General features: G+C 42.4%; 1 protein-coding gene across 2 annotated transcripts; it reads left to right on the forward strand.

Annotated features, from left to right (window-relative positions):
- Positions 1 to 17,633: 17,633 nt before the first annotated feature.
- Positions 17,634 to 120,608, forward strand: LOC128941411 (transportin-1-like). Of its 2 annotated transcripts, XM_054283161.1 has the most exons (23): positions 17,634 to 17,738; positions 20,689 to 20,764; positions 28,372 to 28,521; positions 76,617 to 76,723; positions 77,300 to 77,433; positions 84,772 to 84,853; positions 85,570 to 85,692; positions 92,368 to 92,486; positions 97,523 to 97,583; positions 98,256 to 98,430; positions 101,818 to 101,970; positions 103,121 to 103,346; positions 104,285 to 104,456; positions 105,901 to 105,987; positions 106,743 to 106,850; positions 107,072 to 107,230; positions 107,326 to 107,413; positions 108,309 to 108,407; positions 108,617 to 108,712; positions 111,503 to 111,578; positions 112,365 to 112,464; positions 113,916 to 113,990; positions 120,501 to 120,608. In XM_054283161.1, exons 1-23 carry the CDS (start codon positions 17,634 to 17,636, stop codon positions 120,606 to 120,608), a joined length of 2,679 nt encoding a protein of 892 aa, XP_054139136.1. The 2 variants fall into 2 exon arrangements, with proteins under 2 accessions (XP_054139136.1, XP_054139137.1); XM_054283162.1 differs by lacking the exon at positions 108,617 to 108,712.
- Positions 120,609 to 144,179: the final 23,571 nt, after the last annotated feature.

Raw genomic sequence — 144,179 nt, forward strand, 5'->3', positions numbered from 1 at the left:
TGAGCCAATGAGTACTTGTAATATATTTTGCAATTTATAATATATCTTTCAGTTTAGCAAGGAAGCATATTTTAGGTTAGGCACTCTCCATTCTAATGATTCTCTTAATTTCTTGGTGATTGCACAGAATCAAAATATCAAACGAAAATTAAATAAAACACAATTGGCAGTATTTTCACAGCTTCCTTCATTTAGAGTGTATATTTCAAGACATGCTTGATTTGTTTGCTACTTACATTTGCAGTCCTTTAAAATGTGGATTGGAAAAGATGATACTGAGAAGGGAATTTTGAGACAGAGGAGAATCTTGCATGTAACCACTACTGAGTTCAATCTCTCATTAATAGTTGTAAAATGTGTTTCAAAAATAAGAAAGCTTTCTTTTAGATAAGAAAAAAATGAATATAATATATGAAGTTCCATGCTTTAATAGTTTTCCATTTAAAATTATGGACTTTTATCTCTGGACATGAGATTAAAAATTGGCAGGCATTGAGATTACTGCTGTTGCTTTGTTTCTTTTATGCTATGTAAGAGGGCAAATGGAGCATAGTGAGGCTTGGATAACCTTAGATCCACTGGGGTGGAATGCTCCCTGTTTTTAAAAAATAAGCAAATAAGATAGCCGAGGCTGTCTTTTTAGGGTCTTTTTGTAGGTCTTGCTTTGAATAAGCATATTTGTCCTGGCTTAAAGGACAGGTGTCTGCCAAGGAAGGTGGGAACCTCCCTTGGAATGGAAAATGTGACCCCCTTCCCTCTGAATTATTATAACTTTGAGATTACAGGGCTTTCAGGAAAAGATCTGGGAAAACAAATAACAGTTCTTTACTAGTGTATATATATATATATATATATATATTTATATATCAAGGCAAACAAATGGCAACAACAACATCAGCAACAACAAACAAAAAAACCAGACCCCTGACAACAGCCTTCTCTGGGCTGCCAAGTGCTTTTCCTTTTGGTGTAGTTACGGTCACGGCCAGCAGGGGCGATGTTGGCTCCCAACTTGGCAGGGCAAGTGTGATGATTTCCCCTTTAGCTGCAGGGGGAGCTGTGGCGTGAGCGCAGCCTCCTCTCCACATGGGTAATGGTGAATCAGTTGACGGGAGAGAGAGAAAAGGGGCTTCCTCTTCCTTTGCAAACTCGGGGGGTGGGGGGGGATGGGGGAGAGGGACCTGGTCTCAGTGCCCCTCCAAATAGTGAAGTGGACTGTCGCAGGAACTTCGGAGCAGCAGGCCAGAACAGCAAATGTGGGCACGCCTGGGGTGGCAAACAAAATGTAGCAGAAACTCCGCAGCTGCAGCAAAAGCCGTGGGGGTTAAGCGGACACGGGGTGTTGGGTAAAGTGTTGCAAGAAACCCAAAGCAGTAGCAGAAAATCAGCAGGGTTGGGCAGCAGCAGCTGGGATCCCGCAAACAGCCGTGAGGCATTGAGACAGCCCTGTGGAGGAGAGAGGGGTCCCAGGTTTTCCCCTGAGACATCCGAGTAGATGGCGAGGGTCCTGTCCAGTGAGATCGGGTGTTGATAAGATCCCAGTTCAACGGCCACTCTTATGAGCAAAGCCTCGCTCATGATAGAAGCAGTAAAAGACAGAGCTCTGCGGTGGCAGCGAATTCTTCCCACAGCAACTGTAGCCTGGCTGTCTCCTCTCCAATCTGAGAGCGAGAGAGTGAGGAGCCAAGCCCATCCCCTCACCCCCCCAGCCAAAATCTTGCAGCATCCCTGCCCCTCCCAAGAGAAAATTGTGCCCGCATCTGCTCTTCCAGCCTGCTGCTCCGAAGTTCCTGCTACAGTCCATTTCACAACCTGGAGGGAAACCAACCACACCCCTGCCCTGCTCCTTCCCCCAGCATATCTCCTGTTCCTCTTAAGCACCCATCGCCACCATCTCCTAGGCAACAAACGGGAGAAAAAAAAAAAAAAAGGGAAAAATTCTAACCCTTAACAATATTTCAGGATGTTTCCAAATTCAGCAGTAATGCAGATTTTATTGGACATAAGGGTTCTTTAAAACTTTCTTTGCCACACTTATTTCTTGAACTTTTGGAGAAAGAGAATACTCTTGAAAACAAATAACTATATCATAATTTTATCTGAGGTTATACAAGTTGAGTTTATACTATGATAGAAATTTTGAAAGTTGGCCTGTGAGTTATTCGTTATCGGAGTTTGATTTTTTTAAAAAAACAGATGATGCTTAGATTTTTACATATAGGGAAAACAATAATAGAAAATAAGATTTATCAATTTGGCAGCAGTGAGAATTAATTTATGTGGATGCCAGCCTGGTCAGGGAGAGAGAAATGGCAATCATTTCTCACAGTGGCTTGTGAGAATTTTAGGGAGTTGTAGGAATGTGATAGCTTGTTAGTATAAACAATCTGCAGGTGGTGTTTTTCCACTTTGTTTTTCTGTTCTTCTCAGGGACGGTGTGCGAGAAAGATGTTTTTATTTAACTAGCCAATCAAGCAGAATGTATCCTATCGGTCTATATAAGCCGGAGAGTCCTTTGTATTAAAGCTTCTTTTTTTCCTCTTGCAATTCAGTCTTTCGTCTGTTCTTGTATCATTCTTGGCTCAAGGGTGACAAATTTATATTTTTCATCCCGTTTTCTTGATGCTCTTGTTTTATCTAAGGTTTACAGCAGAAAGAATGAAGTGTTAGAATTGAGAGATTTGGTGACAAAGTGATAAATGAGGAAGTGAGATGCTCATTTCAGAAATTTCCCAGTATAGAAGAATTTGATATCTGTGATAAAACATGACATCTATTAGAAGAAATTATAGAAAATATGCTATAGTATGTGATTTTGGGCCCTGGAATATCCCTTGTAGCATCTTCGGTGCAGATTACAAGAGATACCTCAAGGTCAAAGGCAATTTAACAAAGTGGTCATATGCAGTGTAATGTTTTCATTGCAATTTAATCCTTGGGTCCTCCATAAGAGGATATTAATTTAAGGTAATAAAATTCCTAAAACTTTTCACAGTTTTGTATAGATGAAGTTACTGCAGCATTGCATCTGGGAAAACCTGAATGAAGGCAAGCAATTTTATTTGTATTTTTAACTTGAGTGAAGTCTAACTGTCCTGTTTATACTAGGTAAGTGTATATTAGGGAAAACTGGTTATTATACATGTGTTCTTTGATATTGTGCTAATTTAGTCATGAGTATGTGTGGGACTGAACTCTGCTTTCCTCAGTTACACTTTGAAGTTCAATTTCGAAATTCAGAAGAAATACTAAAACTCAGTGTTGGTCTTAACCACGCTGAACAACTTTCTTAGAATCATGGATTCATTTAAGTGGGAAAAGATCTTTTAAGGTCATCAAGTTCAACTGTAAACCTAACACTGCCAAGCCTACCACTAAACTGTGTCCCTAAGTGTCACATCTACACATCTTTGAATCCCTCCAGGGGTGGTGACTCCACCACTCTACTGGGCAGCTTGATAACCCTTTTTCCTAATATCCAATTGTAGTGGTTTTGGTTTGCCAATTGGAGATTTCGCCAATTTTGAGATTTCCTGGGCGGTACACCAATGAGTGTGGTGGGTTTCAGTGCTGGCCAATCACCAGTGCACTCATTTCCTGCTGTGAGGTAGGATTAGGAGAAAAGCAAAGCAGGCTCAAAACTTTAAAACAGTATAAAGAAAAATTTATTAACAGTAACTAAAAGAAAGAGTAATAAAAATCAGAAAACTTTCAGAACACTTCTCTCCCCACAACCTTTTCTTCCCACTGACAATGTAAAGAAACAAAACCTAAACTTTCAGTCAGTTTACCACCTCTAAAATAGTCTTTCTTCAGTTCACTTAGGGAGAGAAGTCCCTCTTGTTCATGTTATGGAGACTTCACAAGAAAAAACAGTTTTCTCATGGCTCTGTCACTAATAGTTGCCACCCGGGGAAATCTGCAATTGTGAAGTCCCTGCCATTTTCCACAAGCTTTTCCCACAGTTGTGTTTATGGGCTATGTCAACTTATGGGGTACAGCTTTGAATATGAGCTGTTCAAAGGCAAAAGTTCTCATTATCTATCTCTAAAATCATCTTCATCTCTGGGAACAGAGGTCTTGTCTCTCTGGGGGCACAGGGTCTTCACTCTTCTCGTAGATTACAGCTACTTTAGCACCTGTTTAGCACGGAGGCCATTGCTCGATATCTGCAATTTGAACACTTTCATCTCCCCATACCTTCATGCATTATAGGTGTTATAAATGATCAAATCGAAAGCCAAACTTATAAGAAAATTTAGAAATGATTTATTAAATTGTCAGCGAGACCGAATTTCGATCGTCAAAAACCACCACAGCCAAGGGCAGCGTCGAACCTGGGATCGGCGCTGGGTGAACACACGGATCTGACCTCTTGGTGTCAGTCTCCCCTGTTCACAAATGCTGCTTTGTGCAGCGAGTTCTTATACAGTTTATTCCACCTGAGGCAGAGATGACCGAATGTTCTTTGTGTCCCTTCACATGCAGAACCGGGGCTATACATGTGCAGAGTTAGACAAAGTCCAGTCCAGGTGTCTAGATGTTGTCAGAGAACTTCGGGGAAGTCAGTATTCACATGTAACAGGGTGGCACCGTTAATCATCCTGGTAGATACAATCTTCGAGGCGATAATCACTCTTGAGTGGTCCTGGCAACCCAGGGAAGCCGGTGATTATCACCCAGGAAGTTTCCATTCTTACGTTAAAGAACCCGATGTTATCTTAACGTGTCCGGGAACTAGATGAATATGAATAAGACACTGCTCCCGGCTAGGGTGGTCAAAAGACATAGTTTGGATCTTACAGTATTTTATACATTAATAGCATGAATTATCTCTATCATATACTACATAGGGAAAAAGAGTCTTTCTCCATAGATTTACAAGAGGATTTCATCCCCAAGATTAAAGCATCTCTTCATCTCTCCCATCTGGGACTTGACTTCTTCACTGACTTCAATGTCTTCATGTTGCTCCTTTACATGCTTGCATCTTGTTCCTTTCTCTCACTCGAGGGAGGATTGAAGGACTGAAAGGGTTAACATGTCGTCTGGAGCCTGCAGATGGTCACCTGACTCTGGCTGGCAGCTTGCAGTGAAACGGCTGTGGCTGGGAGGGGCGGCTAGGATCTAATCAGCCAGGCCAGAACTTAGCGGCAGCAGTCCGGGAAGTGTGTGTGTGTGGGGGGGGGGGGGGGCAGGGGGAGGAGAGGTGCGGGGGTGGCTTCTCCTTTCCCCTGCCCGGTGGTTGTGGGCGAATCAATCTCCATGGTGGTGGGATTCGGGAGCTGGCCCCGGCCCGGGGCTGCTCCTGGGGCCCAGCTGGCCCTGGGCTGGGAGGGGCAGGGCTGTAGCAAGCGGCCAGATGTTAGCAATTGCCGTCATGGCCTGGCCCGGCTCTGTGGCCTCCCCTCCCCTGCCTAGCCATCGATGGGGGAGGGGGGTCCGTAGGGTGCCCCGAGAAAGGGGGTCCCGGCCCCGCGGCAGGGGCCACTCAGCCGTGTTACCTCTGCCAGCCAGAAGAGGAAGAGGAACTTTTCGGGTTTCTTTTGTCTTTAACATGTGTTTTTCACAGAGGCATGTAGTTTTCTAGTGGGTAAAAGCTTTGCATCACTTCCATAAATGTCTCCCATGCAAAACCAGGACACCAGTGTAAACCTCCCCTGGCACAACTTGAGACTGTTTCCTCTCATCCTTTCACTTGCTTAAGAGAACAGATCAACCCCCTACCTGACTACAACCTCTTTTTCCAGCTCAATTTGGTATTGTCTGCCAACTTACTGAGGCTGTACTCAATCCCCTCATCAAGATCATTGATAAAGATATTAAACAGAACTGGCCCCAGTACTGAGCCCTGGGAGACCCCACTAGTGACTGGCTCCAGCTGGATGTAGCACTGTTCACCATTGCTCTCTGGGACTGGCCATCCAGCCAGTTCTTAACCCAGCAAACAGTATTCCCATCCAAACTATGTGCTGCAGCTTGTGCAAGAGGATGCTGTGGGAGACAGTGTCAAAGGCTTTACTGAAGCTGATAGACCACATCCCCAAAGTGGGTTACCTGGTCATAGAAGGAGATCAGGTTGGTCAAGCATGACCTGCCCCTCCTAAACCCATGCTGGCTGGAACTGATTGTCCTGTACGTGTTGAATGATGGTACTCAAGATGATCTGCTCCATGACCTTCCCTGGCACTGAGGTCAGGCTGACAGGCTTGTTGTTCCCCAGATCCTCCTTTTGGCTAACCTTGTAGATGGGCATCGTATTTGCTCACCTCTAGTCACCTGAAACCCCCCTGGTTAACCAGGACTGTTGGTAAATTATTGCAGGTGACTTGGTGAGCCCTTCTGCCAGCTCCCTCAATACTCTTGGGTGGATCCCATGTGGCCGCATAGACTTGTGAGTATAAGTGGCATAGCAGGTCAGTAACCATTTCCTGGACCCCTCTGCCCTTCAGGGCTTCCTCACAAGGGACTCTGTCAACCAGGCCCTTTAACAGGCCAAAGTCTGTCCTTTGGAAGTCCAAAGTGGCAGTTCCCTAGTTGGCTCTCATTGTGTCAAAAAGTTATGTTCTGCATACTCCAGGAACCTCCTGGACTGTTTTCTCTTTGATGTGTTGTATTTCCAGCAGATGTCTGGTAAGTTGGAATCTCCCAGCTGCTTATAGAATATTTCATCTGACTCCTCATGGTGGTTGAGTGGTCTGTAACAAACTCCCACCAGGATATCTGTCTTGTTGGCTTCACCCCTGATCCTTACCCATAAATATGTGACCCTTTCATCACCACTGGCAAGCTCTAGACAGTCAAAATGCTCCCTAACATACAGGGGCTACCCTGCTGCCTCTCTTGCCTTGCCCATCCCTTCTGAAGAGTTTATGGCCATCCATTGTAGCATTCCAGTTGTGTAAGTCATCCCACCATGTCTCCATGATGGCAGTTTGTCAGGATCCGTCCTAGTGAACAGATGACCTGATGGTTCGTAGGAATGATCTCAGAGTGCAAAAACCAACACGGTACAATGGGGTTTGCAGTGATAATCAAATCAAATGCAGTTTTATTGAAATAACCACAGCAAAAATGCGATAGAGGGATTAAGGGAGAGAAAAAGATGGAGAAAGAGAGAGAGAGAGAGAGAGAGAGAGAAAGGGGATATAGCTACCAATGCAGAGACGAAGTCCTTTGGTTCAGTCCAGTCGAGGGTCCGCCTGCTACGCTGGGGAGATCTCAAAGGCTCTAGCTAACTCAGAGGTTTTTATTATTGAAAATTGTGAGGGGGAGGAAAACAGATACAATAGGGAACAGATGTAACAGGTAGCCTATGTTCTCAGCAGTAAGCGAGAGCCATTGTTTTCTTGGTTCAGTGGTCACAATCTGCAGGCAAACATCTCGCTTTGGTCAGCTTGCCTCCCCCACACACCTCCCCGGGTTGGGGGTTTCAGTCCCAGTCCTTGGAAGGAGCAGAGGGGTCTTTTAGGAGTTTCATGTCTCAGTCCTTGATGGAGAGGCTTCTTACATCTCAGTCTGTCTGTCACGGTGGTTGTAAAACAGGTGAGGGTCTTTTGTGGGAGACCACCTGAAACTCAGGAGAAGTCCAGCCAGGCTGAGAGGTGGGACAGCTTCCAAAGCTGCTATTGTTGCAAACGGGGCACGGTGCCCCCTTCTTAGCACACAGCAAACACGCCTGTGAAAACAATAGCTTAACACTGAGCTTTCAGGTCTCAGGGCCCATGGCGTGTGACTTTTCTCCTTCAGAGCCAGATATTCTAGACAGGGGGGGTCTTCTCTTCAGTGGTCTCCCAAGGATGATCGTGAGGCAGATGAGGGAAAATTCAGACAGACTCTCACACAGCTATATCATAGTGTTTTCCAGCTGTGCAATGTTTGTTGCTCCTCCTGTTTGTTGTCCATGCCACATGCATTGGTGTAGATGCACTTCAGCTGGGCTATTGATCTGGCCATCTTTTTAGGGGGAGAAGCCCTCATTCCCATGTGATTCTTTTCAGGCACTTCCATAGTTTCTGATAAATCAATAACCCCTATGTCTGCTGCAACATAGATCTCCATTTCCTACCTCCACTGAGATGGCAGAGCAAAGGACCTTGCTAGCACACCCCTCAGTCACATGCCTCCCCCCCACTCCTTCCCCCAGCTTACCTGTAGCAAGCTTGGTTTTATCCCTTTCCTCCTTCAAAGATAGTGTAAAGCTCTTTCAATGAGCCCTGCTAACTCCTGTGCAAAGATCCTTTTCTCCCTTTGAGACAGGTGAACCCAGCAGGCCTGGTGTTGTATAGACTGACCCATGATTGAGGACCCCAAAGTTCTGCCAGTGACACCACACTCGGTGCCAGGTATTGAGTTGCTGCCTCTTCCTGATTCTTCCTTCATCATTCCTTGTGACTGGAAGGATAGAGGAGAACACTACTTGTGCCTTTGATCCCTTAACCAGTCGTCCCAATGCCCTGAAGTTTCTCTTGATTGCCCTCAGACTTCTTGTTGCAACCTCATTGCTGCCCACCTGAAAAATCAGTACTGGATAATAATCTGAGGGCTGTACTGGGTAGGAAGCTCTCTCTTCACATCTTTCATGCCCCAGGGAGGCAGCGGACATTGCAGCGGACATCCTTAAGGAGTGAGTCTGATCTGCATATGGTACCTTCTATTCCCTTCAGAAGGGAGTCTCCTAAAACTTTGATATTATTTGTACTGGTATGCAATGATGGTAAGACCAAGTTTTACAAAAGAGATTTTTAATTTAGGGGTGTAATTTTTAATCTAGTGCATTGTCAAATTCTGAAAATTATTATTGAAGATGATTTAAACGAATTAAAAAATAGAAAAATAAAGCCCCCAAGAACTAAAAAAGATTGGCTGCCATGTCATGCAGAAAATAGCCCAAACCTTTTTGCAATTGAGTATAATATTTTTTTTAGTTAATATTTAAATTGCAGTAGTACCCAGAAGCTCTACATCTGAATTAAAGTTCTAACACATTAGGCAAGTGTTAAAAAGCATCAGTCTTTTTTGCATATGACTTACAACTGAATTACAAAATAAAAGATAAATGGTCTACAAGAGGCAGATAGAAGGAGAATGCGAACTATGAGAGAGACTCAAGGCATCGGTGAACATTGCACCAAAGGAGAATTTCTACATAAAATCTGAGAAAGGGCAGAAAGTATGTTGTAATGCTGCTCGTCAGTAAATTTAGCCTTGAGGTGAAGACTGTAGAATCATTAGCAGAGAAAAGAAGCTCAGATTTTGAATCATGATAATATATAACAACTGTTATATAGGACTGAAAAATAATTTCTTCTCTTCTCTGTGGATGATTTAAGCTGTCAATGTGTGAAAACTCTTCATAGCTTTAAGTTTCATGTAGTGGTTTCATTATTATTTTAACACTAAGATGATGTGTGAAATGCCATCAAAGTTGTTTAGTAGAGATGGTAAAGGTATTTGCAACAGGTTTTTATTAAAATAGCCTTAAAGTTCTTTAATGACCTGTGCATTTAAAGTAAATTTAATTATTTAAAATAAGATTTTCCCCACTATTTATATTTCTTTTACCTTTGGGGAAGAAAAAAAACACAACCGTTTAAAAACTTTGAAACATTTGTTCTTTATTAGTTGCATTATTGGTCACATTTTAAGGAAATTATTTAACATCTCTAGCTATTTAGACTATAGTCACAGTTAGGGATCCTCTCTGATTCGAATACAATTCTGATATATTTCACAAACCTACATTAGAGTATTTAAATGCCTAGAATATTGAAAACTTACAACTCAAGTAAAAATTACATTGAAATTCCTCATAAAATTATATTTTTATGTGTTCAAATTCCTTAGGTTTATGTGGATTTTCAAAACTGAAGTAATAATTACTTTTAATTTAATTTTTGCTTTTTAACATTTCTTCTTTTGGTGTATGTTGCCTGGAAAGAACACAGAACTTTTCCAAACAGTGTTAAAATGATAATATAAAAGCAAGCCTTTACTTGAAAGCTTTCCAGTACACAATATGGAGAAAACTGCACCTGGAATTAGATTAGTACAATTTTATAAAATTAGGTAATTAGTATATCTAGCAAATATTATCCAATTAGAAGAGGAGTTGGTTAGGTAAATTCCCCCCAGGTTCTTCCCCATTGGAGTTATTCCAGGGGCTTTCTTGTTATGTCTTCTAAGTTCTAGTGGAAAACAGTGTCCTTGCTAGCCTAAAAAGCAAGACTAAACAGAATTCCAATAAGCTAGCATAATATGTGGGAAAGTGCAGCTACTATGCTAAAGTGCCAAAGAGTTAGAAATTATACAGCTATATATTAAAATATATAAAGCTGCAGATATGAAGGAAAAAATCTTTAGGCATCACATAAAATGCTGCATTTGACATAAAATGAGATAAAATAATTGCTATGGGGACTGGTAATGCTTGTAATGTCTATTTAAGGCTGCATTAGTCACCAAGAAATTTTACCTGATTGTTCATCTACACAACAGCAATCTCTCTGTGTAGAAAAAGTAACATAGCTTTACTCTGTGTGTTCCTTTACGCTCATTCAATGCTGCTTCAAAGCTGGTATTATAGATGTAGTTGTAAGACTGCTTTTTCAAAAAAAAATTGGTAGAAATGAGTGAAGAAAGTAAAAACTAAGAACACAGTAAGAATTATACTCTCATGTACTACTTTTTTTTTTTTTTTTAACCAGACACTGTAAATGTATAGAATCATAGAAAGGTTTGGGTTGGAAGGGACTATAAAGATCATCTAGCTCCAACTCCCCCACATTGGCAAGGACAACTTTCACTAAACCAGGTTGCTCAAAGCCCAATCCATCCTGGTGTTAAACACTTCCAGGGATGGGGCAGCCACAGCTTCTCTGGGCAACCTGTGGCAGGCCCTCACCACCCTCACAGTAAAGAATTTCTTATTAATCTCCAGTGTAAACCTACCCTCTTTCAGTTAGGAGCCATTCTTCCCTATCCTATCCTATCCTATCACTCCATACCCTTGTAAAAAGTCCTTTCTCGGTTTCTTGTAGCCCCTTTAGGTACTTGAAGACTGCAGTAAGGTCACTATGAAGCTTTTTCTTCCCAGGCTAAACGACACCAACTCCCTCAGCTTTTCCACATAGGAAAGGTGCTCTACCCCTCTAATCAACTTGGTGGGCTCATCCGGACTTGCTCCAACAGGTCCATGTCCTTCCTGTGTTGGGGGCCCCAGAGCTGGATGCAGTACTCCAGGAGGGGTCTCAAAATCAGAGGGGCAAAAATCCCCTCCCTCGACTGGCTGGCCACGCTGTTTTGAATGCAGCCCAGGATACGATTGCCTTTCTGGGCCGCCAGTGCATATTGCCAGCTCATGTCCAGCCTCTTATCCACCAGCACCTCCAAGTCATTTTCCTCAGTGCTGCTCTCAATCCGTTCATCACTCTGCCTGTACTGATACTGAGGGTTGCTCCAACCCAGGTGCAGTACCTTGCACTTGGCCTTGTTGAACCTGATGAGGTTCCCATGGGCCCACTTCTCAAGCTTGTCCAGGTCCCTCTGGATGGCATCCTGTCCTTCAGGTGTGTCAATTGCACCACTCAGCTTGGTGTCATCTGCAGACTTGCTGAGGATACACTCAATCCCACTGTCTGTCATTGATGAAGACATTGAATAGCACTGGTCCCAATATGGACCCCTGAGGGACACCACTTGTCAACAATGTCCATTGGGACTCTGAGCCACTGATCACTACCCTCTGGATGTGACTGTCTAACAAATTCCTCATCCACCAAACAGTCCATCCATCAAATCCATGTGTCTCTCCAATTTAGTGAGAAGGATGTTGTGGGGGACTGTGTCAAACGCTTTACAGAAGTCCAGATAAATGACATCCGTAGCCCTTTCCTTTTCCACTGATGTAGTCACTCTGTTGTAGAAGGCCACATGTTGGTGAGGGAGGTTTTGACCTTGGTGAAGCTGTGCTGGCTGTTCCGAATCACCCTGTCCTCCATATGCCTTAGCAGAGCTTCTAGGAGGATGTGTTCCATGATCTCAGGCACAGATGGGAAGCCATGACTTTTCATGGAGAGTGGCTTGGCAACTACATTAGCCAGTTCCCTCAGAACTCTGGGATGCATCTCATTGGATCCCATAGACATGTATGTAATGGTTCCTCAGGTGGACATGAACCTGATCTTCACTTACAGTTGGAGGGACTTTGCTTCCCCAGTTTCCATTTTTCTGTCCATGCACTTGAGAGGTGTGGGAAGAGAGGTTGCCATTGAAGACTGAGGCAAAAGTTGTTGAGTACGTCAGCCTTCTTGTCTGTAGTTACCAGTTTGCTGGCCTTGTCCCTTTCCAAGTTCAGCTCCAGGTTTGCCTTGGCCTTCCTCACTACATCCCTTAACAACTGGACTACATCCCTAGACACTTCTGATTGTACCTCTCTCTTCTTCCACTGCCTGTGCATTTACTTCTTGCTCTTTGACCAGCCATGCTGGCATCTTCTTTCCTTGCCTGATTTCTTGTCCCTGGGGTTCACTAGGTCTTCTACTCCATGGAAGATGTCCTTAAAAATCTGGTAGCCCTGTTCCACTCCCTTGTCTCTGAGGGCAGTCTCCCAGGGGATCCTACTGACTTTCTCCTTGAAGAGCTGTAAATTTGCTTTCCTAAAGTGCAGGGGCCTAACTTTCCTCCTTATGTGACCCTTGTCCCTCAGGACTACAAACTCCACCAGTGCATGATTACTGCAGCCCAGTGAGCCTCCAGTCATGACATCCCCAATTAGTTCGCTTACATTGGTGACCGTCAGATCCAGTATCGGATCCCCTCTGGGAGGGTTGTCTATTACCTGGCTCAAGAAGTTATCCTCCATGCATTCCAGGAGTCTCTTGGATTGCCTACAGCTCTCTGTGCTCATTTCCCAGCAGATGTCAGGGTGAAGTCTCTCAGTAGGACAAGAGCCTGCAAGTGCAATGCCTCCTGTAGCTGAAGCAAGAAGACTTCATCACTAGCCTCCCTTTGAAGACGTGGCCTTTAGTAGTTTAGTGGGTTGACCTTGGCTGGAAGCCAAGTGCCCACCAAGCTGCTCTATTACTCCCCAGTGGGACAGGGGAGAGAAAATAAGATAGAAAACAACTTGTAGGTTGAGATAAGGCAGTTTACTAAAGCAAAAGAAGTGAAAATTTGCGCACACATAAGCAAAGGGAAAAAAAAGTTTATTCTCTATTTCCCATTAGCGAGCAATATTCAGACACTTCCTAGGAAACAGGGCTTCAGCATGTGTAATGGTTGCTCTGGAATGTAAATGTTGTAGAATAACGAATAAACGAATACCCCCCAGTTCCTCCTCTCTCCCTTAGCTTTTATATCTGAGCTGACATCATATGGTACGGAATACCCTTTGGTCAGTTTGGGTCAGCTGGTCTAGTTGTGTCCCTACCCAGGATTTTGCCTACCCCCAGCCCCTTGATGGGGAGAGAATGCTGAGAGACAGTGCTGATGCTGTGCCAGTGCTGCTCAGCAGTAGCCAAAACCACTGGTGTATTATCAACACCTTTACAGCTCTTAATGCAAAGCACAGCTTGTGAGGGCTGCTAGGGGGAAGTGAGCTCCAGCTCAGCAGGACTCAATACAATCTCTACCCATTATTCCATAGCATTTGCATAATTCTTAGAACTCACATAATTTTATATATATACATTTATGGTCTAGCTGATCCTTTGTATTTATTTATCATTACTGGAATCCCTTCTTACCTACACATACAACTTAAACTACATCCTTAAACCATCTCTGTATCCAACACAGAGGTTTGTACATTTTCATTAACTACTATCCCCTGTCCTTTCACAGATAGATATTATTTTCCTTTTTCATGGGCTTCTTCCACCCCTCCAGATCCATGACTTGGGCTCCAGTCCATCAGGATGGGTGGTCAGGACAGGAGAAGCACCACAATTGATCATTGGGCACTGGCCCGGTTTGGGTTGTTATCACATTCTCCTTGCTCCTCACAAAATTAATTCTTCATCAGTTCATGTCATCCCTGCTACTTTACTTCCTGCAGCATAAAACTCACACAGATTATTTTCCCCCCAAGGTTAAATTGCTTTGAGGCACACCAGGTCTCCCCATCCTTCTGCATTACCCAGCAAATTACGCCTTGGTCCTTGGGCAAAGACAATCCCACAAATGGGTTTGCCATTTGTCATGGGAGTAGAAATCCACACCAACTTCCCCAGCCACTTCCATATGCATAGTATGGGGACCTTATCTTCTCCCAGTGTGTAGGGGTTTTGTTTGGGCAGGACCAGGGCAGTTAGCAGATCCCCTAGTGTTGACCAGCCAAGTGGCTTCTGCTAAATTTGTATCCCAGTGCTTCCACGCCCCATTACGTAATGCTCTTAACATAGTCTTCAACAATCCATTATACCTCTCAATCTTTCCAGAGGCTTGTGGGTGATAAGGGATGGGATATATCCACTCAATACCATGTTTCTTTGCCTAAGAGTTTATAAAGTTATTTTGAAAATGAGTCCCATTGTCTGATTCGATTCTCTCTAGGGTACCATGTCACCAAAAATTATGTTTCTCAAGGCCTAAGATAGTGTTTTGAGCAGTGGCATGGTTTACAGGGTGTTTCCAGCCAGGCAGTTGTTGCCTCTACCATGGTATGTAGCTCTTGCCTTGGAGTGTTCGTGGTAGTGGTCCAATGTAGTCAATTTGCCAGGCCTCACTATATCAGAAACCCAGCCATCACCCTCTATTCCAAGGATAATTTACAGAATCACAAATCAATAAGTTGGAAAAGACCTTTGAGATCATCGGGTCTAACGTATGACCTAACACCACCTTGTCAACTAGACCATGGGACTAAGTGCCGTATCCAGTCTTTTCTTAAACATCTCCAGGGATGGTGACTGCCACCTCCCTGGGCAGCCCATTACAATGCCCAATCTATCTCAACCCTTTGTGCTGCACATTGGGCACCAAATAAGGCTGTCATGGCTTAGGAATGGTATTCCCCAATTAAGTTCTCGCACTGAGACTTTCCAAACCACACTGCTGCTGGCTTCCTCTCCCCTCTTCCCCCCTTCCCCCTGCAGGTGGCCAGAGAGGAGAATTAGAGGCACAAAAGTCAAAGGTCACAGGTTGAGATATGAACAATTTACCAGAAAAAACAATGAGATAAAAAACTGAAAAGTAACAGCAACAATGTTAATAATTAAAGTATGCAAAAAGGGAATGATTCACATGCAAAAATGTTCACCATAGACCCTGAGACAATGAACAATGGCTGACTGGTTCCCCATCCCACCATGCTTTGTTCTATTTGAAAGGGATGCCCTTCTCAAAAGTTGAGAGTCCCTTTTGCCTACCTCTAGCAATGATGTAAGGTGGTAATGAATAACAGAATGTCTTGGCCACACCCCCCTCATGCTGATCTTGGCTGGAACCTGCTTTGATTTCTATATATGTTGAGTAGCTCCCAGTGGTAAAGGATCCTGTATGTAGCCTAAGGAGGAACCTACCCTGGAGGATGATTGTCTAAAGCTTTTTGATGTTCCCACTAATAGTAGAGGCTCACATTCCTACTCTGATTTGTAGGCTTTTTTCTCTTCCACTGCAAAAAGATCTTATTAAGATGCAAGTCTGGTCATGTTAATGGAAAGAAAACCTATGTCAGTTGTCAGTTTTTCTTAGGTATGGATCCATGGCCTGCATCTCTTCCTGCTTTTTCCTGTTCTGTCTCTCAACCTTCCTTTCTGGTTCTTGTTTTCCATATTTAACCTTCTTTTTCTCAAGTGCACTTGGTTTCCTGATAAAATTTGACAGATGTAATTATTGTGTCATAATTTCTGAATAGTAACTTTTGAAGCTCTAATCAATTTCAACCAAATTTGATAGGGGTCCAAAAGTCAAAGATCGTTGAATTTCTACAGCCTGCCTGGCAAGGCAGCAGTCAAGGTAATGAGACCCAAATTAGCACTTCCTTGTTTTGCTGGACCTCACCTTTCATCTGTTCCATCTGTGCAAGCATCACTACAGAGAACTCTCCTGCTCATATGGTTGTGAGACATAAGCATAATTTTTAATGGCCTGAGTCTGGCTAACCTAGATTCTTTGCTTGACACTTTTCTGTACTAGAGGGACTGCTCACAAAAATTTCATATAAACCTTTGTGCCCATCCTTTCTTACTAACTGGTAAGCCTTTACTCACCCAGGAGACTTCTTAGCACCTAGAGATACTTGTCTCCGGGACACTTCTTAGTGCATGAGACTGGACAGCTGACTGTAACTTAAATATGGATTTAATTGAAAGCATTGGTGAGGTGAGATTAGGAACCGCACAACATTACCAGGGCCACACTTAGGAACCACTAATGTTTCCTGTCCTCGGTGCCTCTGAACAATTGTTAAGGCTGTGATGTGCAGCATGTGTGTGACACTCATATTGAGTACTGTGCCACAGGAGAGCAAGCAGAAAGTTTTCACTGAAAGGGGAATGTTAGCAGGATGATTACAAACACAATGACTAAAAATAAGATTGTAAAAGAATAAGTAATTACTGGTTTTGATTTTCATATTTTAGACCAGTTTTAATCAGTGTATGTTCTTATTTTGCCCAGTAGCATATGTATGAGATATATATACATATATAATACGTACAGAACACAAATGTATTTTAAATGTATTTTAAATCCCTCCAGGGATGGTGATTCTACCACATCCCTGGGCAGCCTGTTCCAATACTTGTCAACACTTTCTGTGAAGTTTTTTTTCCTAAAACCATTGTAGGTCCCTTCCAACTGAACTATTCTATTCTATATACACAAAATTTGCTAATTTTGACCTGAAATTTCCTCTGATATATTTTGACGCTAAGGATAAGATACACTAGGTATTCAAAGTATTTTCTTTCCCCCCTTCTTGTGTAGTTGGTCTTATTCCCTCTTTACACGAGACATTGAGAATTTATGAAATCTTTCCATCATTAAACTAAATCATGTGGAAGTAACACAGACAGCAAAGCAGGTACCACGTTCTTAATTCTTCGGTCTGCATTCGCATTTCCACTTCGTCGTGGGCTGCAGCCTCCTAGGTCTCTGACAGGTATTGCGGGTGCGTGGCGGCAGCTGTCCCGAGGAGGCCGGGCGGAGGCTCTGCTTCACCCTTTGCTTGTTGGGGCTTCCGGAACGTTCTCTCTGGTTTTGGGTGGTGGTGGGGAAGGGCTGTGGATAAGATACCCCGTTTTCCCCCGCCCAGAATTGAGGGGCTCGCCTTTTGTCGCCCCCAGGCCCCTGACTGTGTGGAACGCACAGGGGAAAGGCTGACGGCGGCGCTGGCGGGCGGGGCGTGCGTGGCGCTAGGACCCAGGAGGACGCAAGGCAGCTCTTAGAGCGAGATTGCAAATTCGCCGTGACTCAGTCCGTGTACTGGAGCAGGTTAGTGCTGTCCTGTGGGGCCGGGCTCGGGCGAGAGCAGGCCGGGCATCATGCCGCCAGCCAGCCAGCTAGCTAGCGTGCTTGCTTGCTTCTCCCCTACCTTCTTTCCTTCCCCCCTTCCTTCCTTCCTTCCTTCCTGGGGCCTGCCGCTCCGCTAATCGCGCCCTCTTGTTTGATGTTTTTTTCAGCAAGCCAAGATGGAGTATGAGTGGAAGCCTGATGAACAGGGGCTTCTACAGATCCTGCAGCTGCTCAAGGAATCGCAGTCTCCGGACACCACCACGCAGAGAGCCGTTCAACAAGTATCCTTGGTCAAGGCCTACACCGCGGGCGGGCGAAGCAGGCAGAGCGGGGCTGCGGCCGTCCGGGCGACTGCTAGGGAGGCTGGGGACTCTGGGTAGGGGGCAGCGCGGCCACAGACCAGTGCTGTGGTAGGCAGGTGGCGGCCGGGCCTTTCCGGCGAGCCGCCACAGCGAACTCTGTGGGCTGAGCCTCCGCTTGAGCGGGTGGCCGTGGCGCGGCATTTGAACCGCTAAGGCGGCCTATGGGGCCGCAGGGCCGCCTTCCCTCGCCGAGAGCCCGGACACCTGTTGCGAACCCCGAGCCAAGGTTCGGGTTTTGTTTTTGTTTTTGTTGGGGTTTTTGTTTTGTTTGTTTGTTTTGTTGTTGTTGTTTTTTTTTTTTTTTTTTTAATTTTTGAAGCCCTGGCTCCTTTGTGGCTGCTTTGGTATCTGCTGCCTTTCCAGATTACTCCATGCTGGGCCGCTGCCAGCACCTAGCCCTTATTCTCAGCATATCCCACCGAGAAGGCCGGAGCGGGGGGTGGGGGGGGGTCCTCTGCTCGCCAGGCAGAGTTGATGATGGGACGTGGGGTAGCTGTCGCCCCTACAGCAAAGCAGGGGTGAGCAGGGGCTTCCTAAACTAGTCCAGGGTTAGGATTCACGGCAAAAGCCAGAGCTGGTGGGAGGAGCGTTCCTGGTGGAGCCGACTGCACGCTCTCCATGACCTGCTGGCTCTGACCGTGTTTTGCTGTGTTGTGAGGATGTTTCTGCCTAGAATCCTGAGCCTGAAATACTGTTCGTTACACTTTTTACATCTTACAGGAAGAGTGAAATCTACCCTATGTGGCTTGTGCAGCTTTGCAGTGCATTTTGCATTAGTGTTGTGGATTCTTGGTTTGTTGTTTGGGTGTGGAGTTGTTTGTTCCCCCCTCAGGTCTCTCTTGACTGTAGAAGTGATGAAATCGCAAGGTTTTAAGGACCAAAGACTGAAAAAGGAAAATTTCACATTAAGTCTAGTAGAAGCATAAGTCTTGAAAAATAAAGCTCTCATCTACTGTCTCCTGTTCCTTAAGCTAACTATAGAGGTGCTTTAAAATATCTAGAAGTCCTGGAAGGATATCCTCCTATGAAGAATATGAGTTTAGCATCTTGATCTCTTTTTATTTAAGGCATTTGCTTGAAGGTCTTCACAAAAGGCAACAAAACATTTATGTAGGTAAGAATACGTATGTATGTTGTGTTAGGACTTTAGCTTGAAGCCAAATTTGCTTGACTTCTTGGCTTTTTCCTAGTAGATGTGGTCAAACCTTGGAAGGCTTCTGTTCTTACCTGAAAGGTGAAGGTCGATTTCACCTTGTTTTTGCAGCCGTGTTTCAGATTCCTAAGATGGTATTGAGTCCTATGAAAAATACTATACAGAAGTTGCTAAGCGTTCTTGTGGTAATCACATATTCTCTGAACAGAGAGAGACACAGCTCTCCCAGGATTTTCCTGAGAAGCTGTGAGAAAGACCAGAGAAAGAAATTAAAATAATTACTATCTCAATCTCTGCACCTGGCAGGCAATCTCTGTTTGTCAAAGATGTTTACAAGGAGGAGTTGTCCCTTTTTGACCAATAGGTGAGAGAAGCTTCCTAAAGGCCAATCAGGTCTTAGGTCCACCATTGTTTCTATAAGAACTGTGAATTTCTAATAAAAAGTGCCTTTTCATGCCTTCTGACGATGGAGTTTCTGTGTCACCTTTGTCTGTCCCCTATACTCCTTCGGTGATATGTTCTGATAATGCCCCAGATTTAAACAGGTGCTCTTTAGTATTTCAAATACAAAAGTGATTATAGCAGCAGTGATTATAATTTAGCTTTCATGTAAAATTGCATTTTAAAGGTCTGCTTCAAATAATGGCATCTGGCTATTGATCAGTGCAAGGCCCATCAATGTCAACATCCTTATGTATGGTCAGGGTTTAGCAACTTTGAATATTTAGAGCTTTAGCTGTACAGCAAGTAAAATAAATGCTTATGAAGCAAATAATCCTACTAGTTCTAGAAATAATTTTTTTGCTAAATGTCTTCATTGTTTGCCATACTGATGATATCTAGTATATTTGGTAACTACATGCTTATGACATAAAATATTGTTGAGCATACTAGTAATTAATACCAGGGTGTGAGAACAAGATACAAGGAGAATGCCAGAATGCTGTTCTAGGCAAGCAGTGGCAGAATACTTAGAAATTTGAGGCAAAAGTAATAACAAATTTTAGAAAAACAGCTACGTACGTACCTTCTAATTGTTCAGAAACATAATAATTCTTTTTGCAGTTGCCCCAGAGAACATACTTAAGAGGTTGATATTGCTAGTAAGATGCTTTTTCAGAGAGGTGTCTCTAGAAAATTGTTTTGTGTACAGCATTTTTTTTCAAAGAGACCATGGATAAACTTGAACTTCTTTGTACAAATATCTGGGCATTTACAATGAAACAGCTTCTCGCAGCTGAAAGCTCAGACTGGCTAGTTAGCATCATAAAAGTGTATATGACTAATATTAAAGTGACTAGCTTATAAAAATCATCATAGTTGTATTTTAATGCTGAAATGCTTTTATTTATTGTGGAGTAAAAAAATGATGTCTTATGTGATTGTGCCTCAGTGGATTCCTTAGGTTTTGTTGACTTTTAAGTGCAAATTTTGAAATCTAAAACTGTGCAGAGGAATGTAGGGGATTTGGGGAGGGCAGGAATTTCTGTGTTCCTGGATTCTTTTCTCAGATTTCAGCATAACTAAAGAGCTACTGCTTCAGTGTGAAAATTACAGAAATTTTTTTTAAAGTGTTCGTAGCCTGTATGTTGTGAGTTTATAGTCATAGCATTTTTAAATGATGCAGTAGTACATAGCTCACTTAATCATAGTATTCAGAAAGCTATAAATGCTGTGTGTGAAGATTTTAATTTCCTTAACAGTTTTTCTCTTCAGAAACTAGAACAACTCAATCAGTATCCAGATTTCAACAACTACCTGATTTTTGTTCTTACAAAGCTGAAGTCTGAAGGTAAGTTCTTGGGATATTGACTGGTTTATTCTATTTTTTTTTATTTTAAAAAAATTATTTTATTTAGCTTGAAAGAAAAAGGAAACTGATTTTTATACTCAGTGTGCTGGTGGGTTGATCTCCATAGTCATGTAGAAGAATTTTTTATCCTCTTGGGAATCTTTGTGGAAAAAGAACTGATAACATGGTGCTTGTAGTTTCAGTCTTGAAAGAGATACCATTCTAAAATTCCAATGAAATCTTAAAAAAAATGTGGGAGCATCTTACTTCTATCAGACTACAGTGAAACTGTGGAATAACTTTGCATGTCATGGTGATGAATCATGACTATACACATTATAAAACATGCTGCTAAATCCAGTTGTGATTGTGATCTCCCTAGTAATCAATCTATTAAATATGTAGAAGATTACTGTTGCAGCTGCTTGCTCAATCCCCATCTCCCCCCCACACTCATGGGAGGAGAATCAAAAGTAAAACTTATATGTTGAGATAAGAACAGTTTAATAATTGAAAATAAAGTAAAATACAGTAATAATGGTAAATTATAATAATAATGATAACAAAAAGGGAGAAACAAGTGATGCACAATGCAATTGCTCACCATCTGCTGACTGATGCCAGACCCCCCTTCCCGAACCCAGATCCGCCACCCTTCTGGGTAACTCCCACCAATTTATATACTGGGCATGACATTCTGTGGTGTGGAATATCCCTTTGGTCAGTTTGGGTTACCTGTCCCAGCTGTGCTCCCTCCCAGTTTCTTTTGTGAACCTCCTCACTTGCAGAACACGAGACAAGAAAAAATTCCTTGACTTAGGATAAACATGAGTTAGCAAAAAATGAAAACATCAGCATGTTATCAACACCATTCTCATTCTAAATCCAAAACACAGCACTGTAACAGCTACTGAGAATAAATTAACTCTGCCCTATCTGAAACCACATAATCACATCCTAGAGTTGTCCAAATATAATGTCTGTAGAATCTTCATTCTGAAGCCTTAATTCTAAAAATAATGTAGTTTCTTACTGTTGGCTTATTTTTATGGACATTTGTACAAACTGTTTATGGCATAGTGTAGCCTCTCCCAGTTGGAAAATTCAGGCAATTCCTTGGTAATGATCAGTAATGACTATCTACACTCAGGGCAGATCTTTTAATAACCTCCCTAGAAACTTTTTTCTTAACTCTAAACATGGTGTGGACTGCACTGAGGAGACCTGGCAGATGTAGCAGCAAGAACATGCTTTACTTAACATCCAAAGGGAATTCAGAATTCCCCAAAATTGATGTAACAGGCCTGAAGGAGGAAAAGGGGGTAAAGTCTGGGGAAAATCATCCTCCCCTGTTCCCTCCCGAGGATGGGTACAATTATTAATGGACTCCCAAAGGTAGCACCCAAGGCCAGGGCAGGAGAGCAACACTGAATACACATCCCAATTGATCTTCATTGCACTTGATGTTATCACGTCATAAACTGATATCCTACGGTACAGCAACAAAGCAATCCTGATCCCTCTCCCTGCTCTGAAAAAGAGCACCACAAGGAGCATATATGAGAACAGACACAGGATTCGGCACCACACCCACATAAACAGACCAAGCAACATTGTGATCAATGGCTCCACACCTAATACATCAAATGGTTAGATCAAATTAGTTTTCAACCTTCTCTTGTCAGATCTGTTGTTATCTCAAGCCTTTGTGCTGCACATTGGGCACCAAATAAAGCTGTCATGCCTTAGGAATGGTACTCTCCAATTTAGTGCTCCCACTGTGTCATGAATTGAATGAGTGTTTTAATATTGCTTAAAGAATCACTGGCAAAGGTATCAGTAAAAACAGGTTTAAAATAAAAGCAAAAGCACAACAACCTTCATTGGCAAGGTTCATTCTACTAACTAGATGATTAGGGCACACAGAGGAAAAGCAAACAAAAAAAAATCCAGTCAATCAATCCGAACTGAAATAAATCCAAAATTATCAGGGTGGAGTGGGGGACAGATGAAAGGATAAAAAGGGTAAGGATAAAAACTAATATGGCCTAAAGGGCCAACAGCACTTAACCTTAACAGTTCTTAAACTTATCAGTACTTATCCTAACTTAAACTTGACAGCACCTTGACAGCATTTAACTTAATTTATAACTTAAACAATTTAACAAAGGATTCATATAGGATTTACTGTAGCACAACAGTAACTTTCTTACAGGCATAATTTACAAATCCAAAGTACTTGAGAATCTCAGAGAGCAGTGTTTCCTCCGCATTTGCTATAGCATATGGACACAGATATAGAGTCTTGTCCTAGGTTGATAAGGAAGTGAGTTTTTTGGGAGGTTGTGGTCAAACCAATTAGTGCTCAGATTTGAATATTGGTACCTGATGTGGCCACTGAAGACATGGATATGCCTCTGAGAACACAGGGGGTTAAAAAGCAGAGAACTCTCAGGGGAACTCTCTCTTGGTTCCGGGTTGGTGAAAGAGGTCAGGCCTCCACAGCCCTGACACGGGTTGGGTGGGGGAGGGGAAGCCATGCGGCCGGAGTGAGGTAGGCCAGAGCCTTGGACAGAGAAGGGGTGTGAAGGCCCCTGCAGGATGGAAGGGTGGAGGAGCACTGAGAGGCATCGGGCAGCTCTCCTTCCCCCCCCCCCCCCCCCCCCGGGATAGAGAGAGAGGGAGAGAGCCTGTGCCTGTGCTTGTGCCACCTTGAAATTTGATATCTTGTGCTGGCAGCACTGCTGAAGGAGAAAGGGGAGGGGGGAGGGGCATGCTGCGAGAAGGTGCCCGGCTGCCATGGGAGTTCTGGGCAGGCAGAGCCTGATATTTTAACCCTTTTCTTGGATAGTGAAAACTTTACGAAACGCTACTCCTCCTTGATTTGAACGAGAAGAGAGACAGACATGAAATAGAAGGAAATGGGCAAGTGTCGTGAAGGTCTGAGCAAGTGAAGGATGTCAGAAGAAGATGGGGAAGAATCCTAGGTGGGAGGAGATGATGGAGTGGCCTTTGGCTGGACTTTTCTTGCATAGCCATAGACCGAACCAATTTCTTGTAACACAGAGACTACATTTAGGGGGAGGCATTGGCTTGAGCCAAGAGAGTGACCTGCTGTAGTGATTGCCAGTGCAGGAGAGTGACCTGCTACAGTGATGCCAAGTGCAGGAGTGGAGAGAACAGAGAAAGATGAGGAGGGTGTGCTGGTGCCCTCTGTCTTCAGGGAAGATCTCTGTTCTCAAGACCCTCGGCCCCAGGGGGAGTGAAAATGGGAGGGACCTTTGTCCCAAAAGTGAGAAACTGTTGCTTTTTTGGTACTTGGCAAAGCAACCTTAAAGGGAACCCTATAAGCAGTTTTGGTCCATGAATGGTGGTGAGAGCACTGTACATGGAAGGAAGGAAGGAAGACGTCATGATGTCAGATGTTCTCTGGGTGGTGCCATGTGTGACATGGAAACACAAGAGGTTTCAACTGTGTTTCCTGGAGAAGCCTATAGTACAAGAGGGACTCCTCTCTCCTTGATGAACTGAGAGTTGATTATCTGAGGGATGGTAACTTGACTGAGAATCTAAGATTTTGTCTCACTGTGCTTGGGTGGAAACTGGGGGGGGGGAGGAGGAATGTTTCGGAAGTTTTTTCATTCTGAATTTTGTGTGTGTTCCTTTTATTATAGTTGTAGGTTAATAAAGTATTTTTTTCTTTATTTCTAAGTTTGAGCCTGCTCTGCTCTATTCCTGGTCACATCTCACAGCAGCTGTTAAGGAGAATATATTTTCATGGGGGTACTGGCATTGCACCAGCATCAAACCATGACAAGTCTGTACAAGGTGTCTGTGAAAAATTCCTCTCAAAGGTAGTGAAACATTCACTTCAGATGCCTTTGCATCTTCTCAATGGTAAAGGGTCAAGCCTTGAGGAGTGAGGGGTATCAGCCTGTCACTATCGAGTAAGAAAGAGGCACGGACTCCAAGCAGGCTGGTTTGCACAACAACAGCTTTAATGCGAAAAACTCTTCTCTTTTATAGACAGTTCAGATACATTCCACTTGATTGGCTAATTAGCAAAAGCATTTTTCTCCCAAACAATCCTTGATGAGAACAGAAAAACAGAGAATAGGAAAACACCTGCAGGTTGTTTATAACAAGTTATCATCCTTTCTCTACAACTCCCTAAAAGTCTCACAAGTCCGCTGTGAGAAAACTTATCTCGTTTTCTTGCTCTCTGACCAGGCTGTCACATCCACATCAGCCCAGGATTTAATGTTGTTTGGCAATCCTCCGAGAATAGCAAGCAAGAGTTCGCTGTGTCTCAGAGGACTCACTCAGGGAGGTTGCTGGTTGCAGCTGCTGTGGGCCAAGAGAGCTCAAAGGGTCTTATTTTGGACTGCTGTTTATAGGGTTGCAAGAGAGGGCTTTGGCCATAATTTTTCATCCTGGCCACACTTCAGGTCCTGCCATTGGGACACAACAACCCCCTGCAGCACTACAGGCTTGGGAAGAGTGGCTGGAAAGTGGCCTTGTGGAAAAGGACCTGGAGGTGCTGATTGACAGTGGCTGAACTTGAGCCAGCAGTGTGCCCAGGTGGCCAAGAAAGTAAATTGAATCCTTGCTTGTATCAGAAGTAGTGTGGCCAGCAGGACCGGGGCAGTGATTGTTCCCCTTTACTTGGCACTGGTGAGGCTGCACCTCGAGTACTGTGTTCAGTTTTGGGCCCCTCACAACAAGAAAGACATTGAGGTTCTGGAGCATGTCCAGAGAAGGGCAATGGAGCAGGGGAAGGGTCTGGAGCACAAGTCTGATGAGGAGCAGCTGAGGGAACTCAGGGGGCTCAGCCTGGGGAAAAGGATGCTCAGGAGAGACGTTATCACTCTCTACAGCTACCTGAAAGGAAGTTGAAGCCAGGTGGGGATTGGCCTCTTCTCCCAGTTAACATGTGACTGGAGAAGAAGAAATAGCCTCAAGTTGCACCAGGGGAGGTTTAGGTTGGGTATTAGGGAAAATTTCTGCTATGAAAGGGTTGTCAAGCCCTGACATAGGCTTCCCAAGACAGTGATGGAGTCACCATCCTTGGAGGGATTTGAAAGCTCTGTGGATGTGGCACTTGAAAACATGGTTTGGTGGTGGACTTGGCAGTACTGGGTTAATGGTTAGACTTGATGATTTTAAAGGTCCTTTCCATCCTAAATGATTCTGTGATTCTGTGTCTAACTGTGGCTGCTAAAAATAATGCTTTCATTGTGGCTTGCAAGGGCTGTAAATAGTGTGTAAATGAAAGGAAAATGCCTTTGGCTTACTTCCTGGCCAGACGCAACATTAATTCTGAATAACTGCTTATGGAGGACTGGATTACTTGGATATGAGCATACCTATCAGTGGATTATAAATATGCAAGGAAATAGTAATTTGACATATTAAATTAGTGTAATAATAATTGGAGAGATTTTACCTTGAATTCAGAGAGCATTTCAGGTGAACCTGAGACTGATCAAGAGTTCAAGTAAGAATGTCCTCCTTTAGGATATTCTCCACCTGACCTTTGTTATTGACGTCTTCAAAATTTTAAGCAAAATGATAAAATTACTTTATTTGACTTCCTAAGTAATAATAATAATGATAATAATACTTGTCACATCTCATAACCACATTCTGTAGTTGACAGAGGTATGTCTGCTCATCTAGTTTTTGCTTTTTTTATTTAAAATTGTAAATCTGTTCTCCTAGTAAAGTTTTTGGCCCTTGAAATGCAGTGCCCTGCAAGAACTTTTATTTTTACATTGTTTAGAAGTTGGTAGGTATTTAAAACCTGTAGTATAGGCAAAGTTATGGAAGTCTTAAATATATATGCATTGGGTGGATTCCTAGTTTATGAAGTTACTGAATTCTATGTAAGAGCGATGCTTGTAAATCAATATTTATAGTTACAGAGAATGAAAATTAGTGCTTCTTTAGGAAGTGTCTTGGTTTGAAAAGACAGGTGTCTGCTAAGGAAGGCAGGAGCCTTCCTTGAAATGGAAAATGTAAACCTCCTCCCTCGGAATTATTGTGATTTTGAAATTAAGGGGCTTTCAGGCAAAGATATGGGAATAGGAATAACAGTTCTTTACTAGGAAAATTAAAACCGCAAATGCAATAGTACAAACAAGAAAACAAACCACTGACAGAGTCAGAATACAACCTGACACCCTGTGGATCAGGGTGTTGGTAGCAGTCCAATTAAATGGTGGCTGTAGTCCTCCTGAAGTGACAAATGTGGTTCTGTTGAAGCAGTGATCCTGTAGGAGGGTGTAGTTTTTCTCTGAAGGTTCAGTGGTGCTGTAGATGGGCTTGGTCTTCCTCTGGAAATCCAGTAGAGAAGAAAGCTGCTTCTCTGGGGAATCCAGTGGGAAAAGGCTCCCTGTGGTGTTCCAAGTCTCTGATTACATCCAGATAGGAATGCTTGGCTCCTCCCTCTGGGCAGAGTTTCTTCCAATGGGATGATGTAATTTTATCAGTCATGCAGTGACACTCAGTGGCCCATTAACCGAAGATATCTCTCCAGAGGGAGGATTGGTTGTGGAAGAGATCAAGAAACTGCCCAATTAGGAGAAGATAACTGCCCCACCTCTAACAGATAGGAATAGAAGACACACCCCCATTTCCAACCTAAGACAGGAAGACTGAAATATATTTTTAAATCTTGTTCTAATACTCGTATACAGCATTCTGGTTTTAGAACTCATAATCAGTTGATTAAAATTAATTTTAACAATAACCCCTCTTTTTAAAAGTGCCATTTTTGTTCAACTAGCAACGGTTGCGCTCAAAAGTATTTTTAATGGCCCTCAGTCAGTCATCATGGGTATGATAAGAGTCCTTGTGTTATGATGCACTAACTTGATTTTAAAATATTTTATATTTGAAAGTTATATCTCTTATTTTTCTTATATTTCTTTGGAGATGTTAATAGTTTTGAAGGCCTATAATAGATCTGTGTGTAAATTGTAACTCGGTGCAAATGAACTTTAAACATCCTTACTTTTTGCCAAAATCAGGGCTTCTCTTCTGGTTTGGGCTGAGGTAGAGTTAATTTTTTTCACAGTGGCCGATATGGGACTGTGTTTTAGATTTGTACTGGAAACGATGATAACACAGGGATGTTTTAGTTACTGCTGAGCGGGGCTTACACAGAGCCAAGGCCTTTTCTGCTTCTCACGCCAACCCACCAGTGGGTAGGCTGGGGGTGCACAACTGACCAAAAGCTAAAATGCTGATTAAAATTATCTGTATAGGCTGATTTGGATTGTTGTAAACTTTAAATTTAAATTTTCTTTTATTCTAAACTAATCCTTTCTATGTAGAACATCCACATCTCACTTTCAGCATGCTTCAGAAATAATACCAAGTTACTTATGCCCTTGGTTGAAGAACTAAACATGAATCTGCTCACAAGTGAACTCTAAAACTAAAAAACTTTGCTATATAAATTGATGGTTGTATTTCGAAGGAGGGATAAGGAAATAAAGATTAATATTTATCACTGTAAGCTTTGATCTTGTTGCATTGTTCTGCAAATCTACTTTATCCTAAGAACTGATGGAAGTTAGAAACACAATTATTTTCTCTTGCAGATGAGCCAACACGTTCCTTGAGTGGTCTCATCTTGAAGAATAATGTAAAAGCACATTTTCACAACTTTCCAAATGGAGTAACTGACTTCATTAAAAGTGAATGTTTGAACAATATTGGTGATTCCTCCCCCTTAATTAGAGCTACTGTAGGTAAGTTTACTCTTATTACTGTATTCTGCACACTGAAAATGTTACTGATATAAGTGAGAGCTGTGCTAGTGAGAGTTATTAAACTCCTAAAACTATTTGCTTCTGATAATTGTCACAACTACATCATGATTTGATTTTGATATTAATCTTCAGTGTGGATATACAAATATATTTTTCTTTCCTATTTTCTTAAAACTGAATTAGCAATTCTGTTCATATCTCTTGAAATGTGACTGAACATAAGTTTACTTGAATCTGCTAAAATTCAGCTTGCTGCCAATTTTTATACCAAAATCAGGAGTAAGGTAAAGGTTCTGAGTTCAGAACTATTTCAGCACTCCACTTGCATTCGTAAAACACTTCTGTTTGTGCATTTCCTCTTTGCTTCCCCATATGCACACCTCTTCGGGGTATCATTACACCAGATGTTACATACATTAACATAATGAGTTTATGTTTTTTAGATAGCTTCTATCAGAAAACAGTAGATAATGTGTAGTGATCAGAACACCAGCTACAAGTGATTTTGTTGTATGGTTGTTTTTTTTTTATTTCCTAAATCCTTTGGTTTAGTACACCTCTTCCATAACATGAATATTTGGTATTTTTACTTATTTTTAGGTAATGTTGGTTTTCTGTCTGCTCTTTGAGAATATGATTTCCCCCAATTATTGCAATTGTAATTTTCCTTGTCCACTCCAAAAACTAGAAAAAAATCTGAAATTAATGTATATTTAAGTACAGTAGAGTAAAACAGGGATTGGATGCAAGTTCAGAAAGGCATTCAGCCTGTGTCAGCTGATTTCTGTTATAAAATAATGTCATAGTTTCACCCCTAAGTAACTAAGTACCACACAGATGCCTGCTCACTCCCCCATCTGTCCCCCTAGTGGGGAGGAGAATCAGGTTGAGATAAGAACAATTTTATAATTGAAACAAAATAATAATTTCAATAATAAAATTATACAAATAATATTACTAATAATTGTCACAAGAAGAACATAGAGTTACAGAAGCCAAGAGAAACAAGTGATGCACAATACAGTTGCTCACCACCCACTGATGCCCAGCACATCCCTGAGCAGCATTTGGCCCCTCATAGCCAACTCCCCCCAGTTTATATACTGGACATGATGTTCTATGGTGTGAAATATCCCCTTAGCCAGTTTGAAATAAACAGGGCCAGGAGACTTCTTCTCCTTTTAATGCCTTTATTAAAAGTGATCAGCTCAGGATTGGGCAGCTCGACGGGGCTGCAGTCTCCCGTCGTCTCTCCCAGGGCGACTCAGAGGAGGAGGATATGCGCAGCTCTGTCCACTAGGGGCAGAGTTGGGGATCATGTCCTCGTGGGAGCCTTTAGGGCGTGGTGATCCCATCCGATGTTACTTTTCCGGCGCCGTCTCCCTCAGTCTCGGCGCTGGGGACGACTCCCATTGTCAGGGCGAGAGGGACTCCAAAGGTGTTCCGCATCTCTGCAGGCTCAGCACTCGGCTCCTCATGTCCAGACATCACTCCAGTCTCTCAACTCTTATGTGACTCGTTGTTTTTGGGGTTTTCTCCGTGCATTTGGAGCCGTAGTCCCCCAGAGCCTGCTGGTCCTGGAGTCACTTTGCATAACCCCCCCCCCCCCCCCCCCCAGGTCTCTTACCCTCACTGTTCGGGAAGGTCTCCACCCGTTACTGTCTCGGAGAAGGGCCATTACCTTGCCCCAGCCAGGGCTTTTACTAATACAAAAACAACCATTAACAACAACGACCCGTAATTACCATAATACAGGCAGCAGCCCAGCAGTAGTGGTAACTTTTTTCTCACAGAAAAAAATCAACTGAATTTTTGTTCATAACAAGTTCAGATTGTTATAATCATCAACAAGAAAGCCAAATCAATAAATGCAAAAGATTTCATTTTTGCAACCAAAATATGGTCCTCAAAAACCACAGCCAAAGAGACAGCGTTGAGCCCGGGATCGGTGCTGGGTGAACCTATATCCAACCTCTATCGCATCGGATATCCCTCTCTTCATGAATGCCATTTCCAGCAGGGCTGCTTTATACAGCTTTTTATGCCTGAGGCAGAGGTGCCCCGAGTTCTTTTGTAACCCCACATATGTATGAAGGTTTCTTTCACTGTGCAGGGATGGACAATTGCTGTTTCCTGGGTAGTGGCAGGCGCTGATCATGTCAGGGCAAGTTGTGTATTCAGATGTATGTTCCTTGGTGACTTCGGTTATCTTGATTGATGATATCTACCAAGTGATGATCGTCCTAGGGTGTTCCCTGATGGCTCGGGAGGAAGCCCATCTCCATGCTGGCCACCTTCTTTTATTAGTTAACGAGGCATTGTTCTCCTGCTGCCACCAGGAGTTTTGTAATTCCAATGTGGTAATCTGTCTCCCGGTTGCTCGTGGTCAGAGGCTTGTTGGATGTTTGATTCCGATTACAATTTTTATTTCATACATTTTCCCCTTAAGCATGAATTACTTTATATTATATATTGTAAGATCCACTGTCCCAGCTATGCTTCCTCCTTGTTTCTTTTGTGCAGCTCCTCACTGGCAGAGCATGAGACACTGAAAAGCCCTTGTCTCAGGGTAAGCACTGCTCAGCAACAAACAAAATATCAGTGTGTTATCAGTATTATTCTCATACTGAATACAAAACAGAGGAATGTACCAGCTACTGAGAAGAAAATGAGCTCTCCCAGCAGAAACCAGAACATTTTCCTCCTCTAATTCCATACCATTGACATCATGCCAGGTCACAGTTCCCAGTTCCCCATCACCTGTCTTTTGATAGATATACACACACATATACTCCCTTAGTCTATGGACTATGGACCCTGTAAGGCTGTTGAGTTAATTCACTCCAAGTGCCAGGTCCTGCAACTCCATGCAGTGCTACAGGCTTGGAGCAGGGTGGCTGTTTTGTGGCAAAGTAGGACAGTTTCAGACAAAGTTTATTAGAGAAGTGTGGAGAGTTTAGTACAGGCATGGCTTAAAGGAAAAGGCCATGAAGACATACAATTGAGAGAAAAGTAAAAGGTAAAAGTAAAGCAGTTCCTAAAGCAGTTCCCAGGCTTAATTTTATAAATAATAAGGTTCTCAGACAGTCTTCCCATAACAAGCAAAGCACTCTGTCTGGGAAAAGCTGGCTCCTTGGGAACAGATATGGAAGTTTTGGGAAACTCTCATATCACAGTGAGAACGTTGGTTCTGTTTTTAATAAACAATTGTAGGTATTGTAAAACAAAAGGAGTGGTTAGAGTTTTCTCTGTTAACCTATCGTGAGCTCAGATTTTGCAATATGCATGAGGTTAATTAACACTGTTATATAAAGTGGCTGATTGATCAATAAATCGGAGTTCGATGCATCAATCGGATGGTCCTTCTCCCTTCACTTCAATAGAGAAGCCCTCTGGTTGAGTCACAAGATGCAGAAAAGACCGCCTTGCTTTCTAAAACTCCTCAGAGAGAGGAGCCTAGGTGCAGCTGAATCCAGTCTTAGCCCCAGACTTGGTTAACAGTTTACAATCTAAAGGATTATATAGGTGTAAATGAACCCTTATAGAACTTTATTCTGCAGGATTAAGGCTGACAAACCAGATGTATTTATATAAATATATATATGACTTATTATGATAATGATTAGACAAAAATATCTTAATCAGAATTATTTACTGCACAGTATAGGAGTTATAACGTCTAGTGTAGTATAGTGTACTATTTTGAAGCAATAGTAAAGCTAGTTAAAACAGTTAAGTAGAGATTGATGTTACTCACTCATACCAATGATCGTGAGCAAATCTCTTCTACTTGGCCTCGAGGAGTAACCTTGAGAGGTGTCCCCATTTAAGGGAGGAATCTCCACAGATACACGTCAAGGAGATGTATGTTAAAAGACCCTGACATTAAAATTTGGGACTGGACTTTTATAGTATACAGTGATTGACTGTCAGTCATATGTCTCCAGACCAGCTTTGTCAGCTCAGCAGCTTTAGATAAATTATCAGGAGTATAATTTGTTCCTTTATCCCGGTATTTTACCAGGTCTACCACATCTTCATCTCACTATCAGGGTGTTAAACTTTGGGATTGATGAGTCACACTGGTTTCAGCATTGTTCAACACCAAAAGCAGCAGGACTCCCCCTTCTTCATTTATCTCTGATAACTTTGCAAATAGGACATTGTTCAAGTTGTTTTCCCCATTCCAGGCAGAGCATCCTGCTACACTCTACCATGTGACTTCAGTCAATTGTTATCTCATTAAATAGTGATGCAGGTATCTCTTGCTTTCATGCTATAAAAGCATCCACTGCATATGTGTACATTATCCTTAAACATGTTGAGGTACATCAATCTCCTAAGGTTTGCTATTTTAACTCATGTGGTTTGATAGTATTAGCTATTTTATAATTATACATTACATGTTTACACACAAAGTTATTATCAAAATCAGTTAGAATTTTGCCTGAAATATTCAGAAATATTAAACAGAGCATAATACAGAGTTAGCTATCAATTTTGGCAAAAGAAACACTTATTATTTCAATTTATATACTTCTGGAAGGGTTAGTATCCTTATTTGTTGGATTAGGTACCACACCTATTGTAGTGGTTTCGGTTTGCCAACTTACGATTTCCCTAATTTTAAGATTTTCTGGTTAACGCATTAAAGAGTGTGGTAGGTTTTGGTGCTGGTCAATTACCAATGTACTTACTTCCTGTTGTGAGATAGGATTAGGAGAATACAAACTAGGTTCAAAATTTTAAGAGGGTATAATAAAAATTTTATTAATAGTAACTAAAAGAAAAAAAAGTAATAAGAATCAAAGCAAACCCTTCAGAACACTTTTCCCTACAACTTTTTCTTTTCCATTGTCAATGTAAAGAAACAAAACTTAAAATTTCTAGTCAGTTTACTACCTCTAAAATAATCTTTCTTCAGTTTACTTAGGGAGAGAAGTTCTTCTTGTTAATGTTATAGAGACTTCTCCACAAGAGGAAAAACAGTTCTCTCATGGTTCTTAATTTGGTCACGAATAGGAGCCTCCCGGGGGAAATCTGCTATTGTGAAGCCCCTCTCATTTTCCACAAGCCTTCCCACAGCTTGTTTATGGGCTATGTTGACTTATGGGGTATTGTTTTAAAGATGAGTGGATTAATGGCAAAAGTTCTCATTATCTATCTTTAAAATCATCTTCATCCCTGGGAACAGAAATCATCTTCTCCTGGGGACACAGGACTACTCTCTTTCTCTGTTCAAACTTTCTATGAGATCAGAGCTACTTTAATATCTGTTTACTTTAGCATGGAGATTTTTGCTTTATCAATTTGAACCCTTCATCTCCCCATAGTTTTATGTGTTATAGGGAAAAGAGTATTTTTCTCCATAGCTTACAAGAGGATTTCAGCCCCAAAATCAAGGCATCTCCTCATCCCTCCCATCTGGGACTTAATTTCATCCTCACTGACCATGATGTTTTCATGTTGTTCTTTTATATGCTTGTATTTTGTTCCTTTCTCTCACTTGAGGGAGGATTGAAGCACTTAAAGGGTTAACATGTTGCCTGGAGCCTGCAGATCATCAACCTGACTCTGGTTGGGCTGGCTGCTATAGACTGCAGGAGCTGTGGCTGGAGGGGCGGCTCAGATTTAATCAGCCAGGCTAGAACTCAGCAGCAGCAGTACTCTTGGAGGGGGGGAGCTAGTGGTTTCTCCTTCCCCCTGCCAGACTGTTGTGGCCAACTTCTACGGGGGTAAAATCCCAGCGCCAACCTGGGGCTGCTCCCGGGGCCCAGCGGGTTTGGCTGGGCCCCAGGCTGGGGGGGGGTGGGGGGGGGTGTAACAAGCAGATAGATGTTAGCAAGGCCAGCTCCATCCAGGGCCCAGGGGAAGGGAGTCCAGCCCCGGAGCAGGGCTTTCCGGCCTGGCCCCGTGGTAAGGGTCGCCCACTCGTGTTACTTCACTCCCAGCAGGAAGGGAAAGAGGAAGTTCCTGGGCTTCTTTAGTCTTTTAACATGTGTTTTTCACAGAGGCCTGTCTAGTTTACTAGTGGTTGGAAGCTTTGCATTACTTCCTTAAATGTCTCTCAGGCAAAAGATGACACATATATACACTGATTACTAATAAAAACCAGATTCCAATTAATAACAATATTGCAATAACAAGTTGTAACATTAAGTCCAGAATGCCCATTGTGGTTGGAGACCCTCTGTGTGAGTTGACGCAGGCAGGTGGCCAAAACAACCACAAAGCAATGGCTGAAATGCAAGAAATAAATATTTCATTACCTCACTAAATGGAGGATCCTGAAGCAACACCTGGGTGGAGACACACAAGCAGGAACACAGCACCATTAGACTCAGTCCTTCCTAGCGGATGGTAGGGCTGCTGTTTGCACCCATTTGTCAAGGACCTACACACACGTAGTTTGCCACTATGCTGTGATCTCCTCTGTACTTTTTATGACCTCTGAGATTTGATCCTCCATCTATTAAGACTGTGAGCTCAAGCATGTCTGTGAGAGGGTCTCCAAGTCTCTACAAACACCTATGTTATCTCTACACAGAGATTCTACTTCTCATAGCAGACAGAGGATAAACAGCAGTAGGCATAATACATGGAGTTTCCTGCACTGTTATTCTCCAGGCCTTGGTATTCCCAGCTGCAAGGTCCCTTGAGCAAATCTACCATCCTCCTCACCATTCTTCTGCTTTTACCTGTTTCCTCCCAACAGCATCCAAACAAGTTGTCCCACTTGTTATGTTCTCCATCCCTTTTTATTTGCTCTAGGACATTATGTATTTTTTTCCACATCATTTGGGACAGTGATTAGTGTTTTCCAACTTTCCCTTTTCAGTTGTTTTATTAGTTTGTGTAGATCAGGATGTTCCAACAGCTTTTTGACCAGGGTAATGTCCATTCCATTTAGGTGTTGGAGACAAAGTGTCATATAACACAAAGTTGCTGTATATGTTCTAGAACACAGTTTCTTGTAGGAAATAGTTGACATCACTTCCTTCTATGTTAATAAATTTACAAATTTATAGATTGGAGTGGTTAGAAAGCTGGATCTTTGTGTTATTTACTGTTAGCACAAGGGGTTCTTAAACATGCACATCCTTGTCCTATGTATACCTGGACAGATTCAGGATCGTTGTCGGAGTACATTTCAAAGTGACAAATGCTTTGTTCTGCTTCTAAACAGGTATCTTGGGCTTTTTAAATGTTACTTTAACATCTATGTCCCTGTCATACTCTCACCATACAAGCATCTACCTCAATTGTTTGCCGTGTGTGTGGGATTGTTTTTGAAAGCCTATGTTCAGTGTTGCAACAGATAGAGTATGGTTTTGTTGTGATTTAGTCCCAATGTAATGATTTGGTATATGGTATTGTAGTGGTTTAGGAATGTTATTTTCAAATGTAATACTCCTGTTAAAACCACACGATGCTTCCCTCCCTAACCAATTTGAGGCACAAAAGACAAAGATCACAGGCTGAGATAAGAACAATTTACTTGAAATAGCAATGAGATAAGAAAACCAACAGTAACAGCAACAATATTAATAATAAAAGGTATAAGAAAAAGAAACTATTTACATAGAAAGCCCCTGACAATAAACAATACTGGACTGCTCCACCCACTATGTTTTCTCAACCCCTCTGAAGCAAGTCTTTTTCTCCCCTCCCCTAGCAATGACCAGAGGTGGTATAGAATAACCTCTGAGCACTAACCATGCCCCCTCCTGCTACTGCAAAAAATTAACTCTGTCCTGCCCAGAAGTAGGCTAGGTATACACTGAAGCATTTCTTATTGTCCATAAAAAAGCTGTGGCCTTATTAGCGACTGGGTCATAGTAACATCTGATTGACGACCACTAGGTTTGAAATTCCCTCTGAAATTTAGTTTCATTGTCCCCAATTACCTTTCAAATTTCAATAAGTAAAAAATCCATTTCCTCATTCTCTAATTATTGCAGCACTGGTAGTTTGTAGCCATAAGTGAGCTTGGATGCAGCTTAGTGCTATACACATTACATTGAGTAATTCCTGAAGCATCAGCCAGTAATTCATTATCAGCATTTCGATATTTTTCTGTCTCAGAAAATAAAGTTGAAGTGAACCTCTTAGTGTTTCCTAAAGCAGATAAGGAGGGCTCTAAAGATTGCTCTATTGTACTCAAATCACTAATGGTTGTAACTGACTTTTTAGCCAGGGTTTCAAGATCAATGCTGTTTAATACCCCCATCCCAGTTCAGAATATACCAGTTACATCCTTCCTTAAAGAAGTTAATGTCCTCTTGTTTAGCCTGGCATACTATCGAAGAGAAGAGGCATGTATAAAAGGCAAACACTTTGGTCTGATAGCTGTAACATCAGTTTGCATGGACATTTCTACTTTTTTTAAAGACCTGTCTTGGTTTAAGACAATTTAAGGGGACAAACACTCCAAAATTAGTAACCTCCCATTTATTTTTAACTATTTCCTTTCCACCAAAAAGGAGAAATGAATACAAGTAGATATAAATGAAAAAATAACAGTTTACTAAAAAATGAAACAGCAACAGGCAAAAAATAACAGTAAATAATCACTATATACAAAATTGCGAAATCTCATTAACTCCCTGGGATCAAAGAGAAACAAAATGGTGGAGAAACCCCTCCCTCAAAATGGCGCCTTCCATTGATGACCCTGTGACTTGAAAGACAAAGGAAAAATGGCAGACAAGCCCTTCCCCCCAAGATGGCACCCTCAGTCAACCATGTGTGGAGAGACAATGTCGCAGTTGAGACAGAAACGACACAATGCTCTGAGGTTCATGTGGCAGTAGCAAAACTTTATTGTTCACCACTTGCATTTATATGGTTGACCCCGATTGGCTAGAATCTTGGTGCCACTGAATTCACTGACCAATAGCTGCCTGTGTACATGCTCATCAGGGATTGGCTGGCGTCTGTTCTCTGCAGTCAAGTCCCTTTGCCTCTCAGTGCCCTCTCTCCCAAAGATGTTTCCTTTCTATCACAGGTATAGGCTCATTGAGTTAAGGTCAGGGTTACTTGTGCCTGTGAGGCTTTCAGGCCAGCTGATAGCTGTCACAGTTCCCCCTTTTTGTTTTTCAAGTACAGAGGCAGTCCTTGTCATCCTCTATGGGGCCCTTGATAGACAGGACGACAAACACGGCACAATCAGTAAAACAATTATGATAACACAAAGGCGATGAGCCCAGTTTGAATGAGGCTCTTCACCCAACTTGACAAGCCTAACCTTTCCAGCCATTGATCTAAAATCTCTCCCACAACACACATCATCAAATTTTTTACAACCATGTCCAGGAGCTAATGAAAAAAGATCAGTAAGAGCACAATTTCACTGGGTGGCATGCTGCAGGCTATTTACATCTATAACTGAATCACTCAAACTTAAGGAAGTTTCATTTATTATTTGTTTTAAACAAGTCAATTAAAAAAACTATCAGAGGAAACACTTTGCTTTCTTGTTTCAGTTTGGTCTTCCAGGTGTATAATTGAAAGTTTCACGTCTTTCTGCTAGTAATGTCTTTTAGTTGTTTGACTCTTGAGGTTTAAGTGAAGTCATAGGTAAATTGTCATTCCAAAGGTTCCATATTTCCATACAGCAGGTGCAAAAGGTTGTTCTGGTTACTGTTCTACGGCATCTGCTGTGGGGCCATCAGGGAGGTGTTGTCGATTGTGATCCAGAGCAGAGCAGGATGCATGCACTGAGCAGGTACCCGTTGAATGAATCTGTGGAAATAGAGACATACCTGCACCCCCAAGTGACAAGGTCCCAAGGACCTTCCCATTTATTGGTAATGAGGTCCCTTACCAGTACCTGAGATTTGAGCAACTCAATGTCACTAGAGGACTGTAATGATAAAAAATTATTTAAAATAACAGGGTTTTGGGAGTTTGGCAATATCGTGAGATGATTCAGCATATACAAAGCTTTGGCCACCCTACTCTGCAGGGTTTCACCACACATTCCCTCTTTTTGTTTTTCAAAGAAACGCTTTAAAGTGCCATGGGCATGCTCAACAATGGCTTGTCTTGTAGGGGAATGAGGAATACCAGTGTGGTGTGACACACCTCAGAGTTGTAGAAATTGTCAAGTGTTCTGTGAGACATATGTAGGGCCATTGTCAGTTTTTATAGTGTGAGGGATGCCTAGGGCAACAGAGGCTAATCACTAATGTGCGATAACATTGTGACTTCTTTCTCCAGTGTGTTCTGAGGTTCATATGGCAGATGAAAAAGTGTCTATTGAAACATGCATGTATTTTAGGCGACCAAATTCCAAGACATGTGTGACATCTGTTTGCTAAACTTGTAAGACTTGCAGACTACGGGGGTTAACTCTCATCTGCAGTGACGCAATGTGGCCTTGACAGTCAACACAAGTATTAACAATATTGCGTGCCTCTGTATTTGTTAACAGGAATTGTCGTTGTAGGGCTCGAACACCTTGATGGAAGAAGGCATGTGATGCTCTTGCTTGTGCTAGCATATCTGGCTGTGGCGCTGTCCAAGCAGGACTAGATAGCTAATCAGCCTGAGCATTACCTTCTGCAATAAAGCCCGGCAAGTTTGTATGACTCCAAATATGCAATATATAAGAGGGACATGTTCTGACTTGGATTGTATGCCACGAAGTTTTTAACAATTCAAATAGTGCAGCATTATCAATTTCTTTTAACAGTGCTCGGTCCAATTGTTGTGTGATGTCTGCAACATAAGCAGAATCAGTTGCAATATTTAAAGGAACATGAGGAAAACGTTGAAAAGCCATGGCTACAGCATGTAATTCAAGTAGCTGTGGTGATCTGCCATCGCGACCCTCTAGTGTTTGCCATTCATTGTTATCTTTCCAGGTCACGATGGCTTTTCCTGTTTTCTCAGACTTATCAGTAAAAACTGTGAGACCATTCAGGGATGTGGGATGGTTTAGTGGTTTCAGAGACAATGCAGTGGTCTCACTTAATTGCAAGAGTTTGTGACTGGGTGATAAGTGTGACCTCAAGAGTCAAACCTCAAGAGTAATTTGCTTTGTAAAGTTTTGTAAAGCACTTTGTAGTGCTGTGCTATTTGCAAAGCACCATTCAAAATATTCCTCTTGTACTGTTGTAATAATTTTTGAGGGATCTTTAGCATTCAGCTGCAAACACCTTTGATGGCATTTAATAATTAGTTGTGCAATTAATTAAAAAATAGTAGGTGATGTCTTTTTAGGTTGATGGGGCAAAAAGATCCTTTCTAAAATGTGTAGTGGGTCAGACCACTGAGTGTCCCGTTGACCACTGATTCCTGTAGGATGTAAATTAACAATGACAATAAACACTGTAATACAAACTTCAGGACATATTTGATAAACTTGTCTGTTTGTTATGGCCCACTCTACTGTTTCAAGTGCGGTTTTCACCTCTGGAATAATTTCCTTGGACAGGTTAACTCAGAGTCACCTTTGAGAATATTAAACAAAGGTGATAATTGTGGGGTGGTTAACCCTAAGTAAGGTCTTACCCAGTTGATGATACCCAAAAGTTTTTGTGCATCATTTAAGGTCCGAACTTTGGTTGAAAATTGAATTGTTTGCGGCTATATTGTTTGATCTACTATTTTAACTCCCAGGTACTTCCATGAGGGTTGCTGCTGCAGCTTTTCTAGTGCAATTTGCAACCGTAACTCTTGCAGTGCTTGCTTCAAACTTGGCTGAATCTGCACAAGGCCTTCTTTGGTTGGGGTTGCTATCAAGATGTCATCCATATAATGATAACAGTATGCTCCTGGGAATTGTTCTCTCACTATTGAGAGTGCCTGTGCACGATACCATTGACAAATTATTGAGCTATTTTTCATACCCTATGGCAGCATCTTCCATTGATATCGCTCGACTGGTGCCGCATGATTGATGGGGGGCACTGTAAATGCAAACTTTAGGATATCATCAGGATGTAAGGGAATAGTGAAAAAACAATCTTTCAAATCGACAATCAAAATGTCTCAGGCAGCAGGTATCATAGCTAGGGATGGCATTCCAGGCTGTAAAGCACACATACTTTCTATAACTGCATTAATTTTCCTTAACTCATGGAGTAATCTCCATTTACCTGTTTTCTTTTTAATTGCAAACACAGGGGTGCTCCATGGACTTCCTGATGGCTCAATATGTCCTTGATTTAATTGTTCCTGAACTAGGAATTTAAGGGCATTTAGTTTTTCTGTTTCGAGGGGCCACTGATAAACTCAACATGGGCTGTTCAGTGAGCCACTTCAAGGCCAATGTAGGATGCTTTATGCTCTTCAGCACAGTGGCCCCTGTTAAAAATCTGTTCCTACCTGAATTCTTCACGCTAAGACGTCTCTTCTCTACAAGTTCAGTGGCACAGCAGTAACATAGAGATGAATTGTGGCTGTCTTTCTGAATTCTTAACTAACAGAGGTTTACTATTTAAGTAACTTTGTGTGGTATCCTTCAGGCCATCAACAACAGACCTCACAGCTGTGGTAGGCCATGATTGAGGCTATGTTGGCAGATATGATGGTAACATCTGTTCTAGTATTTATCATCTCACAAACTTTGATGTGAGACGGATTTATCTGAGGCATTTGAAGTGTACAAACTATGTTTGGTCTTCAATCGGAAATGACTTGAGTCTAGTACACTTGAGGTTTTCCTGTCTATCCGAAGCTTCAGTCTCCTTGCAGCTTTGAGTCTGTTTTAGGAACACAAGACTTAAAAGGAATGAGTTGGGCAATGCGAGTTTTTGCTGGGATGGTCACAGGAGGAGTAGGTGTTGATACCATGGCACATATCTGTCCCGTATAGTCTGCATCTATAACACCTGGGTGAACAAAAATACCTTGCAACGTTGCACTTGATCTTCTTAACAATCGTGCACTCAACCCTCTCCCGGTAGGCCCATGGGTCTCAAGGGGAACTTTATGCACTTTTAATGAGTCTATAGTTATTGCAGTCTGTGGAAATATCTCTTCCAGCTGAGCCTCTTGTTCTCCCTGTGAGCTGGTCACATAGGCTCGCACTGGGGGACAGAAAGGTGCTTGTGTCTGTGCACACTTCCCTGTCACACTCTTGTTCTTGTTTCCCTGTTCCCTGAGAGGTTGTCCATCAATGTGGAATTTAGACCTACAGTCTTTGGCAAAGTGACCGGGTTTTCTACATCAGTTACAGTTTCCTACTGTAGGCAGAGTTCCTTGTTTTTGGTGTGTCTCCAATGAGTTGTACTTGCAGGGAATGTGGCCTTGTTGCCTACACCTATAACATTGGCGTGACAACCTCACAGCAGTTGCGAAAGAGTTGGCTAACAAAGCCATGCTATATGATTCAGTTCTAACTTTAGTACATGCATCAGTCATTTCATCTAAGGATGGATTTTCTTTTGGTAATAGAAATATTGCCGAGTCTTAAAGAAACACTAACAATTTTGGGAACAGATAGATATGGAATACAATAATTTTGGGTTACCCAGGACAAGACCAAGAGGGATTAGACAATATGTGTTGTCCTACCAATTTGACTGCATAGGGCCCAACCAGTGAGATGTTTGGGGTCAGTTTTACAGGCTTTTTGATAATTTTGGTGGCACTCGTGGAAGGAATGCTAGGCACCCTTTTACACTCCAGGATGTATACTCAGCTTCTATGTCATAATGAATTAAAACTGTGTTTTTCTGTTTCACTTCGCAGTCCTTTAGATTTGGGGTGAGACAAGCTGGTGATGTTCCATGTTTTGTGTTTCTATTTTGGCTGTGTCTTTAGTAGACTTTCAAAGGACTTCTACTAATGCATGACACCACCATGTACCAGTTGTAGGGGGACCTTTTTAGACAGATACATACTGGCCCGTGGGATCTGTCTTGTTTGCTGCAAGTTCATGCTTAAGCAGGCCTCCAAGTGTATTGGAGGATATTGGTATCTGGTGTTACTATCAGAATGATGACCAATAGCAGCCATTGACCTGTAAAATAAAATAATGGATATCTCAGCAGATGCACCAGATGGGACAGGTTAGTTTCCTTAGTTGAAAATGTGGTAAATACCCATCTGGAACTGATTCTGTGTTGGTGACCATTAGAGTCAGTTGTTGCCTTCTGGAGCAAGGCAGGCGACCTGGTTCAGACGAACAGCACGGTGGCCCACTCACCAGGGCCACTCGGGCCAATGACACACGCAGACATCAATGTGATGGACGGTCAAAAGGCGTTTATTATCTCGTCTCTTGGGTTTTTATAGTCTAAGGGGTCTCTACGTCAGCATGGGTCTATCTTTACCATCTATGGTTAGTAAGAGGTGGACTGTTACTGGGTAGGGGATGGAAAGTTACTGGAATTTGGTTAAGGGAGGCTACCTTCCTATGTTAGTTTCTTATCTACGGGAAGCAGATGGTCTTATCTAAGGGGATCTGAGGGTCCTGGCTTTCCGTGACATCGCGAGATCTTCCGCAGCGCCTTTCCCTGTCTACCACATCTCCCCCCCCCTTTTCACAAATGAATGAGGTAGTCATGCACATAGGTACTTAAATGAAGTATAAGGTTGTAGCTTGACAAGGGAAAAGGGTCTTGGGAGTCCTGAGTAAGCTTTTGTCAGACAAGTTCGGAGGATCTTGTGACTGACGGTGTTCCCTGGTTGAATTCTCTGGTTGAATTCTCCGGTTGAATTCACAGCAATTGTCGTCGGCCTAAGAACAGGATGTTGGTCCGTTCCAGGCGGCTCTGAACGAACGAGACCAGCTTGTTCAGCAGGCATGGTCCGAAGGTGACTGTTAGAAACAGCATCGCGTATGGACCTATCAGGACAGAAATCAGAGTGGTTAGCCAAGGTGATTGATTGAACCAGGACTCGTACCAGCCCTGTTGGGCCTCCCTGTCTTTCTGTCTCTGAGCCAGTCGGTTCCGGAGTTCTGCCATGGAGTCCCTCACGACTCCCGTGTGGTCTGCGTAGAAACAGCACTCCTCCTTCAAGGCGGCGCACAGGCCCCCTTGCTGCATGAACAGGAGGTCTAGGCCTCGCCTGTTCTGCAAGACCACTTCTGAGAGTGAGGAGACCGACTTCTCTAGAAAGGAGATGGATTTCTCGATCCTTTGCAGGTCCTCGTCAATCGTTGCTTGCAGCTGGGACAGTCCTTGGTGCTGGGTCGCTAGGGCTGAGACTCCTGTGGCCGTTCCAGCTGCTCCCAGACCCAGCAGCATTGCGATAGTTATACCTGTCAATATTTCTCTTTTGTGGATCCGGCTGGGTCCCTCAAGAAGATGGTACATTTCTTCGTCTGAGTGGTACAGGATCCTAGGAACAATCAGAACTTGGACACAGAAGTCGTTAGAGTCATTGAATTTGGGAAGGAACACACAAGGACTCACTCCGGATCGCTGGCAAACCCACATCCCAGATGCGGCTGGGACTGCCCATTTATTGTTTCTCCTGTTAGGCTTGACTATTTTGGTGCAGACGTTGCCTTTCCGCCTAGCTAGGGTTGCATTGCCAAAGCATCTGCCTCGGCCTGTGACTTGACTCAGGGTGATTCCCTTGCGAGGGGTGTCCCATCTGCACTGGTGAGGGGCGTCGGCTGAGGAATACCTGAAGGGAGTGTTTAAGGCGACTCCTTCGAAAAAGGGAGGTTTGACATCGTAACAAAGCCAGCAGGATTCGGTTAGGTTAGGGTTGGATTCGTTCAGGGATACAAAGGTTGCTTCTAACATGCGAAGGATTGGGTCCGAGTCTGACTCGGTTAAGCGGCTCATCTGAAAGGTTTCCGCTTGACCGGTTGGGACTTTGCTGACCCCTGTGGGTAAGGTTTTGGGGTAGGTTACGTTTCTCCCTTTCGGCCCGCTTTTAATCGCTTTGTTGGGTCCGACTGCTCGGGGTGCTGACGGTTGGAGCCTGATAATTTGCACGTTCGCCCTCTCTTTTGACCCTTGAAGGACCACTGTCCACGTTCTGCCTGTGGCCCAGCTAGGGTGATCTGGCTGCAAGACCGTCATGTTGTACTCAGTGCATGCCCGAAATCTAGGGACTTTATGTTGGTTTCGATGGAAGTTCCCGTGAAAGAAGAGGGGTATTTTGCAACCGATGGGTGCCCAGGTGAATTGTAAGAATTTGTCTGGCTCTTGTGGATCCCACCCAGGCCCCGATGGCCTGGCATCTGTAACTATGGTTTCGCAGCCCCAGTGCCCACAGTATCCCCACCCTGGGTGATTGCAGTAGCTTTTCCCAGGGTTTGAAGCTGGGCACCAGTAGGATAGGTACGAGTGTTTGACGTGTGGGGAATAGGGGTGTACCTTTGGCTGTCCTGGAAACAGGTCGGTGATGCGGAGCACGAAGGATGGGGTGTTCGGTGTGGTGATTTGTCTGAGCACTTTGCCCCTACCAAGGTGTCGCATGACCCACCTGAAGGGCTGATGGGGGTAGTGGTCTGGGCTGGCTTGCCCCCTGGCAACAAGCCCCCCGGCTTGCCCCCTGGCAACAAGCCCCAACAGCAAAATCGCACAGAAACACCCTTGGTGCTTGGGTCTCACCCGTGCGGGTCTCTCGGGTGCTGCTTGGCGGCTTGGTGGTCTGTCGCTTTCGTCCGGAACCAGGAAGTACGCGTCACGAGGGCGTCCCACGAGCAGGTCCTGTAAACAAATACTCGCAATTCTCGTCAGTCTCATTCTGCTCGCCCTGAAGGTCCGGTTTAATTGACTTAAGTGGACACCACCTGATTTTGCCGTCCTTTTTGACTGCTGCGTACCCTCGCCCCGTGAGCATCAGCCTCCAACCCCGTTCCCACTCGCCTAGCTCGTTTCTGATTACCACCTGTGGGCCCTCTTCTAGCGTTCGAGTGACCCAGTGTTTTTGAACGGGACTGTTTGTTTCATCTCCCCTAGGGAATTGATTCAGCGCCAGCAAGGCGGTTGCCAGCATGCGTGCCTGATCTCCTGGGGGAATGGCATTGGCAAAGCCCTCTGCTTTTGTCAACACTTCTATCTTGGTTTTCAGGGTCTGGTTTGCTCTCTCTATTATGGCCTGTCCGGTACTGTTATGTGGGATGCCATGCACTAGCGTGATACCCCATTTCGAGGCGAATTCCTGTACTTGTTTGGATTTGAAGTTGGAGCCGTTGTCCGTTTTGGTCTGCTTGGGGATACCTAGCCAAGCCATGGCTGTCAGCCAGTGCTGAATTGTGGCTTTGGAGTTGGTTTTGGGGTGCTGTGTAGCTACGATCGTTCCGCTATAAGTGTCTACTGTCACTGCAAGCCATGCTCGGGGCCTCAGTATTTCGCACCAGGTGAAGTCCGACTGCCAGATTTCTGAGGGCTTGAGACCTCTCGGGTTGACTCCGTAGGACCAAAGGGGTGACTTCTGACAATGAGGGCAGGTGGCTACCACATGTTTGGCGTCCGCCGTCGAGATTCCGCATCTCTTCGCCAGTGCTTTGACTCCGATGTGGAGCGACTCGTGCAGTTGACGGGCTCTTTGCAAGGTCCAAACGCCTTTCGCTGCGGCATCCGCTTTGTCGTTGCCGATCTGGAAGTAACCTTTGACTGGGTCATGGCTGTTGATGTGGATGACTGACACGGTGCCCTGTTGCGAGGAGAGTGCTTCTTCCAGCATTAGGGCTGCTGCTGATGTTGACACTCCTGGTCCTGCCATGGCTAGGCTGAGCCTTGCCACGAATATGGAGTCCGTTACGATGTTGAGGTGTTCGTCTTGGAAGAGTCCGCACGCCAAAACCACTGCTGCTGCCTCCAGTTGTTGCACTGACAGTGTGGGGTCACACGCTTTGACACAATGCCATTGCTCTCCTGCCTGCCACACTGCTGCTGCGGTTGAAGTCGTGGAGGAAGCGTCTGTGAAGACCGTTGGTCCTGGCTGCGGTCTGTCCTTGACCTTCGGTGACATGTCCATGTCGACTATGGTCAGCAGCTTGGTCCAGGGTGGCTTGGAAGAGTAGGAGATTTCTCCTCCGAAGCCGGAAAGAGCAAGGGCCAGGTACTCCGATATTGCGGCTGACTCTGTGGTTGGTTGCTTGCGAAACGGAAGGTGGATGCTTGTCGGCTCTGTCCCTAGGTGTTTCAAGGCGAGTCTCCTGCCTTTCATGATGAGGTTGGCGATGCACTCGATTCCTGGGGAAAATGCACGAGCGGGTCTTCCGAGGACCACCCATTGGATCGGTCGGGCCTTTTCTGCAAGTCCTTGGGCCAATGCTCCCACTCCCCCCTTCGGTGTAAAGTGGACGTACAGGTCCAGTGGCATGGCTGGGTTCCACCTGGCAAGCGTGCCAGTGGCCATTTGGTTTTCGATGAAGTCGAGGGAGCTCGTTGCCTGCAGTGTCAGCTCCTTGGGATCCCAGGGGTTCTTTCCTTTCAGGAGGTCGTACAGAGGGTCCATGACCTCGGGAGGAATCAGGACGATGTTGCGAAGCCACTGCAGCGATCCCACCAGGCGTTGCACGTCGTGGAGCGTCTCGATGTCTCGGTTGATCTTCATCTCGGGGGGTGTTACGTAGGAGCTCGTGATGCCTACTCCCAGGAAGGTCACGCAGGGTCCTCTCTTGATCTTTGCGCTCGCGATCTCGAAGCCGTTGGCTTGAAGGGTTTCCGTGACTGTGGTCACCAGGTGATCCACTTGGCTTGTCGATGGTGCTGCGACCAGGATGTCGTCCATGTACTGGATGATGGTTGCGGTGGGGTAGGAGTGTCGGACTGGCGTCAGTGCTTTGTCCACGGTGATTTGGCATATGGTGGGACTGTCGACCAGGCCTTGCGGAAGTACTCTCCATTGGAAGCGAAGGTTGGGCCGCTCGCTGTTCCGAAATGCCACGGAAAAGGCGAATCGCTCTCTGTCCTCAGGATGCAGGGGTATTGAAAAGAAGCAGTCCTTGATGTCCAGTACTGCACACGGCTGCCCTGTGGGGATGGCTGAGTTCGCGGGAAGCAGTGTCTGGACTGGACCCATGGGTCTGATCGTCTTGTTCACTTCTCTCAGGTCGTGGACGAGACGATAGCCTTGTCCGGACCTTTTGGGGACCACGAATACCGGGGTGTTCCATGGGCTGGTGGAGGGTTCTATGTGACCCTTTTGCAGTTCTCGATCGACCAGTTCCAGCAAGGCTGCCATTCGAGGCTCTGTCAGGGGCCACTGCTCAACCCATACAGGGTCTGATGATTTCCAAGTCAATTTGATTGGCAGCGGAGGGTGTACAGCAGTGGCCCTCAGGATAAATTTGTGATCCAAAATCCTAGCAAGGAGAGAACATCCCTTCCTAACAGGGGTGGAGAATTCTGCAAAATGTAGGGGTAGATTGCTACTGTCTGTTCTGGTCCCTTTTTCGTGTGAAGTGTTATAGCCACCAGCTGGGTGCTTTTCCATGCCCGGGACTGCCCCCCCACTCCGTTCACTGGGGGGACTTCTTTGAATTGCCAATGTCCGAGCCAATGCGTTTGGGGAATAATCGTGCAGTCTGATCCTGTGTCTGCCCAAAACTGAAGCCCTATGACGTGAGGATCTTGGCTGCCGTAAAGGCGGCATGTCCCCCACACCATCAAGGGCTCCTTCCCTATTTTCATGACCAAGGCCACCCAGGGATCCCGCTCTGGGGTGTCCCCTGCTGGTCCTGTGACTCCGGCACGGGTTGTGGTGGTGGGGGGTGCGAAGGTATTGAGGGTGCTGCACAACTCTGCCATTGTATTGCTGGGGGGGATGCAAAGGTGACTGGTCCCTGTGGGGGCATAGGGTATGAGAGTCCCCTGCCCCACTGGGGGTTGCTGTAGCTGGGCCGCTGCATATTCCAGGTGGGAGGGGGCTGAACACGGCCCGGCCACCCCCTCCCTCTCCCGTTTCCCTGGGGCCTGGATCTGCATTCCTTAGCTAAGTGCCCCTTCCTTCCACACCCCCAGCACGGTCCCCTGCCTCCCGCTTTGCGTGGTGGAGCAGCTGCTGATAGGCGCCTTGGCTGGGGGCAGTTTACTGCCAAGTGGCCTGCCTGGCCGCACTTAAGGCATGCCATCACGCTGGTTATTGCAGTTTGAACTGCTGCTTGGATGGGAGCTAGGTGTTCCTCCTTTGCAACGTGTCTGATCATGGCAGCTATATTAGACCCCGGTGGCCGTGATCTTAAAATGTCCTTGGTGGCTGAGTTGCATTGCTGGCATAAGCACTCGGCCAGCACGGGACCCTTTGCCTCTGAAGGTAACGTGGAGGAGTCTAATGCGGCCTGGAGCTTATCCACGAATTGAGTGAAGCTCTCACTCTCACCCTGTTTTATGGAAGACCATGGAGAGGGTTTGGCTACCACTTTAGAAGCGTCACGGATGGCTTCTCGGGCAGCACGGGTCGTTGTCATGACCTCATGGGCTCGCAGGCCCTCAGCCTGTTGCTGGGGGGTGATCGTAGTGGGGTCTGTGCCCATAAGCCTCTGTATGCTGGAACCGTGCAGTGGATGGTCTGCCCCTGTTACCAAGGCTAGCTGTTTCATGCAATTATCCTCCCATTCTTGTTTGAAAACGATCATCCCTGCACCATCAAATATCATTCTACATGTCTGCTTAATATAGAAGGGAAGCATATCGTCCCCACCAAAAAGGCCGTCAATAAGTGTGCAAACCATGGCAGAATTAATTCCCTTATCCGCAATCGCTTTAACAATTGCCTGCACATCTTTCGGATTGACTGGTGAATAAGTCCTTTGGTTTCCGCCTGCCCCCCCCACGCGGACCGGGAACACTAAAGTGGCAGACGGAGCCCGTTCCGCGCAAGCCATTTTTATTTTCCGCCAGTTTGTGAGCGGGGTTTGGTTTTTCTCTGGTAACCCCTTCACCCAAGCGGGAGCACTGTGGCTAGTGACCTTACATGCCGCTTCTCTCTCTCTGTTAAAGCCGTAATCCCAATCGGAATCCTCCGATCCTATCTCGGGCTCGGAGCTCGAGCCAGAGTCCGAGCCGGAAGTTGAATAAGGAGACGCTTCCGGGCTGCTCTGCCTTTTCCCCGGAATCCGACCCCGCCCCCTCCTGCGGGGGTCGGGCCGTTCCCTCTCCCTGGGGTCCCCCCGCCTACTGCTGGGGGAGGTCCTTGCCCTATAAGGACCTAATTTGAACTGAGGGCTCTGATTGGTCTTACGTGCCTCCGCGGGGGCCGCCCCGTCCCCCCGCTCGCCCGCGCAAGTGTTGTTAAGCGGGCTGACCGCGCTTCCGCCCCCCGCCTCCTCCTTTCCACCCGGACCACGCGGTTCAGCGCCATTTTCAAACGCATAAGGTGGGGGGGCGTTTTTATCGGTCCCTACGGGGTCCGCCGATTCGGCCGCGTTCCGCGCCTCCTCCGCGAGCCCCCGCCAGAACGTCCGCGGGTGTTCCCCCCCCCCCGATGGTGAATCCGTTCGCTGAGGGAGGTCTGGCGTTCGCGCCTCCGCGCGCCCGCCCGGGTCAGGCCCCTCCGCGGTTTGTGTCGCCGCGCCCACCCCCAACTGCGGCACGGCTAATAAACAAGTTCACGCGGCTATCCAGGTTTCTTGCTCTTGTCGAGCCTTTTGCAGAGCCTGGACAACCCTGCCCCACGATTTTAGGGCTTTCCCTGAGCCCGAGGACATGGTGTCCTCCGCCAGGGCTTTTGTACAATTATCCCACACGTCCGAATGTAGGACGTCCACGGGGCTTTCAATAGCCCCAAGCTTAATCAGTCTCGGCAATGCGAGAGATAAATCCCTAAGTTTACATTCTATACCCCATTGTGCATGCATCTCTGTTACGACCTTCGCAATGGCTTCCATGGTCCACGCTGGTCCGGAGGCGTCCCTCCCGCTGTGGTCAGACCTGCTGCCAGCAGCCGCTGATATCTGGCCAGGAGAACTCCCGAACCCCAGGGGCTGCAACAGTCCCGGGTTTGGCACCAGTTTGTTGCCTTCTGGAGCAAGGCAGGCGACCTGGTTCAGACGAACAGCACGGTGGCCCACTCACCAGGGCCACTCGGGCCAATGACACACGCAGACATCAATGTGATGGACGGTCAAAAGGCATTTATTATCTCGTCTCTTGGGTTTTTATAGTCTAAGGGGTCTCTACGTCAGCATGGGTCTGTCTTTACCATCTATGGTTAGTAAGAGGTGGACTGTTACTGGGTAGGGGATGGAAAGTTACTGGAATTTGGTTAAGGGAGGCTACCTTCCTATGTTAGTTTCTTATCTACGGGAAGCAGATGGTCTTATCTAAGGGGATCTGAGGGTCCTGGCTTTCCGTGACATCGCGAGATCTTCCGCAGCGCCTTTCCCTTTCTACCACAGTCAGTTGCCACCCAGGCTAGTGGTGCTTGAGTGTCCCTTAGAGTCATAGGTACAATTCCAGTTTGGGGTAATTTGACCATGACTGGTTGGCCTAATTTAAAATTCTCCTGAGAGGCTTCAATTTTATCATTTGAACTTGATTCAAGAGATATGGTGCTCAAGAAAGCTCATGAAACAGGACTACCCATTGGTTCATATCAGTTATTTATCTCATATAATACAGAGGGTAACCGTTCATCTCATCCAGATTTATGTGATCTAAGGTAGTGTTTCAGCAAACCATTGGTATGCTCCACCATCCCATTTGCTTGAGGATAATAAGGTACATGAAAAAACCCATTTGATACTTTTCTTTCTGTGCCTGTCTTGCACCATCACACTGGTGAAGTGTGATTGTTACTCTGTATAGAATCTAGAATAGGGAGACTGTAAAACCAATTACAGAGTCCTTAAAGAGTAGCTTTGGCATCATTTTGCCTGCTTTTAGTAGCAACTAACAGTCCAGATACCACTTCCATACCTCTTAGGATGTACTTGTAACCATTAGATGTCTTCAGAGGTCCAATATAATCTATTTGCCAAGTGGACCGCAGTGCCTTGTTATTTTTGATAAGTAAAGATAGTGCCTGGTCTGGGTGATTTTGTACAAGTCTTAATTGGCACTGGGGACATTGTGTGAGAATGTGTTTACACATCTTCCTGGTCAATGGCCAACTATTACAGCGTCCTGATAAGGTCTTCAGGGTGAGAGAAGTGGACGAGAATCTTGTTTCATGATCAGAAGGCTGGATTTATTGATATATTATATATAATACATTATGACTATACTAAAAGGAATAAAGAGAGAAGTTGCAGAGGCTTGCTAAGCTAAGAATTGAATAGGAAAGAAGAATAACAAAGTTCTGTGTCCAGCAGAAAGCAAGGACAAACTCTCCTGTGAGTGGTCAGCAAATCCAAACACTCACAGAAGACCAATCACTGCTGCACCTGTTGCATTCCACACCAACCGATAACAATTGTTTACATTCTTCTTCTGGGGCCTCAGCTTCCCAGAAGATGAACAAATCCCAAAGAAAGGATTTCTAGGAAAAAATGTCTGCGACAGCCAACCTCTACTTTGTTATGCAAAAAATAAAACCTCCAGTATGCCCCAATTTACAGTGTAACCACTCACCCAATCAATACCAATGTTGTGGATCCTCCAAGTGATCAGTTTTTATCTGTCTATTTTTTGCCATATGATCCACCTTGGTGTTTCAATTGGTCTGTAAGGATTGAGTATATTGGCATGAGCTTTGAACTATCCTTTGTGGGTTGGTTGAGATTGAGCCTGTAACAAGAACCATATCCAATCTTCCTTCTGCCAAACCTCCTTTCCATTTACCTGCCAACCTAATGCTTTCCATAGACACCAGCACTGTGTGTCATTAGCCCAAACATATATTGTCCTTTCTCATTTACTGCAAGTAGCTCAGCCTTTAATTCTTCCACCTGTGCATTTCCCATATCTTATTATTCTACTTCCATTCTTGTCTGAAAGTTAAGAGCAACTGCTCTGTACTTTCATTTGCCATCAATATGTTTGACTGAGGCATCAGTGAACCAGGTATCTAACTTCAGAGTCTGAAGTTAATGGGGGAGCATCCTGTATAGGACTAGGCTTATATGGCTGTTGCAAAGCCAGCATATCTGGGATCACAGGTATCTGCAATTTTGTAGGTTTTTTCAGTCCTTTAGTTATATCTATCTGATCTGTGAGTCCTGAGAAATACGCATACCATTTGTGTACCATTGTTTTTTGTGTAATCCCATTAGGCAGAGCATTGCCTTTTTCAATACTGGCTAACAAGTTAAAAGGTCCTTGGATTTGCACAGGTTGGAGCTGTTGAATTTTCTCTATCTGTTTGAGGGCTCGGGTCAGAGACAATAATCCCTTTTCCCAGACAGCGGATCTCTTTTCAGTATCTTTTAATGCTGTGAAACCGAACCCTTTTGGTTATTTGGGTCCATGAGAGCCTTTCTGGAACATATTAAGTCCCACGTTCAGCAAAACCCCATTCAACTGTTATAGGATCACTGGGATGAACTGGTCCTAGTGATTGATATGCTTTTAATTCTTCTATTAGCCTGTTTGTGACTATCAAGCCACTCCCGTGGTCTGGTTTTTCCTCATCACTGAGTACAATGGCCTCACTATTATAGAAAATCCAGGTACATGATTTCTCCAATATCTTAAACTACCCATGATCTTTTGAAGTTCCTTTTTAGTAGTCAGGGTGGGTTTAGCATCCAATTTTGTAATGGTTTTCTCTGGGATTACAGCCTGACCAGAAATCTACCAGGCTCCCTGGAATTTTACCTCCTTAGAGGGGCCTTGGCATTGAGCAGAGAGCACTTCTATCCCCTCATCATTTAATTTATTCCATATATCCTGTGCTGTTGATCTAACCTAACCTTCCCCCTCACCCCCTATCAACACATCATCGATGTATTGATAAATTTGTACCCCTCTCAGGATTTCTATTTATTGAAGGAATTTAACTAGAGCATTGTGTGCTATTGTGGGTGAATGCTTATAGCCTTGGGGTAGGCAATTAAAGGTATATTATGTCCTCTCCCAAGTAAATGGAAATTTGGGCTTTTCTTCTTCCTGAACTGAACCATGCAGAACATGTCTTTTACATCTAAAACTGCCATCCATTTAGGTGCAGCTACTTGCAGGGTAGCAGTGAGACTAGCAATGTTTCTGACTGCTGCAAGGAATGGTCCTGTGTTGGCATTCAGCCACCAATAATCAGTAGTTAAGCATCAGCTCCCATTTCCTTACTGGCCTAACAGGAGAATTGTATGGGGAGTGTGTCCTAAATAAAATACCCCTGTATTCTATATCCCTAATTATTTAATTTATCCCTTCTCTGGCTGCAGGGGAAACAGGGTACTGTTTGATATTAGTTGCAGTAGAACCAAGTAAAAATGGAGACATTTTTAATAGAATATTTTTCCTATTTTCTCCAGAAAATTTACTATTGGGAGTTTTTGCAGGCCCAAATAACCAAACATGCACATTTGGCAGTTGCCAAACTTTTCCTTTAAGAATATTGTGTCCTAAAATATTTTCTTCATGGTCTGCAATTGCAAATGTGTGTGAGGTCATCAGTTTTCCCCAGGTAACCATAAATGTAATTTGGCAATATAACATATAATACTTTGTCCATTAAATCCTGGTAGATGGACCCTTTTTCTTTCAAAACTTAAGTTTAGTTTTTCAGCATCTGTGGAGGTGATTAGACATTTGGGCTCCTATATCAATTAGAAAATTCAAAGTTTCTTTTCTAGGTCCTACTAGTAAGTAGATATGGGGCCCATCCTTATAAGACCATTGATAGGTTATAATGAGCCACTGATGAGGCCCATGAGTTTTTTCCTTTTTGTGTTTCTGTTGTCTCAGAAGGGTTGGGGGGAATGGACAGTGGTTTTCCTGTGGAAGGTTTTTGTTTTTTGTGTTTCCCCCTTGTTGTACTACTTTGACTAAGTCTGCTATTACTGCAGTGGGTTGTCCCCTCAGAGCTGCAAAGGAAATGCCTAAAGTCAATGCCATCCTCCACAGCTCATTTCATTCTTCCCAGAAGTGAACTGGGGTTTTTGATCTTTCTATTATCTTGGGTGGGGTATGTTCACATTTCAGTTGTTGAGCTCCTCTTAATAGCCTGAGTTTGTTCTCCGTGATGAGTTTCCTAGCCTATTTTCTTTGTGTGGTTTATATCATGCAAAGAGTCCTGCCCACATGGGGATAGGTCATCTCAGGGCTTGGGGATCTTGCAATGCTTCATTATGCATTACATCTCTTCTAATTTCATCTCATTGCCCCACTAAATAAGTTTTTAACAATGTTGAGGCTCCTCTCAACAGAGGTCTTAATATATTTAGGATACACCTCTGCAGAGATTGGTGTCTCCATTTGCACAACTGTACACTTCCCAGAGGCAAACCTGCCCTTGTACCAGTGGCAGCAATTTCATTAGCTGACTGTATGGGTATGGAAGCTGATTCTCCTCTTTCCATAACATCTATTCCTCCTGCCCAACATGCAACCCTGCTGATTATGGAATGGGGTTGATTGGTAGGCTCAGGTCCTAGATATAATAAGACTCTTGGCCCCCAGTATCTGTCAGCTTCATTTCCATCCAGCAATATTCTGTCTCCCCCCGAGAGGCTCAATCTCCATAAATACTTAGTTTCTGACACCCCTGGTTATTGTCCATATTTTTCCTGTAGATTTGCCAATTGCAGGGGGTCCCAGGGAGTAGTTCTGACCATGTTCCTCCTGACCTTGAGATCCTTCAGACACTTTGGTCCTGATTTTGGGTCTCATTTTTAATTCTGGAACCTCTTCCACTTTAGGAGCTAGCAGTTCAATTGTTTCATCGGAGCTGGAGAAGGGTCTGGAGCACAAGTCTGATGAGGAGAAGCTGAGGGAGCTTGGGGTCTCAGCCTAGAAAAAAAGGAGACTGAGGGGGGACCTTATTGCTCTCTATGACTACCTGAAAGAAGATTGTAGCCAGGTGGGGGTCAGTCTTCTTCCAGGTAACAAGTGACAGAATAAGAGGAAATGGCCTCAAGTTGTGCTAGGGGAGGTTCAGATTGGATATTAGGAAACATTTTTTCACTGAGATGGTTGTAAAGCATTGGAACGGGCTGCCCAGACAAGTGATGGAGTCACCATCCCTGGAAGTGTTAAAAAAATATGTGGATATGGCGCTTGAGGACATGGTTTAGTGGTGAACATGGTGGTGGTGCTGGGTTAATGGTTGGAGTTGATGATCTATAATATCTTTTCCAACCTTAACGATTCTATAATTCTATGATTTAGTCCATGACCTTGGGCTCTATCTGACTTAACAGTCTTTGAGGTAGGAAAGATCATGTGTGGTGTTGGATTGTTGTGTCTTTAAGCCAGTTCTGTTCCCACCACCGCTGTGCTCATTCAGTTTTCTCCAAGTTCATTCTTCATCAATGTGGTGATTGAAGGGAAGTCGGGTTCAGATCCTCAAATTTGGAGTGGTGAAGATCTATGCTGTGACATGTTCAATGTGGTGATGCACATAGAGCTGCCACAGAGGTGATAATACACAGTGTTATACAGAAATTAACATAATAGAATATAATTCATTGGCTATTCTCATCCAAAATCAAATTCTCTTTGAGTCACTGTTATGATCTCACTCCTGAAATAATGTTAAGGTCCAATTATTAAGAGGCCTCTGCCTGAATTCAGGTGCAAATGAGACTGTATGCCGAAGTCAATAGCACAGATTTTATTTAAGAGTAAATGTGAGGTACAGAAAGAAAGAGGAGGGGAGAAAGAGAGAGACAGATTAAGTAGAAAGATAGTCACCACAACATGGGCCCCTGCAGCATCCCACTGGCCCTCCTTCTTCTAGTCTTCTCAGAGGTGGGGGTCCCCTGAGTGTTCTTCTGGAGGTACCACTTTTATACAGTACAAGTCCAGGGTATCCACAAGGTGTATGTACCGTTCCCAAAACTTTGGATGGCATGTTGAGGAGGCGAAGGGAGACGACCCATCCTTTGATCAGCATCGAACTCCTCTTTATTGATCCAACGTGCACATTTTATAACCGTGTTAATTAAGTTCATACCTATTGCAAAACCCGAGCTCATCATTGGTTACAGATTACACACCAACCCCTCCTTTTGTTTTCAATACCTGTGGTTTGTTATTGAGATCAAGACTTGTTTTTCTCATCCTGTTATGAACGGTTCTCAAGGCCTCCATGTTTGTCACTTTGCTTTCCCATACTTATCCAAGGACAAGGTATTTACTTGTTATTAAAAGACAAGCCTGAGAATTCTGCTGTTTACAGGAACAGGCTTGAGAATTTGCTGCTTACAGCTGCCTTTTACTTTTCAATCAGCTGTATATGATTATGGCATGTCTGAACAAAACTCTATAAGCCATGTCTGAGCAAAATTCTCCAACAGCAGGTGTATAAGCAGTTGCTTCCTTTCTCACAGTTTGCCATGGTGGGAATTTTTGTTTGAATAGGTTACCCAGATCTGCCTCGCCAGGCCTGGCATTTTCCTGTTTTTGCCATCTACGCTTTTCCCACAGTCTGCACAGTGGAATTTCGTCTGGTGAGCTAATTCCAAACCTTTCACCTCCATGTAGGCCTGAAATTAACACCTTCCTGTTTGCCATCTGAGTTTATTATAAGTTCTTGTTGTGGTAGTTCCTCTTGTAGGAACTTCCTCCTTTGAAAGTTTTTGAGACCATTTAACTGCATTCTTTAAGTCCTGACAGGCACTCACAGGACTTCCCCATCCTCCCACATTACCCACCAAGTGCTCCAGGGTTCTTGAGCAAAAGTAATCCCACAGATGGGTTTGCCTTTACCTGAGGTAGGAATAACCCAGAGTGTTTTCCCCAGCATGTTTTTAATGTGCACTACAGGAACTTTATCCCCCTCTATAGTACGTAAAAATTTTGATTGGGCAGGACCAGCCTAATTGGCAGATCCTCTGGTGTTGACTAACCAGGTGGCCTTTGCAAATGTGTATCCCAATGTTTGAGGGTCCCAGCTCACATTGCTCTCAGTGTAGTCTTTAACAGTTCATTACATCATTTCATTTTTCCATAGGCTGGTGCATAATAGGCAAAGTGATACACCCACTCAATGCCATGTTCTTTGGCCCAAGTGTCTATAAGGTTGTTTTGGAAATGGGTTCCATTGTCTGATTCAATTCCTTCTGGGGTACTATGTCACCATAAGACTTGCTTTTCAAGCCCCAGGATAGCATTCCAAGTGGTGGCATGGGGCACAGAGTATGCTTCCTGCTATCTAGTGGTTGCTTCCACCACTGTATCATAGAATATGCTGAGTTGGAAGGGACCCATCAGGATCATTGAGTATACGTCCCAGCCCTGTGTCAGACATGCCAAGAACCACACCATGTGCCTGAGAGCATCATCTAAAAGCTTCTTGAACTCTGTCAGGCTTGGTTCTATGACCACTTTCCTGGGGAGCCTGTTCCAGTGCTCGACCACCCTCTGGGTGAAGAACCTATTCGTAATATCCAACATAAACCTCCCCTGATGTAGCTTCATGCCGTTTCTTCGAGTCCTGTCACTGGTAACAGAAGAGTAGAGATCAGTTCCTGCCCCTCCGCTTCTCCTCATGAGGATGTTGAAGACAACAATGAGGTCTACCCTCAGTCTCCTCCAGGCTGAACTAATCAAGTGATCTCAGACACTCTTCATACAACTTCCCTTCCAGGCCCTTCACCATCTTTGTGGCCCTCCTTTGGAGACTCTCTAATAGTTTACCATCTTTTTTATATTGTAGTGACCAAAACTGCACACAGGTCTCAAGGTGAGGCTGCACCACTGCAGAGAAGAGTGGGACAATCACCTCCTTTGACTGGCTGATGATGCTGTGCTTGATGCAGCCCAGGACACAGATGGCCCTCCTGGCTTCCAGGACACTGCTGACTCATATCCAACTTTGCATCAACCAGGACCTCCAGGTCCCTTTCTGCAGTGCTGCCCTCCAGCCTCTTGTTCACCAGTCTGTACACACAACTAGGGTTGCCCTTTCCCAGGTGCAGAATCTGGCACATCTTTGTTAAATTTCATACGGTTGGTGATTGCATCTCTCTCTAATTTGTCTAGATCTCTCTGCAGGGCCTCCCTGCCTTCAAGGGATTTAACAGTTGTTGGCAAACTTAGTATTCCTTCAAGGCCTGTGTCTGAGTCATTAATACAAATGCTGAAGAGAACTGTGCCAAGTATGGAGCCCTGCGGAATGCCACTAGTGTCCGGCCACCAGTCTGATGTTACCCCATTAACTATAACCCTTTGTGCGTGACCCATGAGCCAGTTGCTCACCCATCACGTAATATGGTTGTTCAGCTGTGTGCTGGACATTTTGTGCAGAAGGATCCTGCGAGAGACCGTATCAAAAGCTTTGCTGAAGTCCAAAAAGATTATATCTACTGGCTTTCATGGATCAACTAGGTGGGTTACTTTGCCATAGAAGGAAATCAGGTTTGACAAGCAGGACTTTCCCCTCATGAAGCCCTGCTGGCTGTGACTGATGACTGTGTTGGCCTCCAGCTGTTCTTCAGTACCTCCCACAATAATCTTTTCCATTATATTACCCAGTTCTGAAGTGAGACTGACAGACCTGTAATTTCTGGGGTCCTCCTTCTTTCCCATGTGGAAAATTGGGACAATGTTATCCAGTTTCTGGTCAGCTGGGACCTCTCCGGATTCCCGAGAGCACTCAAAAATCATCAAGAGAGGTTTTGCAATGATACGAGCCAGCACTTTTGGGATTCTTTGATGAATCCCATCAGGCCCCATAGATTTGTAGGGATCCAGCTGGAGCAGCAGATCCCACACAAGTTCAGGGTCGACTGGAAGTTGATAATTCTTGCAGTCATGGTCCTTCAGCTCAAGGCACTGAGACTGCCATGGTCCATCATTGTTGAAGACAGAGGCAAAGAATGCATTAAACATCTCTGTCCACAGTTCTGGCAGCTTCAACTCCAGTTGAGCTTTGGCCACATGAATTTTCTCGCTGTAGTGGTAAGCAGCATCTCTGTATTCCTCCCATGTCATCTGAACTTGCTTCAACTGGCCATATACCTCCCTTTTTTGCCTTTTTTCCAAGAGTCCCTGATCAGCCAAGCTGGCCCTCTGCCTCATGTGCTTGACTTCTGACATTTGGGAATTGCCTGCTCCTGTGCCCTTAAGAGGTGATGTTTAAAAAGTGACCAGCCCTGATGGACCCCAGCACCTGCAAAAACTTTTTCCATGGAGACTTTACTCACTAGTTCCCTGAGCAGCCTGAAGTCTTCTCTCCTCCTGTCAAGTTGAGATTTTGTTGGGACATTTCCTCCTGTCAGCAGAGATTTTAAACTTGATCGCTTCATGGTTGCTGTGGCCAAGACAACTGCCAATCTCCACTTTGCTCATGAGATCCTCTCTGTTGACAAGCAGTAGATTAAGGAGGGCATCTTTCTGAGTAGTCTCCCTTAGGACCTATTCCATAATGTTTTCATCCAGGTGTTTTAGGAATCTTCTGGCCTGCATTGTACCAGCTGTGTGGTGTTCCCAGTAAACATCTGGCAAGTTGAAGTCTCCCCTAAGGACAAGAGTAGTTGACTTGGAAGGGTCCCTTAGTTCCTCAAAGAATAATTTGTCAGTGTCATCGTCCTGGCTAGGAGGTCTGTATTATACTTCCATGATGACATCTGTATTATTTGTTTGTCCCTTGATTCTTACCCAGAGGCTCTCAACTGTGCCATTTCCAACTGCAAGCTCCCTATATTCCAGCCCTTCTATCACATACAACGCCATCCTCCACCTCCCCCTCTTATGCCCTGCCTATCCCTCCTAAAGAGTCTGTAATCATCCATCAGGGCACTCTAACCACAGGACTCATCCTTCCAAGTTTCACTTATACCAATGATGTCAAATCTCTGTGACTGGGCCAAAGCTTCGAGCTCATCTTATTTGTTCCTCATGCTGCGTGCATTGGTATAGAAACATTTCAGGTGTGTTACATTGTAGCCTACACCTCCTGAATATAGTAAAATCAGGCAACCCCAAATCTGGGAATGATTGGCATCTGACTCCAAGGCTTTGGAATGCTGAACACTCATTTTATTAAAACTATATTATTTTACATTATACTACACTATCTCTGTACTACGAAGAATCCTAAAGAATATTCAAGAAAACTTGTGACTGTCTCCTGACAGTCAGGACACAGCTTGGACCTGATTGGCTAAGGAAACAAAACAATCTTCAGCAGAATCCAATTATAAAATTCCTTCAGGTAAATAATCTTTCAATACATTCCACATGTGCACAAACACAGGCACAGCAAATGGGATAAGATTTTTTTTGATCATTCTTTTCTCTGCTTCTCTCACAGCTTCTCTCTGTTCAGAGGGCATGTGAAAATCACACCTGAATCATATTGAGGGATCCCATTTGTGCTTGTTTTCTCAAGTTTTGGCACACTATTCCATTGCTCATCACTGGCAAGCCTGGTTTTGTCCCTTTCCTCCTTCCAAGATAGTTCAAAGCTCTGTCACCAAGCCCCGCTAGCTCCTGTGCTAGAACTGTTTTTCCCTTCTGAGACAGGTGCATTCTATCAGGTGTCAGTAGACCTGGTGTTGACTAGATCATCCCATAGTCAAAAAATCCCAAATTTTTCCAACAACACCAGCCTTGGAGCCATGCATTGACCTAATGGATCTGTCTATTCCTATCAGTGCTATTCCTTGTTACTAGAAGGATCAAGGAAATCACCACCTGTGCTCCTGATCCTTTAACAAATCTTCCCAAGGCCCTGAAGTCTTTTTTGATTGCCCTTGGACTATCTCTTTGTTATTTCATTGCTGCTGGCTTGAACAACCAATAATCAATAATAATCAGTGTCTTACTAGACTGGAGAGTTTTCCAGTAATGTCCCTTACCCAAGCCCCTGGGAGACAGCAGACTTCCTTGTGAGTTGGGTCCAGTCCCAATATCAGGCCCTCCATTCCCCTTAGAAGGGAGTCTCCTATTACAACCACCCTTCTTTTCCTCTTAACAGAGGTCATGATGCAGGGTAAGGGTGGTGCTTTTTTAGGAGGTCCCTCTATCCCAGAAGGACCTTTGTCCACCTTATCAGTTGACTGGCCTTCTAGTTCCAGAGCCTCATGCCTGTTGTAGAAGATGCCAGTCCTACTTGTTAAATTTTCAGAAGGAAGAGGAACCTTCCTCCTGGTATGGGCAGTGACCTGCTTCCAAACCTTCAACTGACCCTTGACTAATTATCGTGCAGAGTTCTGAGTCCATCTGCTTCTCCACTTCAGTGGAGGTTCAAGAGTCCCAAGAGTCATGAGACTGTAGTGTCTTTGAAAATAACTGGTCAGTCTCCTGCTTGTTTGCTTGAATACTACATAGCCTACTCAGTTCCTCCTGTAGCTCCTTGACCTGGTGACTCAGCTCGTCAACTAGAGCATACTTTCTGCAAAAGGAATGATTGTTGGCTCCAGCCTCGCACAAAGAGATCAGGCACTCCTAGCAACCTGTGACCTGGAGAGCTATGTCTACCATCAGCAGATCTGTCTGTCTGGAGGCCTCTGACATGGCTGGTTCAGTGAGTCCAGCCGCTCCAAGGGAATGAGTGCTGCAGTGTATCAATGCCATAACTGAGGAAGCTTACACTAGTACGCTAATAAGGCTGGGGCTGAAAGGATCTCCTGTGCTCTTCTTCACCAGCTACTGAGTCTGTTTGTTGCCTCTGTTGGCTGCTCCCAAATGGTTGGAGAGGAGCCCTTCCTGCACGTCCCACCTGCTTGCCCTGCCTGCACAAACTGCTGTGCCACACCCCTGTTTGCCTGCTCCAGGTCATTCCTGCTCCCATTTAAAACTCCCATGGTGATCCTGTCTCTGCCCCCTCCTCCTCTGATTGGCTGTCATGCACTTCTGGGTCCTGATGGGGCTCTGGGCTGCTGCTCAAGTGTCCCTGAGTTCTGGAACTCCCTTGTTCAGCCTGATCTTAAAATCACCCCTGGACTTACCTCAGGCACTGTAAGCACATGGTGCTTGCTGTACAGGTTTGGGGGAGTGTGATAGAGTCAGTCTGCCAGGTCTCCCCATATTTATATTTCTACCATCATCCTCCATACCAGAGGGACTTGCTTGATTTGCTTAATTGCAATGCATTTCACAGTCATGGATACTCTGTGCAATAGTGTCCATGGTTAAGTCTGCCCCTTGATCATGAACCCAGCTATATGTTGCATCTCTTCCTCGATGTCCCAAGGTGTCATGGGCCCACCAAGCCAGAAGTAATTCACCCTTATGTTGCCAATCCAAATCCACCTGAGCCACTTCAATTCTAGCAGCCTGATCCACCTGCTAGTTGTTCTTATGTTCTTCAGTGGCCAGACTCTTGGGTCTACAGTGGCCGGACTCCTGGTGCATCTACATGATGCACCTTCACAACCAGGTTCTTTCTACATAAGCAGCAGTATCTTGCTGTGGTGCAGCAGCCCAGATGGCTTTATCTCTGCACTGTCAGTTATTCTGCTTCCATTGTTGCAACCACCCCCAGAGGGCATTTGTCACCATCCATGAGTCAGTATAAAGCATTGGCCGTTTTTCTCATTCAGCAATGTCTATGGCCACCTGGATGGCTTTCACCTCTGCAATGACTCGATTCACCTTCTCCTTCAGCAGTTTTCAGACTTGATGTAGGGGTCTCCATACATCTGCTTTCCATTTCTGATGCTTTTCCACAAGATGGCAGGATCCATCAGTAAACAAGGCATAGTGCCTCTCACTTTCTGTTAATTTATTATACAATAGGGCCTCTTAAACATGTATTATCGCCTTCTCTGGTGACATTCCAAAATCTTTGCCTTCTGGCCAGTTCATGATCACTTCTAAACTTCCTGGATCACTGGGGTGTGGCATTCGCATTCTTTGAAAAAATCTCTTCACCCAGGATTTTTCTCCTGGGAAGCTGAGATGCCTCAGAGAAAAGGGAAACAATTCTTTTCTCATTTGCTTCTCCTGTGTTTTGCTCCTTTGGAATGTGTTTGGAGATTGTTTACCCACAGGTGATTGTTTCATTGCATTCTGGTGTGAGTTGTTTTGACTCTTTGGCCAATCAGGGCCAAGCTGTGTCGAGACTCTGGAAAGAGTAATGAGTTTTTTATTATTAGCTTTTTAGCATTTAGTAAATATCCTTTCTATATTCTTTAGTATAGTTTAGTATAGTATTCTTTACTATAATACAGTATTATAAAATAATAAATTAGCCTTCTGAGAACATGAAGTCAGATGCATCATTCCTGCCTTCGTTGGGATACTCCCAGCAAATACAAAACTGGGGTTTCATATGTGAGCTTGTGTGATTAGTGCAACCCATTTAGTCCATGTAGCATCTGTTGTATGATGTGTAGAGAAGACCCTCCCTTTGAACATCCAGCCCAGCACTGGCGATCGGGGTGCCAGCAGGAGCTGTGCTTCAGTGCCAATCACCTCCAAAGTGATTTGGATACCTTCATAAGCTGCCAGAATCTCCTTTTCAGTTGGAGTATAGTGGGCTTCAGATTCTCTCTATCCCCAACCCTAAAATAATAGGGGTTGATCTTGAGTCTCTCCTGGTGCCTTCTGCCAGAGGTTCCAGGTAGGGCCATTTTCCCCAGCTGCAGTATAAAGTGACGCTGTTGTTGGAATTGCTGCCCCTTGGGGTTCTGCCCAGTAAGGCTTGGGAACCCAGGGCGAACGTGAATGCATCCCCTTTGCAAACCTCCTCGAGGAGGCAATCGCCCAATTCCTCCCAAATTCTCAGACTAAGCGCAGTGCCCAGCTCCGCCAGGAACCCGTGATCCCTGGCCCAGGCCAGCAGATCGCAAAGCGCCTCATTCGAGACTTCAATTCCCATGGGAGGAATGAAAGCCCTCAACACAGTCAGAACTTGGTGTTCTTCCCTAGAAGGTTTGAAATAAACAGGGCCAGGAGATTTCTTCTCCTTTTTAATGCCTTTATTAAAAGTGATCAGCTCAGGATTGGGCAGCTCGGCGGGGCTGCAGTCCCCATCGTGTCTCCCAGGGCGACTCAGAAGAGGAGGATATGCGCAGCTCTGTCTACTAGGGGCAGAGCTGGGGGATCCGGTCCTCGTGGGAGCCTTTAGGGCATGGTGTCCCGATCAGATCTTAGTCCTCCCAGCTCAGTCGGCCCGGTCTCACCGCCGGGGACGACTCCCATGGTCAGGGCGAGAGGGACTCCGAAGGTGTTCCGCATCTCTGCAGGCTCAGCACTCAGCTCCTCACGTCCAGACATCACTCCAGTCTCTCAACTCTTATTTGGCTCGTTGTTTTTGGGGTTTTCTCCGTGCATTTGGAGCCGTAGTCCCCCAGAGCCTGCTGGTCCTGGAGTCACTTTGCATAACCCCCCCCCCACCTTCTCAGGTGTCTTCACTATTCTGGGAAAGGTACAACTTAGCCTCGGGCAAGGCTCTGCTAATACAAAAGGAGCGATTAGCCACAACGACCCGTGATTACAATAACAAAACACGCAGAACTTCGGCAGCTACAGTGGTCTGGCTGCCTTTTTGTAACTTTTTCTCACAAAAAAAATATTAACCGAATTTTTGTTCATAACAGGTTGGTTTCCCATTTTTAAGGAAAACCCGCCCCTCAGCAGGCATCCACTTCAAGAGACAGTCTGCCGTGCTGGGAAAAACCATCCCCCACTCAGTTCCCAGTCTCTTGGGGCTGATGCCTGTGGCCCGAACGGGACCAGTCTTCTCAGGAAGACACGGGGCACAGTCAGCGTTACCTCACCCAAAAGGGCAAACGGTGTCCGATCGCAGAGGGTCGCTGGGCCGATCCTCTCGGGACGAGTCCCGACTCCTGCGATTCCACTTGGGGTCACCAGACCCCTCCGTGTTCAGCCTCGGCTGGAAACTCGGCCGGACCTTCCAGGGTCCCGTGCCTTCAGCCTAGGCTGCAGTTCACATCAGCGGTCACCAGATGATGCTGTTGAGTCAGAGATGGAAAGAAAGACTTCAGTCTTCAGGTGGATCTGAAGGCTAACTTTTTGAAAGTAGTGGGTCTTTTTATAATGTCACTTGCTAAGGTGATACTTGATTGGTTTCAAAGTAGAAACATCTCACACTATTGGTGTGCTATGAATAGCACACTGTGGAAAACCATAACTATAAACAATGGTTACAGAAAGAGAGATAATAATTGTTTTAATTCTTTCCTCTAAGATTCCCAGGCTCAGCCTGGGAGAAATTATCTCTGTTCTTTCTTCGACTGAACTGAGAATCTCCACATAAAACACATTTTTTATATCTTGCCCTGTTTTGACTGGCCTGAGGGCTACAGCATGCACTATCTCCTGCTTGATTTGTTCAAAGGCTTGTCCTGGCTCAGGGCCCTATTGGAAATCATTCTTCTGGGTCACATGATAGAGAGGTCTGACAAACAGGCTGTAATTTGGGATAGGCATACTCCAAAATCCCATAACACCTAAAAAAGCTTGTGTTTCTTTCTTGTTAGTTGGTGGAGACATCGCTGTTATCTTGTTAATCACTTCCACTGGGATCTGACAATGTCCAACTTGCCATTTTATTCCTAAAAGCTGGATCTCCTGTGCACGTTCCTTTACCTTACTTTGTTTTATGGCAAAACTCATTTTCACAAGAATTTTGATTATTTTCTTTCCTTTCTCGAAAACTTCTTCTGCTGTGTTGCCCCGCTCAATGTCATCAATGTATTGCAGGTGTTCCAGAGCTTCACCCTGTGCAGTCTGGATCAGTCCATGACAAATAGTGGAGCTGTGTCTCCACCCCTGGCACAGTTGATTCCAGGTATACTGGACACCCCTCTAAGTGAAAGGGAACTGTGGCCTGTACTCTGTTGCCAGAGGAATTGATGAAAATATATTAGCAATACCAGTTGTGGCAGCACTGGGATGCTTTTGACTCCAGCTCAAATTGTAATTCCAACATGTCCAGCACAGCAGCACTCAGAGGCAGCATGACTTCATTTAGGCCACAGTAGTCTATTCTTGGCCTCCATTCTCTGTTAGAGTTTTGCACTGGCCATATGGGGGTGTTAAAGGGTGAGAGGGTCCTGCTGATCACTCCTTGGCTCTCCGGTTCACTAATCAGCTTACGGATGGGAGTTACAGAGTCTTAGTGCCATATAGCTTCTGGTGCACTTTTGTGGTAGCGATCAGCACCTGTTGTTCTTTGGCCTTCAGCAAACCCACAGCAAAAAGGTCAGTGCTTGCTTCCATAGAAAGTTATCCCAGCTGCCTTATTTCCTTACCCTCTTATTTCAAACTGCTAACCCCGTTATCCCAGCATCAGAGTAGCCAGGTGGTAATGTGCTCACTGGGATGATGGCTGAAATATTTTCTCATCTTCTGCAGCTCACTTGGGGATAGGGATGAAGTGGTCTTTTTCTACCTCCTCTTCCTGTTCCTGCGATGGCCCTGCTTTGCCATCCTTGCACTTTACTAAACAAGATGATTTTTTTGTGCATTTCTTCTTGTGTATAGGGATGACTGATACCAGTGTAGGTTGGTTCTCTGGTTCAGCTGCACTTCCTATTGTTGAAGTCTGGCTGTAGCATCCATCAGTGGGATTTGAGCAGTCACAATACTTGTCGCAAGGGTTAAAGTAGCTTGAGTGGCCCCAATGCTTATCACCAGATTTTTAATAGCTGCAGTGCATCTTGCAGCAACAGAAGGAGCTGTAGTGCCCATCACTGGAGTTTTAGTGGCTGCACTGCTTGTCACGGGAATTGAAGTAGCCACAATGCTTGTTGCCAACATTTGAATAGCTACAGTCCCTCTCCTTCTTCCTCAATCTGCAGTGCTTGTCACAGGGGTTGGGGTGACCACAGTTTGTTGCTTAACCCTAAACAAGATGTGAACCAGAAGCAAGCCCATGCTTGTTTCTAGGAAAAGGAACACATTAGATTCAAGGGGATTCAAAGGATAATAAAAATCTTTAAAATTCTGAAATGCTACTGTAATCAGTATATTCAACCTGGAGGGCCAGAGGGCTTCTGAAGGTAAAAGATAGGAAAAGTTTTAAGATATTCATCCCATATGTTGGATCCCCAAGGAAAAAAGATAAAAGGTGTAATTATTGATCTTCCCCACAAGATATCTCCCGAGTTACAGAGGGGACCCCAATTCTGATTACACATACCAGATTAGGTTCATGACCACTGATTCTTTCATATCAGAAACCACTACTTCACAGGGAACACATACACCAAAACCAGTATGTACTGGTTTTGCACAGCCTGGTTCCTGGTAGCAGGGGGGGGCCCAGAGGTGGCTTCTGTGAGAAGCTGCTAGAAGCTTCCACCATGTCTGGCAGAGCCAAACCCTGATGGCTCTGAAGATGGACATGCTGCTGGCCAAGGCTGGGCCCATTAGAGATGGTGGTAACCCCTCTGTGATAACATATTTAAGAAGAAATCAAAACAGAGTTTGGGGTGCAGTTTTAATTCCAGCTAGAGAGGAGTAGGAGTGAGAATATGAAAACATGCAGACACCAAGGTCAGTGAAAGGGAGGAGGAGGTGCTCCAGGTACCAGAAATGAGATTCCTCTGCAGGCTGTGGTGAGGACCATGATGGTGTCCCCCTGCAGCCCATGGGGATCCACAAGGGATGCAAAGATCCACCTGTAGCCCATGGAGGAGCCCACACCAGAGCAGGTGGATGCCTAGAGGAGGCTGTGGTCCTGTGGGAGACCTGTGGAAAGAGAGGCCCTGCTCCCATGCTGGAGCAGCCTGTCCTTGAAGGACTGCACCTCGTGGAAGAGTGACCTATGCTGTAGCAGTTTGAGGGGTACTGCTGTCCATGGGAGGGACTCACACTGCACCAGTTCGCAGAGAGCTGCTGCTTGCAAGAGTGAGCCACATCAGAGAAGTTTGCAGAGAACTGTCTCCTGTGAGAGGGACCCCACAGTGCAGCAGGGGGAGGACTCCTCTCCCTAAGCAGCAGGAGACGCTACAGGTGATAAACTGACCATAACCCCCATTCCCTGCCTCCTTGCACTGCTAGGGTAGGAGGTAGAACTGGGAAGGAGGGAGAGATGGGGGGAAGGTGCTTTTAAGGGTTCATTTCACTTCTCATTATTCTGCTCTGATTTTGTTAGCAATAAATTTACTTTAGATCTCTAAGGTGAGCCTGTTTTGCCCTTGATGGTATTTAGTGAGCAATCTCTCCTGATCCTTAACTCATGAGCCCTTCATTATATTTTCTCCTCTCTGTACAGCTGCAGTGGGGGGTGAGCAAGCAGCTGTCATGGGTGCCTGGCATCCAGCCAGGGTCAAATGTGCCCATGAGTAAAAGCCCAGGAACTCTAAGAGCAAATGAAAAGACATTGTGATCAGCAACTACTTAACTAATAGAATAAATACTTATAACAAATTTGTTTTAACAGGCTCTGGTTAAGATCTGTTATTTTAATCCTTTGTGCCTTATATTGGGTGCCAAAAAAGACTGTTGTGGTTTAACTCCACTTAGCAACTTATAACCATGCAGCCATTCACTCACACCCCCTCCACACCCATCTTCCCCCAAGTTGGGAGGAGAATTGAAAAGAAAAGGTAAATCTCATGGGTTGAGATAAGAACAATTTAATAATCTAAACAAATTATTATTGTTGTTGTTGTTATTATTAAACTAATAATACTACTGATAATAATATTTGTAATTATGGGGGGGGGGGGGGAGGGAGAGAGAGAGAGAGTAACAGAACCCAAAAGAAACAAGTGATGCACAGTACAGTTGCTCATCACCCAGTGACCAATTCCCAGCCTGTCCTCAAGCAGTGATCAGCAGCTCCTGGCCAAGCCTCCCATCTCCAGTTTATATACTGGGCATGATGTTCTATGGTGTGGGATATCCCTTTGGCCAGTTTAGGTCAGCTGTCCCAGCTATGCTCACTCCCAGCTTCTTGTGCAGGTCCTCACTAGCAGAGCATGGGACACTGAAAAGCCCTTGTCTCAGGGTAAGCACTGCTCAGCAACAACCAAAACGTGAGTGTATTATCACCATTATTCTCATACTGAATCCAAAACACAGCATTGTGTCAGCTACTGAAAAGAAAATGAGCTCTTATCCCAGATGAAATCAGGACAAATAATCTACCTTTAGAATCCCTTGCTTTCTGTATAGGATTCCTTCTCCAGACATCTGAGTTAAGGACTTTGGACTAGAGGAAAATGTCCATCTCTTTGCTTTTCCTACTGTCTCATCCCTTTGTGAATTTGCTTTACTGTGAACTTTATTAATGCTCCATTTTCTTAATGACAGTAATGATTTAAGTTTGTGCTTAATTTATTGTTTGAAGTGTCACCAAATTACCAAAAATGGTTGAATAAGACCCCCTAACACCAATTTAGTGTTAAAGATGGCATCATTTATTCAGGCACCTGGAGTGATACAGGAGATAACTCATCCTAATGTGCCCCCTGGTTTCTACAAGTGTGTTGGTAATATACAGTTATTACATGCATATTATAATTTGACCATTACCATAAAACCCTTCCCATGTTTCCCAAGTTCCTAAACTCAGTCCTTGTTTTGGCTGTAGCTGGATTTCTGAGCCAGATGTCTCTTCTTTATCTTCCAATGTCCTTGCTTGGAGAGCAGTTTCTGCAGGCCTTGTTTCTCTGCTAAACACTCACAGTCACAGTAGAAATTGAAATAACCTTTTTGGTATAAAAATGAGTTGTCAGGGGAGTACAATGGAGATATCTAAAGAATAGAAGAATATAATAGAATTAAAGAATGGTTTGGGTTGGACAAGACCACAAAGATCATCTGGTTCCAACCCCTCTGCCATGAGCAGAAACACCTTCCACTAGACCAGGTTGCTCAATGCTCCATCCAGCCTGGCCTTGAATGCTTCCAGGGATGGGACATCCACAGCTTCTCTCAGCAACCTATGCCAGGGCCTCACCACTCTCACAATAAAAAAATTCTTCCTAATCTCCAATCTAACCTTTCCCTCTTTCAGTTTAAAGCCATTCCCCTTGTCCTGTCACTACATGTCCTTGTATAGTCTTTCCCCATCTCTCTAGTAGGCTTCCTTCAGGTATTGTAAGGCTTCTGTAAGGTCACCCTGGATCCTTGTCCTCTCCAGGCTGAACAATCCCAAGTCTTCCAGCCTTTCCACATAGGACAGATGTACCATCCCTCTAATTAACTTGGTGGCCTCCTCTGGACTTGCTCCAACAGACCCATGTCCTTCCTGTTCTGTGGCTTCCAGAGCTGGATGCAGTACTCCAGGAGGGGTCTTAACAGAGCAGAGGGGCAGAATCCCCTCCCTCAACCTGCTGGCCACGCTGCTTTGAATGCAGAACAGGATATGATTGGCTTTCTAGGCTGCAAGTGCACATTGCCAGATCATGTCCAGCCTCTCATCCACCAGCACCATCAAGTCTTTCTTGGCAGGACTGCTCTCAATCTGTTCATCCCCCAGCCTGTGTTGATACTGGGATGTGCCCTGACTCAGGTGCAGCACGAGCACTTGGTCTTTTTAAACCTCATGAGGTTCTCATGAGCTGACTTCTTGACTTGTCCAGGTCCCTCTGGATGGCATCCTGTCCTTCAGGTGTGTCAACAGCACCACTCAGTTTGGTGTCATCTGCAAACTCGGTGAGGGTGCACTCAATCCTACTATGTCATTGACAGAGATGTTGAATAGCCCTGGTCCCAAAATGGACCCTGAGGGACACCACTTGGCACTGATGTCCATTGGGACTGAACTGTTGACCAATACCCTCTCAGTGTGACTGTCTAACCAATTCCTATCCATCCCTCTCGAATTCAGCGAGAAGGATCTTGTGGGGGACTGTGTCAAAGGCTTTACACAAGTCCAGATAAATGACATCCGTAGCCCTTCCCTTGTCCACTGATGGAGTCACTCCAGTGTAGAAGGCCACAGGTTGGTGAGGGAGGTTTTGCCCTTTGGAGCTGTGCTGGCTGTTCCGAATCACCTCCCTCTCCTTCATGTGCCTTAGCAGAGTTTCTAGGAAAATCTGTTCCAGGATCTTCCTATGCACAGAGGTGAGACTGACAGGTCAGTAGTTTCCAGGGTCCTCCTTTTAACCCTTTTTAAAGATGGGTACAATATTTCCCTTTTTCAGTCTCCATGGACTTCACCTGACAGCCATGACTTTTCAAATATCATGGAGAGATGCTTGGCAACTACATCAGACAGGTCTCTCAGGAGAATATATTACAGCTGTTTTTGGATTGCACCTTTAGGGTCGTTTCATGGTGGTGACAGCTGGGGGAGGGACTGTATTTTAAGCATATTTATTTTGAGCATTTTCATTTTGATCATTTTATTGTTTGATTTGAGGAAACATTTGTGGATTAGTAGCTCTATTACAGTTGAGCTTCAAGTGGTCTTGGCAAGGATTATTCAAGCATATATGAACTCTGAAGATGTGTACCAACTGATTAACTGTAAGCTTACATTATAAGAATTGCTATTTAGTATTTTTTACCCTGCTGTGTGAAGTAATTAAGTATTGAATCCTTGTAGGTTTGTGTTCCAATAGTGAGGTTGGTCCAGTACTCACTGGTCTCTTCATACTATCTAGGTGTAAAAAAATTGCTGTCCCGTTCTCGGCTGTTTTTGATGGCCTGGAAAGGCTCGGAATGGCCTTGGGGCAGCCCGCGCTCCAAAGGACGAAAGGAGTCTTCAGGTTTTTTCGGTCTTCAGTGTTTATTAATTTTTATCTACAATATCTTCTCTCGGCCCGACAGAGGTCCGCACAGCACGTTAGCCATGAGCACACTGCGTGCCCTCGGGGCGGTCACTTATCTTTATACCCAAAACTACGTATAAGATATTTACCTTTTCTCCCCAATACCTTTCACCCTTATTGACAAGTGCACATTTAGTAAGAACCAATCTCAAAGTGCCACCACCACCACAGAAGATGGACGACAAGAAGAAGAAGAAGAAGAAGGACAGGACACGCCCTAATTCCTCCATCTTGTCTCCCTGGAACCCCCCTGTACCGAGATTCTAAAACCTGTGTTTCACACTATAATTAATCTATCTCTTCACCATTTATCCCCGTGTGATCCTCCCATCCTCATACAGGTGTCATTTCCTGTGCAGGATCAAAGTCCAACCACCAGACACTTCTGGCCACGTTCCAGGACCTCCCAAGGGTTGTCTCGGTGACTCTGCACATCAGGACTGCTGTGCTGAGATCCCACATATTGCTACCTGCCTAGACTTCCTCGTTAGCATATAAGTTGGCATAGCTGTTCTTTCAGATGCTGTAATGGGTTTGCATGGCCATGTTTTAGTAGCGAGTGGGGTTACAGGGGTGACTTCTTTGACCCTCATGTCTGACAGAGCCCATGCCAAGTGGCTCCAAGATGGACCTGCTGCTGGCCAGTGCTGAGTCAATCAGTGATGGTAGTAATGCCTCTGGAGTAACATTTAAGAAGGAAAAGAGTTATGGCACAGATGTAATTGCAGTCAGAGAAGAGTGGAGCGAGAATATGTAAGAGAAACAACTCTGCAGACACCAAGGTCAGTGCAGAAGGAGGGGGAGGAAGTGCTCCAGGCACTGGAGCTGAGATTCCTCTGCAGCCCATAGTGTTAGGGTCTGGTTATTAAAATTATTTAGGTCTTCCTCAGTCCAAATTAAGGTGCAAATGAGACCATATGCCAGTGACAATAGTATGGATTTTATTTGATAGTAAATATGAGGGAAAGAAAAGGGAAGAGAAAGAAATAGGGAAAGAGGAGCTTGGGGGGTGGGGGGGGGGGGAAGAGTAAGGTGGAGACAGACTAAGTAGAAAGTATCACCACTCCATAAATCCTGATGGCATCCTGTTGATCCTCTTCTTCTGGTCTTCTTGAGGGTGAAGGTCCCCCTGAAAAGCATAGAATCCAATGGGTTAATATACACTCGGGCCAGGTGGCAATGTCCAGGTACTTCCCCTGGAGGGGGGAACAGTTTCTTGCAGCAGACTGGATTTGTTGCATCATATGCAATCCTGTGGTGCAAAGCCTCTGGGTAGTGCTTTGAGATGTCTTTGATGGATTATGACACCCCCTCAGCTGCCTCTCACGTGAATGTTCCGTGGATGTGGCCTGTGGGGTTGGGGGTTCCACAACTGGGCCAGTTTGTGTAAGGGAGGGTGGGTATTCACTGACTCTGACCAGAGGTTACACCCACACACCTGAAACCTTCCCCCTCTTCGTTTCAGGGGGAGGCTGTGTAAACCTGGCTTCTGTGGGCTGTGGTCTCCCCCACCCCAAACCCAGCCAGAGGTGACTCTCAGCATGGCTGCTGGGTTTGGCTCTCATTCTTTTCCTAGTTTATTTGTTTCCTTCTCCCTGGGCCTGAGATGACTGAAGAATGGGTTTCTAATCATCAGTTTGACTTTCAGTCTCAAGTCCCAGTCAGACATCTTTTAGGCAGGGGTGGGCTTCTTCATACAGTTTTGCTATAATGGGCAAAACTTTATATCAGCATTTGAGGCATGAACTATTTCAGTCTCTGACACATAGTGCAGACCATGGTGAAGTAGCTGTGCCCCTGCAGCCCATGGCAGAGATCTACCTGCAGACTATGGAGGACGCCCATGTTGGAGCATGTGGATGCCTGAAAGAAGGTTGTGACCCTGTGGGAATCCCATGCTGGAGAAGGCTTCTGGCAGGACCTGGGCCTTGTGGGAAGGGGTGCCCATGCTGGAGCAGGTTTGTTGGCAGGACTTGTGATCCCATGGAGGATCCACACTGGAGCAGTTTGTGAAGGGCTGAAGCCTATGGGAAGGACTCGTGCTGGAGAAGTTTGTGGAGGACTGCCTCCTGTAGGAGGGACTCCATGCTGGAGCAGGGGAAGGACTCCTTTACCTAAGGAGGAAACAGTGGCAGAAACATGTGATGAACTGATCATAACCCTCATGCTCCATCTCCCTGCCCTGCTGTGGGGGGAAGGAGATAGAGAATCAGGAATAAAGTTAAGCCTGGGAAGGAGGAAGGTCTTTTTTAGGATTTGTTTTACTTTTCATTATCCTGCTCTGGTTCTGACTGTTAATACATTCAACTCATTTCCCTAAGTCGAGTCTGTTTTGCCTATAATGATAATCAGTGGGTGATCTCTCCCCATCCTTAACTCATGAACCTTTTGTTATATTTTCTCTCCCTTGTCCAGTTGAGGAGGGGAGTGATAGAGTGGCTTTGGTGGGTACCTGGCATCCAGACAGGGCCAAATCACCACAGATGCATATGTATTTTTGCTGTTCAAGCACTGACAACCTCATGAGCCAATCACAAATAAGATCTCTGGAGTTCTGAGAGGAGGATGAGCAACTACATCAAAATAGCATCAGGGAAGAAGTAATGCAGCATTTGTAGTCTTTAGCATCTGATGTTACCCAAAGAAAAGCTGATACCTTTTAATCAAGATGGAAGCAAACTGATTAATCCCATTCTCAGAAGTCACCTCACTGAGGATGATAAAGATGTCAATAGAGTCTATTTTAGGACTGTGATTGGAGATGAAATGATAACTACACATTGTTGTATCCTTACTTAGGTTTTCTTTTTTTTAAACACTGAAATGACTAACATTGTGAAACTTCTTTGTGCTATGTGGTAGAGGTTTTAAAAAACCTTGTGCCAACATTGAAATATGGATTCAAGTTCAAAAAATACAGTTGCATATGTTTAGGACTCACAAACTTACCAGGAAATAAATGCATCTATTTAGGAGGTTTCTGTGTAATATTGTTCTGTATTCTTGTATATTTAATAACAATTTGAACATTTTATTTCAAAAAAAGAGGATATATGGTGATTAGCTCAATGAAAAAGCTTAGGAAAGTTTTTTTTCATCACTTTTCATTTGGGAGATTATTAGTTGAGGCAAAATGGACTCATAGTCAGTCCTAGTTTATAAGCAGCTTTCCCCATTCCTGTCACCTAATTAGCTTTTCCTGGCATTTCTGTATGTGTTAAAAATGGAAGTGACTCTTTTGGCCATCCTCTCTGCTGGATCTGAATCAGCCAACCCCTACAGCTGATCACTGGATGACCTGCCATAGTGTGTAAGCTGTTAGTAGGTATCTGTCTTAGAATTTTTGTCCTGAACATGGGCCTTCTGCCCTGTGCACAGCACTAATTCACACACCGAGGACGAGGTACTTCTATTTCTTTGTTGTAGTAGGCACAAAGTAGGGAGCTGGGTGGTAACCCACAAAAGGTTGGCTCCACAATCATCAAAGCTTTATGTTATTTATACATTTTTAGCAAACAGTGGCATTAATGTTCATTGTCTACAAGCTACCCAGTTCTTTTATTAATTAGTATTCGACCATCTATTAGTTAATGGTTCTCTTGCTTCTCATGCTATTTAGTCCATATGCTCAATCTTCCTCTTCTTTTGGGTCTGTGGGTTTCTTGGGTCAGTGGTCTGTGAGTCAGTGGTCACAGTCTCCCTCTGCCAGAATTACCTTTTACCCAGTCAGAGCTGATTTCAACACAGTTGCTGAGCTGGCTTTATTAGTTTCTTCCTTTTCTTGGGAGTTCTGCCAAATATCCTTATGGCCTGTAAATTCTGCATTCTTTGTGTCCACTATCGGGGATACATCCTTCTCCCCAAGCTTTGGTAACCTCCCCCTAGGTCTGAGATCAGTGAAGCATGTCAAGCCCTAAACCTCACCAAGGCAATTCTACCAACAAGTAATTTATATTTCTAACACCTGGACATCAGCATGTGCCCTTAATGTTTTGTGTAAGCATAGTAAAGTAATGAACACATAATTTAGTAATGAGTTATCATTTTATTGAATGACAGTTTCCCGTGTTCATACCTTTGTATCATAATAAAGAGGGAGTGACTTGAGATGGATACTCTACTGGAGGTCAAGATTTGTACAGTTTTTAGTAAACTTAGAGCAGAACCTGCCCTGCAGTGTTTGGACATGATTATTACCTTAACTGGAATTACTTTGTGCTTGATGTCTCACATCTGAGCCATTCATGATAGCAGGAAGGGGCAACCTGCCTTTGCATTTCAAAGCCCTTCAAATAACCTTTGTAATTAAATGTGCTTCCTCTTTTTATGCTTGACAGCTCTTAATAAAACAAGAAAATGCTTGACTCCTTAGTTCTTTGAGAAGAGTAAAATGAGAAAAAAGGGTGTGAAACCTGTGAAGATATATGAGATCTCATTTCCTTTATTCCTCTGATTCACTTAGGCATTCTGATAACAACCATTGCTTCAAAAGGGGAATTGCAGAATTGGCCTGACCTCTTACCAAAGCTTTGCAGACTGTTGGATTCTGAAGATTACAATACCTGTGAGGTAAGGAGGCTTATTTTGAGATGTATTATCATGTAAATTTGATTATTTTTTGCCTTTCTTCATAGATACTATATATATGTATAGTACTTTGTGTGGGTATGTATGCACATATATAATCTTTTTTTTCCAGTATTCATGAAGGAAAATAAAGAAAAACCAACTCAACTGTTTTAAGCTATGAGGAGAAAAATCTTGTCTGATTTTTAAAAAAATCTTGCTTTTAAGCATTTTTAAAAATATGATTAAATAAATGAATGTTAAAATTAAAATTACCACTTAGTTGTTATAGACTCATCCAGCTTGAGATCTTACAGATGACAATATAAAGTGCTTAAATAAAAAGTCCTTAAGGCTATTTTAATTTAACTCCATATTTAGTTAGCTACATTTACTTAGTTAATGAGCTACATTTACTGCGGTCTTTTGCTAAAATTACCTGTTCTGTAAAAACCCTGAAATATTGCTTTCTTCAAAATGTAAAGTAACAGATTTTCTTTTGCTTTGGTTTTTTTGTTTTTTGTTTTTTTTGTTTTTTTTTTTGTTGCTGTTTGTTTGTTTGATTTTGTTTCTAAACAGGGTGCATTTGGTGCTCTTCAGAAGATATGCGAAGATTCTGCTGAAATTTTAGATAGTGATGTATTGGACCGACCACTCAATATCATGATACCTAAATTCTTGCAGTTCTTCAAACACAGCAGTGCAAAAATAAGGTAGGTTTAGGAGTTATACTAAAGTTATCTGTTAAAAATTTATTTACATGAGCAGCAAGGTTGATATTTTGTAGATCAGTTTAAAACATACTTAGTTTTTAAAATGATCCTGCATATGCAAATGTGAGAAGACACAGCAATTTCATGCATTGGTCATTTCCATGCTTATCTGTTCAGTTATTAGATCAGCCTCACCTCTTTATACATCTTCCAAATCAAAAATCTGTCTGACTTTGAAAATCAAATTATTTTTTAAGAATTTGCATATTATTATGAAAGTTTCAATGCTGTGGTTAAAATTTCAAATTCTGATTAGAAAGAACTATCTTGCATTTGTTTTGTTATGACTCCAGCAATGAAAGAGTAAAAAATCATTTGCTGATAAATGGTTTCTGAGTTCTTGCAGAAAAGTATTTTTCTGCTTTAACTCCACGAAAACTTATAAAGCTCTTTATCTTTCAGATATATCAAATTAAATCAGTTCAGCATCCTTTTACTTTAATACAGTATTAATGTCTCCAAAGTAACAGAAGTATAGGAAAAAATTCCAAAATTAATTTGTTATTGCTAATATTTATCAACAAGAACAGTAGCTTTTACCCTGTGTAGGGGTTTTGGTTCACCAATTTAAGATTTCCCCAAGTTTAAGATTTCTTGGCTCAATGCACCAGAGAGTGTGGCAGGTTTCGGTGCTGGCCAATCACCAGTGCACTCACTTCCTGCTGTGAGATAGGATTAGGAGAAAGGCAAAGCAGGCTCAAAACTTTAAGAGGGTATAAAGAAAATTTCATTAACAGTAACTGAAAGGAAAAAACGTAGTAGGAATCAAAACAAACCCTTCAGAACACTTCTCCTCTCCCCACAACCTTTTCTTCCCACTGACAATGTAAAGAAACAAAACCTAAAATTTCCAATCAGTTTGCCACCTCTGAAATAGTCTTTCTTCAGTTCACTTAGGGAGAGAAGTCCCTCTTGTTAATGTTATGGAGACTTCTCCACAAGAGGAAAAAACAGTCCTCTCGTGGCTCTCAATTTCCATGACTAGCAACCGCCCTGGGAAATCTGCAGTCATGAAGTCCCTCCCATTTTCCACAAGCCTTCCCACAGCTTGTCTATGGGCCATGTCAACTTATGGGGTATTGTTTTAAAGATGAGCTGTTCAAAGGCAAAAGTTCTCATTATGTATTTCTAAAATCATCTTAATCCCTGGGAACAGAGATCATCTTCTCCTGGGGACACAGGACTACTCTTCTCTCTTTCTCTGTTCAAACTTCTCATGGGATCACAGCTATTTTAACATCTGTTTACTTTAACATGGAGGCCTTTGCTCAATATCAAACTGAACCCTTCATGTCCCCATAGTTTCCTGCATTATAAGGAAAAAGAGTCCTTTCTGCATAGCTTACAAGAGGATTTCAACCCCAAAATCAAGGCATCTCCTCATCCCTCCCATCTGGGACTTGACTTTTTTTTCACTGACCTCGATGTCTTCATGTTGTTCCTTTACATGCTTGCATCTTTTTCCTTTCTCTCACTTGAGGGAGGATTGAAGCACTGAAAGGGTTAACAGCCTGGGCCCTGCAAATGATCATCTGACCTGCCAGTAACTGGTGGCAGGAGCTGCAGCTGTGTCAGGATCGGCTTCATGGTCGGTCTTTGGTTTTCTCTGACTTCAATTCCAGCTGCAGGGCTGCCTCTGGTCTCAGCTGTGCTGGGGGGAGGGGACCTGACAGCAAGAGGCCAGCCCTGCTCCAGCCAGGGCTCTGCAGCCTCGCCCCGCTTCCTGCCTGGCAGCTGCTGGGGCCCGGCCTGGCCAGAACGGGGGCTCGGAGTCCCCTGGACCGCCCCCCCCCCTCCCCCCACCCCCGGACAGGGGCCCGGCCCCCTGCGGGTGGGGGGGGGAGGGGCGGCGGTCCCTGTTACCTGTCCCCAGGCCGGAAGCAAAAGAAGTCGTGCCTTGGTTTCTTTCATCTTTAACATTTTTTTTTTCACAGAGGCATGTCCAGCTTTCTAGTGGTTGGAAGCTTTACATCACTTCCATAAATGTCTCTCATGTCAAACCATGACACCCTGAAATGAGTCAGCAATGTGCCCTTGCCACAAAGAAGCTGAATCTCATTCTGGGCTGGAGTGTTGCCAGCATGGGAGATGATCCTTCCCCTCGCCCTCCAGATGAGGCCACACCTGAAGTACTGTGCCCAGTTCTGGGTTCCCCAGTACAAGAGAGACATGGATCTAGTAAAGGGCCGCAATGATGATAAAGGGACTGGAGCATCTCTCCTATGAGGAAAGACTGAGAAAGCTGGGACTGTTTAGCCTGGAGAAGAGTAGGTTCAGGGGTGACATCATCCCTGTATATAAATACCCAAAGGGAGGGTGCAAAGAAGACAGAGCCAGGTTCTTTTCAGTTGTGTCCAGTGACAGGACATGTGGCAGTGGGCACAGACTGAGACACAGGAAGTTCCCTCTGAATAGTGGGAAGCACTTTTTTTACTGTGAGGGTGACCAAGAACTGGTACAGGTTACCCAGAGAGGTGGTAGAGTCCCCATCATTGGAGATATTCAAAAGCCATCTGTAAGGCCCCAGAAAACTTGCTCGATGAGACTCTTAAAAGGGCTTATGGTTGTTCATGTACTCTGAGTTTGACACACTGGAGAAATACTGACAAGATATTAACAAGGGGTCAAAACAACAAAAAAAAATTACTGTCAACTTTGTAAAATCAGAGAATTTTGGCAAAAGTTTAGAGCAGCATTCAGTCAACATAAAACACTTCTCAAAGCATTAACTTAGCCTATCCAACTTTAAATTACTCAAAACTCCAAGAAGAGGGAATTAGAAGAAGGAGAGAGACAAAAAAAAAGATATAGAAAAGAACAAATATAGCTACCACTCCTGGTTCCACAATGTTCAGCTGATAGAAATTTCAAGAAGTAGGGTCAAAACATGCTATCCGCATGTCCTTGGTTAAATACCCTTAGGCTTTCCTGGGTCCTTCCCCCAGGTGGGACTTCCAGTCATCTGACCACTCTGGTATCAAAACAGGCTGACCCCTGTGGCAGGGAGGAATGATGAGGAGGACTCCATCTTATCAGGAGGCTAATTAATTGCTTTATTATACTGTATCATTCTATACTATATTACATCTATATTACATTACATCTAAACTGAATCTGCCAAGCACTCAACTCTGCACACAACTGCACAGAACCTCATGACTGTCAGCCGACAGTCCTGACACACACACTTGGCCCTGATAGGCCAAGGAAACTAAACACCATCACTTTGGGTAAACAATCTCCATATTGCATTCTACTTTGGCACAACACAGGCACAGCAAATAAGATAGGAATTGTTTTGATCATTCTCTGACATTCAGAGAATGTGAAACCCAGAAATATTCCAGGGAAGAATTGTGCCTTGCTTTTCTCTGTGAAGAGAGATGTGGCTACACTCTGGGGCTAGATTGGGGCTCCAGGGGCAGGGTGTGGAGCATTGCCTCCAGTGTGCCAGTGATTGGTGGCCCCTGCAGGGGCTGGGATACAGGCCCCAGGGGGTGTGGGGTGTGCGGAACAGAGCCTTGCCTCACCAGAGCAAGGCCCAACCTGCCCCTTCCCCCACACATGCACCTGAAATGTTTCAAGACAGCAATCCTTCCAGTCTCTCACACTGTTGTGATGTGGTCCTGTGCAACCAGCTGTTGGTGGCCCTACTTGAGCAAATGATCTACAGAGGTCCCTTCCAACCTCAATCATTCTAAGTGATTCTCTGAAACGTGTTTTTGGTCTCCTCTTTGAAAATTATATCAAAAGATTCTACAACTTGGAGGGCTCAGTTATTGCCAGCACTAGCATAAATGGTGAAGAGTAAAAGGAAGCGTATAACTAGGAATGAATCTTGATGGGATTTAATAAGATTTAGAAACTCCCCTAAAACAGATGCACACTAAGAAAAATATATAACAAAGCATGAACTGGCACTTATAGGAAGATAAGCTTTTGCTTTGAAATTGGTAAACCAGTTTCAACTTTAAAGCAGATCATCTGCCGACCTGTTGCCTGGTTTCAGTACATAGTACAGAAGTATGAAGAATATTAATTGTGTCAGTAAAATACTATTAGTACTTAATAGTATTTAAATATTATCAGTATTTAAATCTGTGAAGAGAGAACTTTTGAACCCTGTTTATGAGACTCTCTTCCAAGAAATGTCTGACGAGACTAGATGTTTGGAGTTAGATTAGTAAAAATACATGAATGGATCTTCAGAGGCTTTTAAAGGTAGCTTTATACTGTGCCTCTACTTATATAATTTGGCTTTTGAGTCTCTGAGAATGAAAAAGACTTGTAAGCAATGGCTTTCCATGGAATGGAATAAAGAACCAGCTCTTCACTTATGGTTTGTTTCTACCACAATTGTTTTATTATGTATCCTAATGCAAGTGTGTATTTGTTCTAAGTTATAACTATATTACTGATGCATATTGGTCTCATTAAATGGGAAAAATCTTGCAAAGTTGGATACTTAGCAATGAAGAAGGCTGTCTCTGTCTCTCTGGGAGCCTCTCAGGAACCCCGGCCAGTCCCGAGTCGGCAGAGAGCGAGGGGGAAACCCCAACACGGCCGACAGCGGAGACACACTCTTATGCCCCGAGGGTACTGAAAGCAGCTAGGCTAGTCGCCATTGCAGCAGAGGAGACACCAGAGACATCGGTAGAAGATAAAAGGGCCGACTTAGCAGGGGTTAATCCAAGGTTTTATTCTAGGAGCTCTGGGGAGCCCCTACACCTCAGGAGGCCTCCTGCTGAGAGCCCCGGGAGAGGTGCCAAGGTTACATTTAAATGGAGGTGGAAACTGAAAGTAGATAACATTTTACTAACCAATAAGTGACCCTAAGGGATGGATACTGGGGGATAGCGTATGGGGTAACACTTGGGGGGTTGACTCCTAGCCTCTGCTTAATCACTCGATGTCCTGGACCAAAACTTCTAGATAGAGGGGATGGGATGCTGAGTGATTGACAGAGAGCCAGGGTGGGGATTTGGGGATGATCTCAGCAAAGGAAAGGGATTACACAGGTAGAGGGAGGGTGGTACAATCTGGGGTAAACCATTTGGGAAAAATACGGGGATACAAAAACAAAACTATTACAAAGTATAAAAACACTACAACAGAAGGGCATGCTAAAATTTCACCATGTTAACTTGCATGGAATTGTTAACATTGTTACCAAAGATCAGTGAAAATAAAACTCCTTCACACTAATGTAGCGTTAAGAAGCAGGCATTCTTTATTTAGCCGAATGCCCAGGGGGATAGCTCCTCCGAAATATTGTGCATCCTGAGTACAGAAACAGCTCCTGTTTATATGCTATATTTTACATACATATACATAGGCTTTCCCAGAAGAAACATACGTATTATAATAATTTCCCCAAAGTAATTAACATATTTCCCCTCCCTTTTACACATGTGTTTTTCTGTCCTGAGGTTCTTTTTGGTGGTCCCTGGTGGTTGGCAACCCCAAAGTCACACCTGACCTCCTGTTTAACTGGTAAAAGTTGGCATAACTGGGCTGGCTGATTTCCAGTTCTTCTTCCTACAGAAAACATTGTGTGGTTCTGTAGGCTAGTGGTCCTTGAAGAATAAGTATTGTGTTAGCTCACTGTCCTGGTTTAGGGCAAATTTGGTAGAGAATCTCCAAAGGAGGGCCCCTCCAGAAAGCAAACCCACACAGCCCCTCCCCACAACCGGTTTGGGAAGAATTCCTCAGAGAGAAGTGGAAAGAACCTGTTTATTTAACAGGCACAGCACTCCCCAGCACACAAAATGAACAATACCGGATGACACCACTCTGACAAAGATGACAAAATCAGAAAGTCTCTTTCGGGGGTGGTATCTCTGTTAGTCCCTCCAGCGCTGGAGCAGCTGCTGCAGCCAAACGGTGCAAACCCTCGGTGTTCCCAGGTCCCAGTCCAGAGCAGGTTTGAGATGATCAAAGGAAAAGGAGAGGAGAAACAGTCCAGGAAGGAATTTGGACTGTTTAGCTAGAACTAGCTAATAAGCAGAAGCAAAAGCAAGCAGAAGCGAGAGCAGAGAGAGAGAGAGCAAAGCAGAAAGCCAAAAGCAAAAAGCGAAAGCAGCACTAAGTACTGCCCGTCTCTGTGTCCCTGATAAGAGAAACCCAAGCAAAACTTCCACTCTTCGGAGCCAGTCTTAAAGGCACAGAACATCCGAATGGGGATACAAGCATCATAACGTCACCCCAGGACACTCACCAGGTGCAAATGAGTCTTCATCTGGCAACAATATCAGAGAAAATTGATAATCATAATATACTGAAAAAGACCATCCTTACATACTATTTGGAACAAATGTGCCAGGTAGTCATCATGCTATGGTTCTTATTTACTGAATACCTTAATTAAAATTATCTATTAGATATATTGGAGTATATGGTAGTATTTAAAAATGTGGTTTACTAATTTTTGTTGGTAACAATATAGATGTTCAGATTTAATCCTCCCTGCCCTGCCTCTAGAATATGCTTGGACAGTGTGTCTTGATTTGAAAAGACAGGTGTCTGCCAAGGAAGGCAGGAACCTCTCTTGAAATGGAAAATGCAAACCCCCTCCCTCCAAATTATTATAATTTTGAAATTAAGGGACTCTCAGACAAAGATATTGGAGTAGAAATAACAGTTCTTTATTAGGAAAAAATAAAAATAAAAATGCAGAAATACAAAACAACACTGACAGAGTCAGAATACAACCTGACACCCTGCTGGTCAGGGTGTTGGTAGCAGTCCAAATAAATAGTGGCTGCAGTCCTCCTGGAGTGATAGATGCAGTTCTGTTGACACAGTGAGCCTGTAGAAAGGATGTAGTCCAGTGGTAGTAGAGATGGGCCTGACCTTCCTTTGGGAATCCAGTGAGAAAAGGCTGCCTATGGCATTGTTCCAAATCTTCAATTAAATCCAGGTAGGAATGCTGGCTCCTCCCTCTGGGCGGAGCATCTCATAATGGGATGATGTGATTTTATCAGTTATGCAGTGACACTCAATGGCCCATTAACAGAAGATATCTCCCCAGAGGGAGGATTGGTTGTTGAAGAGATAAAGAAAACTACTCCACCTGGTTTTAACAGGAGGCGTAATAAACAGACCATAACTGCCCCACCTCTAACAGATGGCAGTAGAACACACACCCCCCAGCCACATCTTGCATTTGCAACCTAAGACATGGTGTTATTTACTTCCTAATGTCTGTGATGCCTTTGTACAGTTTAGAAAATGTTTAAGACATTAAAAATTTATATATTTTAACTGTTCAATTTGTAGGTCTCATGCTGTTGCATGTGTCAATCAATTTATTATCAGCAGAACTCAAGCTCTTATGTTGCACATAGATTCTTTTATTGAGGTGAGTGCATTTTTGCTTGGAGGGGTAAGTCAAATAACATATCTAATTTATCAAGAACTTTAAATGATGTTTTACAACCTCCACTACCCCTAAACTCCACATTGATGGCTTCCCATTCCTAGCTTCAATCCCCATGGGTTTAAAGTAATTCTGCATGTTTATGCTTAAATTAGTCTAAGCACTCTCCCAGCCCAAGGAAATAGTGTTTTGAAAATGCTTTCTTTTAATAAATACAGGAAACTCTTCTTGCATAGAGGTACTGGCAGCAGTCTGTCACATGTGTGACGGAGAGTTCGGTACAGGGACCATCATGTCACTGAGTAGATTAAGGGTCTCTCTGAATACTACTACTGAATGTGGATTAGAAGGATGAGATTTTGGCTTATCCAGGGTGTATTTTATTTGCTGCTGTTATGTTCTGAAGGCATTTTCTATCTTCAGAACTTAATTAATGTGTAAGGAAAAAAAATCAGAGATTACTGTTCTTGTGTCTAATGTACACATGACCAAAACACTGGGTAACAATACACATTGAAAGTCTGAAGAGTTCATTTGCTAGACCATATGTCTTTAGGAAATAATACAGTTTTCTGAGGTGTGGGATGGGATGGTACAGAAGTACATGTTTGCATACTTTAGTTTGCCAATAATGTAAATTTTAATACAAGTTGAACTAGATGAATTGAGGCTTTTCTACTGGTATTACTTTCCAACAGAATCTTTTTGCACTGGCTGGTGATGAGGAGCCTGAAGTACGCAAAAATGTTTGTCGTGCTCTGGTAATGTTGCTAGAAGTTCGAATGGATCGCCTGCTTCCTCATATGATTAGTATAGTTGAGGTGAGTCTTATTTCTCTGATTGTATGCTGAAGCATGTTTGGAATTGCAAAAATAATAGCAAATTAAAAGCATACATCAGAATGAGTGTGTTACTTTTGTGCTTGTGTTTTCCATTTGTGCTTGCCTACTCTTTGTTTTCCTTCAAGACTGAAGTTGCAAAAGTTTCTTTTTAGCTAATTGCCAACATGACATTGTATTTGACAGTGCATATGGCAGTTCTTCATTCTTCTTTAAGTTAATTGATCCTGAAATGGCCAAGATCAGCTATGCCATGGAGCAGCCAGGCATTGCCTGACCACAAGTGAGATCACGTTAAAAATCTTCCTTCTGGTGCTGATATTGTTACAGTTTACACAGTGAAGCTGTCACCTTTTTGGCTCTTTTGCCACAGCAAAGATAAGGAATGTAATTTTAAATATCTGAGATGCTCTTTGAGCTACTAACAAAACTGCCTGCCATTGCATTCAGTTTTATAGGTGGATGTCCTTGGATAGTTCCTTGATTATTCTAGATTAGTGCAGACTTGCCTACCAGAAGACCAATCAACTGGTACTTGTTTGCTCAACTGAGTTGTAATTTCTATGTTCCTGGGAAACAGTGGCAGTTTCTAGATAGCCTTTATATACACTACTTGCTAGACTGGAAATAGAACAAAGATCAGAATATTTCTCATGCACATATAAGAACAAATGGGTCATAATCCAGTGTCAAATTCCATAAGTGCCAAGTCCAGACAATATGAAGCAGGTTTGTTTGGTTTTTTTTTGTGCTTCTGGACAAAGGCATTAGAGAGGCATAAAATTGAGGTGACTTGCAGTATTTTTCTAGTGTTGTCTGGAATTCCATGACACCAAGCCTGGCACATATCTTCTCATCTAACACAGGACAAGTAGGCATTGTTGGTACTTGAGGTAGTTTTTTTTTTTTTTTTTTCTTTTGTTTGGTCTGGTTTGGGGTTGGTTTTTTTTGGAGAGAGAGAGAGTAAAGCTTTGAAGATTATATTGTCAACAAGTGATAACTTCTCTGACTCTTCACCCTCCTGCAATCATAGAATCCTAGAATGATTTGGGTTGGAAGGAACCTTAAAGATCATCTAGTTCCAACCCCTCTTCCATTACTGGAAAGTGCTCTGCAATCTGCCTTCTTTTCTGAACAGGTTTCTGAACTGGAAACAGACTGAACACTCCCAACTCTCTCAGTCTGTCTTCATGGCAGAGGTGCTTCAGGCCCTCTGAGCATCTTCGTGGCCTCTGCTGGACTTACTCCAGCAGCTCCACATCCTCCTTATGTTTACAAGAGTGGAGGAGGAGAATCCTCACCCCCCCCCCCCGCCCTTGACCTGCTGGCCACACTGCTTTGGATGCAGCCTACGACACGGTTTCTGGGCTGCGAGTGTAGATTGCGGGTTCATGTTGAGTTTCTTGTCAACTGCTGTTCCCAAGTCCTTCTCGGCAGGGCTGCTCCCAATGCATTCTCTGCCCAGCCTGTACTTGTGCTTGGGATTGCCTTGACCAGGTGCAGGACCTTGCACTTGGCCTTGTTGAACTTTATGAGGTTTGCACAGAGCCACCTCTTGAGCCTGTACAGGTCCCTCTGGATGCAATTCCTTTCCTCCAGCATGTCGACCGCACCACACAACTTGGGGTTGTCAGCAAACAAATCAGTAAGTAACTTCTGGACTTTGCAGGTAGAAATTATGTCAGCAACCAGAAGATCCAAGATTGTATTCTTGTTGTTTCCCTTTTTTTTTTTTGGGAAAACTATTACTAGGCATCTTCTCTACAAAAGACAGCAGCAGTGAATTTTTTCTGAAGATCAGACTTCCTTTCCTCCGCAGTTCTGGGACTATTGTGTACTGTTACTGATTTGCCCAGTTCTGTATACATACATATTAATATGTGACAGTGTAATATCTGAGAACTGACTATTTTTCATTCAAATGAGTCTGGTTTTGCTGTTTTGAAACTTGAGTACCTCCAAGTTGAATGCTTCTAATAGCGGCTGCTCTAAGTGAAGGAATTCTTAAAAAGAAAGAAACTGGTATGTTTCATGAAAAACCCTCCACATGACAGGGTTTTTTATGCTTATGGAGAATTACATTTAAAGTAGTTAAGAATATTAATAATTTGGTAGTGATTCTAAGACAAGGTCTTGCAGTGTAATGCTTTTAAACTAGACATGTTTAATATTAACTGTTTTGACAAGTTCCTGGAGGAACAGGGATGGTTGAATTTCAATTTCAGTGGGTTTTTTGAACATGTACTTCCAGGTGATCAGAAGCAGATATGTATTTCTCTGTGGGGTTTTTTTTCTCCTTCTTTTGTCTGAGAAAATGACAACAGGATATATCAGAAGTAGACTGACCTAATAGATTTCAGTTATTAGATTGCACTTGTATATTCATATAGCATATTTAGCCAGGCATGTAGTGCCTAAGATCTTTTTTAATAGAAATCCTGACTTTTTATTTTACAATGCATAATGAGATTACTTGAAAGGTGTTGATAATATGAAGTTCAAACACAGAAACTCAGCTTGTTGCTAAAGAAATAAGATTGTTTGCATCCTGTTGTTTTCAGATAAACATCTTTTACTGCTGAACGAATTTTTCTTAATGCATTGTGCATCGTTCTTTTCTTGATGGTTTGACATAGCAAGACTAACACAACACTGTTACAGAGTATGCAAACCAGTTCTGAATAATGTTCCTATGCTATTTTGTAATTTTTTGTCAGGAAGCAACTATTTCCATTGTCTAAAGTCACTTTTTTAGCTTATCATTAAAAGTACTCAATAAAGTATGGCACAAGAATGCTAAAAAAACCTAAAAGCCTTCAAATACTCTTCCCATACTTTGCTGTGATACTAGTATCACTGTTTTTACTATGGGGGCCTACAAGAAACATGGGGAAGGATTCTATCAGTGAGTGTAGTGACAGAACAAGGGACGATGGTTTTAAACTGTTAGAGAACAGGGTTAGATCGGATATTAGGAAGGAAGAAATTCTTCCCTGTGAGGGTGATGAGGCCCTGGCATAGGTTGCCCAGCAATGTTGTGGCTGCCCCATCCCTGGAAGTGTTCAAGGCCAGGTTAGATGGGGCTTTGAGCAACCTGGTCTAGTGAAAGGTGTTTCTGTCCATGGTGGTGGATTGGAACTGGATAATCTTTATGGTCCTTTCCAACTGTCATGGTTTGACGCTGGCACAATGCCAGTGCCCCCATGAAAATATATGCTCCCTGATGTCTGCTGTGTGATGTGTTTAGGACTAGAGCAAAGCAGGCTCCAACTTAGGAATAAAGAAGAAAAACTTAATTAGCCTACAACTATATATAAAAAGAAACACACACAGAACTCAGAATGAAAACCTTCCAAAAAACATTCCTCTTCCCCCCACCAAATTTCCAATATATCCACCCCTCAGATCATCAACTCTCAGTCCATCACCACCCTTTAGATAATCAGTTCTCAGTTCATCAAGAAGAGAGGAGTCCCTCTTGCACCATAGGCTTCCCCTGGAAACACAGTTGAGACCTCTTGTGTTGCCATGTCACTCGTGGCACTGCCTGGAGATCATTTGCCATCGTGACATCTTCCTTCCATGCCCAGTGCTCTCACCACTGCACATGGACCAGAGCTGCTTCTAGGGTTCCCCTTTTAAGGATGCTTTGCCCAGTTCCAAAAAGAAGCACAGTCTCTCACTTTCGGGACACCTGTTCCTCCCAAATTCACCCCCTGTGGCCAAGGGGTCTTGAGAAGAGAGGTCTTCTTCTTCCCTGAAGATCGAGGGCACCACCACCCTCCTCACCCGTCATCTCTGCTCACATACTCCTTCACATAACATCACTGCACTCTCTTGGCTCCAAGCCATTGCCTCCCCCTAAATGCAGTCTCTGTGTCACAGGAAAAATGGTTCTGTCCATGGCTATACAAGAAAAGTCCAGCCAAAGGCCACTCCCTCATCCCTCCCACCTAAGATTCTTCTCAACTTCTCTTGTGGCCCATTTCCTCTTATCTCATCTCTATCTCTCTTCTCATTCAACTCCAGGAGGATCAGCATTTGCACGGTTTCCATTATTCAAGAAAAGGGTTAAAAATCTCAGGCTCTGCTTGTCTAGAACTCCCATGGCTGCCCTGCCGGGCACCTTCTCACCACACCCCTCCCCCATCTCCTTCTCAGCTGGCCATGCTATCAAATTTCAAGGTGGCACAGCACAGGCACCAGCTCTCTCTCTCTCTCTCTCCTGGAGGGGACGGGGTGGGGATGGCGTGGCTGACCGATGCCTCTCAGTGTTCCTCCACCCTTCCATCCTGCAGGGGCCTTCACCTCCCTTCTCTGTCCAAGGCCTGGCCTACCTCACCCGGCCGCATGGCTTCCCCTCCCCCGCCCAACCTGCAGCTGGGCAGGGGAGGCCTGACCTCTTTCACAAACAGAACCCAAGAGAAAGTTTTCCTGGGAGTTCTCTGCTTTTAACCACCCGTGTTCTCAGAGGCGTATTCATGTCCTCCGTTGCCACACGAGGTGCCAATATTCAAATCTGAGCACCTATTGGTTTGACCACAGCATCCCAAAAAACTCACTTCCTTTTCAAACCAGGACACCAACCCAAAACATTTTATGATTTCCAGACTGTGTATATGGCTCTTATACCACTGAGTGTAAGTAGCCTTTTCAATCTACTGCTATCTAACTTCATGGAGCATATATTATAAAATGTGCTTAAAGACGAAATGACAGTGTGAGGAGAACCTTCAAACAGCCATTACTTTTTGTCATTCTGGTTTTGTCTTTGTGGCAAATAACTGAATACAACAAAAGTGTTGATTTTCAAGCCATCTGGGGAAAAATGCCAAATCACTTCAGTTGTATTAACCTTGCTTGCAATGATGTCCTGGGGTGACTTTATGATGCTGGTATCCCCATCATCTGTTCTCTTGCCCAGAAATGGGTCTTGTAGCTAGCTTTAAGCTAGGCCCAGAGAGAGAGAGGGTGAAGCGGAGGGAGAAGCAGCATGCAGTTTACAGACAAATAGATAGGACATTTTTCAAATTTTCCAAGCTGTAATCTGTTCATAACTCAGAACAGAGCAGTATTTTTGTTGCCATCAGTTCTTAATCACAATAATGACCTTTTAGGAAACACTTGCAATTTAGTGCATTTCATAGAATCACAGAATGGTTTGGATTGGAAAGAACCTTAAAAATCACCTAGTTCCAACCTCCCCCACATGGGCAAGAACACCTTCTGCTAGACCAGGTTGGTTGGAGCCCTATCCAGACTGGTCTTGAACACTGCCGGAAATGGGGAGGAGTCTATAACCTCTCTGGGCAACCTGTGCCAGGCCCTCATCACCCTCAAGGTAAAGAATTTCTTCCAAATATCTAATCTAAACCTACCCTCCTTCAGCATAATACCATTCCTCCTGTTCTTATCACTCTATGCCCTTGTAAAAAGTCCTTCTTGAGCTCTCTTGGAACCCCTTTAAGTACTGGAAGGTGCTAGAAGGTCTTGAATACTTCACTTCTCCAGTTTGAACAGCCCCAACTCTCTCTGTCTGTCTTTATAGAAGAGGAGCTCCAGCCCTCTGAGCATCTTTGTGGCCTCCCCTGGGCTTGCTCCAACAGGTCCATGTCTTTCTTGTGTAGGGACCCCAATGCTGGACACAGTTTTTCAGGTGGGGTCTCAAGAGAGCGGAATAGAAGGGGAGAATCCCCTCTCTCCACCTTCTGCCCATGCTGCTTTGGATGCAGCCCTGTAGGAATGCAGTTCTGTAGAAAGGGATATGTTTGTTGCAAATCTTGCATCCCTGAAATGCATAAGGATAATATAGGTTGTCCCATTCTATTTAATTTTGAGAACAAAATGGTATTCTGAAGGAGAATTTATTTTCTTCATTTTAAATCAATGTGTGATGAAAGGTAGCTGCATGGACTTCCATGAGGCTTCTAAAATGAGTGGAAGGACCAACTGTTTCAGAAATGAGCTGCATGGAAGAATGCAAAAATTACTGTTTTGGAAGTTGCAAGCACTTTCTCTAAATTGCTTTGGAAGTCATGTACAAGAAACTGATGTAGCCATGGTATATTTAGCCTTTCTGCTTATGCAGGTATTTGATTATTTTTTGTTTAAGGGGGTTTAAATTTTAACAGCAAGCTTAAAGATTTGACACTGAATCTCTGAATTACCATTCATACTTGGAAAAAGTGAGACTTTTTTTTCCCCTGTTATGAGTTCTACTTAATTGCATCCTGTCAGATAATCAATATTTGAAAGAGAGGCTTTTTTATGGTACTGGATATAAAAAGTATTTCCATCTTACCAAGTGTGTAATTGTACTCTTTTATTCAAAAGGAGAGGTAAAATAATTTTTAAATCCCCCCTCTATTCTCAGGAAACTGTTTATTATCTTGGGTCTCTGTCTATAGTTTCTTGGCAATAATGTTCTCACTTAAACTGGGAAAAAACTTAGAATCTGAATCATCTAGCAATGAGAAATAAGTCTTGGCTTATTCTCACTATAGCCTTAAGTAGTCTTTTATACCTGTTTCTTCCCATTGCCCCAAAGAAACAAAATTACTCTGGGAGCATAGTTTATTTTTGCAAACACACTTTGCAATGTTGATAGCTTCTTCACTTAAAACTTACACAAGATTGTGTTGTTTTTTTTTTGTGTAGTATATGCTTCAAAGGACCCAGGACCAAGATGAAAATGTTGCTTTGGAGGCTTGCGAGTTTTGGCTGACTTTGGCTGAACAGCCAATTTGTAAAGATGTATTATGTCGGCATCTTGCTAAGTAAGTATTAAGAATTAGAACCAGTCATTTTGAAATAGTCATCCTTAAACTTCAGTTAACTTTTTCCTGGTTGCTCTTTTGGAGACTGTATCTAGCTTGCTGTATGCTTGGGAGGAGTTTCTTCTAGCTACTTCTTGTACATATTAAAAATGGCTGTATCACAGAGGTCACTGAAAAGACTTTTGACATTTCAGACTTGGCCCCTGAGGCAACGTAAACTGTGGCACTGATGCTTTATCTCAAGCCTAACATCCTGTTAAGTATGAGATGGAGGCAAAGGTATACTAACGTGTGCTTGAGCTTAAACAAACATTTCCATGTGACGTTACCTATAATATCTGGTGTACCGTGAACATGTTTTCTTGACAACTGCTATTGTGAGCATTTCTGTGCAATGCTTCTATGTGAATAGTCATGCCAGGAGTTTCTCATCTTTATGAAGACATAACAAAATGACAAGATCATTTAGATTTAGGAATCAATTTCATATCAATTGCCAGAGCAATTTAAACTTGAAAGCATGTTTAATGTGTTTTTCATGCTTCTTCAGACTGACAGTAGTTTTTTAAGCTCCAAAAACTTTTTTGTAAGTTTCAAAAATTATCATAAGATTTAAAATGTAGATCCTTGATTGAACGGGAATTGAACACCCATGCTTGAGATTTGAACATCTGCATGTCTTCAACTGTGCTAATAACCTATTTCCAGACTAAAGACTTTTTCAATAGGAAACAGATTCTTCAGTGTTCCCAGTAAATGAGGACCCAATTTTTGATATATGCTTGGAAGGTTTTTGAAAACACTAACACAGTTCTGTCTGTGATTCTGCTCTTCCAGTGAAAGTGTGGAGAGAAGAGATGCATTATTTTCAGCAAAAACGACCATTTTAGATGTAAAGCAATTGTTAAAAAAAGGGAGGGACTTCCCAAATTTCAGTTTTCATAAGCATTTAGAAAACAGAATGGAGATTAAAGCAGCTGCTGTAGCAGTACAGGAATAGGATTTGAAAAGAGAAGAACCAATGTTACAAGAAATCACTTTTCAGTTTTAAAATGTTTCTACTTAAATCCTACTCTTATAGCTAAAAATACAAAAGAATGATAACACAGTTTTTGATTCTACCTGCCTCCTTCCCAACACACATATTAATACTAGTCACCTTCTCGGTATAAATTGTAAACCTCTTCTGTCCTACATGAACGTTGACATTCCAACAGCTTCATCCCTGGTTTTTGGGCTTTTTTTAAGAAGCTTTTAAATTTCTAGTAAAACAGAAAAGAGTAACATTACATATCTTTTATCTTTCAGTGTCATTTTTGTTGAAAGCAACTTGTTTGTTGGTGAGTCTTTTTGATTAAGGAGCTATATAAATTTGACAATACTTGATTATAACCTTAGGGGGTTTTTTATATTAGATTAAGTGGAGCAAGATCTTCTAGAAACCTGTTCAATATCTTGTTCCATTTTGCCCCTGTAGGTTTTTGATAAAATTTATACCTCCTGCATGCTTCATGAAGTATGCTGCAGAAATGCCAAGTAATGGGTGTTAATCTGACTACTTAGTGTTCTTTCATTGAAAGTTGAGAAGGTAATTGTTGTGAACAAGTGGTTTCAGCTTCTCAGACTCACCATCAAAGGTACTGGCAAAAAGCAAGTTTTAATATGTATTTGTGAAAGTGTGACTTTACAGTTTGATGGCAAGATTCACTCTATTACTACATAGAAGAAGCATACATAGGAAAATTGGATTAGAATCAATTTAGAATTATTTGCATGGAGACCAGGAATGCAAACAGGGATAAGGGTGCAAAGGATATGTATGCAAAAGATAAGGGTGCAGAAGACTTTAGCAGCACTTAAACATTGACTAATCTAACATTTGAAAAGTTATTCAGTAGGATTTATTGCAGTTATAACAGTGACTAAATTATAGATTCACTCTAAAAAACATTCATACCGTAATCAATTTACACATGCACAGGTAAACTCATGTCTACACCTATTTCTGTGTGTGTAAATATACCTATCAAGAGCTCCCCTCAGGTTCAGTGAAATACGTCCATTTCCTTTGCGTTTCCCAACAGGCAAGGGTTGCACCTATGGGAGCATGGAAATGGGGGGGAAATATCAGCCTAGGCCTCATCATCAGTGATGGTCCTTTGAGTATCACAAACTTGAAGGTTTGCGAGCTCTGAGAGGCCCCACTCAGAGGGAGGTGCTGACTCAGCCCACTGCAGTCCAGGAGAGCTCAAAGGGCCTCACTGACCCAAGTTGGTAACTACTGGGCTTTTTTCCTAGAAAGTCCAGTAACAATGGTACCATTCCGCTTGGACTGTGATTAATTTTAAAAAGGTTTTGTAACAATGGTACCACTTCACTTGGGCTATGAATCATGTAAATTATTTACCGAGGCTAACAAGGATAACTGCATATCCTTGTTCTTCACTTTGGTCAGGCAGATGATGTTCCTGTCATGGTCAGTGTTGTTCCCACCTATATCATGCAAGAGCTCCTGGCAGAGTCAGAGATGCTTCAGTGCCCAAGTGGTACGGTCAAGGGATGCTTCACTGCTCAGCTGGTTGAGTCAAGATTTGTCCGGAGTTTCTGAGGTCATAGGGCAGGCCCAAGGATGGAGGGGGTGCACCACCACAAAGCCCCCATGACTAAAATCAATCTCTCTTGCTCCACAGAGCAGTGGTGTGGTTGCCTCTTGCCTCTGTGCCTATACACAGGTTAATGCCATGTTCCAGTTGTAATTTGAGGGAAATTTTTGTTTAGTTCATATTGCCATTGAGATGCATGACTATTATTGCTGGTCTGAATACCTTCAGAAACAATACTTCTCGGCTGCAGAATATAGAGAGACTGAGTCTGTTGCTGTTGCTTGGTCAGTCCATGGTGATTTTAGTATTCACTTGATTTGGCATGTAATACATATATTTATTTTTACAGATTAATTTTTGTAGTGAATGTGTTTATATGTGAAATACTTGACTTTTTTCCCCTAGTCCTTTTTTTTGCCATACAACATAACCATTGGGGACCCATGGCCATAACCAGTTTAATAACTAAGTAAAGTTCTAATAAAGACTAATGATGACTAATGTCAAGATCTCTGCAAAGTCAGGGACTTGTCTTAAGGAGTGATACTTGAAGTAATGACAAAAGGATAGGAGGGCTCGATGTAGTTAGACTCCCATCCTTAAGAGTAGCGAGGTAGAATTTTCAGCCACAGGTAAGTAAAGTGACAAATGGTATACAGGAGAGCCAACGTACTAACTTGTTTATCAAACATATTTTGGAAGTGTGACTTCTTACTTAAAAGCTTTTGACTTAATTTCTGAAAGGTACTTCAAAATAGATTTCATCATGTGGAAGAATATCCTATTTTTAAAGTGTAACACTCAATTGTGCCATCTGGCTACATCTAGTTAGAAATTAACACTTTTTCATATTACAAAGTATTAATGAACTGAATGAAATGGAGTATGGTTAAGGTGCTGACTTGTTATTAGGCTAAGTTTTTGTCTGGGATTTTTTGTGTTGGTTTTCTTTTGTTGTTGTTGAGGGGAGGGGAAGTGTGGTTACAGCCAAAATTATTGACCAGCTAACTGAAAACCAGCTTGCTTCATTTATGTGTTATTTTGACATAGAATCATAGAATCTCTTAAGTTGGAAGAGACCCATAAGGATCATCAAAACCAACTCCCTGCTGCTTGCAGGACTATCTAACACTAAATCATATGACTAAGAGTGTTGTCCAGATGCTCCTTGAACTCTTGCCAGGCTTGGTGCCATGACCACTTCTCTAGGGAGCTTGTTCCAGTGACTTGACCACCCTCTCAGTGAAGAACCTTTTCCTAATGTCCCATCTGAACTTGCCCTGATGTGGCTTCATTCCATACCCTTGGGTCCTGTCACTGGTCACTAGACAGAGGAGATCAGCACCTCCCCCTCCGCTGGCCCCATTGAGGAAGTTGTAGATTGCAATGAGGTCACCCCTCAGCCTTCTCTTCTCCAGGCTGAACAGACCAAGTGACCTCACCCACTCCTCATAAGTCTTGCCCTTGCGACCCTTCACCATCTTCTTTGGATGCTCTCTAATAGCTTTATATCTTTCTTATATTGTGATGCCCAAAACTGCACACAGCACTCGAGGTGAGGCTGCACCAGTGCAGAGCAGAGTGGAACAATCACCTCCTTTGCCCAGCTGTTGATGCTGTGCCTGATGCACCTTAGGATATGGTTGGCCCTCCTGGCTGCCAGAGCACTGCTGACTCACATTCAACTTGCCATCGACCAGAACCCTCAGGTCCCTTTCTGTAGTGCTGCTCTCCAGCCTCTTGTTCTCCTGTTTGTACATCCAGGGTTGCCCCATCCCAGGTGCAGAATCCGGCACTTTTCTTTGTGAAACTCCATATGGTTGGTGATTGCCCAGCCCTCTCATTTGTCTGTCTCTCTGCAGGGTGCTTCTGCCTCCAGGGAGTCCACAGCTCCTCCTACTTCAGTATCATCAGCAAACCTTCTTAATGTACATTTGATTCCTGCTTCCAGATCATTTATCAAAACATTAAAGAGCACTGGCCCTAAAATTGAACCCTGGGGAATATACGGATAACCAGTTGCCAGTCTGATGTGACCCCATTTGCTATAACCCTTTGAGCATGACTTGTCAGTCAGTTGTTCACTCAATCTATTATAAACCTTTCTAGCTGTGTGCTGGACATTTTGTGCAGAACGATACTGTGAGAAACAGTATTGAAAGCTTTGCTAAAAATCCAAAAATCCTCACATCTACTGATGTCCCTTTGTCAGCTAGATGGGTGACCTTGTAAAAGGAAACTAAGTTGGTTAAGCAGGACTTCCCTCTCGTGAACCCATGCTGGCTGTGACCAATGACTGCATTGTCTCTCAGGTGTTTTTCAATAAGTCCCAGAATTAATTTCCCCATAATTTTATCAGGTGCTGAAGTGAGACTGACAGGCCTGTAGTTACCAGGGTCTTCCTTCTTGACATGTATCAATATTTCTTTGTAGACTGATACCTGTGCTGGTAAATGGTATGAAATATTCAGAGATTGATATTATTCTGTTAAAGGTAAGCATTCCTTTCTTTTATACTCAGTAAGAATATCTGGTTAGCTTCTGACTTGTAAATCAGAATGGTTGAGCTGGTAGACCAGATCTGGTCTGCCATCTATTCAATGGAGATTTAGCTTTCTGGGGCAAGGTGTGCTGTTCCAAAAACTGAATGCGACTGCTGCCATGTTTGTTGGAAAATAATCTGTGGGTTTCCCTGCTTTGCTCCTCTCCCCTTCCACCAAATTTTGGCAGAGCTGGGATACTTTTACCCATGAATGACTGCAGCAAAGCAGCCTATAAAGAAATTATCAGAATTAATTTTAATGCCCTTCTAGCTTGCACTACACAGCTTTTTCCATCCCAACATTTTAGAATGTGTCTGTGTACTAGAATTTCTCTATCTCTTCTTCTTTCTAATTCCTTCCCATGAAGAGTAATTTCTTAACAATAAGAGTACTTTGTGCTTTTCTGTGAGATTACCTCTGTTGCTTCTGTTTTCCTGAAATTTTTCTGGTAAATACTGTATCACAATGCAGGAACAATGACATTTTTAGCTAGCTAGACAGCACAAGTGGGATGTGAATTTCACACATGTTTATAAAATATTGAACTAAAATTTGCACTACATTCTTAACTTCCTTGAGCAATATGGTTGCACTGGTTTATCTGATAAAACATTTTTTGACAGGGGGATGTTGAAGAAGATGAAGCTATTCCAGATAGTGAACAGGACATAAGACCTCGTTTTCATCGTTCGCGGACAGTAGCTCAGCCACATGAAGAAGATCATATTGAAGATGATGATGATGATGATGATGACAATGATCTTGATGATGATGATACTATTTCTGACTGGAATTTAAGTATGTCAAAGTAATGTGTAAAATGTTTTAAAATGTAGCTACTTGCATAATACAAGAACCACAGTAAACAAAGGAGTTTTTGTATAAGAATACTGAGGTTTGCTTTTGAATAGAAAATGAACTATCTGCTGATATAATTGGTGTTTTGGGCAGAGGGGAGTCTTTCAGGTGATGTTTTGACTATGTAACTATTGAAAAATCTAGCCACCTCTAAACTTATTTTGAATATGGCCAATAGAGCTGCAAACATCTACTAGATGCAATTCAACAGAAGCTTTGGATTTTGAATTTTAATTCTACAAGGTAATAACAAAACATGTATTCCTGTTTACTTTAGTAAAAGTCTTTGTGGTGAGTTGATCTTGGCTGGATGCCAGGTGCCCACCAAGCCACTCTATATCACTCCCTTTACCAGCTGGACAGGGGAGAGAAAATGGAAAACAACTAGTAGATTGAGATAAGGCAGTTTACTAAAGCAAAAGTGAAAGTTAATGTGCACACAAAGAAAGAGGCAAGCAAAATAGGTTTATTTTCTCCTTCCCATCAGTGACCGATGTTCAGTACCTTCCCAGAAGCAGGGCTTCAGCACTCGTAGGGGTTGCTTCAGAAGGCAAACATTATAAATAATGAATGCCATCCCCTTCCTCCTCCCTCCCTTAGCTTTTATATCTGAGCTGACATCATATGGTATGGGATATGCCTTGGGTCAGTTTGGGTCATCTGGCCTGGCTGTGTCCCCTCTCAGGATCTTGCCCATCCCTACCCTACTGATGGGGGGTGGAATGTTGAGACAGTGCTGATGCTATGCCAGCACTGCTCAGCAGTAACCAAAACACTGGTGTCTAAACAACACTTTACCAGCTCCAAACGCAAAGCACAGTGCTGTGAGGGCTGCTATGGGGAAATGAATTCCAGCTCAGCCAGATCCAATACAATCTTACACATTGTTCTTAGCTTAATAATGCTTTCTTTTAGTTCAGTCTTCCCTCTATATCTGGTTTGTGTTTGATTTTTTTCTTCCGCCTACATGCTACTACTGACCATTATTACCAGTAGTTCAGATGTAGTACAGATGAAGGTGCCTTGAAGCTTATGGATCAAACAATTTTGAGACATATCTAAATTTTGAAATAATACTAATACCGATAATACTGTTATTATTATTATAATTTAGAAGACAAAAGGCACAAATATATTTTCCCTTGTAAAGTATCTTTTTTATAGTTTTAAATTCATAATGCTATTCTTTTAGTCATTGTGTGTAGAGATTGCAGAATTAAATCAATATTTCATGGAAAACATAACTGAAATGACAGGGTGCTGTGTGGTCCACAGTTTTGGTTAAGAAGATGAGGAAGCTAAAGCTCCCTGGGAAAGAGAGAAAACAGAACAGTTAAGAAATCTGTTTTATGTTATCTGTAATTGACAGAATTTGGATCATCTGAATTTCAGAATTGTATGCCCTATTTCTTATCCACTGTTCTATACTTGACTTCCAATTTGAACAGAGAGGTAATGTCAGCATAGCCTGACACAGCAGCATTGGTTAGTAATGAGACCTGGTAACTAAATATGGGAGTCCACCTTTTTTTCCTCTAGTAGAAAGCTAAAACAGTCTAAGCTGAAGCAGCAGGTGCTGGTGTTGGGGAGTCTGTGGTGTTTTGTTTTTTAGTGGAGATCTGCTCTGAGTTGAAGGCTCATGTTTGATTTTATTCAAACCTGTTGGACAACATCTAGAAGCAGAGTAGAAAAAAGTTTGTATTTATTATCTATTCTAGTAGTTGCTACCTCCCAAGCGAAAAACTGTCTGTGTCTTGCTTGGGCCCACTAGCAGTTTAGATCCAGTTTAGGAATTTTGCATATTGCATTTGCTGTGTATATTTTGCCTGATTACCTGTTTTGTATTTACTTTTGTTTCAATTGAATCAAGGAAAAAAATACTGTATAAATTCTGTAATACGAGCATTCTTTATAAATCCATCTTAGCATTATTTTTCTAAACATGTCAGCCCCACAGCAGAAAACCAGAGTAAGGATTTTTGAATCATGTTTTGAAACTGTTCTTTTATGAGGTTTTGTGTGCTAAAATATGAGTTTAAACACTTTCAAACAAATTTCAAAGTAGTGTTCTTTGTATAGGTCCATCACAGAATTAGGAGCTAGCTCAGAGCAAAAGTCAGCAAATTTCTTTCAGTCTCTAGAGATTGATGATTTTGACTTTTTTTTGCTTTGAGACATAGGTCATGTTTGAACATTTTCTTTTTAATCACTTGCTAGTATTTTTTTGCTATTTCTCCTTAATTTCTTCAGTATGTTGCATTCATGTCACAGACCTTCCCTCTTTTGTAGTGTTACACCATCCTGAAATTATGTAGTGTATATAATGTTGCAATATAATGGTGTGGTTCCTGTCTATTTGCGATAGAGAGAGGCAGGGAGACTGAGTGGTGGTGGTCAGAATCCAAATTTATTGTGGACTACATATGCTTATATGCTATTCTAGGAAGGCTAGTAATTTTTTACTACAGTGTTTGGGTTAATCATCATATAAACATACATTTTGCAACATCTCTTGTTTGTAGAACTCGATTCAATCTTCTCTCTTAATTCAGTCTTCTTGCTCTGTTTGTTCTTGCCAAGGCATCCTGATCATCAAAATCTCTTATGCTAATCAGGTCCAAAGTACATCACCTGTCAGTGAGTGTTTTAAAATCCCTAGTGTATAAGTCCTTTTAGTGGCTATAAAAATTCTGCAAAAATGGCTCCCTAAAAGCTATGGCTTTGTACCAGAGCACAATGGATCCCTGTGTATTGTAATGAAATTAAAATATCTTTCCTCCTGATACCCTGGTGATGCCTAAAGAGGCTGACCTAGAACAGAGACTAGGCAGAGTTAAAGAATAAAGTAGGTATTTATTAAAAGGCCTAATGGATACCCCTTGAGCAGTACAAGAGCCTGGCCAGGGCTACACCCAAGATGGTCGCAAGAAGGATGACCAGTCATGAGTTTTCACACTTTTATAAGTTTTGGTTCATTTATATTTGGGTTAATTGTCCAATTACAGCTTCAGGTTATGAAGTCCCATCCTCCTGCTTTGCTCTCTTCAATTCACTGTTGTTTATGCTTTCTGTGCCCGAAGCTGCAATGGTGTCCTTGGTTCTCAGGCTGGAAAAGGATTGTTTTGTCTAACTAAACTGTGAAGAGAACTTGCTAGCATTTAATATGAAGTTCAGAGTTACACACTAAGGCAGTACATAATCTGAAAAATATGAAAGATAAAACTTAAGAACTTAAGGCATCACTGGCAGCTCAAAGTTAAAATGAGGATCATACTTTTTAAATACAACTGCTTGTATAATAAGATTAACATTGTTAATTCCCCTCAGGGAAATGTTCTGCTGCTGCTCTAGATGTCCTGGCTAATGTATTTCGTGATGAACTTCTGCCACACATCTTGCCCCTTTTGAAGGAATTGCTTTTCCATCATGAATGGGTAGTTAAAGAATCTGGTATCCTTGTTCTTGGAGCAATTGCTGAAGGTAAGGCAACAGTGCATGTCAGGTTACTGAATTTTTATTGGTTCTAAAGCAGTTCTGGGTTTCCTTCTAGATGAATTTACTTGTGCAAGCAAGTATACATCCTTAGCTATTTGGTTTTGTTTTATAGTGAATAATCTCTACATCTACTGGTTGATGACTGCAGTTACTTGTTTAATTTTTCATTTTCAAATCTGTGCATTTTTTTGAGGCTTCAATAACTTAGATAATTTATTTTATTCCTCCCCTTTTTAACTCTGTAGCATATATTTCTTGGTCTCTCATGAAATACTACCTTGATTTGATACAACAGGAATATCTACATTTCATTCAGTGTTTTCAGAAATGGAGAAGACAAGTCCCATGACTTCAGTGCCCTGAGCTGCTTTTCGTGGATGGCTCTCTGGTTTAAATGTGTTAACTTCCATTTCTTTGTATTTACTTACAGTCTTGGCTTTTTGCCTGTATTTCCATAATCTCTGTCTGTTTTGGAAATTGAAGGAATATGTTTGGGTCCATGCCTGGATTATCTATCTTTTCCTACAGTGCCTAGTGAACATATATTTTATTTGTTGCTAGAAAGCATTTTTGTTGGTTTTGATTTCAAGTCAAGCAAGGTAAAACTTAGTACTTCTTGCAAATCTTAGTATATTACTGCCCTTGCTGACTCAAAGTGTGCAGTTTTTATTGATCAGTATTTGTGTTATATTAAGAGAAAACAAGAGGAAAATTAAATTTTTAAAAAAATATTTTTTAATGATATGGTGATTAGTTATCAAGGCCTAATCTTTCTCTGCTTGTTGTCTTGGTCACTCTGAGTAGACTGGCATAAGACTTCCAAGCTTTGTAAACCAATTTTATTTGGATATTCTTGCTATACTCCCTTTAATAAAGCAGAATTTATGGAGATTGGAGAAGCACTGAAGTAGAAATGTAGTTGGAATAAATGTAAATTCGATTGAGGATTTTAATTACTGTTTATGGTGTGGTTTCATTTTAGGACTTAACATAAATTAGGTAGACTTGCTTTGTATATTGGCAAAATGTATTACTACATGATAGAGGAAGAAAATATATCCCTTCTAGGAAATAACAAAACGCTCTATTATGTTTTCTAATTCTCATACTGTAATAGCTATATTTTTCCTTCTAGGCTGCATGCAGGGTATGATTCCATATCTTCCTGAGCTGATCCCTCACCTTATTCAGTGCCTCTCTAATAAAAAGGCTCTTGTGCGCTCCATCACTTGCTGGACTCTTAGTCGCTATGCACACTGGGTAGTTAGTCAACCCCCAGACACATACTTGAAGCCATTAATGACCGAGTTGCTAAAGCGCATTCTGGATAGCAACAAGAGAGTACAAGAAGCTGCCTGCAGGTGAGCCAAAGCTTAAACAAAAAGTACTATCCATGACACTGCTTTTTCACATGGGAAAATATTTTAATGCCTTAATTGATTATTCTATAACTCTGTTTCTAGCTCCTAATGTATTTTTTTTCCTTTTAAATTGGGGTGGGTTCGGCTTCTTCTGAAATCATCACAACTGAGTTGTGGTAAAACAAAACCAGATAATTTGTCTTTCTCTTGTCCAGTTTGTTTTTAGAATATATGAAAAGCAAACTAAACAATCTATTGCTGTAAAAAGAAATAATCTGTATGTTACACCTGTTTATTTTCAATATTTGAAATTTCATTGTCTAGGAATCTAGCTTTTATAGGCTTATGAGCAAGGTCAATACAGGAAAACTATCCCATCATTGCATTAGCAATGTTTATATTTAGCTCAGGATTACCAAAAAATTTGGGTTACAACTATTTCAAGGGATATTCCCTTTCTCTTGAAAGGAGATCCTTGGAGGTAAGATTCCCTTCTGTCCCTTGTCTGCCAATATTTAAAAAAAAAAAAAAGAACGGGCACACCATTATTAGAATGGGTACACCACTTGTGCAGGAAGCTCAGCAAGTAAAGCTTTTACATGTCAGTTTGTGCAGGGGAGGAGTGCACAGCAGACTGCCAAGAAAGTTTCTTCATAAAGCAGGATTACATCTGTAACATGTATACATTAAAGGTTTTTACCATAATTTTTTTACATTTTGCTCATCACAGTTTGAGCTGAATCTTTGTGTTCAATCAAAATAGATTGAGTTTGTCTCAATAATACCATTGTAAAAACATACCTTGGATGAATTTAAAGACTAAATACAGTTCTGTGTTTAACCAGGAATGGGTAGTTTAGGGCTTTTTGGGGTGGTCGTGTTTTGTTTTTTACAAGCTACTGACTGACCTATTTGGGGTGGGTTTTTTTGTCCATCAGTGCCTTTGCTACTCTAGAAGAGGAGGCTTGTACAGAGCTTGTTCCTTATCTTGCATATATACTTGACACTTTGGTCTTCGCATTTAGTAAATATCAGCATAAAAACCTGCTCATTCTTTATGATGCTATAGGAACTCTAGCAGATTCTGTAGGACATCATCTAAATAAACCTGTGAGTATACTTTATGTTGTGTAGAACCGCTCATCATATATTGAAAAACTGGTTGAGTGGCTTTTGTAGTGTGCTTTATATGTTTTTAAACAAAAATCCTGGATTCAATAATAATAAATATTTGCATGTAATATACATAGACTGTATGTAATTTTCACACTACACAAATACTCCCCATTTTGAATAAATAATTGTGTGTTTGGTGGCTTGCAAAATGTACTTCTCATTATTGTGGCTTTTTTTTCTTACTCTCAGAATTTTTCAGCTCAAAGGAGATATATAGAGATATGTATATAGATATGACATGGGATTTTAAAGAAATTGGTAGAATGTGTGCGCTAATTTCTAATGACTTTTTTGTTGCTTGTAACCACTTTCAGTATAGCTAAACTGCTCTGTCTTTCAATGCATCAAAGCACATCATCATTAGAGATTGCTTCATCCAAAAGTGGGATAGATGTGCATTTTATATCTAAAAACACAGCATTCTTTGAGTAAATCACAGAGAGCACAGGCAAGTGTAGTGGGGGTTTTGTAGTATACATGTTCATTAATAGGATATACATATATGTCACATGCATGCTGTTGAAATTTGGCTTATTTCTCTATAGTGCTTCACATGATATAGACAAACTAGAATAAAACAATTTGGGTTGTTGCCATGGCATTTTATTTGCCATTCAAGACTCCACACTGTCAAAGGACATATTTTCCAATCTCTCTCTGGCCCTGGCCAGCTTGACTTCTGACAGCACCAGGAGGAAGCTAAATGGGAGCTCCTGGTAATGGTGGGACTTTCTTCAGTTGCTTAAAATATTGTATCTTTGGACATAGCATTAGCTGGCAGCATCTGTTGTCTCTTTGGATACTTTCTGGGAGCAACAGTACTACAGGGATGCCTTGCTTAATGTCCTTGTGACTGTGACAGCAGTGGCCGAGAAGATGCAACATTTTATACAGAATTGGTAAGTGCGCATTTCTGGAGGGATAGAAAATTACTTTCTTCATGGATGAGTAATTGAATGAGGAACAGGTTTCAGGAACTTCTGGGGATAGAGTTGAAACATCAAGGCAATGGAAGATGATTGAGAAAAGCAAGTGGCAGATGCACAGCTAGATTGTATTGCTGGTAAAAACATTTTCTGTAGTCCCTGAGTCAATCCTATAGATATGTAACAACCCAGGCAGCTATTAAAAGTTGGTAGACTGAAGCCAAACCTGGAGGAAAAGATTTGTTTTGCAAAGGTACTTATGTGCCTCAGCAAAAAATCTTAAGACATAAAATTTAAGTTCTAATATTCAACCACTATATATTTCAACAAAGGTTGAATTGCAGTATATTTTTTTTCTCCTGAAAAAGTAGAATATATAAATTTTCTAGCTTTGAAATACACTAGTATGCAATTAAATGCTCCAGTAGCTGATGCATTTTCATCTTAAACAGGAATATATTCAGATGCTAATGCCTCCATTAATCCAGAAGTGGAACATGTTGAAAGATGAAGATAAAGATCTCTTCCCTTTATTGGAGGTAAATGTTAAAATTTGAGTATGTGTCTTTTGGGAATTGCCTCTTCTACTAAGGATGTTCCTACTAGGAAGTGTGACTATAAATGCTGTCAGTCTTAGGTATTTCCCATTATGGAGAAAATATTATGACAATAGTGAGAAATTTTTTTAACTGAGGAAATGTTATTAAGTTTAGCAGAAATCTTTTAGAATTATTTTTTCCCTGCCATTCTTGGGTGGTTTTTTTGGGATTCTTTGTTTTTAAAAAATTGTTCCATCCCTGTTATTCTTGTCTTCTCTCCCTGCTTTCCTTTCGTCCCTTCATTAAAAAAATTACCAACAGGCTGAAGGTATGAACCAGACAATGTAGTCTGTTCTCTGTACTTTCCAAGTGTGAAGCAGGAAAATACTTCTAGAGAAATTAGTTTCATAACTCTTGGGTAATGTTAGGGCTTGTACATTGTCAGCATGGTGAAGTTTAGTGTAAATGCTAGCTGAATTATGGTAATTGTCTTCATATGAACTGTCTTGGCACCTTGAAGAAGATGCTGCTCCTGAGAAATTTTTTCAACTGACATACATAGGAGAGAATAACAATTAGCTGATGGTTGCCTTGGCTCAGCTAATCAGTACTACCTTTCCAGATTGTTTTTGCTTAAACAGTTACTTGTGAATATGCTTAAAATGCTTTTAATTTGCTACACACATGTAAAGGGTTCTTGGGGGAGGTGAAGAAAGTGTCTCTCTCACTTTTTTTCCTTCTTTATTTTATTTCAGTGCCTGTCATCAGTTGCTACTGCCTTGCAATCTGGATTTCTTCCATACTGTGAGCCTGTGTACCAGCGTTGTGTCAATCTGGTGCAGAAGACTCTTGCACAAGCCATGGTATTTTTCTATTGCTATTCCAATGTTTTCAGAATATCTCCTTAAACCAATGTATTAACTATGTAAAGTTAGAGGTTTGCAGGGAGATTTGTAGTATTAATTATTGAATATTTAAATGAAGCTGCAGTTCTGAAACTTAATTGTTTGTTTGTTTTTACTTTTATGCATGCCTCTGAGAAAATATAATACTCATTTTGAAAATGCATAATTATTTGTTGCAGTTGCACAATGCTCAGCCAGACCAATATGAGGCTCCAGATAAAGATTTCATGATTGTAGCTCTTGATTTACTCAGTGGTTTAGCTGAAGGACTTGGAGGCAACATTGAACAGCTAGTGGCTTGCAGCAATATCCTGACACTAATGTACCAATGTATGCAGGTGAGATGAGTAATCTGTTTAATCCAAAATTTTCTTTCTAGAAAGAATCAGAAACACTTCTAGAATTGTCAGGTTTTTTTTCTTCCTCTCTTTAGGATAAAATGCCTGAGGTGCGGCAGAGTTCTTTTGCATTGTTAGGTGATCTGACAAAGGCGTGTTTTCAGCATGTTAAGCCTTGCATCGGTATGTTTCTTTTGCATATTAAATAATTAATTTGTTTTATAAACTGATAGGAGGATGGTTTAGCCATTTTTAAGTTCCCTTTTCTGTGGGTTACCTTGTCATGGTGTAGATTTTAGTTTTCCTTTATCAGCAAGAGTCTGTAGTCTTTTCTCCTTTAAACTGTGTGTTTTAAGACGTGTTGTTCTTTTTGTAGACAGTGCAAAAATTCATCTTGTTGCTTGATTTCTATAATGTAACATGCTTCCTGTTTTGCTGGAATACAGAAAAACAGATGTACTTACACTTCAATTAGAACAGTTGCTATGTAGGATTTTTACTCTACTAGAATCTATGAATACTTGGATAGGCTTGGAATTTTAAATTTAGTGAAATATTAGTCACAAAGACAGATTATAACATCTGCCATTTTAATCAAAGCTGGGATTTACTTTCTAGGCTTCATTGTTGTTGGCTGTTGGGGTTTTTTTGGGGGGCTTGGTGTTGTGTTTGGTGGGTTTTTGTTTTTGTTGCTGAAGGGGGTGTTTGTTTTGGGGAGAGGTGTTTGGTAATTTTTTTTTTAGCACAGCTGAATCCATAGCTATCCGGGTGTGCTTTTCTTTCCCTACTCCCGGGAATGGGATAAAAAAGGTTTCTAGAGTTACATCAATGTAAAATCTATTAGAAATATTTTAAAATCATAGTTTGAAAGGATTTGCATTGATCTGCTTAGGTTGTATCTTCCAGACTAATCTGATATATAGCAAAAATACAGCTCTTGGTAATTAAAGTGAAATGCTTTACAAGAATTTAAATACACTTATATGATTTTTTAAACTCCCTCTCCTTGTGATCTTACAGTAATAGAACAAGATGGTTGCTTGTATTGTGTGATGAGATTTTAAAATGTTCCTTCTAGCTGATTTCATGCCCATTTTGGGAACAAACCTAAACCCTGAATTCATTTCTGTGTGTAACAATGCCACCTGGGCAATTGGAGAAATCTCCATCCAAATGGGTAAGTTTTTTTTTTTGAATTTTCACATATTTAGAATGGTTTGTTTGGGTTGTGGATTGTTTTTCATTTCTAGTGATGCTTTCATGTTAAAAATTTAAATTCAGTTTTAAATTCTTGTCTTTGACAGTAAGTTCAATGTACCAGATCTAAATAGATTATATATATTAATGGTCATTTTCTTCTGAATGCTTTTTTTTTGGCTGTTTCAGGTATAGAGATGCAGCATTATATTCCAATGGTGTTACACCAGCTTGTAGAAATAATTAACAGACCCAACACACCAAAGACATTGTTAGAGAACACAGGTATCCAAAAACTGAATAATTTATGTTTAAGGGAATTAATTTTTTTTCTACGATTATTTAAAAAAATTGAGTAGAACTTATTTTATTGCTATATGTTTGGCTTTTATAAGCAAAAACAACTGTTTCAGAGAAACTCTTACAAGTCTCAGTCTTGCAGAAAAACATCTATCATATATCTAGATTATTAAAGTGCTTTCTCACCTTTATAGCATTTTATATTTATTTATCATCTATTAGAGTATTCCTCCAATTTTATTTATGTATACAATATGACAGATGTATGCAGTAACACTTAAAGACTTAGTGGCTTTACACTCATTTTAATATATGCATGTCCTTTCATGAGTACTGTATGTACATGTCTAGTGTGAAACAAATGTAATTGGCATATATATAAAAAATAATGAACTCTTTGAATTTACAATAATGCACTTTTTAAAAAACATTACTTTGTAGCAATATGCACAAAAATCTAGATCTGTGATGGCAGTTTTACCAAAACATAACTGAAATTATGTATAATTTCTATTACCTGGTCACTTAACGACAAATTTCTGAAAAGAAGTCTTAACAGTGGCATGTATGTTTCTATGTTCTGGACAGCTGCTTTGCCTTCCAAATTGGAAGCAGTCCCCAAATGCCTTATTGAACTGAAATTTCTGAGGCTTGGTTTTTTGCATTTATAGAAGGCATGTTCTGGTATGAGGAACACCTTCCATACTTCAGCAAAACTTTTTTAATAATTTAACAAGTTTCAGGTTTACTGTTTTACTAATTTAGAATATTTTGATTTTTTTTTCTGTTTGAAAACTGTCTTGTAAGAAAAATGATAGCTTAGTCGTTATACTGAACATAATTGAAAATTATGGAAATTCAGTGCTAGTTACATTTGGGCTTGAGCTAAGTATGAGGTAAATTGGGATTTCTTTCTATGCATATTTTTCCTTCAGTATTCTCCACACCCCATCCCCTCATTTAGTATGGAAGGTGAATGTAAAGGAAAAATTGCCTAGTTGTCTGGCATATTATAGGCACTGCTTTTTGAAAAGATAATTTTCATGCTAATTACTTGTTATGAAATGCACCATGGAATAGTATAGCAAAATAAATTTTCTTACCCCTTGCCCCCAAGCCCCTTTGTCTGTATTAATGGACATGTAATATCTGTATCTGAGAAACATCCAGTACCTAAAAGTTTGCTTCCATAACTGGCAGAGAATTTTTTTAGGCATCCAAACACTGACTATTTTTAGTATTTTAATAGTTACTTTAAATGCAGATGCAAAGCTGTAAATAAATGTTGAGTGTGATGTAATGATAAGTTTCTTGTGGGATATTGTGCTACATGCCATTGGTATGTGCAAGAGTATTCATGTTTTCTATTGTAGGTTGTTATGTAATGAGCTATGAAAACACTTCTGTTATGGAAACATATGAGATCAGCTTAAGTAAAATAGTTGCATAGAAAATAATGAGTACATGCCAAAAGTTACCCTTTGACAAAAATTACTATTCCTCATACAGACTCTAGCTGTGAGAATTTACAGATAAACCTTAAAAGTGCACTTTCATTTGAAAATATCACTTCAAATGCAGTTTTGTGTTAGATCTGCTGAAAATTTGAAATCAATTAATGTCTGGGCAAAATAGTACATTACCAGTGACATGTAGCTTTCATGGAATGGGTACATTTAAAACTGCTAGTGTATCCTACACTAAACTTTTATTGGAGAAAGCATCATCTGCTTTATTGCATGTTTCATGAAACTGTTCACAAACGCCTGTTAATTAGTGTTGCATAGTATGTCCCTTGAACATAGGTTTCTTTGCTTCATATAAATCTGCTGGATTTTAGTATTATTCATGGATTTTGCTTCAAGTAATTCTGATACATTATTTCCCACCTTCTCTTTTTTCTGAAGATTAATCTTTTGTGAGTTGAGCAAACACCATTAAAACACACTTTCATGATGATATTATTTTCAGTCTGGTCCTCAGAACAAAGGACCACAATACCTAATCATTCAGAGAAGCAGTTTTACTTTTTTTTGTCTTTATGCTTTTGTATCAAAAGTCAAATAATCATACAACTTTTATGAGGAAGTTTTTCTAAACAGGAAAAATATTTGGATTAAAAAATTAATTTTATCCAGTCACTTGCTATGAGCTAGCAACCACTTTAATTTTTCTACAAGATTATGAAGAAAGCAAATACTTGGGTCTCTTTGAGAGTGTTTAATCTATTTAGTGTTTATTAGATAGACCACAATGTATTCCATGTAAAAGTGTTTATAAATGTATTTTTACTGATAGTAGACCTATCAAAATCTTAAATTCTAAATATTGAAAAAATTAAATTTTTAGGACTACTTGATACTAAAACCAAAAATGGTTAATTCCTATCATTAGTATCCATAATAGTACTTTTTATTAAAAACTTTGAAGTGTAAGGAGGTAAATTTACTGTAAGAGGTGATTCTGAAGAGAGCAGAATGACTACTTACATCAGAAAGCCTTTGTATTTCAAATTGTGTTTTTTGGTGTTCTCTCATTTACTTCTTTAATTTTTCTTTTACCCTGGAGACTATACCATATATGTTGCTTCCTCTTATTCAAGGGGTTGTAATAAACAGCACTGGTGAAATCTTATGTTTACTATCATATACAGATTCTGTTGGCTTCTGTTTCTGAGTTATTTGTTGTTTTTTCTTTATTTTTTCTCCTCCCCCCTCATTTGCTCATGTCTTGGTTGGCGTTTGGTGGTGTATAACCGTGATTGCATTACCTTAGCAATAACAATTGGTCGTCTTGGTTACGTTTGTCCTCAAGAGGTGGCTCCCATGCTACAGCAGTTTATAAGACCCTGGTGTGTATTATTCAAAATTTTTTTTAATTCATTTTTCTTCACTTTCTTTCTTTCTTCTATCTCACTTTTAGATATATTTTCAGTTGGTTACAAAATCTCAATCCTTAATCATTGCCAACCATGTGACTAATCTTGTCCTATCAGGTTTGTGAGTTTTTAGTAGCACTGTCATGTATTCTTTATGTTGTGGCTAACGACTAATTTATGCATGGGATAAGATTGTCACATGCTTGCGTGTTAAAGCTTGACCATGAAAGAGCATTTTAAAGTCCACGAGAATGATAATACAATGCATGCAAATACTCTAAAATTTAAACTGTGCATTACTTTACTTAAAATTCAGTCTGAGGCTTGAATTGCTGTAAGTAATCTATTTCTATACTTGTTATGTATAAAATAGCTTGCTTGCTGCTGTAAAGGTTAAATAATTGTTCTTTAAGTGATATCTGACAATTCATATTGCAATAGTATTATATGTTCTGCTTCTAATAATGATAGTTTCTATAATTATAATTATTTTTATATGTGTTTCTTTTGTATTTAATGGAATACAAGTCACACTTTCTAACTATATAGTTCAACAGGAAAGCAAGATTCTGTAGATGATACCTAATGGGAATATACTAGTAAATACTGTGTGCAACAAGTAACTTTCTAAGTGTTCAAAATAGTGTTTCAGGTAATCTTACCAGTGTGACTTATTCCATCAAATGCTGTCATCTAGTTCTGACTTGATTGAATCAAAAAGTAATAGAATTATTCAAGTTTTGCTCTCCAACTTACTAGGTGCACTTCTCTGCGAAACATAAGAGACAATGAGGAAAAGGATTCAGCGTTCCGTGGGATATGTACCATGATCTCAGTCAACCCCAGTGGAGTAGTCCAAGTAAGATACATAAATAGGTCTTAACTTCTTTTTTCTTTGCTCATGTAAAATTTAGTGAAAGCTGTATACAGAGTATGAAAAATATTTAGCTTGAAGTAGATTTCCAGTAGTATGTGCTGTAACTTCTTTTTAGGCATCAAGAAGACCAAAATGTTTATATTCCAAATTATACATATCCTGATACTTCAGGATTTCTGCTTCAGTAATTATCACTTATGGAAAGGAAGACAGCATTGTTAAATTCATTTTTGTCTTTTACTTACAAGGAATATGTCAATAATGAACTTTGATTAACTGTATTCTGATACTTCTATCAGTCTTTTTTATGTTGATGATATGTATGAAAATACAAGACAAAAGCTGACATATTGAAACCTGTTTTTCAGATACAATCTAGGCTTTTAAAAAAAGAAACAAAACAAAAACAATAACCACCCCTTCATTCTTAAAACTGGGTCAGGGAAGATTCTCTTTTAGCTTTGGCTATATTGCTAAATAGTCACCATGATAAGGAAGATGCATCCCTTTAAAATAAATTGTGCATCTCTAGAATATGATTTGCTCTTTAGTCTGTGCAGCTCCAAGGTAAAGCTGTATGAAGGTAATATTTTCTAAGAGGAAAATAAAGGTGAATTTCCCTCTCCTCTGCCTGGAATCCTTCTCCCTGAAATGCAAGAATTGAACCTTTATCTTGTTTTGAATTTTTCAGTTCATTTCACGTATCCCTTATCTTGTACTTAGCATTTTCCTCTTCTGCTGTCTGTTTGTTCTTTCCCACAGCTTAAATGGAGGGAGCAATTAAGGACTCTCTTCATTATCCAAGCTCTCCTCCTATGTAGTTGTTATCCTCAGTTCCTATCCAAAAACATGCATTATCAACTTAATCATTAAGACTGATGTTTTAATGGTATAGTCAGAGGTAAAGCAAAATAGTTATTTTGGGGTGGCTTTAGTTTTGAACATGTACACATTCTGTGTATCCCAGAAACAACTTCTGTCTCTGCTTAAAAAAATACAACAGCTTTTTTCCCAACTGAAAATACATGAGAGTAAGTTGCAAGTGTGATCCCAAGTTTGTTGATTGTTATTGAGATGATTAGTTCTCAAACTTATAATGTGTACTGAAATGATTAGTTAGACAAGTGTGGTGTGAGGGAGGGAAGAGGTGTTTGTTTGTTGGTTTGGGGTGTTTTTAACTGTGGTTCAATTTAATAAAAAATCCTATGAAACAAAGGTATTCCTACACTCAGCTATTTCTATTTCCATATACTTAAACATACAATAGCTTACCATTATTGTCTGAATTAACTAGAAAATAAAGGCATAAAACTAAAAGCAGAGTTGTGAGTTAGGATCAGATACCCTGCATAGTTCATAGAACAAACATTGGACATTGTTTTCAGACCTACAAATGTGAGGTTCCTAACCTATGTGATTGTTTAATCTTATAGGACTTTATTTTTTTTTGTGATGCTGTTGCATCGTGGATTAACCCAAAAGATGATCTCCGAGACATGTTCTGTAAGGTAATGTTTCTAGTATGACAGTATATCTGAACTGTGGTTATTTTTGGATCCTTTTTTTTCCTTGTTGTTTATTTCCATTATTAAAACTTACTGTATTTGTGGTCATGAAGGCTTTCTTGCAAAGTCATAAACTGTCAAACAAAACATTAAAAAAATCTGATTTTTTTTAACCTATATTTTTATAATGTCCCGCCTACTATGTTTTGGCTGCATTTGGAAGAACAGGAGGTTTTATACCACATAGAAAACTTTTTTTCCCCTTTTTTTTTCTTTTCTAGAAAATGAGATCTGTGTGGTTTAAGACCCATTCCCCCCAAGAATATATATTTTTTTAAATATCTAGAAAATTGAAAATGGAAAATCTTCCAGTAGTATCCTGATCTGTTTATCTTGCTCCAGATGAAAATAAGTTTTTGGGACTGCTTAACCCTCCTCAGAGTTCCTCTTGGATAAGCAAGTCTTCAGGAAACTTATGTACAGATATAGCCAAGAATGCATCCCTAGACAAAGTGTCAATAGAATTTAATCAAAAGGAATGTTTGCCTTGTGTGAAATAAGCAAAACACACACAGAGACAGAAAATAATATACTGTGTTTATGCACTAGTGTCTTCAGTTAAAAACCAGAACAAAATAAACTTATTTCAGTTTCATGCACAGATGCTGTTATTGTTCAGCATTGTTCAGGCTTTTCTTGTATGTTGTAAAGTGAAATCTCTAGTTTTAGGAAGGACGTATGTCAAAAGTTAATGGTCCTCTTAAAGATAAAATGGAACATATTTCTAAGTACATACTTGAATTGTGGGCCAATATTGGCACTTCCTCTTCAAGTAATGCCATGTGTGTGCATCAGAATGAACTAGAATATTGGAATCCTGACTTGAGTATCAAAGACAAAAAAAATCTCAGTGTCCTAGTTAGGAGACCAAATATCTGAGAACCTTCAAAGGAATATCAGGGTCAGGAAATGCATGGCTCTGAGTATTCTAGTATCAGCATAAGGAAACAAGAAATACAAGCTTAAAAGTCCAGGATGCTGTCTGTGATGGCTGTCCAAAGCAGTTTCAGTACATGTTTCTGTCCTGCTCCTTCAGCATTCAATACTTACTTCAATAAGCTATGCTCCTCTTTTTCAGATTCTTTCCAGGATATCCACGTGGGATCTAATGCATTCAAAGTAGACACAGTGTTTCTTGGTCACTTGGCATAAAGACATCCTTGCTTTTTAAAGTGTATTTTTTGTGGTTTTTGCCAAGCAAGGACAGAGACAAAGCTGTCTTCAAGTGATGGCATACAATTTTTTTAGATTGCTTCCTCATTGGAATGAGTTTTTGTTAGTTGAATGCATGATTATTGTAGTCCAGTTACATATTTTCCAATGATAATTATGCCTTTTAGAAATAATGAGAAAAAATTTGTAGTCCCCCAAGGTCTTTCTCTTGACAGTAGATAGTGTTTGGGTTTTGGGGGGATGGATTGGTTGGTTTGTTGGTTGTGGAGCACTAGAGCTAAGAGAGAAAATACTCCTTCCAAGAGCAAAGGTGCATGAGCTGCCAGTGTTGAGATCTCATATATACCCTAATTGTATCATGTTTTAGAAAAGCAAGATATCTGAATACTGTAACTGATGCTCAATTGCTAAAATTGTCCTGTAAGATATTTTTTTAAAAGCGCTCCTTTTGTTGTACCTGAACATTCTTCGATTTTTTTGGTAGCTTCTTGGTAGCTGCCAAATCAGACTCTTTGGGTTAGGAAAGAGAGGTGAATCTGTCTGTTGAAGGTCTCTTTCAGGGAGAAAAGCAGTAAATTAACTTGTGACACTGTAATATTATTGCTACATGCTATTTAAAAACAGCTCTGCTTGAGAATGTTGTGTTGAGGGTGAACTCAGTGTCATGAGCTTTAACTTTGACATTGCCTTATTTGTGAGGATGTTTTCATGATAGACTGTTCCACAATTATGTACCTTTGAGTTTAGAAAAGAAAAACAAACCAAAACTTTAGAGACTGCATTATTTTCTATTAAGAGGAGCTAAAATACTAAGACCTTTTTGACAGTGTCATTCAATTTTTGTAGCTTTCAGTTAATTTATTACATTGGAGGGTCCAGACTGAAACCTGGAGATTTGATTTTTTTTCCCCCTCTTATGTTGTGGATCTCTGTTCTTTCAAAACACAAAATATTTTAATAGCTTCCTTTTTAGTAACAGTTTTTCTACAGGTTTCATGGAAAAAACACAGCTCTCACAGGATACTTTTGTTTTTTGCAAGAAATTGACAGGCATTCATTCTGTCAAATGGTGGCGGTGGCTCTGGCTCAGCTTTCCTCCCAGAACATATTATAGGTTTAAAAAGATGAATGTGAACGCAGTAATCTTAACATATAAACGGTATCAATTGACAAAATGTTCAGCCTCACTCTAGGCTGTCACCATAGTCATTAAAACTACATACACACACATATGTATATTTAAATTTATATAAAATATATATTTATATACTTTATGCTAATCTGTGTGCGTAGCGATATTGTATATGTCACCCTTAACTGAAATGCTGGGGTTTTTTCCTTTAAGAAAGACATTAGAATCATAGAATCACAAAAAGGTTGGTGTTGGAAGGGACCTTTAAGATCATCTAGTTCTAATCCACCGCCACTGCTAGAAACACCTTTCACTAGACCAGGTTGCTCAGTACTCCATCCAACCTGGCCTTGAACACCTCCAGGGATAAGGAGTTCTCAGCCTCTCTGGGCAACCTGTTCCAGTGTCTCACCACCATCACTGCATCTAATCTAAACTTGCCCTCTTTCAATTTGAAGTCATTCCCCCTTGTCCTATCACTCCATGCCCTTGTGAAAAGTCCCTCCCCAGCTCTTATAAGCCCCCTTTAGGTACTGGAAGGTGCTCTAAGGTCTCCTTGAAGCCTTCACTTCTCCAGGCTGAACAACCCCAACTCTCTCAGCCTGTCTTCATAGAAGAGGGCCTCCAGCCCTCTGATCAGCTTAGTGGCTTCCTCTGGACTCACTCTAACGGGTAGACATCTTTCTTGTGTTGAGGACCCCAGAGCTACATGCAATACTCAGGTGGGGTCTCAGGAGAGCGGAGTAGAAGGGGAGAATCCCCTCTCTCCATCTGCTGGCCATGCTGCTCTGGATGTAGCCCAGGATACAGTTGGTATCTGGGCTGCAAGTGCATATTGCTGAGTCATGACATGCTTTTTGTCCATAAACACAACTTCTATGAAGTCCCTCTCCATCTTTCTTCAGGTACCAGAACGCTGCAATTAGGTCACCCAAAAGCCTTCTCTTTTTCAGGCTGAACAACCCCAACTCTCTCAGCACGTCTTTGTAGGAGAGGTGCTCCATCCCTCTCATCATCCTGATGGCCTCCTCTGAACTTGCTCCAACAGGTCCATGTCCTTCCTGTGCCAGGGACCCCAGAGTTGGATGTAATACTCCAAGTGGGGTCTCACCAGAGCAGAGGGGCAGAATCCCTACCCTTGACCTGCTTTTCACACCTCTTAATGTAGCCCAGAATACAATTTGCTTTCTGTGCTGCAAGCACACATTGCCAGCTCATGTCCAGCCTCTCATCCAAAAACACCCCCAAGTCCTTCTTAGCAGGGCTGCTCTCAATCTGTTCATCCCCCAGCCTGTGTTGATACCAGGGGTTGACCTGACCCAGGTGCAGCACCAGCACTTGTTCTTATTAAACCTTATGTGATTCCCATGGGCAATTGGACTTGGACTTGTTGAATTTCATGAGGTTCACACAGACCCACCTCTCAAGCCTCTCCAGGTCCCTCTGGATGCCATCCCTTCCCTCCGGTGTGTCTACCCCACCACACAGCTCGGTGTCATTGACAAACTCGCTGAAAGTGCACTCAATTCCACTGTCCATGTCACTGACACAGATGTTAAACAGTGCTGGTTCCAACACTGACTCCTGAGGACAGCACTTGTCACTGGTTTCCACTTGGACATTGAGCTGTTGACCATAATTTGAGTGTGATCATCCAGCCAATTCCTTATCCACTGAGTGGTCCACCCATCAAATCCACATCTCTTCAGTTCAGAGCCCAAGATGTCATGCGGAACAGTGTCAAATGCTTTGCACAAGTCCAGGTAGATGATGTCAGTTGCTCTTCCCTCATCCACCACTACCGTAACCTCATCATATAAGGCCATCAAGTTTTTTAGGCTTGTTTTGCCTTTGGTGAAGCCATGGTGGCTTTCAGCAATCACCACCTTGTTTATCATGTGCCTTAGCATAGTTTCCAGGAGGATCTGCTCCATGACCCTGCCTGGCACTGCGGTGAGGCTGACTGGCCTGTAGTTCCCTGGGACTTCCTTATTTCCCTTTTTAAAAATGGGGTTTATGTGTTCCCTTTTCCAGTCAGAGGAAACTTCACTGGACTGCCATGACTTCTTAAATATGATGGATATCCTTGGCCAGTTCCCTCAGGACCAGTGGATGTATCTTGTCAGATCCCATGGACTTGTGCACCTTCAGGTACCCTAAATGGTTTCAAACCCGGTCTCAGTCCCTGCTTTCATCTTTTGCAACTTGAACAGGGTATCTGGAACACTTGTTGGTGAAGACTGAGGCAAAAAAGTCATTGAGTACCTCAGCCTTCTCCATGTCCTGGGTAAACAGGTCTCCCACATCCTTCCTGAGAGGACCCACATTTTCCCTGGTTTTTCCTTTATCTCTGATGTACCTAAAGAAGCTTTTTTTCTTACCCTTGATGTCCTGCGCCAGGTTTAATTCTATCAGGGCTTTAGCTATCCTAACCTGTTGGACAATCTCTCTGTATTCCTCCCAGGCTACCTTTCCCTGCTTCCATCCTGTGTAAGCTACCTGTTTGTGTTTAAGTTTGTCCAGGAGCTCCTTGTTCATCCACACAGGTGTTCTTCCCTCATTTCCTCTGTTAGAATACGTTGCTCTTGGGTCTGGAGGAGACAATCCTTGAATATCATCCAGCTCTCTTGGGACCCTCTTCCCTCCAGGGCTCTATCCCACAACACTCTATCAAGCAGATCCCTGAAGAGGCCAAAGTCAGCTCTCCTGAAATCCAGGGCAGTGAGCTTGTTGTCCACCCTCCTTGCTGCCTCAAGGGTCTTGAACTCCACCATTCCATGGTCACTGCAGCCAAGGCTACCCTTGAGGTTCACATTCCCCAACACCTCCTTGTTGGTGAGAACAAGGTCCAGCATAGCACCTCTACTCATGGACTCCTCTTTCACTTGGAGAAGGAAGTTGTCATCAGCACATTCCTGGAACCTTATGGATTGCCTGTGCCCTGCTGTGTCATCCCTCCAACAGATGTCAGGGTGGTTGAAGTCCCCCATGAGGACCAGGACTTGTGAACGTGAGACCACTCCTATCTGTCTGCAGAAATCTCATCAACTCAGTCTTCCTGGTTGAGTGGCCTGTAGCAGACCCCCCACTATAATGTCACTTGTCCTTGCCCTCCCTTTAATCCTGACTCACAAGTTCTCAGTCAACTCCTCATCCATCCCCAGGCAGAGCTCCATGCACTTTAGATGGTCATTGACATAGAGGGCAAGACACCCTCCTCATCTCCCCTGGACTATCCTTCCTAAAGAGACTGTATCCTTCCATTCCAGCACTCCAGTCATAGGAATCATCCCACCATGTCTCTGGGATGCCAATAAGATTATAGTCTTTCTCCTCCTGTTTGTTGCCCATGCTGCATGCATTGGCATAGAGGCATTTATGTTGGGCCCCAGATGAAGCTGACTTTCTGTCTGGAGTGGCTGGAATTCCTTTGTGCTGCCCTTCAGGTTCTCTCCTGCTGACCTTTGATCCTTCTTCAGGCTCTGGGCATCTCTTCCTGGCTCCGGCATCTATCTACTATGAGTGAGATGGCATGCCATCCCACACCTTATCACTGTTAAACCTGATGATGTCCCCCTCCCCCATCATATCTAGGTTAAAGCCCTGTCAATAAGCTCTGCTAGCTCTTGACCCAAGACCCTCTTCCTCCTTTGAGAAAGATGAATCTCATCTGAATCCAGCAAGCCCGGTGCCATGTAGGCCATCCCAGTATCAAAGAAACCAAAATTTTTGCAGTAACACCAATCACGGAGCAATGCATTAGTAGCCAGGGTCCATCCGCTTTTTTCAATGTTACTGCCTGCACCTAGAAGAACAGAGGAAAAAATAACCTGTGCTCCTGCTTCCCTCACTAACCATTCCAAGGGTTTAAAGTCTCTTTTGATCACCCTTGAACTACGCTTTGTGACTTAATTGCCACTCACATGGAGGACAAGCAATGAATAGTAGTCCAAAAGCTGAACCAGGCTAGGAAGTTTCCTGGACTTCCTTTTTCTCTTAGCAACATTTAAATATTAAGCTGAGAAATTCAAATGGACAGATGCAGAATCCAGCAGTTTATGACTTACTGCATATGCTGCTAGTAAATAATGATCGTGTATCTACTGCTTAATGATTATCTTGATTTCCCTCCCCCCTCTCATTTGTAGATTCTTCATGGATTTAAAAATCAAGTTGGGGATGAGAATTGGAGGCGTTTCTCTGACCAGTTTCCTCTTCCCTTAAAAGAGCGCCTTGCAGCTTACTATGGAGTTTAACCTTATGCACTGTGGCTGCAGTCCCACAATTAGAGGTAAGCACGCAAATCTTCCTTGCTAAACAGAGCTGTATAACAAGTCTTCCTCCCTGTTTATATTATATGAAACATAATTAATTCACTAGAATAAACTTTTACAGATATGTTGGAACAGCTACCTTTCCATACACAAAGTAGTGTATCAAGATAAGGTTGGAAATGTAGGTGTAAGAAAGTGCCTGTTTAATAAGCAAAATTATTATTATAATCCTCAAGCCATCATGCTAAAGTAACAGGCTCCCTTATGACTTATGAATTAGTAGATGACTGATGTAGTCTAAGGCAGGGATAGTTCCCTAGGATAGGAAAGCAAGTTTTTTAAGACACTTTAGCAATGAGAAGTTAAATGCGTTCATAACCACATACTATATTACCTTGGCATTGAATAAAGAATGTTATGTTAATCATAGAACAATGGAATATCTTGAGTTGGAAGGGACCTATCAGGATCAAGTCCATGTCCTGGCCCTGCACAGGACACCCCAAGAATCATACCATGTGCCTGAGAGCATTGTCCAAACACTTCTTGAACTCTGGCAGGCTTGGTGCTGTGACCACTTCTCTGGGGAGCCCAACCACACCCTGGGTGAAGAACCTTTCCCAAATACCCAACCTAAACCTCCCCTGACACAGCTTCATGCCATTCCCTCAGGTTCTGTCACTGGTCACTAGAGAGAAGAGATCAGTGCCTGCCCCTCCTTTTCCCTTCATGAGGAAGCTGCAGACTGCAATGAGGTCTACTCTCAGTCTCCTTCAGGCTGAACAAGCCAAGTTACCTCAACCACTCCTCGTATGGCTTCCCCTCTAGACCCTTTACCATCTTTGTTGCCATCCTTTGGTCTCTCTCTAATAGCTTTATATCTTTCTTATATTGTGGTGCCCAAACTGCACACAGGACTAGAGGTGAGACCACACCAATGCAGAGCAGAACGGAACAATCCCCTCCCTTGCCCGGCTGGCAATGCTGTGCCTGATGCACCTGAGTAATGTGCGCCTCAGCTGAGTTTCGGGGTATTCCCCAGCTGGCTGCTGCAGGTCTGGATAGCGCAGTCCTGTTCAGCACAGCCTGCCTGGGCTCCCAAGCAGCTCCCAGCTGCAGGCAACCTTAGCAAGCTCAGCTCTTAAGTGAGATCAGCTCATCTGTGATTTCAGCTCTTGGCTTGCCAAGTGCCTTTGGCAGACGCAGGGAGAGAGAGGAGAAGACTCTATGAGATTCCACAGAGATGTCTTTATTGATGTCTTCTGCAAAGGTTCTCAGGGACAGCTCTTCTGCCAAATTGGGCAAAAGTAGGGATTTTTATAGGATACAGGAGTTTTAGAAATTGTCCAATAGTAAGGGTTGAGGTAAATGTGACCTATAGTCATACAGAGAGATAAGTAAGGGTCCAAAGGTAGAAGACAGGCTTCTTAGGTCCAGTCGTCATGACTAGGCATTTCCTGTCTTAGGCTGCTGAATGCCATGGAGGCATTGCAGGCCCTGTGCCTGCTACATACACCCCAGGATATGGTTGGCCCTCCTGGCTGCCAGGGCACTGCTGACTCAAATCCAACTACCCACTGACCAGGGCCCTCAGGTCCCTTCCTGCAGCACTGCTCTTTAGCCTCTTGTTCTCCTGTTTGTCTGTACATGTAGGGTTGCCCCATCCCAGGTGCAGAATGTGGCACTTTTCTTTGTGAAACTCCATATGATTGGTGATTACCTAGCCCTCTCATTTGTCAAGGTCTCTCTGCAGAGCCTCTCTGCCCTCAAGGGAGTCAATAGGTCCTCCCAGTTTAGTGTCATCATCAATCTTTCTTAGTGTCCCTTCAAGTCCTGCGTCCAAGTCATTTATAAAGATGTTGAAGAGAAATGAGCCTAAGATGAAGCCCTGTGGAACCTCACTAGTTGCTGGTTGGTAGCCTGATGTAATCCCATTTACTATAATTCTTTGTGCCTGACCCATGAGTCAGTTGCTCACCCATTGCATGATATGTTTATCCAGCTGTGTGCTGGACATTTTGTCAAGAAAGATACTGTGAGATAATATTGAAAGCTTTACAGAAATCCCAAACAGACTTTTCTTGGTCAACTAGGTGGATTATCTTGTTGAAAGAGGAAATTAAGTTTGACAAGCAGGACTTTCCCTTCATGAAGTTGTGCTGGCTGTGACCCATGACTGTTGTCCTTGAGGTGTTTTACATTAACTCCCAGAATAATGCTGCAGCATTGGTGAATGGGGCAGAGTAAATTACATCATCTACCTGGACTTATGCAAAACATTTGATACTGTCCTGTATGACATCCTTGTCTCCAAATTGGAGAGACATGGATTTGATGGACGGACCACTCAGTGGATAAAGAACTGGCTGGATGGCTGCATGCCACTGAGTGGTCCGTCCATCAAATCCATGTTGTGGTCAACAGCTGATTGTCCATGTGGAGACTGGTGATGTGTGGTGTCCCTCAGGAGTCGGTACTGGGGCTGATACCGTTCAACATCTTTGTTGGTGACATAGACAGTGGGATTGAGGCCACCCTCAGCAAATTTGCTAATGACATCAAGCTGTGTGGTGTGGTCGACACACTGGAGGGAAGGGATGGCATCCAGAGGGACCTGGACAGGCTTGAGATGTGGGTCTGTGCAAACCTCATGAAGTTCAACACGGCCAAGTTCAAGGTCTTACACCTGGATTGTGGCAATTCCAGACACATCTACATGTTGGGCAAAGTGAATGAGAGCAGCCCAGCAGCCCTGCAGAGGATTTGAGGGCGATGGTTAATAAAAAAACATGAGCTGCCAATGTGTGCTGGCAGCACAGAAAACCAACGGAATCCTGAGCTGCATTCAAAGGAGCATTGAAGCGCCTTTGCTGGGTTTCAGGGTGTCCCCAGCAGACTGCAGGGTCCCAGATAGTGCAGTCCTATTCGGGACAGACTGTCCGAGTTCCCAAGCAGTTCTCAGCCGCAGGTAACCTTAGCAAGCTTAAGTGAGATCAACTCTTAAGTGATTATCAGCTCATTGTGATTTCCGCCCTTCAGCTTGCTAGGTGCCTAGGCAGGCAGACGAAGGGAGAGAAGGCCGTGTGGAGTTCCACAGCGATGTATTTATTGGTTCTTCTGTGAAGGGTCCCAGTGACAACTCTTCTAGCCAGAGCTGGACTAAAACAGCCCTTTATATAGGGTACAGGGGAATCAGAAATTGTCCAATGGCAAGGGTTAAAGGAAAGTGACCTATAGTGTTACAGAGAGATAAACAGGGGCTTCAAAAGGCGGAAGAGGGGCTTCTAGCCCATTCACCATGACTTGGCATTTCCTATCTTTGGCTTGTGCACACCACGGGGCCCTTGCAGACCCTGTGCCTGCTACAGAGCATGACCAGCAGGTTGAAGGAAATGATCCTCCCCTTCTACTCTGCTCTTGTGAGACCCTCCCTTGCATACAGTTCTGTTGTCCCCAACATAAGGACATAGAACTGTTGTAGCAAGTCCAGAAGAGGCCACTAATTTGATAAAAGGACTCAAGCACCTTGCCTATGGAGACAGGCTGAAAAAGTTGGGGCTGTTAAACCTGGAGAAGGTTGTGGGGAGACGTCATAGCAAACTTCCAGTATCTGAAAGGGGCTACAGGGAAGCCAAAGAGGGACTCTTTGTCAGGAACTGTAATGATTGGACAAGGAACAATGGGTACAAATTGAAAGGGGAAGTTTAGACTGGATTTCAAAAAGAAATTTTTTACTGTGAAGGTGGTGAGACTGGAACAGGTTGCCCAGAGAGGTTGTGGATGCCCCAACCCTGGCAGTGTTCAAAGCCAGGCTGGATAAGGCCTCGAGCCACCTGGTCTAGTGGGAGGTGTCCCTGCCCATGGAAGGGGAGGTTGAGACTAAAGGATTTTTAATGTCCATTCCAACCCCTTAACATTCTATGATTGTATGATTGGTGTCATTGTCCTGGCTGTGTAGTCTGTAGTAGATTCCCTTGATGACATCCACATTATTTGATTGTCCCTTAATCCTTGCCCAGAGGTTCTCAACCATGCTATTGCCAACTGCAAGCTCCCTACATTCACCTGTCCATTGCATACAGTGCCATTCCCCACCTTGCCTGCCCTGCCTATTCCCCCTGAAGAGCCTGCAACCGTCCAACATGGCACTCCAGTCACAGGACTCATCCCACCACATTTCACTTATGCCACTGTGTTGTGGTTTAGGAATAGTACTCCCCAGTTCAGCGCTATCGGCAATGGAGAGAGACGAGGAGACTGTTGATCGGAATCCGAATTTATTGTGGACTACGTATGCTTATATACTATTCTAGGAAGGCTAGTAATTATTTACTGCAATGATTGCATTATTCATCACATAAACAAAATTATATATTTTGCAACATCTCTTGCTTGCAGAAGTTGATTCTTTTCCTGTCAGCCAGTCTTGATTCAGTCTTCAAAGATCTGTTTGTTCTTGCCAAGGCATCCTAATTATCAGATCTCTTACGCTAATCAGGTCCGAAGTACATCATCTCTCCCTTCTCTTTTCAACCAAAACCACTCCTTTAATGGCTTTATTAATTTTCCTCTGCATACATTGAAGCAAGCAAGGTATCATGATTAATACAATTATTATCAAAATCATCACATGCATACTTATCTTTAAAAAATCTTTTAGCTAGGATGCTAAACCCCAGCCACTAAAGGCTCAGGCGTGATCTCCACAAACCAAAAATATTCGCAATGGCAGCCGCAAGGGGGACATTACTGGATTTAGAAGGGCCGCCAGAAGTGTAATTGTAGCAAAAGGTTTGATTCTTATATACAGGGTGATAGGGAAAAGCATCTTAAGTTTTAGACTGATTCTTTCACATGTATTTAAAATTAACACAAAAATCCTTTTTCACAGAACCCCGGAGCTCTAATTCCTGGGGCTCCAAGGGTGCTTCAGGAGGGTAAGGGATTAAATTTGATTTGATTTGATTTGATTTCAGCATTTTTAGGGTAAATATTAGTGTAAAGTTCTTGAGCAGCTACACTCTGTTTTTTTGCCTTTTTTAAATAGCGTGTGTTTCTCGTTATGAACATGAAGGCAACATAAAAGCAAAATATGTGACAAAACAATAAACTTATACTAAATAAAAATAAATCAGATAATATGTACAATTAGTAGTACATGAAAAATAGAAAAGTGATTTAAAATAATGCATTGTAAAATGCCTAAATATTGTACTATTACTTAGAGTCTGTAGTAATTGGCAAACTTCATTTTAAAGTGAGTGCTTAGAGAACTATTCCCAGGTATTTAATAGGAGGCTTAGCTATTATATGTCCAAATTTGGCAAGTCAAAATGACTTGAGTATAGTTTTGGTGTAGAAAACGCTTGGCTTTATTGGCATGTTTTTCCACTAGTTAAGACTAAGATTTGGCCAGGGCCCAGGCCTTAACTGGAAGAGGCTCTTTAATATATCTTGAAAACCTCTTTGTAATAGTAGTTAGGAAAGTTCTTTAAAATAATATGTCTTATAAATAGCTGTGCAACAATATGTGAAGGTTTGTAAAGCAGATGGCTTTGTCATTTATCTTTAGCTAAATAGTAGTAAAACAAAAAAGGCATTAAACAGCTTATAACTGATAGCAGCCATAATATAAAATTGTTACTCGTTCTTTAGTAGTACTTATAAAAAATAAAAAGCAAAAATTGTTCTTATTTCTATAACAAAATAGCTGTATCTTTTAATTTAAATGAGCAAATTTGTATACATTCATTTAGGCTTTATGTCATTCACTTGTATAACAAAGAATTTATATCTTAATGTTCAAACAGGTATATTTGAGCAAAACTTAAAATCAGCTCCACTAAAACTTAACTTCAGTAAAACATAACAAAAATATACTTAAAAAAACTTATAGCTAACATCACTGAGACTAAACAAAATTAATCTTAAGAAGAATTAACTCATTTAAACTCTATTATTACAAAAAGGGTACTGAAACTTTGTCATATAACAATTAAACATCAAGGTAAACAACAACTGTTCAGAAAAATTTGCAATAAAATTACTTTGTTAAAACTGTGGAGTAGAAGTAGGCAACTAATAAAGCTGACAGTACAGTTTATATAGTAATTATAAATAACTACTACAAATAAAGTTCAAAGTTTGTCTTGTATGTGTTATAGATGCATAATGAGATGATTGGCTGTCGCAATTAAGGGATGAATATTGTGTGACTATTAAGAGAAGCTTTATTGATGTATAGTTATGTTATTGTAGTTTAGATGTCCTCTGTTCTCCCCATAGCTCCCTTCCCTCCCACCACCCCACCCCCCATATTGGTGCCATCAGACGGCCTGGGTTGACTAGGACAGGTAGAAAGAAGGTGTTCACATGTGCCCCTTACATGGGGCAGTTGGGAATGGAAAAGCTTGTTGCTAGGGGGGCACGGCATGTCAACACCTGACCTTCCAATCAAGTTGCAAGAAAGCAGTCTCCACCAATAAATGGCAAAGAAGAGTTGACTGACAGACTTTGGGAGGAGCCAGGGCTGGCTGATGAAACCCCCAGTAGTATAAAAATACTGAGCATCCATCTTGAAGACAAACCGACCCTGAGGTAGGCAGCCACAAGGGCACTTCCTAGCACTGCAATTTTTCCTTATTTAGTCCTTTGTTGAATTTTTGTTAAGGTTTAATAAACCTTTTAAATTTTTTTAAGTGAGCAGTTGTCTCTAACATATTTGAGCTAAAGAATCTTGAATTTGCGACTTATCTAATAACTCTCAGTGAACTATGCAGTTTTGCAATGTTACTAATATGTTGGAAGACACCACTTTTACACAAACACCTTCAAATTTTTCTAGTAACAATCCTGTTAAAAAACATAAATCAAAAGTTACTAAAATTGGAAGGTAAATTTTAACACTGGCTGGTGCTGGGTGGGGGGGGGGGCACACCCCCTGCAGTAGCTTTTAATGATTGCTTGTAGGATAGCTTTAAGTTGGGCTTAATAAAAGTAATGAGATATAAATATTAAAGTCTAAAACAATAAAAATTTAGTTATATAGTACTAAATAGCTGTACCAAAAGATTCACAATAAAATTACTTTGTTAATAAGGCAAGTAACTGGTAGCAGAAATGTTTTGACTAAGGTGAGATGTCACTCAGGGCTTTAAATTTGTATCAAGTGTCACTTTGATAGCTGGGCTGCTCCTTCCAGTGCTTGAAAATGCCTGAGGCACTTCAGCAAGGGACCATTGTGGGGGTGTCTCAATGACTCCTATACAAAATTTGAATGCATAAAAATTCCCCATTCTGTTAACACATCCCTCTCCCACAAAACCTGAGGGACAGACAGCACAAAAGGTTTAACTGTGACTATCTGCCCATCAGGCCCTGTTATTTGCACCGTGTTGGCTTTGCAAGCTTTGACTATTCCCACACAGCCAGAGAGTACCTGAGACACAGTCATTAATGGCCAATCACTGGGCCCTTGGCTTTTTTGAGATAACAGTAACATCTGCACCAGTATCAATGAGTCCTGGTGAAATTATGTCCTTTCCTTTCAGAGTCACTTTGCATTGACATGTGGGATGCTGAGATGTAATACAGTTGTGTCCAAAAAATCTGTGAGACCCCTATGGAACCAAACCCGCCTCCCCTCTGTTCAGCTATCAGGGGTGCAGATAGGGGTGCTGCCGGGACAAGCATGAGTTGGACTATATTGCTCCCAGCTGGGACTACACAGGGTGGCTGAGGAGTCCAAGCCATGATCATTATTTCCCCAACCGAGTCAGAGTCAATGACTCCTGGCAGCACAAACAACCCTGTTATCAAGGTAGATGATCTACCTATAAGCAAAACGTGGTTACCAGGTTTCAAGTGTCCATAGATTCCTGTAGGGGGACAACAATCTGAGCAATCAGACAACTTTACTGTGTTATTGGTTGAGATGTCCAGTCCTGCAGTGCCTGGGGTGGCTGCATATTGGTCGGTGACAGACCAGTGGGGGCTGCTTGTGGTCCGGCAAAGGCTGCTTGAGGCAGTGGCTGGGCTGAGGCTTGAGGTGGTCTTCTCTGAGGTATCGGCTGGGGCATCTGTGTCTTTGTGTGGTGCTGCTCCGTGCTTTAGCTCTGGTTTCCCGATATCGGGTGCCATTCAAAATCATACTTGAACCGACATTGATTAGCATATTGCCTCCCCTTACAGCACTGAGGGTAAATACTGGCAACTTTGGAGGGATTGTTTTGGGCCCGCTCCTGGTTCTCACACCAGCACTTCCAGTTCCAGGGGAACTCACCGATTGGAGCCAGATAGGCTGTTCCTTGCTCCTCATGTGGGGAACCAATTATCGGTGATGGAGAGAGACAGGGAGACTGACTGTTGATCAGAATCCAAATTTATTGTGGACTACGTATGCTTATATACTATTTTAGGAATGCTAGTAATTTTTTACTACAATGATTGTGTTAATCATCACATAAACAAAATTATATATTTTGCAACATGTCTTGCTTGCAGAAGTTGATTCTTCTTTTCCTGTCAGCCTGTCTTGATTCAGTCTTCAAAGATCTGTTTGTTCTTGCCAAGGCATCCTAATTATCTGATCTCTTATGCTAATCAGGTCAGAAGTACATCACAGGGCCTCCACCAAGGCTCTTCCAAAGTAGATGCCACTCACTCACTCCCCTTTCACCTTCCTCTTCCCATTCCAGGGATGGAGTTGAGAATTGGAGGCACAAAAATGTGAAAATCACAGGTTGAGATAAGAACAATTTACTGGAAACAGCAATGAGATAAGGAAACAGTAACACCAACAATATTAATAACAAAAGGTATAAGGCAAAGAAATTATTTACATAGGAAGTCCAACAATACTGGACCATTTCACCTGCCACTGGAAAGGAGAGAGTGTTGCTGGAAAGGAGAGAGTCCCTACTCCCCTCACAAGTGAGGTGAGATGATATCAAGTAACATTAGGGTCTGGCCATGCCCCCCTGCCAGCTACTGTAAAAAATTACCCTGTCCTGGCCAAAACTAGGACACATTGATGCCATACCTCAGGGACTGGGCCAAGGCTTTGAGCGCCTCTTGTTTGTTCCTCATGCTGTGCTCATTGGTAGAGAAACATTTCAAGTGTGGTTCACTGTAGCTGATACCTTGTGTGGCAGATTGAAGAATCTCACTGGCACTCAGTCCTTCAGATTTGGGTGTGCCATCCCACTGATCATCTCTGGCAAGCCTGATTTTGTCCCTTTCCCCATTTCTGTCTAGTTAAAGCTATCAATGAGCCCCACTAACTCCAGTGCAAAAATCCTCTTTCCCCTCTGAGAAAAATGCATCCTGTCAGGTGTAAGAAGGCCAGGTGTTGTATGTAATCTGTAACTTTCCTGACTGTAGACACTGATGTTTTGTGCATGCTGATGTGTTGAATATTTCCATGTTCCACTTTATGTACTAATTCACAATTGTTATAGTTCTGTCTGGAAAATGATTCGACTTCAGTAAAGAACAGTGATTGTGCACTCTAGAATACTTTTATTCTTATACCACCTTGCTTTGTATGCTGTTTGTTCACAATGTATAAATCAAGCTTTCCACGTGTAGTGTGGTACTGTGAAGAGATCATTATACTACCCAGAAAAAGAGGGCAAATTAAGTTTATTCATTCATTCTTTATATAAAGCTGATACTTGCTCTAGAATTTTTATGCTGAAATTATGTGAGTGAATCATGCAATTCTGCTTAATTGTTGAATGGAAAGCTATTTAAAAGTCAGCCTAAGATTTGTCAGTTAGCGACATAAGAAATCGAATTACATTTTTACCTGAACAATGGATAAATAATGGAGAGGATTCCAAAGTGGTAAAATTGGCACTTAGTTTCAGCCATAGCATCTCCTCAGTACAAAACATCTTGTTTAATCCACCTAAAAGTGAAATTGTTAGGTTAGTATAAGGTATGTTTAATATTCTTTCTCTAACTACCTGTGGTGGGTTCAATGATGGTTAATTACTAGTGTATTTATTAGAATGTGCTTATTATTTTCTGTTGTGATATAGGATTACGAGTGTGAAGAATGCACATTTTATGAGTGGCTTTTTGCAAATATTAAAATGAATATTATACGTGTTATGTTAGAAAGTTACGCTGTATTAATTTTCTTAAATAGTGTGTTAAGCATAGTTTTCAGTTATAACATAATGTTAAAATAGAAACTATGCTGTGTAAGATACTTTTTTTAAAGAAAGGACTTGCACCGAGATAGCAGCCACAGGACACCTAAATCTTCCAGAGGAAAAATAATTTATTGCTCTCATACCAGAAGAAACGAACTTCTTCCTGCTTTGCTCAGCCCTGAGATGCCGTTAGGATTAAGAGGTAGAAGCTGACACTGACCAGACAGAATCCTTTGTTGGAATAGAATTTATGCATCATGTATGAGATGTATGAATATGCAACAGGCTATTGTTTATAAGGGTTAATCCTCTGTTAAGGGGTGTCCTTTTTCAGGCTTATGCTGCCCAGAAAAAGGTACCCAGACTGTCCGTAACACTTTAGTTTTATTGTCTCATATTATCCTAAATCCCGATTGTCCAAATTTTTATTACTCTTATTGTATTACTATTTTTATAACCATTTTATTACTATTAAACTTTTAAAATTTTAAAAACAATGATAGGTGAAATAAACAGGGCAGGAGACTTTTCCTCCTTTTAATGCCTTTATTACAAGTGATCAGCTCAAGACTGGAAGGCTCGACGTGTCCGCAGCTTCTCCGTCGTCGCTCCCAGGGTGTCTCAGAGGACGAGTAATGTGCAGCTTTTTCCCCTAGGGAGCAGAGCTGGGGGTCCCGTCCACACAAGAGCAGTGGGGGTATACCCCGTGTTACAACTTCTCAGCCTTGCCGTCTCGGCCTCTTGGCTCCAGCTGAGGTCTTTGCTCAGGGCGAGGGGCAACAAAGTTTCTCAGCATCTCCGCAGGCTCGGTACTTTGTTCCTCACGTCCAGACATCACTTTGATCTCTTAATTCTGTGTTGGCTCGTTGTTTTTGGGGTCTTTTCGGTAAGTTTGGTGGGGTGGCTTCCCATGGCATGCTGGTTCCGAGGTTAATTTGCATGCCCTCTGATGTGTTCCCTTCATGTCCCCTCCTTTCGCTGTGAGAAGGGCTATCAACCTGGTTTTTAGGCAGGACTGTCCTGATACAAAAGGAGTAGTTAACGAAAACGACCGGTGATTACAATAACAAACAGGTAGAACTCCACCTTGGCAGCAACTGGTCCAGCCTGTTCACTTTGCAACCTTTTTACAAAAAAAATGGGTAACTTTTTTTTACTCATAACAATTGGTTTTTTTCACAGGAAAAAGGTAAAGTAGGCTCAAAACTTTAAAAGAGTATAACAAGAAATTTATTAACTAAAAGAAAAAGTAATAAGAATCAAAACAAAGCTTTCATGATACTTCTCCCTACAAAATTTTCTTTTTCTATGACTATGTAAAGAAACAAAACTTAAAATTTCAGTTAGTTTATCACTTTTAGAATAGTCTTTCATTAGTTTACTTAGGGTAAAAAGTCTCTTTTGTTAATGTTATGGAGACTTCTCCACAAGAAAACAGTTTTCTTGTGGCTTTCAATTCTCCTGAATAGCAGCCGTCCAGGGAAATTTGCAATCCTGAAACCCCTCTCATTTTCTACAAGTTTTTCTCATTGTTGTGTTTATCGTTTGTGAAAAACGCCAATCACTTGTTTTTAAAATTTTAAAAGTTTAATAGTAATAAAATGGTTATGAAAATAGTAATGCAATTAGAGTAATAATAATTTGGACAATTTGAATTAGGACAATATGAGACAATAGAGACAAAGAGTTACGGATGTCCAGGTACCTTTTTCTGGGCTGCAGGACCCCGAAAAAGCACACCCGTTAACAGAGGATTAACCCTTAAAAACAATAGCTTGTTGTCGTAGGAAGGAGACTAGGACACTAGATGGTTTATCACAGGTCTAGTTTATTAAAGAAAGCATCAAACACTTATACAGTAAATAATAAGTTTCTGAATATTCTGTAAGCCAAGCAATCTATTGGTTAAACTATACTATTAACTCATCTACATTCTTTTGAGCTTACGTTCTCTACTTCTCACACTTCGCTGTCTATTTCTTTATCATACTCTGCTAAGCTCAAAGACACGTTATCTTTGCAAGTGCAAGATTTAAAATTAACTATTGTCTTGTACTTTTCTATTCTTTAGCTTGCTACTTTTTCAACAGACACTTTGCTTGCAAAAAAGCTTCTGCTCTAGTTAAGACATTTTTACCAAATCAATTCAACTGAGTCCTCTCTCCTCAAGCCACTCTTTGACAAAACTCTCCACAGCCTGTTGCATATTCATACACTTCATACATGATGCATAAATTCTATTCAAACAAAGGATTCTGTCTGGTCGGTGTCAACTTCTTTCTCTAAGCCTACAGGCGTCATCCTGGCTATGTGAGGCAGGAAGAAGTTCATTTCTCCTGATAATGGAGCAATAAATTCCCTTTCTCTGAAAGATTTAGGTGTCCTGTGACTGCTATCACAGTGTGAGTCTTTTCTTTAGAAAAAAAGTATCCTACATAACATAGTTTCTACTTTAACATTTTGTTATAACCTAAAACTATATTTACCACACTACTTAAGAGAATTAATACAGCATTACTTTCTAATACAACACATATAATATTCATTTTAATATTTGCAAAAAGCCAATCATAAAATACATGTGTTTTTCACAATCCCCACTCTTATTCTTTGTAAATCATTTGGCTTGAGCAATATCTCTTGTCTACTTGCATCTTCTTGACTATGCTGGCAAAATAAAATAGGGGATTACACAAGGAAGAAATACAAAAATAGTTGTAACACATAAAATGAAAGATCTTAATTTCTTCTAATACATTACACCACCAGCTAGGTTTTAACATTGTTTTCTAATTTTTGGACTGGTACCTGGGTTATTATATGCATATATATATATTTCTTCTTTGATTTCTTTTGCTTTTTCTAGAATGACTTTTCTGTGGTCATCAATTTTCAACAATCTGATATATTAAGCTTTCCACAAACACCCTCTTTTTTAGCCAATAAATAGTCTAAAGCCAACCTATTCTGATACACTACAGTTTTTGTTTGGCTTTGCTGACTTGATATTAACTCTAATGCCTGGGTGGCTTTATTTGCTATCATTTCTGTAACTGCTTGGAGTCCTGTAATACGATTCAACATATAATTTGGGGTCAATATAGAGTTAAATTGCTGTGCTGGTTTTACCTTTTTGTTTACTATTTGTTTTTTTACTGAATCTTGAAACGTATCTTTTAAGATTAAATGTAAAACATCCATCTCTCTTCTTTTGGACATTCAATTCCAAATCTATTACCACTTTTTTTCTGAGGTTTTTTTTTTTGTAACCCAATAATTTTCTCCATTTTGCCTACAGGTTCTTAATTTGGATGGGTTATAACAGTAGCTGTTGACATGGGTGTGTGTAATAAAAGAGGAACTTTGGTTTCTTTCCATGTGATGCTTTCTGTAGCATTTGTGACACGATCTTGCTGGTATCCCGAAAGGGAAAAGACAACAAATGAGTGCCAGAAACAGGAATAACAGAGGTCCAGTATGGCTTATACTCCCACCTCCCATGCCTGTGAGGTTGCAACCCACAGCAGGTGTATTTGATCTTCTTGGTGGCGAATATAGAGGCCAATCTGGTCTTGCCCTCTATTTCCTTGTCACTTTCTCTTAACTAATTTCCAGGCAAATTGATTTTGACACCCTTTAAGTGTGGTCTCTTACCGTTCTTCATGTATCTCTCATTCAACAGGCACCAATAATTCCCATCCACAAAACAAAGTTATTACTTTAACACTTCTTGCAAGAAGAGCATAAAATTTGTGAACTGCAATACTAATTATTCCCACAATTTAAACATTCACTTTTAACTCAGCTAGCATGTCCAGTAATGGAATTAATCGATTAAAGTTTACAGTATGGTACTGATGGAAATGGTAATTTCCCTTCTCCCCTGTACAATTCACTGGCTAAGGTCAGAATACAAAAACAGTCTTGACCCCTCTGTCTGAAGTATTCCTCCCCCAAGGAGATGTTTTATTCAAGCAGTGCTTGAAACCAGTGATAAAAGCATTGCATTATTTCTTAATTAAGTGTTATTCTTTGTACATTTCTTGGATCATTTGGGTTTTCCCAAACCAGTACCACTCAGTCCCCATTGGAAAGTCAGTTCGGTATCACCTGGTTTACATGTGATAGTCCATTCCTCAGGCTCCTTCACAAGTCCTTTGATTCTGCTGGCATGAATTCACCCTCTTTCCATGATTTGGATTGTTGCTTCAGTAGAACCTGGAAAGGACTTCTTAATAGCATAGTAATAAACGAAAGACAATACTGCATTAACTTTTACCATTCGCTTTTCTTCCAAACTTTCTGGGTTTAGCTAAAAGCTTTCTCCACAGCAGTCAGCTGTGCTAATGGCTGCAGAGGCAAATTCTTCTTTCTGTGAGTTACAGTTAAATAAAAAAGGCCAGACTGATTTTAACACGAGATGTATTGAAGCGATACGCGGAATAAATAGACTCCACAACCAGAGATAGTTATGAAGTGGGTATGTATGTCAGCGCCCGGCACAGGTGAGATAGCGCTCATGAAAAACTTGTGCCCCGAGCTTCAGTCTGACCCACATCTTTATTCACAAAGGTGTTCCATATGCAATAGATTGCACCACTTTTTCATGCATATTCAACCCCTGCCCCCCCCTGTCCTCGCCTCGTATGCTAAATAGTTCCACGCCTTCCTGGGCATGGGTGGTTCGCTGTGGTGGTCGCACGGGGGTCTTTTGGCGGTCTCTGAGGCTGAAGGTTGTGTTCTTCCTCCTGGCTGAACTTTTGAACCTTTCCCTTTGCGCGTGTGCCCTTGGTCTCTTGGTGCTTATCTGAGTACATCTGTGGCTTTGATTAGCTTGGAGCCAGAGGAGCTCCTTTATCTGGGTTCTTTGTGTCCCTTGGTCTCCTCTGGCATTGTTCTTTATGCAAGAAGCTTCAGAATTTTGCATTTCCTATGCCCTTTGTACCATGTCAGGGATTTCTTAAGTAGAAGGGTTAAAATTCAACACCGTTCTACAGGCTAAACTTTAAATGCTTAATTCATATTGCTTACTCAAGTGCATTCCAAAAATCTCTATTTCAGTATCACATCCATTGCTTTTTACTTTTTGGGCAGCATTTAATTGTTTTAGCCTTACAAACCCATTCTTCAGGAAAAAAACTTCTTTCTTAACAGCAAACAAAACAAAAACTTCTTACTTAATAAAAACAAAGCACTTTGTGAGGTTAGGAGAGTCAGCAATCTCTGCTTTGATTTTATCTTTTAGTGCTCGCCCCCTCCCCCTCTTTTCACAGCCTTGCTGTCAATGCTGCTGTTTTTCACCCTTCCCCCGGTGCTGCCATTTCACTGCAGGGCCTTGGCCGGTCGGAGCAGGGCAGAACAGCCACGGGCATGGAGACCCTGGGGACATACTTTGCATCTCTTTTGCCCCCTATCTCTCTCTTCTTCTCTCTCTCTCTCTTTCCTTCTCTCTCTCTCTCTCTCTCTCTCTCTCTCTCTCGACCCACTTACGAGGGCCGACGCTGCCATCCTGGGCTCGGGACCCTGACAGTCTAGGAGCTACAGCGGCAGTTCCGCCATGACGCCGGCCCACTCCTGGCCAGCAAACCCGTGTAATCTGCTCCCAGCACCGCCGCCGGGTCACCTCCATGAATCGGTCCATGCCGCAGCCCCCGAGGCCTCACTGCTCCTGGGTCAGACACCTCCCAACCTTGACAACCCCAAACTTGGCGTTCTCAGGTGCTCCTGACATTCTTTTTCTTTCTTTAGTCAACTTATCCTCTTTTCCCTTCAAGGAGGGCCTGTTCTGCTAAACCCTTTCTGGACCCCCATTCAGCTCTTAACAACCATGTGTTAAGACACTTCCCTGCCTTTCATGCAAAAAACCCGCATTCACACTTCTGCTCTCTTCTCGCACCAAGATGTCATCACTCCACATTCCAACATCCCAGAGTCTGCTAACCACCCCCCCACTTCACCGTCTCTTTTTCTTCTCTTCTTACTTTATTCTTTTTTTTTTTTTATTCAACACACCTCAGACAGAACGAGGTGTACACAACTAGTTTACTTCCAAAAGTAAGCTTGCAACTTTCTTTTACTAGGATTGCAGTAGCTGTTATAACTTAAATACATACTGGCTAGCTGTGGCTTACTGGGTCTAACATCTTTCATATATAAGCTACTAGGTTTTTTACTCCTCCTCACTCCTGAATTAAAATTTTATGAGCTACTCCATTTTCTGTATTTATCTATAAATGATAAAGAATTTTTCTAATAAGGGTAAGCTTAAAGCTGGTACTTAGGCTAGTTTTAACTTCAACTTTTTAAATTTAACAATATCTTCCTTGGTCCGTTTTATATCATCTCCCTCTGTCAATTTTTCATACACAAATTTTACTGCCTGTGTATACCCCTCAATCCATAATCTATAATATTTCAATAATCCCAAGTAGTTTTCTGATCTCCCTCTTTGAAGAGAGAGGGAGAAGGGATAAAATTCCTGCAATTCTCTCATGGTTGTGTTTCCAGCTACCTTTATTTATTAAGTGCCTAAGATATTTTACCTCTGGTTCTACAAATTACAGTTTCCCTTTTGATACCCTTAATCCTTTTTTTTTCCAGAAAATTCAAAAATTGTATAGTAGCCTCTCTCACTTCAGCTTCCCCAGATTATAAAAGATCATCCACATATTGGATAATTTGTATTCCAGGAGGAGTAGGAAAATCTTGTAGTATTGTTTCTAAAGCTTGCCCAAATAAGTTTGGGGATTCCGTAAACCCCTGTGGTAACTTTGTCCATCTTAGTTGCTGCTTTCTCCCCGTTTTTTGGATCCTCCCATTCAAAGGCAAAAATATCTCGGCTCTCCTTGGCTAGTGGGCAAGCCCAAAAAGCATCTTTAAGATCCACCGCACTAAACCACTGATGCTGGGGTGGGACCTTACTTACAAGAGTATAAGGATTTGGTACCACTGGGTAGCGAGTCCGAGTTCTTTTTTTAACCTCCCTTAAATCTTGTACTAATCTATAACTCCCATCAGACTTCTTTACTGGGAGAATAGGGGTATTATGAGGAGGCATACAAGGTTCTAATGCCCCATCCTTTATTAGTCCTTCTAATAATGTCTTCAAACCTTCCCGTCCTTCTAAAGATATATGATACTGACATACACCTATGGGACAATCTTCTCTCTCAATCATAACCCTTATGGGGTCAATATTTAATCCTCCCCTGTTTCCTTTCCCAGCCTAAACTTCCTCGTTGATTTTTTTTTCTTCATCTTCTTGGCCTCATTTTAAAACTCTAACTGTCATTTTCTCATCTTCTGGTATAACCTCTATTCCTAATTGCACTTGTAAGTCTCTCCCCACTAAGTTGCTACCTTCCCCTGGGACCAATTAGACATGTCCCATCCAAATTTTAGTTTCCTCCTCAATTACCACATCTTTAATGACCAGAAATGTAAAACTTTCTACTTTTGCCCCTGTTACTTTCACTGCACGTTTGTTCACACTATAGCCTTTTGGAATATTTAACAGGCAGGTTCTTTCTGCCCCTGTGTCTACTACAAATTCCTATTCTTCTTCTTGGGGACCCACTTTTAAAGTTATCACAGGCTCCAGATGGTATTTGTCCCCCCGCAAAAAAAATTAGAGCTTATGACCTCCCTATTCCTCCTCTGTGCCCCTCTCTTTAAAGATTTTCAGATCTTCCACTTCCTTAGGACCATTTTCCTATTTCTCTTAAGCTTGGTTATCTATTTAGTTGGAGTTTCTTCTTTCCCCTCTAAAAAGCTGTCCCTTAAAAACCTTTTTTTTTTTGCATTTCGCCTTTGATATGCTGTCTTATTTATTCCCTTGATTATGTAATTATGATAATTCTTCATGTGTTTACTCCCCTCCACATTATTTTGACCCCACTCAGGAGGTACAGTTGGCATTTTGTCTTCTCTGGGGGTCCCTGCGGATTATCTTTTTTCCCAAGCTTTTATTCCAGCTGCTCTGATTAACTGTCTTTCTTCCTGACATAATATTATTTTCATTATAGACTGCATCTCTTCTCAAGAGTAAATGTTTGGACCTAAAAATTGGTCTAATTGTTCAGCTATGCCTATGGGATCCTCCAAATATCCCTTTTATTTATTTCTTAAAATTTCAGACCTCAGACGAAGTCAAAGGAGCATTTACAAACCCTGGTCCACTCCCTCCTATGGGAACCTCTCTTAATGGAAATAGACCAATCCCTTTATCCCATTCTTTTTGGATTTTTATCTTCTATAGCCTTTCTCCTGTATTCTTAGGAATAATCAGGAGAGGGCTTTCTTTTAACTGAACTTTTAGTGTTTTGATAAAGTGCTTCCTTTAGAGAGAGTTTCCCAGAATAGCCGGAGCTGTGGTTACCAAGGGAACGGGGCTCGAGGCAGGACGGGGGGACTCGGCATAGTGCCGAGTCTCGGTCCTCCAAAGGCGGGGTCTGCAGCCAGGATCGCCCGAGGGGCTGTTCCGGTGCGCACCGAGCTGGAGCGGGGATTGCCCCCACACGGCTAACGGTGGCTGATCCGGCAGAGACAAAGCCGGGACTGACCCCGGCTGCAGCGGCGGTAGCCGACCAGAGTCAGGGCAGCCAGGGATGGGACAGACGGGACAGACAGGACCCTCCCTTCCCTGCGGTCAGTGTGGTAACCACGGTCCGCATGGCAGGACAGACCCACAGCCCCCCGGCGCGGCCAGCATAGCGGCCGTGGGCCAGGCGGCCGGGACTGAAGCAGACAGACTGTGCCGCAGCCGGCACAGGGGCTGGGGAGTGCAGCCGCGAACGGGTGGGGGAAAAAACGGAATGGAGGAGGTCATCTTTTGTTCCCAGCCTTTTTCTTTCACTGTTTTTCTTTTATTGGTTTTCCTTGGGGTTTTTTGATTTTTTAAATTATTTTATTTTCTTACTATCTCCCCCCCAGCATGTGGCATATTCTTTTTCTTCTGGATTAAACGGTTTTTTTACAAATTAATCCAGAGCTTAACAAATCCAAACTTCTGCTTGGATACTTTGAAATGGTCGACGAGCTACCTCACGACCTTCTCATGCTTCATGCTGTGTTTCTCATCACCCCGTTATAAATGATCAAATCGGTAGCCGAATTTATGAAAAATTTAACAAAGATTTATTAGATCAATAAAAAATAGAAATTTCGAAAAAAAAGGAAAAACCACCACAGCCAAGGCAGCGTGAGCCCCAGGTACAGGCGCTGGGTGACCTAGGGTTCTGGCTGACAGAGAGACAGCGTTTCCCCAGAGGTACACCCCGAGTGCTTCTGAAATAAACAGGGCCAGGAGACTTCTTCTCCTTTTTAATGCCTTTATTAAAAGTGATCAGCTCAGGATTGGGTGGCGCGACGGGTCTGCAGTCTCCGTCGTCTCTCCCAAAGCGACTCAGAGGAGGAGGATAAGCGCAGCTCTGTCCACAAGGGGTAGAGCTGGGGATCAGGTCCTCTTGGGAGCCTTTAGGGCCTGCTGATCCCGTCAGATGGTACTTTTGCCGGCTCAGTCAGCCTGGTCTCACTGCCGGGGTCGTCTCTCTGGTCAGGGCGAGAGGGTCCGAAGGTGTTCTGCATCTCTGCAGGCTCAGCACTCGGCTCCTCACGTCCAGACATCACTCCAGTCTCTCAATTCTTAGGTGGCTCGTCGTTTTGGGGTCTTCTCTGTACACCGGGGGACCCATGCTGCATTGTGGTCTTGGAGTCACTTTGCATAGCCCCCCCCACCTTCTCAGGTCTCTTCTACTGTTCGGGAAGGTTCCCACCCTTCTGGGAAAGGTACAACTTAGCCTCGGGCGAGGCTCTGCTGATACAAAAGGAGCGATTAGCCACAACGACTCGTGATTACAATAACAAAACACGAAGAACTTCAGCAGCTACCCGTGGTCTGGCTGCTTTTTTGTAACTTTTTCTCACAAAAAAATATTACCCGAATTTTGTTCATAACATTGTATGCTGCCTCCAGACAGGTTAGCATTCTTACTTTCCTGCACTAGTTTAAATATTTATTAAATTCCTAAGACTACCTGCTAGGTTACACACAAACCCAACACACACACTATCAACGGCTACAAAACTGCTTTTAACAAACCAATTCACACACAACTCATAACTAAACTATAATTAAACATTTTACAAAATTTCATTTCTTTTCCAACACACATTACCTATACTTTCATTCGTCTACATTCACTCACTTTTATTTCTTATTCACTTCCACACATCCTTTCACACCCTCAAGACCCGAAGCGGATCCCTGTCGCCATAAAATCACAGGTCCCTGTGGCCCCCCTCGCCTTGGGGTTGTCCTCCGGGTCTCAGTATCACCAGGCCTCCGGAAAGGTCCCTGACTCTGGTTGCCTCTGGTGCCCGTTCAACTGTGAGGTTGTCTGCGTGTATTTCACACTCTTCAGCCACGGCCCCCTCACACACCTGGGGGAACACTAGCCTGTTGTGCAGGTCACACACACGTTCTGCCACAGCCCCCACCTGCCTGGGGAAACAATGGCTTATTTGCGGGTCACACACTCCTTTTCCACTGCCCCTCCCCTTCCCATCTGCCCGGGAAGTTGAGGCTGACTTTGTGTGTGACTCACTCTCACACACAAAACAAGACAATTATAAGGTACCTTTTACTTTCACATCACCTATTATAAGTTTAGGTGTTACTGGCCAGTCCCGGTGCTATTGGATATCCCTCAACCCAGATGTGTTGTCCAACCCCAGATGCTCTTGGGCATTTTTCCTTCAATCCAGCTGTGTTGTCCAACCCTGCATGTTCTTGGGCATTTTTTTATCCCTCAATGTAGCTGAGTTGTCCAACCCTGGATGTTCTTGAGCATATCCTCACTCCGGCAGAATTCTGCTCAACCCTGGATGCTATTGGAATGTAAATCCCTCAACCCAGCAGGGTTTTTAGGGGCCCCTCCTGTCCCGTTCCCTAGTGGATTGGGCTAGGAAACATTGCTCCCTACCTCTGAGGGGTCCAACTCCTCCCTGAGACCCACTCCCAGTTTCCCCGGGGGATTCTTTCACTCCTCTTATCACTCAATTCGACTATTTACTGGCCGCTTTCCTCCTCGGAAACGCAGCATGGGAGATTCCAGCACTCACTTGGCAGGTCTGGGACAACCAGCCCGCCTCTCATTCACACACATTCATCTCCCCACACTGCCTCCCGAGAAATACTTACCAATCCCTTTTCCTTCCCGGGTTCTTTGTGCGCACTACTAGTCTTAGGGGGGCCAATTACTGGGGTTGTAGGGAGCCTTTTTTCCCTTGTCTTTGTTTTATTGCCTCCTTTTGTCCACAGATCGTAACCTGCATCTGTCGACCACCCCAGGGGAAACAGAGCGAGGCTGCCAAATAGGGCAGGGGGCGCCTTCCCCACTCTGACTCTCCGAAAGCACCGGCAGCAAGGTGTTAACCATCCTCTGCTACCATAATTGTGAAAAACGCCAATCACTTGTTTATAAAATTTTAAAAGTTGAATAATAAAAAATGGTTATGAAAATAATAATACAATTAGAGTAATAATAATTTGGACAACTTGAATTAAGACAATATGAGACAATAGAAACAAAGAGTTACGGACGTCCGGGTACCTTTTTCAGGGCATCACGAGCCCAAAAAAGGACACCCGTTAACAGAGGATTAACCCTTAAAAACAATAGCTTGTTGCATATTTATACACCTCATACATGATGCATACATTCCATTCAAATACAGGATTCTGTCTGGTCAGTGTCAACTTCTTCCTCTGAATCCTAACAGTGCCTTCGAGGCAGGAAGAAGTTCGTTTCTTCTGATAAGAGGGCAATAAATTCTTTTTCTCTGAAAGATTTTAGGTGTCCTGTGGTGGCTATCTCGCTGCAAGTCCTTTCTGTTAAACAAAGCATCCTACTTAGCATAGTTTCTATTTTAACATTTTGTTATAACCTAAAACTATATTTACCACAGTACTTAAGAGAATTAATACAGCATTACTTTCTAATACAACACATATAATATTCATTTTAATATTTGCGAAAAGTCAATCATAAAATACGCATTTTTCACATTGTGGATGAATCTCAACGGTGGTGGAATTTTGGCCGAGCTGCCCTGGCCCCGGGCTGTTCCTGGGGGCCGGCAGACTCAGCTTGGCCCCGGGCTGGCGGAGGGGCAGGGCCCAGTAGCAAGAAGTTAGAAATCAGAGCCATGGCCCGGCCCAGTCCAGCAGCTGTTGGGGAGGGGGGGGCCCAGCGGGCACCCCAGGGCAGGGCCCGTCCGGCCTCAGCCAGGCCGAGACAGGGGCTGGGCTGGCCGTATTACCTGGTTGCCAGATGGAAAGGAAAGTTCTCGGGTTTCTTTCGTCTTTAACATGTGTTTTTCACAGAGGCGTGTACAGCTTCCTTGTGGCAGCAAGCTTTGCATCACTTCTCTAAATGCCTCTCATACAAAACCACCACATAACCTCGTAATCTTGTACTAAAAAGGCACAAGCTTGTTAGAATAAATAGGACTGCTTTTATCTTAAATCTGAGCCACAATAGTGGAATTGTCAGTCTAGCTTTAAAGTAAATGGTGTTGTTTAATGAATTTATTTGGTACAAATGGGCTCTTTTCTTAAAAGGGAAAATCTAGGCTTAAATTTGTTTTTGCATTAAAGGTTGGCACCTACCCCTTAAAAAAGGCAAAAAGCTTTTTGTTTATGCACTGATCTGTCAGTTAAGGTTCAAGATAAGATGTAACTATACCTCTATATTTTTCCTTTTACAGGTCCTTCAGTCTGGGAGACTATGAGGGAGACTCTGCACCCAGGGAAAATGTTACCCTTTACTGGGGGGAAGGGTGAACCAGTAGGGAATACAGTACAGTCCCAACCCTACTGGGAGGGGTGGGAGGGAGGTGTTGCTGTCACTGTATTAAGTCGATGTTGGGAAATGTTTTAACATCTGGAGCCTTTGTCGGTGGAAATAGTCTCCTGTTACAACTCTGCACTGGATGTGAAGAAGAAAAAAAGTCTATTAACAAAACAGCACATTCTGGATTATTGTGGGGAATTGTACCAAAATAAGAACCATATAATTGAACCATAGGGATACATAAAGAGAAAAACTATTTTACGCACAATAAAGGAAACCTACAAAATGAGGTCACAGACAGTAAAAGGCTTTCCTTTTTTTAAATGTTTTTTTAAAGTAAGGATTTTCTACATTATTTCATCCTGTTTATTTGGACTCCTAGATAATTTGCATGTTAATGAATAACTGAAATTAAATTAGTACAGTTAAAATACAGCTTTTGTCAGTATTAGGAGCAGGCACTTGCAGTGTACAATATAGAAACCCTGTCGAAAATTCATAGAGGTTAAGCTGGACAAAATGAAGTAACCTGCAAGCTG

The sequence above is a fragment of the Melozone crissalis genome, unplaced genomic scaffold (assembly GCF_028551555.1).
Source record: "Melozone crissalis strain CALT ecotype California unplaced genomic scaffold, PUWL_Pcris_2 ptg000035l_1, whole genome shotgun sequence".
Taxonomy (NCBI): Eukaryota; Metazoa; Chordata; class Aves; order Passeriformes; family Passerellidae; genus Melozone; species Melozone crissalis.

Bases quoted from the DNA above. Each gene is read 5' to 3' on its own strand.
- LOC128941411 (XM_054283161.1), top strand. From the start codon at position 17,634: ATGGAGTATGAGTGGAAGCCTGATGAACAGGGGCTTCTACAGATCCTG. The intron at 77,434-84,771 runs GTAGGTTTAGGA...TTCAATTTGTAG, and splicing joins CACAGCAGTGCAAAAATAAG to GTCTCATGCTGTTGCATGTG. The intron at 108,713-111,502 runs GTATCCAAAAAC...GCATTACCTTAG, and splicing joins GACATTGTTAGAGAACACAG to CAATAACAATTGGTCGTCTT.